The sequence below is a fragment of the Stomoxys calcitrans genome, chromosome 5 (genome assembly GCF_963082655.1).
Source record: "Stomoxys calcitrans chromosome 5, idStoCalc2.1, whole genome shotgun sequence".
Classification (NCBI taxonomy): Eukaryota; Metazoa; Arthropoda; class Insecta; order Diptera; family Muscidae; genus Stomoxys; species Stomoxys calcitrans.
The window spans coordinates 92911940-93033835 of NC_081556.1; the positions used below are offsets into that span (position 1 = coordinate 92911940).

Here is a 121896-nt window from a genome sequence, read left to right on the forward strand (position 1 = left end):
TGGTCTATGGTAGATTTACCAGGTCTAAAGCCACATTGATAGGACCCAATTATATCATTGACTTTAGGGTTTAATCTTTCACACAGGAGAAGAGAAGAGAGAAGGAGGCTTATTCCTCTGTAGTTGGTACATTCCGTCTTGTCTCTTTTCTTGTGAACGGGATCTAGGATGCTGAGGTTCCAATCATCGGGTTTTAGTTCTTCTAACCAGATCACGCATACAAGCTGATGCATTCGCCTTATCAGCGTGTCGCCCCCGGTCTTAAACAATTCAGCGAGTAACCCGTTGGCTCCTGCTGCCTTATTCTTCTTTAGTCGGGTCACTGCTACCTGGACCTCATTCTGACTAGGAGATAAACATTCTATATCAACATGGGCGATTGGTTCTGCAGTATCCTCTTCCCGCCAACGTCGGAAACTAGCAGTTGGGTAAAATGTTCTTTCCATATCCTCAGCATGCTATCGGTGTTAGTTACCAGATTTCCTTCTTTGTCTCTGCAGGAGGATGTGCCTGTACCAAAGCCATCGGTTTGATGTTTGATTCTTTGGTAGAATTTCTGGACTTCATTCTAACTCCTGTATCAACATTATGTTACCTATTACCAATTGTTGGTTTTACGTCTATATTCCATACATACAACTCAATCGGTTTTTTAAATTCTAGCCCACTAAAACCAGATTTTTATCAGGTGAAATGACTTTATGCGAATATTTTAGCATTCCAAAGTTATGTTCTAGCCCACTAAAACCTGATTTTCATCAGGTGATATCATTTCATGGAAATATTTTTCCATTCCTAAGTACAATAACCTAATATCTTCCCAGACCTCCTTCCATTCTCAATGGGATTTGTCGACATCAAAACTCTGCCAGTTTTAAACAAAATATTATTTTCACAGCAAAATTGGAACAACTTCTACAAATACTTGCTCTTATTTTAGAGCATTCTTAGAGCAAAACAAAATCCATTAAATATTGATAAAAATGGAAACTTTGCAGACAATCGTCAGAAACTAAACGAACAACCGAATGGAATTCATGGAAACAATAACATAGAACAGCAGGACAGAATCCGTTTACCTACTATCTTCCACCCGGATAGGCAACCCCAACGAACAGCCGATGGAAATTGAGGCATCAGCATGAAAACTACCCACTCTCATTGTGTGTTGTTTTGCGAAAACTTTAAGAAGTGCTGCTACACAAAAGCTTCTGAACAAACGAAGTCGTCTTGAAATAAAATTACAGTTCAACGAATTCATTTAGGCTAAAGCATGTGGGACATTTCACGGCTTAAATTTAAAATAATGAGAGCACTCTGAAAATATCCAAATATCATAGATTAGGTTGAAAAAAGGATGCGGATATTTATCCACTATGGACTTAGAGGCTAAAAGGTGCATGGACAAATACCATTTCTTCACTTGCAGAAAAATTGCTGCTAATAATAGCAAACACAGTCTGCTGACGGTTAGTACTTATGTTTGGTTGGATGAGGATGATATGATATGATGACATCAGATGTCTAAGTTTCTGCCGGGGGCATGTTTGGCCCATTGTGATTCTTCAATAGCATATCTCTCTTCGATCTACATAAGTAGATTAACTGGCGAAGCCACAGATTTCTGCACAACTCATCAATGTACGCTCTCGTACCACTGTGATGATACTAGAACAAAAGATTACAAACTTCCTGGATAGAGTCTTCAAAGGTGATTCCTCAATAGCCTTTCCGCCGTTAACTGGCGCCGTCACTGATTGCTTCACAATTGATCACTGTAACCTCACGTTCCACTTTGATGATAGGATAAAAGATTTCAACCTGTCTGGATTCAGTCCTCTTAACTGCTCCAACGTCTGAAAAAAACCCAGTATCTTAATTCTATTATGACTTAAGGCCGGACATTGGCAGAGATAATGATAACTATCTTCCGCGATGTCACTTCCATGACACCAGCGACAGACATCATTATTTCTAATTCCAATGCGAGACATGTGTGTACTTTAGGGTGGTTTTAAAAAAATGTTTTTGTTCATCTTACGTTCTTTGTTATTGAACATACAATATTGAAAAGAGAATGACCTTTAATTTGATGTATGACACGGGCAAATAGCTTCAGCCGTTTCAGAGATATAGGTCGACGATGTTCCCAAAGTCGTCAAGTAGACAAAAAATGAAGATTTTCAAAATATTGAGGCCCCAGCAAATTTTGGGAATCTTAAAATCTAACAAAGAGAACATTTTTAAGGGGGTACCGCCAAAAAAAATCGACATCCATTTTTTCCCTTCGAGATCAAAATCACCCTAGTGTACTTAGCTTATTGTGTCCTGCTAGAATTCCTATGAATGTTCCCAGTTGTATTATTTCCATTGCTGAAACCGCATCTATGTTATGGCTCGAGCGTTCATGCCATAGTTGTTTCGTATGCTCACAACCTGCTGTTGCTTTACATCTGCTGAACCACGTTTTCTTATATCGCACCCGGAGTCGGTAATAAATATGAGAGAAAAGCGGGTGAATATCCTTTATCGAGATCATGATCATTTGCCTCTCTCACAAGCAAATCCGCCTTCTCATTACCTCTCTCTCTCACAAGCAAATCCGCCTTCTCATTACCCGACACATCCTTATGACCTGGCACCCAACATAGGGTCACCCTGTGGTGCCTGTGTAGTTGCTCTAGAGATTGACGACATTGGTATAACGCCTTAGATCCTATGCTCGCACCGATAGATGCTGCCTGCCCATCGCTAAATATGCAAATATTTGACCGGTCTAAGTTATTTGACAACACTAACTACACAACCCTGGTAATCACAAAGACCTCCGCTTGAAAGATGCTGCAATCATCCCTTATCCGACGAGAGATATCCACTATCCATCTTCGATCCATCGATAAAGATATTGAAATTCTCTTAAGCGTATAAAACCCGCACTAATTGTCAAATTTGGTCCATATCGGGCCATATTTACATATAGATGTCATACAGCCCGATCTGCCGATTTGAAGAACTAAGTCCATAACTGGCGCATTTATTTCCCAATTTCGCTGAAACTTGGAGCAACTGGTTTTATTAGGCCTTTCGATATCCGAAACTAATATGAACCATGCAAATGTTGACTGTGACTGCGCCGCAAATGGTTCATCCCCTCAGTCCAATATTGGCATACTCTTTCGAACATTTCGGCCGGTATCTCACAAATAAATGCTTCAATTTTGTCCTCCAATGCGTCAATTGAAGCGGGCTTGTCTGTATAGACATGAGCTTTAACAAAGCCCCAAAAAAAGGCGTTAAATCGCACCATCTGGGCATCTTGACCGGTCCCGAACGTAAAATAAAATGTTCACCGACGCTCGCCATTCACAGTTACGTTACGATTCGCATTATCTTTAAAGAAATACGGTCCAATGATACCACCAGCCCATAAACCGCACCAAACAGTGCTTTTCTGGATGCATTGGTAGCTCTTGCAACGCTTCTGGCTGATCTTTACTCCAAAATCGGCAATTCTAATTATTTACGTACGCATTGAGCCAAAAATTAGCTTCGTCGCTGAACACAATTCTTCGAGATCTTCGGCCAACTTTCTAAGAGTCAATTCACCAAAAAATTCTGCGTTGCGGTAGGTCGTTCGGCTTCAATTCTTGCACCAGCTGTATTTTATAAGACTTCATACCTAAATCCTTCCTCAAAATGTTCCACGTTGTTGAGTAACAGAGGCCCAATTGCTGCGAACGGCGACGAATCGACAATCGATGGTCATCATTAATACTGGCCGATTCAGCTGCGATATTTTCTTCAGTTCGCACCCTACTAAAGCGTGTTGGTGGTTTAATGTCCAACAATGTAAATTTGGTGCGAAATTTAGTTACAATAGCCCGAAAAGCCGCTTCAGTGCGTCGATTAAACTGACAATAAAATGGAAGAAGCGCGTGATGAACTTTCTTAACAGAGCACGCATTTTCGTTGCCAAAAAGACAATAGCTTAAAAATCATCCTTTATATGGGAGCTATATCTAAATGAAGACCGATTTTAAAGAAATTTTACACACATATTAGGACGTCAAATAAAACACCCCACGTTAAATTTTGTACAGATCGGACCAAAATTGTGGCTTCTAAAACTTTAAAAGGCCATATTGGATGAAAGATATATATGGGAGCATCTACATCTGGAGGTCGAGTGCGAGGCACTGCTGCCAGCGGCACAGTTTTGGACTGACGGAACAATGGAAGATCATGTTAAACGGATGAAACAAAGCTAGGGGACAGAGTGGGCCTGGGAGTCTACATTGAGAACCCAGGGACTGAGATCTGTTTTCGACCTGACCACAATACGGTCCTGCAGGTGGAGATCCGGGCGATCACGGAATGCGTAAGGTGGTGTGGTGACGCGAGGACTACAAGTGTGAACATCTTTACGGACAGGAAAATTGCCGTAAAGGCAAAAACAACCAGGACGGTAAGGTCACAAACAGTCTTACAGTACAAGAAGGAAATTAACGCCTTCTCTGAAGATGGCAAGGGGAAAGGAAAGAAAATATTCGGCATCAATGAGAGGTCTAGTGACCGATTCCGCATGAGTGCCATTTGTCAAACTAGTGAACTGTGTAGACAGAATAGCCAATACTAAAGAGGGATCCAGGTGTATCGTATGAACCATCATCTAGGGTAACTGGCCTTCTAGTGAACTCTTCTTATTGATGAACTTCCCACCCCACTAAACCTAACCTGCACGGTGTAAAACTACATAGGATAGGATCCAATTACCTCACCTGCTACAACAGCTTAAATCTCTGTAAAAGATAAATACTGACTTGTCTCATTTTAGCCCACTGGGATGCTGAGCTTCCAACAATCAATAAGTTTCGTTGTAGTCTGATTGTTCGAACAAACTGATGCGTGGGCCTTTTTCAGAATAACACTCATAAAGATATTGACTACCATATAAAAATGGTCCTTTGACTTGACTTCAAGGGCCCCTCCCTGGACGCTGAAATTTTGTATGAAGTGTTTCTTAATGGCTTTCACGTATGATCCAAATCCATTAATAACGTGATATAGCTCCCATATAAAACGATCTTTCCATTTAAGATCGGACGATATTTATAGGTGCCTTATTGACTGATCTATCGATAGAACTCCTTGAGGTCAAACAAGCAAAACCGTGTCAAGTTCGGCTGGGCCCCATCTTGGGTACCCACCAAGAAGTCTCAAGAAGTCATATCGGAATATCGGTACTTTGGGGACCTATATCACCGTATTGAACGATTCAGATAAAACTTGGCATTAATGTTGTAAGTCATAAGATAGGTTTTTGGACCATCTTTTAGCCAAATCGGATGAAAATTGAGGCTTCTAAAGGCACAAGAAGTCAAATCGCGGGATCGGTTCATATGGGGCTATATCTGTTTAAAGACCGATTCGGATCATTCTTGGCATGGATGTTGGAAGTCATAACACAAGTCTTTGCTTCAAATTTCAGCCAAATCGAATGAAAACTGAGGCTTCTAAAGGATCAAGAAGTCAAATCCGGGGATCGTAATATGGCTATGGGGCTATATGTGTTTAACGACCGACTCAGATCATACTTGGTATGGATATTGGAAGTCATAATTCCAATCTTTGTTCCAAATTCTAGGCAAATTCGATGAAATTGAGGCTCTAGGGACTCACGAAGTCAAATCGCGGGATCGGTTTATATGGGGGCTATGTCTGTTTATAGATCGATTTAAATCTTACTTGGCATGAATGTTGAAAGTCATAGCACAAGACAAATTTCCTCATTTCAGCCCCTTCTGATGTAAGATGAGGCTTCTAAGGGCTCAAGAAGTCAAAACCTGGGAAGGTTTATATGGGGCTTATATCTCTTTATAGAGCGATTAGGATCTTACTTAGCAAAGGTTTTGGAAGCTATAACTCAAGAAAATTGAGACTTCTTAAGGCTGAAGAAGTCAAATCGCGGAATCGGTTTATATGGGGACTATATTTAAATTTGAACCGATATGGCCCATTTGCAATCCCAAACGACCTACATCAATTAGAAGTATCTGTGCAAAATTTCAAGCGCCTAGCTTTACGTTCGACCGCTATCGTGATATCGAAAGGCGGACGGATGGACATGGCAAGATCGACTCAGAATATCGAGGCGATCCAGTATATATATATTTTTTTTATGGGGTCGCAAATAAATAGTTCGAGGTGTTACAGGCGAAATGACTGAATTTGTATACGCGGATCCTATAAAAATGTGAACATTGGCAAGTTGTTGGCCTTTTTAAAACGATCTGCATGGTTCACCGGTAGGAATTAGAAGGTATCTTCATTCTCCTGGCCCAGTGGTATTACAAAATGAACAAAAATGTCTAAGTGAGTCTGATGGCAGACCGCTACTTAAACCAAACCTTAAGTCACAAAAGGCTTACTTCTTACCATATTCCACAGATATTTGAAACAGTGAAATTGTAATTCCATTATTAAACGCAATGTACCATATCGATATGAACTGTTCACGACACCAAAACAAAATATTCCCTAACTATTTTAGCAAATACAAATGCAACAAAAGAAACTCAAAATTTTATTTTCTCTACAAACTGACAAAAGTAGCCAAAAATGTTTTGCCAAACTTTTGAATGGAGCATGAAAGTGGTAGAGTAGCGATTCACACAACCCAAATTGGAAATTATGTAGGCTTCCTCAATGCAACTCTCTGCAGCATGATAACTATACAAACAACACTCACCTTGTCTTAAGTTCTGGTCCATACCAAAGTTCCTACTGCCAACTCGATGACATCGTCTTTTGTCTTCACTTTCCCAGCACAAAAAAAAATAAAGAAATCCTTGGCAAAATGCTACACAAAAATTTTTCAATTATAAGTTTGCCAAACAAATCTTGAAATCATTCGTTCGTTCTTTCTGTTCTACCGGAAAACAAAAAGGAACCAAACGACAAACTCAACAAAACTTTTGCTGAAAATTCAATGCACTTTTAACTTTTGTACCACCACCAACCAACATCATCACTGTCGCACACACATTTCGCATACGGTATAGCTGTGATAAAACGAAGTTTTAACAGCCAGCAACAGACTGTTCTCTTTTCTTAAAATTCCTGGTCGTGTTATTAAGTCTGTAGCAGTTTTGGAGAATTGTTAAATGCAGGTATCAACAAAATTATGATATAATTTTCAGGATGTAGTGCAAAATAGTTTTTTTAGAAAATGCAATAAGATTGCCATATTGGTTACCGTAAAGAGGTCTGAATGTCTCATCATCTTCCCCGCTTGTCCTTCACATGCTATCACTTGCGGCACCGATTTTACATAAGTGAGCTCATAGTCCTAAGTGTCCTGTTATGATACCGAAAGCTATACTGACCTCCATCTTGCTTAGTATCAGTAACTGCCTCGTCTTCTCACAGTCCGGATCTGCCCACAAGATTTTCGTTGCAAACAAAATGACTCGAACACTTCAAGACTGTTAATGATCTTACCGTCCTCTGTTATTGCTCTTATGGCAATTTTACTGTCCGTAAAGATGTTCACACTCGAAGTCCTCGCGTTAGCACCACACCACCTCACGCATTCCATGATCGCCCGGATCTCCGCCTGCAGGACCGTATTATGTTCAGGCAGTCTAAAGCAGATCTCAGTCCCTGGGTTCTCAATGTAGATCCCCAGGCCCACACTGTCCTTTAGCTTTGATCCATTCGTGTAACATGATCTTCCAGATGGCAGTTCTAGAGTTCCGTCAATCCAAAACTATGCCGCTGGCAACAGTGCCTCGAACTCGACTTCAAGAACGAGGTTTCCGATCGTCTCAGGTATCCGATCGGAAACCTCGTTCATTCCATCCAGGTTTCCAATCGCCGGAGTTCCTCTGCTGACCTACTTTTTTAGATCCACAGATCTCAAGCCTGCCGTAATGCATCTTCATGATTGCAACTCCTTCATGATTGACGTCGGTTTTACATTATTGAAAGCACCTTCGATGTCAAGAAATGCTATCATTGTATATTCCTTGACAGCGAGAGAACCCTTTATGTAGCCAAGTAGGTCGTGAAGGGGTGTTTCAGTGGATTTGCCTTTACTATATAAAGGGTGATTTTTTTGAGGTTAGGATTTTCATGCATTAGTATTTGACGGATCACGTGGGATTTCAGACATGGTGTCAAAGAGAAAGATGCTCAGTATGCTTTGACATTTCATCATGAATAGACTTACTAACGAGCAACGCTTGCAAATCATTGAATTTTATTACCAAAATCAGTGTTCGGTTCGAAATGTGTTCATTCACCGTAACGTTGCGTCCAACAGCATCTTTGAAAAAATACGGTCCAATGATTCCACCAGCGTACAAACCACACCAAACAGTGCATTTTTCGGGATGCATGGGCAGTTCTTGAACGGCTTCTGGTTGCTCTTCACTCCAAATGCGGCAATTTTGCTTATTTACGTAGCCATTCAACCAGAAATGAGCCTCATCGCTGAACGGTGAATGAACACATTTCGAACCGAACACTGATTTTGGTAATAAAATTCAATGATTTGCAAGCGTTGCTCGTTAGTAAGTCTATTCATGATGAAATGTCAAAGCATACTGAGCATCTTTCTCTTTGACACCATGTCTGAAATCCCACGTGATCTGTCAAATACTAATGCATGAAAATCCTAACCTCAAAAAAATCACCCTTTACATGCTTCTGCCGCGACCTTCAGGGATATTTGCCTTAAGTCCTTTTTGTCTGTCATCATTTATGCTGAAGCCTCTTGAGAGGTTGATAGAAACATATATCAACCCCTCAAGAGTCTTCAGCATAAAGGATGACAGACTAATAGGACTAAAATCTTTCGCCTTCGTGTGGTAAGGTTTTCCTGTTTTCGGAATGACAGACTAATAGGACTAAAATCTTTCGCCTTCGTGTGGTAAGGTTTTCCTGTTTTCGGAATGAAAATGACCTTCGTGTCCCTCCATCCCACAGATTATAGACATGTTGATACAAGCAGAGTATAAGGAGCCAAGCTAGGCCAAGGAGCCAGTCCATAAGACACAGTTTGTAATTCAACAGGTGATACATCATCAGGACCTGGCGATTTAAAGGAGTCAAAACTTATTATCGCCCAAAGGATTTTCGGCTCAGACACAATTCCCTAATAACCTCCAACGAAGGCATACCAGTGACAAGCTCCTCTGACACCACATTGTTCGTTGGAGAGTTTCCCAGGAAATATATATCAACGAGTAGTTCCAGTGTTTTCTCACTAGACATTGTCCATACATTCTCTGACTTCTAAATGTATCCTAATAGATTATAAAAAATAAAAATTTTTAAGACCTGTAGGAAACATAAAAAAACGCATTAAATTCAGAAAAATGCATGAAACCTTTATTTGAATCGATAGTACGATCCATATAATATAATGTTTAAAGATTATTTCATGCAAATGTTGACCGTAACTACGCCTCAAATGATCTATCCGCTTAGTCCAATTTTGGCATACGCTTTCCAACATTTCGGCCGGTATCTCGCGAATAAATACTTCAATGTTGTCTTTTTATCTGTATAGACATGAGCTTTAACATAGCCCCACAATAGTCTTAAGGCGTTAAATCGCACTAGGAGGCCAATTTGTCGGTCTCGAATGTGAAATAAAATGTTCACCGAACTCGCCTCTCAATACGCTTGCTGTGTGGCATGTGACACCGTCTTGTTGGAACCACATGTCATGCAAGTCAAGCTCTTGCTTTTTGGACAAAAAAAGTTCGATATCATATCACGGTAGCGCTCACCATACACAATTACGTTCCGATTCGCATCATTTTTGAAGAAGTACGGTCCAATGACGCCACCAGCCCATAAACCGCATCAAACTGTGACTTTACCTGGATGGATTGGTAGTTTTTTCAATGCATCTGGTTGATCTTTACACCAAAATCGACAGTTCTGCTTATTTACGCCAAAAATGAGTTTCGTCGCTGAACACAATTTTTCGATAAAAAAGTGGATCTTCGGCCAACTTTCCAAGAGCCCATTCACCAAAATTTTTTCGTTGCGATAGGTCGTTCGGCTTCACTTCTTGCACCAGCTAACAGAGGCCCAATTGCTGCGAATGGCGACGAATTGATACAGCTACTATGCTTTCTTCAGTTCTCACTCTACGTTAGCGTGTTGGTGGTTTAATGTTCAACAATGTAAATTTGGTGCCCAAATAGTCGTTTCAGTGGGTCGATTTAATTGCGCTCGATGAACTTTCTTAACAGAGGATGCATTTTTTGATAATAAAATTAATAATTTGCAAGCGTTGTTTGGTGAAAATAGCGTACTTAAATTTTCGATATCTGAAGGGGGGGAGAACCCTTCCCCTTACTATAATTTGCAGAAACGCCATATGTCGGAGATGGATGGTGCAATTTAAGTGAAATTTTGTTTGTTCACCCCACCCTAAAACCCACGAAAAATATGAATAGACCAATCATGACAATATGGAATTCAAACAAAAGGTATTTGATAGTAGAAAACGAATCAGGTATCTAATTTTATGTTTGGAGAAAAGCCCCATCCCTATTTAGTGACCATGGTAATATGGGGCTCAAATGAAAGGTGTTTGGTAGAAGAGCATGTTTTGATACTATGTCGGTGGAGATTCACCTCACCTCATATGCACCTTTCAAACAGAACATATTTACCGACCTTGTCAATATAGGACTTAAATAAAAGATATTTCAGAGTAGAGCACGCATCCGATATTTTTTTAGGGCCAAGACTTTGTATGGCCGCCCGACTCCCTAAACAGCTCCCCATACCAGACATATTTGCCGACTACGGCAATATTGTAGAAGAGCACGAATCTAATATTTGATGGCCATGACATTATAGGCCCAAACAAAATCGTGCTCTAGAACGATGCTGATATTATTTCAGGGTCTGTCCCCTAAAGTCTCTTCAAACCGGCCATATTTGCCTACTTTGGCAATAAGAGGCTCAAATAAAAAGTTCTCGATAGTAGAAAACGAATTAGATATCCAATTTAGAGGCCAAATGTTTGGGGGTCGTCTCACCCCATTAACTCACCTTAACCAATACAATTGGGGCTCAAATAACAGTAGTTGGAGAGTAGAGACCAATGCTGATATTTTTCAGGGGCTATGTGCGTTAGTGGTGACCCTACCCTACATACCCCTCAAACTACACATATTTGTGGATAATGGCAAAAAGGGGCTAAAATCTGATATCTGTTTTATGATCAAGTGTTTCAGGGACGCCTCAACTCATAAACTTCCCCTAAACCAGACATATATATCGACTATAGCAATATGTAGCTCAAATGTGGCTTTTGGGAGTAGAGTATGAATCTGATATCCACAAAGGGTTTGCCTACTCCAATTCACCACCAAAACCAAGAGGATGAAGTAGATCTAACATCCAAACTTTAATGGGCAGACCCTCACTTACCCTATTTTCAACAAGTAAGAGCGTGCTAAGTCGGTCGGGACGAATTATATATACCCTCCACCATGGAGGACCTTCGTGGAGTTCTTTGCGCGTATCCCCTTTTAGGCAAACTAAATATAATGAATAAAAACTTTTATGCTATTGGAGCTATATCAAGTTATAGTCCGATTCGGACCAAAAATGAATGCTGAATATTGTAGAAGTCATTGGGTAATATTTCAGTCCATTCAGATAAGAATTGCGCCTTGTAGGGGCTCAAGAAGCAAAATCGGGAGATCGGTTTATATGGGAGCTGTATCAAGCTATAGATCAATTCAGACCATATTTAACACGTAGGTTGAAAGTCATATGAGAAGCCGTTGTACAAAATTTCTGCCAAATCGGATGAGAATTGCGCCCTCTACAGACTCAAGAAGTCAAATTCCCAGATCGGTTTAAATGGCAGCTATATCAGGTTATGTACCGATTTACGCCATATTTAACAGTTGTAGGAAATCATAACAAAACACCTCATGAAAAATTTCTGCCAAATCAGGTGAGAATTGCGCCCTCCAGCTGCTCAAGAAGTCAAGATCCAAGATCGGTTTATATGGCACTATACCAGGTTATAAACCGATTTGAATCATACTTAACAAAACACCACCGCTGCAAAATTACAACCAAATCGGATAATAATTGAGCCCTATAAAAACTGCAGAAGTCAAGACCAAAGATCGGTTTATATGGCAGCTATATCGGGTTATGAACCGATTAGAACCATACTGAACACAGTTGTTGGAAGTGATACCAAACACCACGTGCAAAATTTCAGTCAAATCGGGGGGAATTGCGCCCTCTAGAGGCTCAAGAAGGCAAGCCCCAAGATCGGTTGATATGGCAGCTATAACAAAACATGAACCGATTTGGCCCAGTTGCAATCCTATCTCACCTACACTAATAAAAATATTTGTGCAAAATTTCAAGCGCCTAGCTTTACTCCTTCGAAAGTTAGCGTGCTTTCGACGGACAGACGGACGGACATGGCTAGAACGACTTAAAATGACATGACAATCAAGATTATATATACTCTATGAGGTCTTGGACGCATATTGTGAGGTGTTACAAACAGAATGACAAAATTAGTATACCCCCATCCTATGGTGGAGCGTAGAAAAACGCACGATCTTGGAGATAGGTGGGGCCATTCAAGCGAAATTTGGTTTGTTTATAATAACTCAAAAACAGACATTTGGTATCCTAATTTAGGGTAGAATATCTAGGGGGGCCGTCCCACCTCCAAAGCCCGCCAAATAGAAATACAGAACAATAATGACAATATTGGGCTCAAATAAAAGGTGTTTGAGACCAGAGCACGAATCTGGTACATGGGAGTCCACCTCAGCCCCAAAAATACCCCCATACCAGACCGACCGTAGCAGTATAAGACTCAAATGCAAATTATTTGGGAGAAGAGCACCCATATGACATCCACATTGGGGACGAGATATCGTACCAGCATCCCCAAAGTCCACCGTGGCCCATAGGTTAGCATGTCCGCCTATGACACCGAACGCCTGGGTTCAAATCTAGGCATGAACATCATAAAAATGTTCAGCGGTGGTTATTCCCTTACTAATGCTGTCTACATTTGTAAGGCATCCTGTCATGTTAAAACTTCTCTATCAAGTGACGTCGCTAAGCGGCGCGCCGTTCGGATTCGGCTTAAAAAAGGAGATCCCCCAATCATTGAGCTTGAACCCTGTTTCTAAATTAAATGTTCATGGAAAATTTGGTATAGTACCAGCACCCCCAAACAGGATTTCCTGACTGTGCCAGTGTAGGGCTCACATAAAATAAGAGAGTGAAAGAAGGCGCAGCGGAGCGGCCCCTGTCCAGCTAGTATGCATTTATATATACATTCCGACAAAATCAAACAAATATTTCATGAAAATAACATTTATTACAAATGAAAATGAAGAAGCTAAATCGTGCTAGGGTGCGGTGAAAAAAAGCATAGACTATACAAAATTGCATTAAAATCAATAATAACCGGAGCGCCGTATATATTTCTTGACAAAACAATATGCGATTATATTGAAAACCATACCGACAAATACTAGACCCATGCAATCCAGCCAAAATGTGTCATCAGTTGTACGAAATGAGCCTCGGTTCAGAACTTCCAGGCCATTCTTAATGCATGGATGACCTTGATTTTTGGGGCAATCTGAAAAAAATGTGCAACAAGTTGGTTAAAACTGTGGCAATAGTGACTGGCTCTTGCTCACCTATATTCTCAACATCAATCCAAAAACTATACATCAAAGACTCATTGGAATAGAAAAACAATGAAAAATATTTCAAAAAAGGTATCGAGTCCACATTGTAGTAGGCTCCACCGAATATAAGGAATAACAAATCGAAAGGAGCCGCACATTCCGTGGCCATTTTTTCTGTCTCAAAGATAGTGGAAAGGAAAAGACCATAACCGGTGGCAGCCACAGCGGACAAACTTAAACTCAAACCCATTGTCAGAAACAGCATTAAGCCTCGTTTATAGAATATCGAACCATAGACCACCGAAAAGAAAAGATAACTTTTGAAAAATGCCATGGGTAAAAAGGACAAGACGACAGCCACAAAGTAGGCGGATAAACTGTAGGTGCCCTCGCCGACCTCACGTCGCAAGATGGGCAAAGCCCCCGGAAAGACATACGTAACGCCATAGGAAAAGGTAAAGATCATTTCACTGCTCAGCATAAACATGGAACCACCGATATCTTGTATGGAAGTCTGCGACATGTCGGCCACTCCGGAATACATTATGGCCAAAGTAACCGAAGTAATCTGCAATTGAAATATACAAAACATTACTGTTTCAAAATAGTTAAACAAACTTACCATAAAAAGACCTGTGGATATTAGACCTTGTCTCAAGTTACGAGTGTCCTCGATAACGAATCTCATTAGGAGAAAATACACCTGGAAAGGCCACCAAATTTTTTTGCTGCAAAGCACCTCAATGAATTTGATTAAACAAAACTTCCAAACCTTACTTTTAATTAACTTACAACTTTTTCATGCTGGTCAAATACTCTCCACTGTATGGCTTAGGCAGTAACCAGCTATTGTTGTAAAGACCCATAGTATGTAGATTATATTTGTCCTTAATCATGGCGCCATCTTTTTTGTCTGTATGACTATCAGATATGGTTTTCAGATAGAAATCGGCAGGATTACAATTGCTTGGCATAGAATGTCCTAATCTAAAATAAAAATTTGAGAAACAAACGGATTACACTTACAAATTAATATAATATCAGCTTCGTTTGATACCCATGTTGTCTTTTTATACCCTCCCCCATAGGATGGGGGTATACTTATTTCGTCATTTTGTTTGTAACTCCTCGAAATATTCGTCTAAGACCCCATAAAGTATGTGTACTCTTGATCATCATTAAAATTTTAAGTCGGTCTAGTCATGTCTGTCCGTCCGTCCGTCTGTATGTCGAGAGTACGCTAACATTCGAAGCAGTAAAGCTAGCTGCTTAAAATTTTGCACAAACACCTCTAATCAGTGTAGGTCAGTTTGGATTTTAAATGGGCCATATAGGTCCATATTTTTATATTGCTGCCATATAAACCTATCTAGCGTCTTGACTTCTTCAGTCTCTAAAGAGCGCAATTATTATCCGATTTGGCTGAAATTTTGCATGTTTTGTTATAACATCCAATAAGTGTGCTAAGTTGATTCGAACCGGTCCATAACCTGATATAGCTGCAATATAAATCGATCACGATTTATATTGCAGGGCGCAATTTTTATCTGAATTGGATGAAATTTTGCAAGACGTGTTTTGTTATGACTTCCAAAACTGCGCCAAAACTGGGAATCCAGTTGAGTATTATAGGTCCTTGCATGAAATTAGTAACTAGGTTAGGTTAGGTTGAAAAGTGGATTCGGATATTAATCCGCCCCGTTGCCACCATGGACATACATCTAAGCCAGTAAATGGGTTGTTGTGCGCTCTAAAAACTAAAATGTAACCTTGTAGGGTTCGTGAAGAATCCACTAGCCTAAGGTTTTGGGTTTTTTAATTTGATTGTAATTTTATTTTGTGTAATTTAATTTTTATAATATGTCTTTATTCCAAAAATATAACGTGCCAGACGTTTCCGTCCAAAAACGTTTTTATTTTCGGTATAGACTTAATATTTTTGAATTGGAGGGTCAAAACAGACAATTGTCCAATTTCGTCCAAGAATACCAATTTCTGGTTTGTGCATCTTCTTATAGAGGCAATTAGAAAATAACATTGAACTGAAAGTAAGCGATGACAAACAAGAATTCGAAAATATTGAGTAATAACTAAATAATCACAAAAACAATATCACAAGCGAAAAGAGACAAGCAAAACAATCACTTAATATGTCTGTTGAGAGTAGAGTCGTATGTGTTTAAGCTTCTCTCTTTATATTTAAGTTATACAGAAGATTGTGCGAGAAAACAAGATATAAAAAAATACACTCATTGCTGAGATCAAAAGAACAAAACATTAACTCTCAAAATAATTGAATCTCTTATACTTTACTGTAACATTTAACTCATAGAAACAATAATATTCATTCGTACACTCGAAAACAATAGTTAGTTCATGTTCGCTAAATAATTTAAACTGGACTCTTTCCATCAAATAATTGAAATAAACTTAAAATGAGTAAAGTAATTTTAATATATTTAACTTATAAAAATGCATCCGCTACAACCTTGATTTTTTTCCTAAGTTGGTTCATGTCTGGTATTGTGTCCCCACCGGTGGCCTACACATGCTATCATTTGCTGCACCGATTTTGTATAAGTGAGCTCGTAGTCCTTTGTGTCCCGTTATGATACTAGCTATGCTGACCTCCTTCTTAATTATTTTCAGTAATAGCTTCGTTCTCTCAAGATCCAGATCTCCCCATAGGATCATTGGCGTCCATCCGACCGTTTCACACGTTTGTCGCCCACGCTATTAAATCGGACTGCGTCGACCCGAAAGGCTTCGGGTTAACCAGGTTTATTGACGGTAGTTCTCTGGCCTTCACCGCCAAATCTTCAGCGCTTTCATTCCCCCTTACTCCGTTATGGCCCGACCCCTAACAATGCGGATTGTGCCATCCTCCACGCATTTCTAGATCGCCCGCATCTCCAACTGCAGGACCGTAATACGGTCAGACAGTCTAAAACAGATCTCAGTCCCTGGGTTCTTAATGTTTTGATCTATCCATGTAACATGATCTTCCAGATGGCAATACTAGGGTTCCGTCAGTCCAAGAGTGTGCCGCTGGCAGCAGTGCCTCGGACTCGACCTCAAGTGTCGTCTCAGGTATCCGATCAGAAATAAGAGGTTGTGGGAGTTAATACCATCCATTTTGTCTTATCTCCATTTACTGCCAGACCCAATTTCTCTGATTCTCAGCTACTACTTCTGTTGACCGACCCATGATATCAATGTCGTCCGCATTGGCGAGTAGAATGTGTTCTCTTGTGAGTAGTGTGCCATATCCATTCACATCTGCATCTTGTACGATCTGCTCCAGCAGAATATTAAAGAGATCACATGGTAAGCTGTCTCCCTGCATGTCACCTCGTTCGATATTGAATGGTTCAAAGAGATTCTTTACTATTCTTACGGAGCAGCGTGTGCTTGCATGCAGACATTGCATGAAATTCTTCCGAACGTATAGGGCTTTCGGAAGCGGCTTTGTAGAGAAGAAAGAGATTGTAAAAGTTTACTCGTCCTTCTCAAGTCTTTCACAGGAATTGGCGCAGTGGGAATATCTATATGTTCTATGGTGATTTACCATGTCCAAAGCCGCATTGATAGAGACCAATTATCTCACAGACTTTAGATTTTAATCTTTAACATATCTTGTATGCTTTGTAGAGGAGACTTATTCCTCTGTAGTTGGCACATTCCGTCTTGTCTCCTTTCTTGTGTGCGAGACAAAGTATGCTGAGGTTCCAATCATCGCCAGATCTCGCAGACGAGCTGATGCATACGCCTTATCAGCGTGTCGCCTCCTGTCTTAAATAGTGCAGCGGACAACCCATCGGTTCCTGCTGCCTTGCTGTTGTTTGCTTGGACCTCGTTCTGATTAGGATTTAAATATTCTATACCATCATCATTAGATTAGATGTTTCTCCTCTTTCCTTTTCTCCCGATACCTCTCTTTGATCTTGCGCGTTGTTACTGATTGCAGGATTACACTGTATGCCGCATTCTTGGCTTCGTCGTACCATGGGTTTCTTGTGGGAAACTTCTGGTACCCAAATACGGATTTCGTTGCATTTTCCATGAAATGGGCATTGACCTGCCACAACGCCGTTATATGGTATCATCAGGACAAGGAGTGTTTTCATCATGTAGTTGGGTCAGTCGAGTGGAGTATGCCGTTGGCATCTGTTGTGTTGTAAGCTTTTCAATGTCCCGCTTCCATGCAGTGTCAGATCGTACTTTTCTCGCCATACTCAAACGGGTGCGAATCCATTCTGATGCTCGGCGAATAGAAATTCTTCAACGAGGCTGGCTACTGGTGAGAGAAGGAAGATCGGTCTGTACGACCCCCGACCCTTTTTCGGGTCCTTTCCAGGCTTCAACAGTGGGATAACTCTGCCCATCATCCAACCATCGGGTACTATAGGAGTGTTAAAAGACAGGTTGAGGACAGTGGTAAGGTTCTCGTCCCTGGGTTGTCCCAGATTCTCAGCATCTGTGTAAAGATTCCGTCGGGGCCCTACACCGTGGATGACTTGACGCCACGGATGACATTCGTAACTTCGTCCACGGTAAATTGTGATGCCTGTTCTTCGGTTCGGAGACCATGGATACGAAGAATGGCTTTCCTGCTAGCTCTGTCACTCTGTCGGGATGCACAATAAATTGACGGTTGAACAACCTGGCGCACCTCTTCGGAACTGTCACTGTTACCTTGCCAAAAGTGACTGAAGTTCTATCGTCCCGTCTACCGTGGTTCGAGTGTGACTAAACAGTTGACCACAGCTTACCTAAACCGGTACCTAAGTTACATTGCTCCAAGTGCTCCAGCCACAAATTCCGCTTATGTTCGTTGATTCTGGGGTTAGTGGGGTCCATACAACGAATCCCATCACGCTCGTCTGTGAGTACCACTGCCTTTGCCGGGAAATTGGACCCCACTTGGGGTATTTGACCGGCTGGTATAAAGCCTGCGGCTGCTGCGTTAATGGTGTCTCGGAATTTCTTCTCGGCAACTAGCACATTCACTGAAGCATGGCTTTGCGTTGTTCGAGGCCCTTTATGATTTTATTGGAATAGTCGCATTATGAAGGCGTAAGATGTTATCCGTCAAGAAAGCCGTTTGTTGATCGACAGTAATCAGTGTAAATATCTCACTCGGCAAATCGAGTAATTGTCCATAATATAAATTCCTGTAGTCAGATATATCCGTCCTTCTATCGTAAGCCAAAGTGGTAGCCGAGATAAATCAGATCATGTTTAGAGAAACATAATATTTTCAAACAATTACTGACAAAGAACAAATCCAATAGTGTATTGGTGGCGAACGTTTAACGTATAGGGCTAATATTATCGGTGACGAAGAGCACAAGTGTTAACATAGTATCAGTAAAAGTCGAATCGATAAGTATTTTTGAGTTAAAGTTTTCGGAATTCCTGACTTAGATTTTCTTTTTGGATGTTTTTCGACATTCCGATGTCGAGTGCCTCAGAGTAGACTCCCAATCCAGTCCCTGACTACAATTTGGGGGCACGAGAAAGAGCAGATGTCTCATTCTAACACATTATCCGTCTCCCTATCCTATCTTCCGGAAAATTGAATTCAGAAGATCCCATCTGAAATCGGTCTCGACGCCAGGAAGTCTGTGTCTGTACCTGTTCTCCTTCAACATACCGAGCTTCCTCAGCCTGAGCGCAACCTTAGCTGCACAGTTTATAACAAAGACCTCAATAGACTGCATATACAGCATAGCTTCCGAGCCCGTCTGCGGTGAAAATCTCAATGCTCCCATGACTACGACATACGCCAGTATTTGCACCTTATTGAACTACCTGGTTCGAGTCTTATTATACCATACCAGCGCCCCCTATATACCTAGTACCGATTTCATTGTTTGAGTCTTGAAAAGACCCATTTCTAATAGGATTCCACCGAAGAATGCTCTCTTTTGTTTTAAGTCCAACATAGGTAATGTAATAACTTACGTGTTAAAAAACTCCATTGCATCTTCCGTACGACCCTGATAGATTAGATTGCCAGCATCCATGAGAACAATGTGCGTAAACAGTTGAAATATATCAGAGGTGGGTTGATGGATTGAACATATAATTGCCTTCTTGAAACGGCCATTCGGACTGTTGTTCAAAGCCTTAAGGCTGGGCAAATCCGATTCTAAAATATCCATTTCTATCGAACTGCTTGGACTACAATCACCACTGGGCGAGGAAAATGAGTCCTCACCATACAAGGATGTCAGAGATTTATCCAATATTCTATGACGAGTGCAAAGGTGGCGCAATGTTTTGATCACAGTAAAGGCATTATAGCTGTCGAGACCGGTGGTAGGTTCATCACAGAAAATGAAAGGAGGATCAGTGATGAGCTAAGCAAATAAAAAAGAATTAAAGAAATTTCTACAATATTTCGAAAACATAACCTACCTCTTCAGCCAGACTTAGTCGTTTGCGTTCGCCACCAGACATTTGTTGAATGCGAGTGTGGGCCACATTCCTTAGACCCACTGCTAACAGAAGGTCGTCGACTCTTTGACGCTTTTCAGACCTGCTGGTTTTCCGATGCATTTTAAAATGAGACTACACAATGAGAAAAGAAAGAATCACAAATTTAATTATCTCTTGCACAATGTCCTTCAAACCCACCATAAAGTACAGATGTTCGTAGGCAGTAAAGGTTTGAACATTTATATCGAATTGTGGCAGAAAACTGGAGATTCTTATCATTTCTGAGCGATCCATTGCTACGCCATTCACCACCACTTCCCCGGTTAAATTACCCCGCAGGCGTTGTGATATTGCCGCCAGTAGTGTGGTTTTCCCAGCGCCACTGCAACCCAGTATGGCCACCAAGTCGCCGGTTCTCATATGACCACTCACTGCAAAAATATGTTAAAATAGATCAATGTTAGGAGAGAAGAACTAGAATGCGGTAGCTCATGCGATTAACTTTGCATTACAGCAATTATCTTAAAACCACAAAGGTCGTATGTTGACATTGCGCTTACTTTGGTTATGATAGGCGGAACTTTTTTTAATTATCTCTAAGGAAACAAAGTGCGAATACGATCATTTCCATCATCTAAACGCACATATTCATATGTATGATTGTACAGGGTCTACGTAGTATTTATGGGGGGGAAATTATCTACATCTACCTTAAATAAACTACATATGTTTGATATTGACTTAGATATCTAACAATGTTGGTTATCTAACAACAAAAAAAAAACTCTCTATCTCGTGCCTGATAAATCTGTGCCACAACCATCTGGCGTCAATCTATTATGCATCGCCGCACTGTTTGTAACCTAGCCTGGAACGTCGCGACAGTAGTAATAGTAGGTGATAATGCAAAACCTCATGTTGTCATCTATTCATATCCATATTTTACACTTGAGTAGCACACGCATATTGAAAAATGCCTCGTCTTGATGGGAAGGTATGATAAATACGGTTTAAAGCAAACCCATTCCGCCATTATGAGAAAATGGACTTATAAACCGAATGTCGGGCTAACGAAGGGATTGTAATTATGAGACTTAAAATTAGTAGGTTAGGTTAGGTTTAAGTGGCAGTCTGCCATCAGACTCACTCAGACGTTTTTGTCCTTTGTAATACCACAGGAACAGAAGAAGGAAGGTGCCTTCTAGTTCCTACCTTTGAACCATGCAGATCGCTTTAAAAAGCCCAACAACATGCCAATGTTCACATCTGCTAAATCAGACAGGTTCTCAAAGAAATGAGAACCTAAAGTGGAACTCCTTCTGACTGTTCTAATGTCTCTTCTTTTTCGATGTCCTCACAGCTTCTGCAAAAATTGTTGCTGGCAACCTTCAGTATGTCAGCGTGTTTTCCGATTGGACAGTGACCTGTCACATGACGGGCACAATCACTGAGACGTCTGTTCTAGGCAGTGACAGCAAAGCAATAGACCTCTTCAAGCCTAGATTAGGCCACATAGATTTGGAATGCTCACAGTCCCCTCTTTGTAACCATCTACCATTCGTTGTCCTTCGGGCCTGGTCCTGTAAATTTAGCTTACATGTCGCTAGAGACATACTCACAGATTCAAGATTCCCTAGAATGTGTAAGGTAGTTCCTAGTCTCGCAAGTGAAAGTGGTAGGCCTCTTTAAGTCTAGATTAGGCCACATAATTATGAAATGTTCACAACCCCCTCTTGGTGACAATCTATCTTTCGTTGCACTTCGAGCCTGGTCCTGAAAACTTAGCTTACGTGTCGCTAGAGTCATACCCACAGATTCCAGTTTCCATGGAATGTGAAAGGTAGTTCCTAGTTCACTTTACTCGTTCACAATCTCGATCACTTTACAATTCCTGGGATATCTCCGTGGCCCGGCACCCAGAACAGGTGAATTTTGAACTTTTCAGCCATCTCGTTGAGAGATCTGCGATAGACGAGGGCGGTTTTAGTGCTCAGAAATACGTTCTCCAGAGATTTAATTGCTGTCTGAGAAGATATTAATGGCAACCGTCAATATTACATTATATCTTAGCCATTCCACCACTTTCAATTCTCAAGGCTAACACAGTGCCCCTAGCCTGCACATGATCAAAGAGAAAGCTCCCTTAGCCTCACGACAGTGGTCGCTGTAATTTGGGTAGCCCCAATGTCCAGAGGCATAAGATGTAGCATTAAATTCAGTGCATCAGATGGTGTCGTCCTCAGTGCGGCTGTGATGCACAAACAAGCCATCCTTTAGATCTGGTTGAGTATTGGACAGCTTTTGAAGCTTGGGCTTTTGAAGCGCCGTCCACCAGACCATAACACCATATAGCATTATAGGTCTGACAACTTCAGTATATACTAGAGATGGACATTTTGGTTCCTTTGAGTGATCGCTCCCTTTAGTTCCGTTCCACAAAAGGAACTAGTTCCTTTTCTTATTTCCTTAGTTCCTTTTTCATTTGCTATCCCCTTTTTTATACCCACCACCATAGGATGACTATTAATCTAGTCATTCCGTTTGTAACACCTCGAAATATTGATCTAGGACCCCATAAAGTATATATATTTTTGATTGTCTCGAAATTCTGATTTGAACTAGCCACCTCTGTCCGTTTGTCGAAATCCCGATGGCGGTCGAACGCGTAGAGCTAGCAGTTGAAATTTTGCACTAATACTTTATATTAATGTAGGTCGGTTTAGATTTAGATATAGCTCCCATATGAACCAATCTCCCGATTTGACTTCTTGAGCCTCTGGAAGCCGCAATTATAGTCCGATTTAGCTAAAATTTGGCATAAATGATTTCCAATAACTGTATCATGTACGGTCGAAATTGGTCTATGACCTGATATAGTTCGCATATAAACCGATCTACTGATTTGACTTCTTGAGCCCTTAGAAGCCGCAAATTTTGTACGATTTGGCTGAAATTTTGTACGTAGTGGTTTGTTATGACCTCCAACCAACTGTGCCGAGTACCATATATCTGGTCTTGAACCGATTCAGGCCATACTTACATGTATGTCAGAAGTCATAGGAGAAGTCACTGCGCAAAATCGGATAAGAATTGCGCTCTCTAGTAGCTCAAGAAGACTAATCGGTAGATCCATTTATATGGGACCTATATCAAAATATGGACCAACCGGTCGAATACCCCAAATGCGGTCCAATTTCCCGGTACTCGCAGAATTGCGTGATGGGATTGTTGCACGGACCCCGCTAAGCCCAGAATCAGCGAGCTGAATGTGAAAATAAACAGGGTAGTCAACGAACATAAGAGGAATTTGTGGCTGAGGCACGGTTTAGGCAAACTGTGGTCAGCTGTTAAGTCACTCTCAAACCCCGGTAGACGGGACGACAGGACCTCAGCCACTTTTGGAGACGTAACCGTGACTGATTCGAAGAAGTGCGCCAGATTGTTCAACCGTAAATGCATTGTGTATCCCGACAGGAATAGCAGGAGAACCATTCGTCGCATCCGTGAACGAAGTTACGAATGTCATCCGTGGCGCCAAGTCACCCAAGCCTTAAGCGTTGGGTCCCGACGGAATCTCTACACTGATGCTGAAGGATCTGGATAAACCTGGAGTTGGGTACCTTACAACTGTCCTCAACCTGTCTTTGAACACTCTTATAGTACCCCATGTCTGAAAGATGAGCAGAGTGCTCGCCCTACTGTAGCCTGGAAAGGACCAGAGTAAGGAACCTAATCTTCCTTTTCTCTCTTGAGCGACTACTTCTCCCGAGCCTCGTTTGAGAATTTCCATTTGCCGACCATCAGTATTGTTTTCGAAGACTACATCGCACAACAACTGCTCATTTCAGCCCATGCCATGCGATTGGACTGTCCTCGTGGTACGGTCAGAAATCTGGGCGAACAGTTTTTAAATGCTACTGAAGCCAAGCATGGGTAATATGGAGGAACGCTGCCGTCAGTACCAACACGCTTGGCGAATGTGAGGTATCGAGAGAGATGAAGATCGTCTATTCTACAGAAAGTAGAGCAAAATAGAAAAATGGCTTTGGTACCATTTTCCTAGCTGTTGGTATGTGATAACAGCGGCGACGAAGAAACAATTTAAACAATCCCTGACAGTGGCATAAAATGTATACTTAGTCAGAATGAGGTCTTCGTAACATTAACCCTGCTCTAGAACCACAAGGCAGCGGGAGCCGATAGGCTGCCATATGAACCACGAGCTGTATGTTGCAGTTTGTACAGTTAAGCGTTTCAAAATACAATGAACAAGTTGACTAGCTCATTTCAGAATGAATGAGCATCGCTCAACTTAAAGAACCACAAGGCAGCGGGAGCCGATGGGTTGCCATATGAACCACGAGTTGTATGTTGCAGTATGTGCAGTTAAACGTTTCAAAATACAATGAACAAGTTGACTAGCTCATGTCAGAATGAAGGAGGACGGACGGACAACTTCAAAATCACATGTAAAAAGACATATTGATAAAGGCAGAAGGCTATAACCAAAACCCTGAAGGTGAAACACACCTCGAAACTAAGTGATAGCATTTTTGAAAAGGAACGCAGTACATCGAATATCGAATTCATAGCTGATGCTAGGAATTTGCTCCTGCACACCAAAAATTACCCTTTTGTGTGTTCTGTTCTTAGTTGATTCTTAACTATGGAAAATATTCTACTAAAAGTATCTTCCTTAACTTTTAAGCCCACCTCGTTTAATTTTTCGTATTTCGCTACAACCACAAGTGCTAATGTGTTCCATTGCTCCAAAAGTTAATACGTTAGTAATTAAATCTTAATGCTAACATGGTCTGGTAACACGTTGAGGGCGTTTGAAGAAATCATAGCAGTGCAACACCGGTACCTCACATTTGTCTAGGGAAGCGTTTCAAAAGCATCAACGACACCAATTTTTCAAGTGAACCGGAAAATATATTGGAAAGTGAACGTTTTTGATTTAATAAAAAAAATTTAATTGAAAAAAATAGTTCTTTGTGATATTTAATCATCATATCAAAACGTGTTACCTGTTATGACATGATGGTTGAGCAAGTAACAATAATCTATTTAACTAGAAGGATCTTAACAAGTAAAAGCGTGCTAAGTTCGGCCGGGCCGTATCTTGGGAACCCACCACCCTGGATTCTGCTAAAAATTTATACAAAATAAATTTAGTTGAAGGGCACAAATTTATTCAACATACCAAAATGCTAATTTTGCCCATGAACATTTCATTAAGGAACAGGAGCAAACTTCTCACATATCAATGAGTGCAGTTCGATTCAAGTTTTAAGATCAATGATAAGGAACTTCGTTTTTATTGGGAGAGAATTTTTACATGGCAAAGTTCCTCACAAATGTTGCCAGCATTAGGCGGATAAAACCACCGCTGAAATTTTTTTCTGATGGCCTCGCCAGGATTCGAACCCAGGGGTTCAGCGTCATAGGCAGACATGCTAACCTCTGCTCTACGGTGGCCTTCTTCAACATACCAAACTTCTGTCAAACCAGCAAAAATGAATACTTCCAGGAAGTGAACAAGGATGTTGGAAGTCGTAACAGAACACCGCATGCAAAATTTCAGCCAAATCGGGCAAAAATTGTGGCTTGTAAGGACTCAAGAAGTCAAATCGGAAGATCGCTTTATATGGGAGCTATATGAGGTTATAGACCGATTTGGACCACACTTGACACAGTTGTTGAAAGACATAATAAAACACCACATGCTCAATTTCAGCCAAATTGGACAAAAAATGCAACTTGTAAAGACTCAAGAATTCAAATCGGGAGATGGGTTATATGGGAGCTATATCTAAATCTAAACCTCTAAACCGATATGGCCCATTTGCAATCTCCAACGACCCCAAAATCCCCCTTAAACGAATATTTCGAGGTGTTACAAACTGAATGACTACAAAATTTCATTGTACAAAATTTCAGCCAAATCGAATAATAATTGCGCTCTCTAGACGCACATAAAGTCAAGATCCCAGATCGATTTATATGGCACCTATATCAGGTTATGAACCGATTTGAACCATACTTGGCACGGTTGCTCGAAATCATAACAAAACACCTCAGGAACAATTTCAGCCAAATTGGGTAAGAATTGCGCCATCTTGTGGATCAATAAATAAAGATCCAAGATCGGTTCCATACAGGCAGCTATATCAGGTTATGAAACGATTTCAACCATAGTTAGCACATGGTTAACACCTCATGCAAAGTTTCAGCCTAATCGGATAAGAATTACGCCCTCTAGTGGCTCAATAAATCTAGATCCCAAGTCGGTTTATATGGCATCTATATCAGGTTATGAACCGATTTCAACCGTACTTGGCACAGTTGTTAAAAATTACAATAAAAATAAAAAAAAATCGGATAAGAAATGCGCCCTCTAGACGCTCAAGAAGTCAAGATCCCAGAACGGTATAAATCAGGTTATAAAGCGATTAAATCAGGTTATAAACCGATTTAAACTATTCTTACCAGAGTTTTTGGAAGTCATAACGAAACACGTCATGCTAAATTTCAACCAAATCGGATAAGAATTGCGCCCTCTAGAGGTTCAGGAAGTCAAGATCCCAAATCGGTTTATATGGCAGCTGTATCAAAACATGCACCAATATGGCCTACTTACAATCCCAACCAACCTACACTGATAGGAAGTATTTGTGCAAAATTTCAAGCGGCCAGCTTTAATCCATCGAAAGTTAGAGTGCTTTCGACAGACAGACGGACAGACGGTCAGTCGGACAGACGGACAGACAGACGAACCGACGGACGGACAGATGGACGGACGGACAGACAGACAGAAGGACAGACGGACGAACGGACAGACAGACAGACGGACGGATAGACGGACAGACGGAAGGACAGACAGACGAACCGACGGACGGACAGACGGACGTACAGACGGACGGACAGACGGACGGACAGACAGACGGACGGACAGACGGCCGGACAGACGGACGGGCAGATGGACGGACAGACGGACGGGCAGACGGACGGACAGACGGACGGACGGATAGACGGACGGACGGACAGACGGACGGACAGACAGACGAACCGACGGACGGACGGACAGATGGACGGACGGACAGACAGACGGACGAACGGACAGACAGATGGACGGATAGACGGACAGACAGACGAACCGACGGACGGACAGACGCACAGACATGACTATATCGACTTAGAACGTCGAGACGATCAAGAATATATATATTGGGTTGCCTAAAAAGTAATTGCGGATTTTTTAAAAGAAAGTAAATGCATTTTTAATAAAACTTAGAATGAACTTTAATCAAATATATAATTCCCATTTTGTTCGATAACCTTTTGCCATCTTCCTGGCAAATTTAGTATTCCACACTCATAGAAAGTTTTACCATTTAAGGAGTTCTGCAAAGATCGAAATAAATGGTAGTCTGATGGTGCAAGGTCAGGGCTATATGGTGGATGCATCAAAAGTTCCCAGCCAAGCTCACTCAGTTTTTGGCGAGTGACCAAAGATGTGTGCGGTCTAGCGTTGTCCTGGTGGAATATGACACCTTTACGAATGACAAATTCTGGTCGCTTCTCCTTGATGGCTGTATTCAATTTGTCCAATTGTTGACAGTAAACATCCGAATTAATCGTTTGGTTCCTTGGAAGCAGCTCAAAATATACCACACCCTTCCAATCCCACCAAACAGACAGCATAACCTTCTTTTGGTGGATATCAGCCTTTGAAGTGGTTTGAGCTGGTTCACCATGCTTGGACCATGATCGTTTTCGACTAACGTTGTTGTAAACAATCCATTTTTCATCTCCAGTTATGATTCGTTTTAAAAACGGATCGAATTCATTGCGTTTAAGGTGCATATCACAAGCGTTGATTCGGTTTGTTAAATGAATTTTTTCAATACATGTGGTACCCATATTAAAATTTGGGCAACCCAATACTTTATAGTGTCTTAGACGAATATTTCGAGGAGTTACAAACAGAATGACGAAATTGGGGGGGTATACCAATTTCGTCATTCCCATGGTGGTGGGTATAAAAATTCGAATACTTGAGCGATTTCAACCAGGGCAATGGAGAAGACTTGGATGTTTCCCTTTCAGAACATATGTATAAAATACGAGATAATCCTCCAGGCTTAAGGATCTAGGGCCATGTGAACAGAGATGACAATAGGAAAACGAAATGAGATGGCGGAAATTTCCGACCGGATCTCAAAACGACGATATTTTCTAGATCTAGAAGGAATATGTCTTTAGCCGTTTCCAATCGGTTCTATCAGGAATGTTAATAGGAACAACGTATTTAAATCATTACCTGATCTACCTACATGCATGCGACTTTATCAATCAACTACCAGCCTTCCCAACAAATTTTCCATAATCGTTAAAGCACTTACCATTATTCAATATCTGCAATTCTCGCTGCGTGCGACAACATTGCCAAAAACTATAATTGTTTTCCTCTCGCTCCGGCACATAATAGTTCAAATTTTTCCACTCCAAACAAAGGCCCGCGGCAAAGGTAGAACCTCCTTCATCCATGATGTTGACGCTATGATGACAAATTAAAGTTTGCAAGTTTGCAAATTGGGCAAGCCAATTTATGATTAAAAGAAGGTTAAGCGAAAACAACTAAAAACCGCTTATTTTATGTAACATTTATGCTCGATTTTATAATCAGTAACACCACAAGGACAATTTGTTTGTTAGGGGACAACAGTACCGATTGTGTTATTTACGATCTTCAAATGAGATGAAATGCCATGCTCCTGCTTTCTTGGGGACTTTTAGTTTTGTTTAGATACTATCTTATCTTCCTTAGTTCAGCGGATGTTGCATACAGTTGACAAAAGTAACCGGAATACAATTATCTTAATTTTTTTGTTGTGTTTTTAAATAACTTCACTGATTTGTGTGTTTTAGGTGGGAGGTAAGCGTGTGGAAATAGGGTTTTGCTATGTCTTCTCGTATGGTTTTATTTTTAGTTAACCACTACGTCTTATCTAGTTCACGGAATGTAGTTGCGACAATAGTTGCAAATCAAGAGATGCATTAGATTTTCTTTGAAGTTATCGTTTGTCTCTGCTTCTGTGTACTATCCGTTGGGACAACTGTCTTCTTTGAATGCTGCTCACTAACTAAACATAGCCAGACGATCTCTCCGTAATGCCACATGCAAATGCACTTGATTAAGATAGATATTTAGATAGTACGATTTGAAAAGAGCTATTTGCTCAAATTCTGTTTTGATTCATGTCTGAGCTTCATTTGGCCCCTAGAGACGTTAAGTATTATAGGTAACAGTGAACAGAGATGATGCACGTAACATCTACGGAGTAATCAGAATATACACACATATATCATTTCTTAAGTAAATTAAACAAGTAAAAGCGTGCTAAGTTTGGCCGGGCCGAATCTTATATACCTTCCACCAAGTTTTTTGCCCGGCATCTAATTTAAGACAAACAAGTAAAAACGTGTTTAGTTGGACCGTACCGAAGTTTGGGTACCCACCACCATGGATAAATTAAACATTCTCTTCTCCACTACCATAACCATTGTGAAAATCAAATAGGATTGGTCTGGATTGAGGTCCCGAGAACTCTTATACAAGCCCCAGTTTCAGCGAAATCGGGCAACAAATAAGCTTTTTATGGGATTAAGACAAATACGCTTTTTTGGAAGGTCGGTCTATATGTCAGCTATATTTAAATTTAGTCTGATTTGGACCTTGGTCTAGTCGGATGACGGGAGGTTTAATACAAGTCACTGTGGCAAATTCCAGCGAAATCGGGTAATAAATGCGGCTTTTATTTGCTTAAGACCCTTAATCGGCAGATCCGTCTATATGGCAGCTATATCGAAATATAGTCCGATCTCAACCATATTTGGGACGGATGTCGGGAGGCTTAGAACATCTGACCATTTCAAATTCCAACAAAATCGGGTAACAATTGCGACTTTTATGGGCTTAAGACCCTTAATCGGCAGATCGGTCTGCATGGCAGCTATATCTGAATAAAGGCCGATCTGAACCATTTTCCTGTCGAACGGCAGAAGACGTAAAACAACTCAATGCTTCAAATTTCAGAGAAATTGGGTAATATTGCGGCTTTTATGGGCTAAGACCCTAAATCGGCAGATAGGTCCAAATGGCAACTATCTTTAAGTACAGTCTGATCTGAACCATATTTAGGTCGCATGTCAGGAGGCTTAGAACAACACACTATTTCTAATTTCAGCGCAATCGGATAATAAATGCACCTATTACGGGCTTAAGACCCTAAACCGACATATCGGTCTATATGACAGCTATATGTAATTATGGTCTGATATGGGCCATATTCGGTTTAAATATTGGAGCCCCTAGTACAACTTCCTGTTTAAAATTTCAGCGAAATCGGACAAAAACTGCGGTTTTTACGGACTTAAGACCCTAAATCGCTAGATCGGTTTATATGGGAGCTATATCCAAATATAGTCCGATTTAGTCTATTGAAAAACTTATGGAAGAAATACGAATCTGAGCAAAATTTCAGCTGAATATCTCAATTTTTAGCGTGATTATAACTGACGAACGGACAGACGGACGGACATCGTTAAATTGTCTTAGAATTTTACGACGATCAGAAATATATATACTTTGCAGGATCGGGAATGGATATTTCGAAGTGTTGCAATCGGAAAGACCAAATGAATGTACTCCCTATCCTATGGTGGTCGGTATAAAAAAGGATAATGGATAAGAATTGCTATGCTATTGGGGCTATATAAGGTTATGGACCTATTCGGGCCATACTTGGTTTGGATGTTGCAGACCATAGTAAATGTCTAGAGAGGGTATAAAAATTTGGTGATGAGTTGTTGGGCTTTTAAAATTGTACATGTCAAGGCCACCGTAACGCAGAGGGACGCTGAACGCCTGGGTTCAAATCCTAGCGAAAACATCAGAAAAAAAATTTTCACCGGTGGTTTTCCCCTCCTAATGCTGGCAACATTTGTGAGGTGCTATGCCATGAAAAACTTCTCTCCAAAGAGGTGTCGCACTGCGGCACGCCGTTCGGACTCGGTTATAAAAAGGAGACCCCTTATCATTTAGCTTAAAGTTGAATCAGACTGCACTCATTGATATGTGAGAAGTTTGCCCCTGTTCCTTCATGGGCAAAATTTGCATTTGCATTACATGTCAAGGTTTAAAGCTTCCATCAGGTCCAACAAATCTGTAGATCAAAGATTTTGAACCGTAGTTGCCAGCCGCCTCACTTGGAAATCCTTGGTCGATTGTATTCATGCTAGAAGAAGATGAAATAAGGGATAGTGATACGAAAATAGAGATAGACTTATGAACAAGCACAAACGTCAGCGCAAATGGCATAGAAAAAAAACTTTATGGACTTAGTTCTGCCTCTCCAGCCACCCCAGAATCTAACAGAAGTTCAGAATGCCAAGAGACCCATGAGCTTTCACCATCGCCGGCAACTTTGTCAGCAACCTCGTTCCTCTCCACCCCTTGACTGGCCAAAACAGAGCAAAAGGAATGCACACACACCCCCAACCCGGGGTGTGTGTGCATTCCCTCCCTCTTGGAGCCATCTTTGTGAAGAGAGGGACCCGATAAGAGCGATCACCTTCAGCCCAAAGCTTACTCTCCGATAGGACAACCTCCGAATCACTATCAAAAAATGATCCGCCCGCCACATAGTTCGTGGCGCTGCCTTTGTCACATAGCCGTTCCTACGCCATAGTCCTGGCTTTCTTAGTCTAAGGAAAGCCCCATTTCCGCGCATTCCACATACAAGTGCAGAGGTTGCAGAAAAAGTGTCGCATTCAAGGCCTCCCTCGAAGCACTTCTCCTAGCCTCGATATCAGTATCTACCCTTCACTTTTTCCAACAAACCGCGAAGACATGACCTCCTCCAGGGCCCTATGTCACACCAGCCACTCAAAGGACAGTGTACATCCAGTGGACCGCCGCTGGTCTTAATTCCCAACTCATTCCTATCGAGTGGCGACACAAGTAGAGCGCTTTCAGCCCCCGTTTGACACTCTCCTCAACGGTCCTTCACCAGATCAACTGCAAGGCAAAGCTCGTTAGCAACCTCGTTCCCCTCCACCCCTGGATGGCACAGACCCCAGCACAATCTGACAGAAACTCGCTAACTCCTATGACCTTAGCAAACATACCAGATCAGACCATAGCAAACATACCTGATCTCCAACTTGAACCCATCTGTGTAAACAAAGGGACCCGATAAGGGATGAACAACTTCCGCCCAAAGATTCCCCTGCGGTAGGATAACCTCCAGGTCACCATCAAAGAAAGATTCGCACGGCACATAGTCAGTCGCGTCGCCGATGTCAGACAGAAGTTCCAGAGCCATGTTCCTGACTCCCGTAGTCTAAGGGAAGGCCCCCTATCCGCGTATTTCACGTACAAGTGCAGAGGTCTCACGTCTCCAGCAAACCGCAACGACTCACCCTCTACACGCCGTTCGGACTCGGCTATAAAAAGGAGGCCCCTCATCATTGAGCTTAAACTTGAATCGGACTGCACTCATTGATATGTGAGAAATTTGCCCCTGGCAAATGTGTGTTTGGCAAGGACTTATTTTTGCAGCATTTTTATACCATCCACCAAAGAATGGGGGTATACTAATTTCGTCATTTTGTTTATACCACCTCAAAATATGCGTCTAAGACCCCATAAAGTATATATTGGGTTGCCCAAAAAGTAATTGCGGATTTTTCATATGGTCGGCGTTGACAAATTTTTTCACAGCTTGTGACTCTGTAATTGCATTCTTTCTTCTGTCAGTTATCAGCTGATACTTTTAGCTTGCTTTAGAAAAAAAGTGTAAAAAAAGTATATTTGATTAAAGTTCATTCTAATTTTATTGAAAATGCATTTACTTTCTTTTAAAAAATCCGCAATTACTTTTTGGGCAACCCACTATTTTCTTAATCGTCATGTCATTTTAAGTCGATCTAGCCATGTCCGTCCGTCTGTCTGTCGAAAGCACGCTCACTTTCGAAGGAGTAAAGCGAGACGCTTGAAATTTTCCACAAATACTTTTTATTAGTGTAGGTCAGTTGGGATTGCAAATGGGCCATATCGGTCCATGTTTTGATATAGCTGCCGTACAAACCGATCTTGGGTCTTGACTTTTTGAGCCTCTAGAAGGCGCAATTCTCGTCCAATTTGACTGAAATTTTGCACGTGGTAAATCGGTATAGAACCTGATATAGCTGCCATATTTGCCGATCTGGGATCTTTTCTTCTTGAACCTCTATAGGAAGCAATTCTCATCCGATTTAGAAGAAATTTTGTACAACGGCTTCTCTCATGACTTTCAACATACGTGTCTGTTATGGTCTAAATCGATCAAAAGCTTGATACAGCTCCCATATAAACCTATCTCCCGATTTTGTTTCTTAAGGCTCTACAAGGCGTAATTCTTATCCAAATGAACTGAAATATTACACAATGACTTCTACAATGTTCAGCATTCATTTATGATCCGAATCGGACTATAACTTGATATAGCTCCAATAGCATAACAGTTCTTATTCAATATTCGTCTTTGCCTAAAAAGAGATACTGCGCATAGAACCCGAAAATTGCGATTCATGGTGGAGGGTATATAAGATTCGGCCCGGCCGCACGGACATATATCCCGTATATCCCCAGATCGACTTAAATGTATACGTATATCCCCAGATCGACTTAAAATGTCATGGCGAACAAGATTATAGGATCTCAAATCAATATTCCCGGGTTTTAAAATGGAATAACGAAGCAAATATCCGAACACCAACTAACTTTTAAAATTACATCTATAGCGCACTATTACGAGAAGACAACGTTCAAGAATTTGATGGAATTCGCAAGAAAACATGTAACAATATTTATTTTTCGCGCTTAAAATTAAATGACGCACATCATTAACATTGACTCAATTCAAAAACTCATATAAAGAACTTGGATTGCCATCATTTATCATCTCTTCGCCATCATCATCAATGTTTTCCACATCCAAAGCACCATCGGAATCTTTGTAACGCAGTTTCAACAGAAGCTCCCGTCTCTTTTTGACACTGTCAATAGGCGAAAGTCTCTTTGTGGGTCTCACCTCCAACAGGTTGCGTTCCAGCATGGTCTGCATTCTTCGACGATTTTCCAATCTTCTGCTTAATTTTCTGCAGGAGCGATAAATACACTTTGAGAGACTTAAGAAATCCACAGAGAGATGGCGAACCAGCGAATAGACAAAAGATATGATGGAAATGAAACTGATGCCCAAGAAAAGTGCCATGGTGCCACCAAATGATACTAAAAGGAGTTTTTTTTTTAAGTCGAATCCACCTCTTCCACTTCAGAACTTACCTAGCAAATCTTCAAAACTGAAAACAACATCACGGCGCATTCTTACTTTTGGTGGAATCAGATCCCATCTGAAACTGGATGTAACCACATCTGTCTTAGTCTCATCCAGGGTACTACCACCCCAAGAGCTCTTCTTCAAAGTGTGTATGGTGTATTCCATTTCTATGCATGTATTGGGACATTTGCAAATATGCAAAGCCCAAACGGGCCACTTAAAGTCCAAGAGGCATTCAAAACCAGCCGGATTGCAGCTGGGACCATCTTCACAAAAAAAATAAGGGAAGATTTATTTATAAATAATACAGACTCTACATGGAATGCTTTTTACAACAAAACTTACCCAGAAAAGTATAAAAGAAGGGTACACAATTACACATTTCAACGGCCATGGTAGCCCGACATTTAGCCAAACATACCGACTTACTATAAATCTGAAAGGATATAGGAATACAGCTTAAAAGTTTGCAAGAAGGGCGTTTCAGGCCTATCTTACTTTGAGTTCTGAAGTTTCCTCATCATGAAATACACACTTGCGTTGATCAACATTCAGGCTTCGTAAATTTGTCGATGCCCTAAAATTGATAGAAGAAAGTAAAAGTTCGAGAATAAGTCAAAGTGCGTTAAGTTCGGCCCGAGTCTGATATGTTATACCATCCACCACGCCACAGTGAGAAAGTGGAAACAAAATCTACCATTTTGGAAGGGATTGAGATATCATTCTGAAATTTGACACGCGAAAAACTGAGGTATTGCAACTCTATGTCTATTAGTAGACCTATATAGGTGGGTGTTGGATGATAAAAGGATACATATACCATATTTGAACCCAATTATAAAAACATTGTGTTTTCTAAGGACTCTCAGCCATACAGAGACCCCAGAATGTCTAACTGGGGCTGCTGCGATGAGGGTGTCGATGCGAAGCTTTAAACCATAAGCACTACGCTTGACGGTACAAGGGAGCTTGAGTCGGCGGCGAACGCGGTGAACGGGGCCATGGTTGGAAGCATTGAAGAAAACTGCCCTCTAATCTACACAGGCAAGAGATCAAAGTAGAGGTGTGCACGTGAGTCGCGAGTAGTCGTGTCACGAGTGAGTCACCTGATTCGTGAGTGAGATCCAAATCTAATCAAGTGATCGTGCTTGAGCGTGATTGCATTAAAATTCTTCGTGTGTGAGCGTGAATCACGGCTCACGAAAAAATCACAAACCACGAGATATTACGACTCATAAGAAAATCACTGCTTAGGATTGGTGTTCTATTCTGTTTTCGGGAAAGTTGCTAACATTTTTGCGTGAGCGTGAGTGAAAAATCACTCACTTGCCCATTTCTAGATCAAACCCAGTTTGGTGGAGTGGGGAGCTGAGGAAGATGAAACGGACTACGAGGAGACTCAACAACTGAGCCAGTTGCACCAAGCTGAGTACGGATCGATTCCACTTTTCGGGGTGCTCGGGCATGGCCAGTGAACCGTTGTATTTCGATGTTACGGATGTCCCTTGGATACAAAGCAGTGCTAAACCGGATCGAATGGTATATAGTATGCTATGCTACAGAAGACTGGACAATATACCTGCCGCTTCTTGTGGAGATTGTAGGGCCAGTGTTTTGCTTGGCTATGTGCCGACTTTATGGCGGGAAGTTTCGCTGGTCTTTATTACCATGGCGGGGAAACCGAGCCACTAATTGTCCAAGGGCTATAGGCCTATTAGTCTCCCGTCCTTCGTCTTGAAAACACTTGAGAGATTGTTGGCCCCTTTCATCAGAGATCTGTTTTGATCCATCGCTGATAAGCAGACATCAATATGCCAACACCAAGAGGGCAAAAATTCACTTTACAGGGTGCACCTCCTATTTCGCTGAAATTTGGTATGTAGATGTGGGTTGAACCCAAAAACACGAATCAGATGTCCGTTTTTAGGGCAAAGGCCCCTGAGCCCCCCAATGTGGGTTCAAATGAAAAGTATTGTTGAGTAGATTACGAATATGGATAAAAATTGAACCCAAGAAGGTCCTACGGGGTCTTGAGAATTTGGCACCTTGTTAATGTAGGCAATATAGGTATCAAATGAAAGGTTCCAAGGAGTAGATTATGATAGATATGCAAACAAAAATAATTTCCTCTTTCTTTTAGAGCTTAATTTACTTTTTCATATCTACTCCTAATTCTTCATATCTTTCATTTGATACCCATGTTGCCTATGTTACCTGGGTTAAAAATTCTCAAGACTCCTTAGGTCATTCCCGGTCCGTGTTTTTTTTAGACATGTTTTTACATATTCGTAATCTACTCGACAAAACCTTTCATTTGATACCCATATTTCCTATATTGGACCAGTTCCCCCCAAGGCGGAACTTGGCCCCAAGGGAGCCAGGAGATTTTGCCCCAAAAACGGACTTCAAATTCGTATCCCTGGGGTCAAAATGAGGAGGGGTGCAAGCAATGAAAAAATCGGGGGTGCGCCCTGTAAAATGCATTTTTCCCTACCATCAGTGCCCTCACGACGCGGTGCTGTTATATTTATATGGTGCTCCATTAAGAAGATTGTGAGCAGAGGGACACCGAAGGGAAGAGTTTCATACCCTCTCTAGTGGCTTTTGATTATCAATGGAACTCTCAGGTCCATTGAGAAGGAGAGAATAAATGTGGTTGCTTATGCTGATGACATTAACATTACGATTGGCTTTGGCTTTCTCTCTAACACCACGGATCTCCTTCAGAGTGCACTTAGGAAGCTTTCTAGAGGAGCGAGGGCTAATGGACCATACATAAACCACAGAAAAACTCTTTTTTATGGCATAAACCCCATAAATTCTGGGCTGGTACTTTTCACCAGGAGGAGAAAGCTGGTTGTGTTCATGAGCCCTGCCCTGGATGGGGTAGAGTTGCCGCTCACTCCAGAACCAAGCAATTGGGAGGGATTATTGAGCAGAAACTTAGCTGCAGAAGAAACGTTGAGGAAAGGGTCTACTCTCTACTACTGTAGGAAGGAGTTGGGAGCTTAGGTCATGGACAGTACACGGAAAGTTTACGGCGGTTGTTAGTCCGATCCTTATTTATGTCTGGTGTGGCATCGGGCTGTGGAAAACTGCACCATCCGCGGCGGTGCTAATCTGGTTAATAAGGAGCAGTTCCTCTGAAAATCTCGACCTGTATGTTGGGTGTGTGTCAACAAAAATAGCCCTAAGACTAAGGCCATCGTAGCATAAAGGTTAGCATATCCGCCTATAACTCTGAACGCAGCCATGTAAAAACTTCTCCCTAAAGAGGTGTAGCACTGCTGCACGCCGTTTGGACTCGGCTATAAAAAGGAGGCCCCTTATCATTGAGCTTAAAGTTGAATCGGACTGCACTTATTGATATGTGAGAAGTTTTTCCCTTTTCCTTAGTGGAATGTTCATGGGTAAAATTTGCAATTTTGAAACTGAGGCAGACAGGTACCTGGTGACCCTAAAATTTTGGGATTTTTCTGTTCTACTGAGGGAGGTGGATGTGGCTTCGCTGCATTCTTTATGCGATGTGATTGATTATATACTCCGGAATCCGCCCTAAAGCTTATAAAATTTCCTGATTCCAAATAATTCGGTGAAGATTCCGACTCCAGTGCATGTGACCAAGGTAGGATGTTCGAGTGTTAGAAAGTATCTTTGGACTGGCGATATCCTTCCCTTCCTTTCTGAACCCACAGACAGGGCACTGGAGCAGGAATCTTCACTGAATTCTTTGGAAACAGGGAATCAGCCCTACCATGGAGCTGAGAAAACATGACTTTAGACTGCTGTTAGGAGCTATCACTGGTTATTGCAACGTCAGCTCTTGACTGGGAGAGTCAGACTTTTGCAGAGAGTGTGATCACTAGGAGGATTTGGAGACGGTCGAGCATCTTTTGACACAGGGTAAGGAACCTGAACCGTAATCTCAACTGTCAGAATTTCTACACTATTCCGCATGGCGCCCTACTCTTTTGTCTGCCAAACTCATCACGTCTTCACTTACTCTATGTCTTCTCCTTCGCTTCTACCTTATTGAACACAATTTACCTTTGGTGTCCGAATGGAGTGGGTACCAATTGATATTGCTAGTCGCATGCCCTGTGACTTAACCTTATCTAACCTACTTATGCTCTTACAGGGGCTGTAAGGTATGTGATTTGGAGATTTAGAGTCCTGTGTGTACTTAACGTACTTCCCTTTGAAGGAAGTCAATTTGGGGAATCGTTTTACATGAAATCAATGTCTACGTATCGGTGTCCCATTTGATGTGTGTGTATTTATGTGATGTTTTTTACGTTGTAACCAAATTGGGAAAAATTAACGCATCCCTCTTCGCTCTTCTATAATAACCTACTTACACTGTTTCCAAAACTTTGTAGGAGGCCACAATTTCATCAGACTTGTGTAATGCTATGTTACTAGAATCCGATGAGGAGATTTCAAAGGGAGAATGGACATCAATCTAGAAAATAAACTTGCATTTAAAAAACCAATAGATTCGGCAAAATACCAACCACTTACCATTCCTGTACTCTCCAAAAGATCAATTTTTATGAAACACTGTTGTTTGCCAAAGTGACACTGCAAAGGTTTTTTCAAGTCATCAAAAGAGATCTGACCAAATTTGGCACTATGAAATCAGAACCATTAAAAAAAATTACTGAACCATTGAAATTATTAAAGCACTTATTAAACTCCTTACTTTCCTGCCAATACTTCACCCATCGATGAATTGATGACATAACATGATCCTCTCTCGGTCATAACCGACATCACGGGTACCTCAAAGTTCCCCTCATATGTATTGATAATCTGTTCAAATGGCCTATCTATGGCCTGTATCAAATCATACAAATCCACATCGTCGAAACGTTTGTCCTCAGCAAATTTAGCCAAATCCACATAATTACTGGCGCTAGCATTGACCACTGCATACAGAAAATCCATGTAATAGAAATAATCCTCATCCACAATTGAGACATTCCAATTTTCCAATATAAATTCATTAGCTTTGTACGAATCAATGTGATCATAGTAGCACAACGTGATAGCAGGCATATAACCAACCCAATCTCGATAATTACGATCCACCGAAATGACAGTTGGCGATTTGAGAAAACGTGATAGTTGTAAAGTGGATATCTCAAGAGCTCCATAGATAGAACCAATAAATGTGAATAGCCAAAATAACCTGTGAAAAAATAAAGACAATTTAAGGTTGGTGACCGTGGGGAGAGTTGGACAATTTCAATATTTTCGTATAAGTATTATACGAGTACACCGCCAGAGGTTCCGAACAGAAATCCAAGTAATAACCTTGGTTTAGAAGAATATTTTTAGTTCTGCAAAGAAACGATTATAGTTAAAGACCAAGGAATGTCTTAAGAAGTTGGAGCTGTGACTTTAGGCATGGTGGTACATTCTCCATAGATAGAAAGGCAAACTCATCCCGTCAAGTCATTCTATTTGTACCGCCCCGATATGTCGACCTGGTATCCTTTATCTACTTGACTCTGGTGAATCCCGGATTGTGTCCCAATTTTAGCACCTCCGGTACCGCAAATGTAAGGCAATGAAATAGGAAAACTCAACTTCTCATCACCTTTCCCACATATCCTGCACACGACATCACTTGCCGCACTAATTCAGTATAAATGAGTCCGTGGTCCTATGTCTCATAATGATACCGAAATCTGCACTGATCCCCTTCTTACATCCCCTTAAGTATTAGACTCGTCTTCTCTCGATCCGAATTTCCCCATTGGATTTTCGCCGCATTATCGGCCACATCACCTTTCCACAGTTTTACCGACCGTATCACTGTCCCACTTAACTCGGACTGCGTCGGTTAACCCTTGCACTGCCCGGTACCCCAACGATGCAGATCGTGACCGTCCATGACCTCTTCTCACGATTTGAATCTCCCCATAGGATTTTCGCCGTATTATCGACCACATCACCATTCCGCAGTTCTACCGATCGTTTTACTGTCCCACTTGACTGGGACTGCGTCCGTCTACCCTTGCACTGCCCGACATCCAAACGATGCAGATCGTGACCGTCCATGACCTCACCATCCTGATTGTTTTAGCACTGATGGCCATCTTTCTCTCCGTTTTGATATTCAAGCTCATCGTCCAGATTCTTCTTGGTTACGACCAGAGGCATAGCTAGATATACGCTTTGCATGGTGAATAATGACCTCACCATTCTGATTGTTATAGCCCTGATGGCCATCTTTCTCTCCTTTATGATATTCAAGCTCATCGTCCAGATTCTTTTAGGTTACGACCAGAGGAATACGGCTTTGGCATACCTAGATACACGTTTTGCATGGTGAATAAGAATGATTCCTTTCATATCCATTGCATCACCCGGCCGGTAATATGAAGCATCCTGCCGCCAGGCCGCCAACCTCTCTTTTATTGTCTTCTTTGGCCGACCATCCTCTGAACGCCTGACTTAAATGAATCAGAAGAAACCCGTTTGGATTGGCTTCAGAGAGAACACCAGTCGCTCTTACGAACACTAAAACCTCCCTCAGATATATGTATTGAAGCGGAAGACATTATGGGACACCATTACCCGGGAGACTTTAATAACAGCCGATCGAATACTCCACGTAATGCCTAATTTCTCTGTGCCGGACTAAAATAACTAAAACACTTGAGGCACGGTGACTGGTGCCCGTATTGGTAAGCTGTCAAATCACTCGCGAACCTTGGCAGAAGGGATGATGTGACCTCAGCGACTTTTGGCGGCGTAGCAGAGATATAGAGATAGAAGAGGAAGAGTCATTCTTCTCACACGTGGTTTTCGAGCCGATAACCAATCATCACAATTTACCGTTTACGAAGTTATGGATGTCATCTGCAGCACCAAGCCTTCAATAGAGCAAAAACATATTTGCCCTTGTAGCCCCCACAAATACCCGTTTAGCTCCCACAAATAGATACCACAGAAATGGATTATATAACACCGCCTTATTTTACTTGCTTAACTCCTTGGGGGAAGCGGAGCCTATTCAAAACTCCCTTCGTTCTATAAGTTACGTTACCTGGCTGAGGTAGTAACTTCACAATGAGTTTCCAGTCTTGGTTTAGTTCTAAACCACCTCTACCAGATTTTTTTTAATCTACCCACACGCAGGGATGTCTCCTAAATATTGCCTTGAGGACTTAGTTGGAGAAGATAGCTAATTTTAAGTTAATGATCGGAGGAGGAAAAGAGGGAGTAGTGTCTATTGACATTTGTTTAAATTCTGGATGTCATAGGTAGCGGGAAAGACGGTCAAGCAGCCCCAGGGATGATCTTGAAGCTCCGGCCCATATACGCGAGTTAAATTCCATCTTCGGCCTGATGTACGTAGTGTAGATATTAAGAACATCAGAGGGAGTGAAATATTTCTTAGACCGCTTAAGAAAGCTCAATCACTTGAATGCTTCTTTCGACAAATCGAATACATGTTTTAACCAACGGACATCGCATTGAATCTTCATGTCCAGAACATTAAGAGTATCTGACTGCTCGATATCCACACCATCGATAGATATTGACGATTGTAAAGTGTTAGTGAATCGTTTGTGGGATAACAAACAGCACAGCGTCTTGCGTGCATTAGAATCCTCTCTGTTCATTCGAACCTACTCGGAAATGACCAGCAAATCCTGGCAGATTGTTAAATCCATAATGCGCCTCCTGCCTTGTATCTCTCGAAGACTCGGTCTATGGTCGAATGAAATCGAATAAGGAAAATAGAGCGAGAAAGGACAGAGACTTGTGGTACTCCTGCGGTCAATCCATATATATCAGATGAGAACCCATCTACAATAACTCTTATAGTGCGATCTCTGAGAAAACTCCATATAAATCGAACGAAGTTATTACCGACATTAAAAGCGGCAAGCTTTGGAAGGATTGTACCGTGCCAGACCATATCCTTCGAGATATCCAGAACCACCTTCTCACTCTCCCCGAACTGTTAAATAGAGCGACTCCAACATTCAGACAGTAATGCCATCAGGTCACCCGTGGAGCGATTTCTCCAGAACCAACATTGTCGATCGCTAAGAAGACCATTAGACTCTAAGTATCTCACAAGATGGTAATTGTCCATGCTTTTTATAACATTTGAAATCAGGAAGCATAATGCTGGGGATACGCTGCACGTTCGCAGTCTTCCAATGGGCCGGGATAACACCCACACGGTAAGCAAGGTTGAAAAGATTGCGTAAAGCGAGCGTCGAAGAACACTTGCATAAAACAAGTGGCTAAATGCCATTCGGGTCCGGGAATTTTAATTACGTCGAGATCTGTAAGAAACCTTTTGACTCCACGTGTTCGAAAATATATCTGAGGCATGGAACTAGATACGTCTTAAATAACAGAGAGTGGTTCATCGCTTTCCGACAAGGAAGAATTTCCCGCAAACATGGCAGACTTATCAACCGGGTCAGTGAATATCTGGTCGTCTTTAATGAGAGTCAGGATAGCCGATGAGTTGCCCTTTACAAAGGACCAAAAGCTTGTACTTCTCCTTGGAGAAGTAAGAACTTTGGCACAAAGACGCTGTTCGTGCAGAAACATTTCGCGTCTAAGTACTCTGGCACAGGAAGTTCTTGTCTCTTTGCGCAGCAATTCATTACTGGCGCCAAGTTCTGAATGCCTACTCTTTCGATTTGCCGGCATTTCTGCACGCCTGGTTAAACCAGATTTCAGGAGTGCCGAACTTTGAATACCCACCACCATAGATATATTTATTATCCTATTTTATTATAAACCTACTATATCTATATCAATTTCCAAGCATGGGCCGATTTGGATCATATTCGGTTCTGGTACCAAGAAGTGTATCCGCATCGTTTGGATACCGGGCCATAACGGAGTATGGGGAAATGAAAGGGCAGACGATTTGGCGGTGAAGGCCAGAGGACTGCCGTCAATAAACTTGGTTAACCTGAAGCCTTTCGGGTCGACGCAGTCCGAGTTAAGGGAGTGGGCGACGAATGCGCATACAACATTGTGGAACAGCGAAATGGTCGGTAGGACGGCGAAAATCCTATGGGGGGATCCATATCGTGAGAAGACGAGGCTATTACTGAAAGGAAACAAGAAGGAAGATGATGAGACGTTGGAGCGTTTCTTTTGTCATTGCCCGGCTTTCGCGTCCAACAGATACCGGTACTTAGGTGGAGACACAATATCAGACATGAACCAACTTAGGGGAGTGGCATTGAAAACAATTAAGGATTTTGTAATTAGCACGGAATTCCTAACTTAAAATTTTCTTTTTAGAGGTTACTTTATAGTTTTTAGAGCGCACAACACGCCGATTACTGGCTTAGGTGTATGCCCATGGTGGCATGGGGCGGATTAATATCTGCACCCTCTTTTCAACCTAACCTAACCAAGAAGTGTATATAAGTCAAAGTTTAAAACTTCAAGGAAATCAGGTCATTAATGATGATTTTATGGCTTAAGATCTCTGATCGCTCCATATGGCAGTTATATCCGAACCTGGCCTGAAATGGACCTTACGCTGTTTGGGTATCGGGTGGCCTAGTTCAACTCCATGTTCAAAATTTATATCATGGTATGGTCCGATCTGGATCAAATTTGGCTCAGACAACGGGAAATCTAGTCCAACTCACTGCTCTAACTTCAGAAAAATAAGAAAATGCGAGTTTTTATGGATTAAAGACCCTAAATAGGTAGATCGGTTTATATAGCAGCTATATCCAAATTTGTTCCCATCTGTCTGACTACCTGACTATGTTCAGTTCGGACAATGAGTTTTAAATTTAAGCGAAATCGGGTAACAAATGGGGCTTTTATGGGTTTAAGACCCTTATTGCAGATCGGTCCATATGGCAGCTATATCTTAATATAGGTCAATCTGAACCAAACTGGTTGAGGATGTCGATAGGATGTCACTGTTCTAAATTTCAACAAAATCGGGGGACAAACGCACCCTTAAATCGGCAGGTCTGTCTATATGGCAGCTATATCTAATTCTGGTCCGATATGGACCATTTTCGATTCGGATATCGGGGGCCTTAGTACAACTCGCGGTTTATAATTTCAACGAAATGTGATAATAGATGCGGTTTTTATGGACTTATTTTCGATATGGACCATTTTCGGTTCGGATATCGGGGGCCTTAGTACAACTCGCGGTTTATAATTTCAACGAAATGTGATAATAAATGCGGTTTTTATGGACTTAAGACCATAAAACGAAAGATCGATCTATATGACATCGATAAATATGATACGATTTTGCTCGTTTAAGATTTTTACCTGCGTGTAGACAAAATACTCAATCTCTTCCAGTCGACTAATTATTATCCCTTGACATGAAGTAGACTGAAATTGGAATTAACATTTTTCTTTCGCTTACCTCTCAAATATATGCAAATTTCGATTAACCATTAGCTTAAATGCTAAAATTCCCGTCTCCTCACCCATATCGGCTACAAATATTAAAAAACGAGCATACAAATAACGCCAGGCTACCCGTAGACCATTTGAAGATGATTTCCAAGAGCATTGCAAATATTCAGCAGTTACTTTTAAAAGTTTGACCAATAACAGGAATATTCTTTGATTTAGAGGAAACATTTCACCGGGAATATAAAACTACGACTAAAATGCCAAACCAGGAGACACATGCTTTAATAGAAGCCATTATTGTAAAAAATATAATTTAAGCTGTTTAATAGATTTCCATTTATTGATAATGATGAACACAAAATAGTGAACTAATTGATTCCTTTGTTAATTCTTGCCTTAGAACAATGCCAGAGTTAAGTAACTCATCAAAAAGTATTGTGCCTTCAAAGGCTAATGGGCGAAGGATATTATCACCAAATATTTTGATATAACTTTAGGTCACTGTTGCATTAGTGTTACTCATTGAGACATTTCCCAAATCGATTTGTATCAGAAATATAATGTACATGGCCAAGGCATTGATAATCTGAAATTAGAAGGAGGAATTATTCAACGTCGTCAATATTTCTATTCCATAGTTTAGTCGTAAAATACATTTCGGAGCAAAAACATGAAAACTAATAACAGATGAAAGTAAATTTAAGGGAACTAAAAAACGGATTTATTTCTTAATTTGTATTCCCTTTAATGTTACTCGCGTATTCAGTTTCCTTTTCCACTTACCCCTAGAAGAAACATTAAATCCAGGTCCACCATGCCGCAGGCTGTTTCTGTATGTTTGCGAACCATAAGTTGTAAAATAAATTGTGTAATATTATTTTCTGAATCGAAAATTTCCAATGGCAATCAATGCAAAATGTAAAGTGTTCGACATTTCTGTAAGTGTGAAAAATGTCCATCAACGAAAGTATTAAAATTTATTCAAAGATTTTTGCTGTAAATTTGGCTACAATAAAAACAGTATTTTTATAAGAAGATCAGATATAGCTGATCCATTATAGCTGACATGAAACACGACATGGCTGTTTGGCAGTAGATTTCTAATCTGTCAGGGGCTTAAACACCTTGTCTCCAGTTTTTCTGCGTTCTTCAGACTCAGACTATTTTAGTCCTCTGTGATATCACAGCAAGGACAGACTAGGCCTTTGGTGGTAATTTAACCCATAACCCCCGCACTGACAATTAGAGCATGGTACCAACACGACTACCGGGGCAACCAACCGTTAGATGAGAATCGAGTTAAATTATTAAACATTTGCCTTATCTGAAACGAAGAGCAAAGATATTTTACAAGATAGATAATATATGTAAGTCCTCTGTCCCTACCACAAAAACTGTGCTATCAATTTTTGAAAGAAAATCTAAGTCAGGAATTCCGTACTACTTACAAATTTCTTAGTTGTTTTCCATGTGTCCCCAACTAAGTGCCGGTATCTGTTCGCCGCGAAAGCCGGGCAATGGCATAGAAAATGCTCGAACGTCTCATCATCTACCCGCATGCCCTGCACATGATATAACTTGCCGCACCAATTTTACATAAGTGAGCTCGTAGTGCTATGTTTCCCATCATGATACCGAAAGCTTTACTGCTCTCCTTCTTACTTCCTTTCAGTAATATCCTCGTCTTCTCACGATCTGGATCTCCCCATAGGATTTTCGCCGTACTACAGACCTTTCGCTGTTCTACAGGGTTACATGCGCATTCGTCGCCCACTCCCTTAACTCGGACTGCGTCGACCCGAAAGGCTACGGAATTATCAAGTTTATTAACGGCAGTTCTCTGGTCTTCACCGCCAAATCTCATTGCCAGTTACTCCGCTCATTCTCATTCCCAGTTACTTCGCTATGGCCCAGCACCCAAACGATACGGATTTGCCATCTTCAGAGAAGGCGTCAATCTCCTTCTTACACTGCAGGACTGTTCGTGACCTTACTGTCCTGGTTGTTATTGCCCTTATGACCAGTTTACTGTCCGTTAAGATGTTCACATTCGACGTCTTCGAGTTCACATCACACCACCTCACGCATTCCGTGATCGCCCGGATATCCGCCTGCAGGACCGAATTATGGTCAGGCAGTATAAAGCAGATCTCAGTCCCTGGGTTCTCAATATAGTCCCCCAGGTCCACTCTGTCCTCTAGCTTTGATCCATCCGTGTATCATGATCTTCCAGATGGGAATACTAGGGTTCCTCAATCCAAGACTGGGACATTGGCAGCAGTGTCTCGCACTTAACCTCAAGTGTCGTCTCAGGTATCCGATCGGAAACCTTTTCCATCGCGGTATAATCGTCGCCTCAACTATATCGCGATGGTATGAGCTGCTCCAACCTCAATATCCTCAATCCATTCTCCTATCGCCTAAGCCTCATAGCCACATTGACTGCCTCGCATTTGATATGAAAGTCTATGGGTCGGATATCTAAAATAGTCTCCAGTGCTCTAGTGGGCGTGGTCCTCATCACTCCTAAATCAAGACAACATGTTCTCTGAACCTGTTGTATTATTCTCATGTTGCACTTTTTCTCCATTGCAGTCAACAAAACTACTGAGGCGTAAGTAAGTATTGGTCTAATCACGCTCTTGTAGAGCCAGTGGACTATCCTCGGGTTCAGGACCCACTTCGAGCCTACGGCTCGTCTTTATAGTGCCCAACATCTGTGATGAACCTTCTTCGGTACGCTCCCGAATGTGACACTTCCAATTCAGTTTCCTGCCCAAGATCACTCCTAAGTACAATATTTGTATGATATCGAAATCGTTCTGTTGAGGAAACGTGATGCGTCGAACTATCCTACTTTCGCCTTCCTCATGAACAGACAGATTTTATCAGTCTTCTCTGGGTTAACATTAAGACCCCTAAGTCTAGCCCAATCGTATGCTATCTCTAAACCCCTTTTTGCCTTTCTGCATAGCTGATTCGGATCTTTATACCTTACAAGTATTATAACATCGCCACTCCTCCATCATCATCTGTAATTGGTTATTAACGGTGGTCACCCATAGAATTGGCGATAAAATGCCCCCCTCTGGCGTACTCTGTGCCACTTGTACCTGAGCATATGGTTTCCCCAATCTATAAGGACCCGGTCCACCCGGTACTAGTCTAAGTATTGGATCAATGTTTTGGTCCGCACATTGTTAATGTGTGATGTCAATGCATACCGCCAACGTATGCGTCTTGGCATCGAAAGATTATTCTATTTTATGCACAACCTTGTGTAGGGACCTTCTCTTGATTTGTATTTGATCAGTTCGCTGAATGTCCTACTCTTTATCATGGTGTCCACAATAAGTTTCATGGTTTTGGGTATAAAGGACGCACGTCTTATAGGTCTGTAGGCCTTTGATCGCATAATTTGCTTTTCCGGGCTTGGATACAAATGCAAACCTTGCCTCCTGCCAGGCTCTCGGAGTATACGCAAGTTATAGGCGCACCAGGTAATCCGCCATCTTCTGTAGTAACGCTGGAAGTATTCCATCTTGTCCGGGTGACTGAAATGGTTGGAAGCTCCTCAATGCTTCGTTTAAATTCTGTAATGATAAGCCTTCAATCAACCTCATTATTCCAAGAGTCCGATGTCTCCGTCCGTTGTATCCTGTTGAAAATTCGTTTTCATTAAAAGCTTCAACAAGTCCACAGTTGTCTCTGCTCTCATTCCCTTGTCGCCTACTAACATTTGGACATGGGTCTTTGAAAGAAAATTTTTTCATCTTGGCGGCGTCATTAACGCTACCGACCTGTTCGCGGAAAATCTTCTAGGAGGCACGCTCTGCCGCTCTGATAATGCTATTGTATTCCTTGAAACGTGTATAATACACATACCAATAAACTTCCGCTTTTTTACGACGTGCGCTGTTATAAAATCTGCAGACCTCTTCCCCAATGATGCGAATCTCCGAGGTCATCCAGGGTTTTTCTTGTACTGATTTTCTTTCTTTAAGAGGACAACTATATTCGAAACACCCCACTATTCTAGTCGAAATCCTCATTTCCTGTCTATTTTTTTTCCTCAGCAGCCTTTGCAACTGCGACGTGGGTGGCGTGGAAATCCAGATTCAGTGATTGCGGGTATGCTCCACCGTCCCCCTGTCACAGCACTGTTGCATTTGATGTTAACAACTCTGGGGAAAAGATATAATTTAAGTTGCCCGCGTTCCCGAGCTACCAAAGAATAATTGCTAGATGATAAGGTTTAGTCCATGGCTCCTGAATTAAGACCATATGAATCTTGCCCGTACTGATTTTCTACATCAGAGCGTGTATGGCCGCCTCGCTCCCTGGAGGCTTATCTGGCTGACTCCATTCATTGGTCCTTCAGTAAATAGGCTTCCTGGGAGTCGATGATGGTCTCAACGTTAGCTCCCTGTTCGTCAGGCTGTTTTGAGTTTCCTGTCACTGCAATATTAGGATCTTTGCCTATCCTAGTCTTCCAAATCTTGAGTAAATGGAATTCTTGGGAGTGGTTGATGGTTTTACCGCCGGCTTCCTCTTCGTCGTTAGGCTGCATTGATTTTTCTGTCACTGCACTGATTGATGTTTCAATATTAGCGTCTTGCCTATACTAGTCTTTTGAAACTTGAGAAAGTCGGTGATGATCCCGGGTTCCTGTTCGTTAGGCTGTATTGATTCTCTAGTCCCCTGCACTGCCTGATATTCCAATATTGGGATCTCTGCTTATTCTAGTCTTCCATATCTTGAACAAATGGTATTCTTGGGAGTTGGTGATGATTCATAGTCGGCTCCCTGTACGTCGTTAGGCTTCATTGAGTTTCCTGTCACTGCACTGCCTGATATTCCAATATTAGGATCTTTGCTTATCCTAGTCTTCCAAATCTTGGGTAAATGGTTTTTTTTGGGAGTGGATGATGGTTACATCGTATTTAGACTTCATTGAGTTTCCTGTCACTGCACTGCCTGATGTTTCAATATAATGATCCTTACCTATCCTAGTCTTACGAATCATGAAAAAATCGGTGACTGTTCCATCAGGTCCCTGTTCGTTCGGCTGTGTTGAGCCTCTCGTCCTTGTACTGCCTGATGTTTTAATATTGGGATCTTTGCTTATCCTCGTTCTCATCGTCGGCCCCCTGTTCGTTAAGCGGTATTAAGTCTTCTGTCACAGCACTGCCTGATGTCTCAATATGTGGATATTTGCCTATCCTAGTCTTTCCAATCTTGAAAATGACAACCTTGATCTCTTAGAACGCCATACCTTTAGTCTTGATCACGGAATCATGGTCATGAATGGTCAAGGCCCACTACAAGGAGAATTTCTTCCTCCTTCTTCTTCCTATAGAATACCTCCCATTTGTCCGCGACTAAACCTTGATTTTGCTTACTTAAGACTTTCACCATGCTTTACGATGCGAATTTTCTTCACCCTTGATGAAGATAGTTGCCTGGCGGATGGCCATCTTTCTCACCAAGTTAAACTTTGTGCCCTACCATGGAGTATGGATGCTTCCAACGTGCTTCTTGACGGAAGCAATAGATTCTGCAGACACAAAGAGTGAATGTATGGGTCGACTCTCTTCAGAGTTCAACACATGAATCTGAATCGGAAACACCACGTTTACTTAAAGGCTAGGTACGAACTTCGCATCCCCCTGGGGTTTCCGCCTGTTCCACATTCGTTAGTCTGTCGACTGATTGTGCGCTTGAACCTTTACTCTCGACTACAGGTGGCAAGGCACTAGGAGGGGCGGACAACATGCTATGATCTGAGACCATTTTGAGCCTACTCCTGAAAGCTTTAAAATTGTTGCGTAATATTGGTTGCCCAAAAAGTAATTGCGGATTTTTCATATAGTCGGCGTTGAAAATTTTTTTCACAGCTTGTGACTCTGTAATTGCATTCTTTCTTCTGTCAGTTATTAGCTGTTACTTTTAGCTTGCTTTAGAAAAAAAGTGTAAAAAAGTATATTTGATTAAAGTTCATTCTAAGTTTTATTAAAAATGCATTTACTTTCTTTTAAAAAATCCGCAATTACTTTTTGGGCAACCCATAGTACCTATATATAATAAAGATATGATATCGAAATAAAGATATTTTTTGAGGAGCGAAATGAAATCATGTCCGCTCTACTCAACGACTTAAAATTTATTTACACTTACTTGCGTTGTTATAGCATTATTCGCTATAAGTACAAAAAATATTCGCCCACCATGTAGTATTAGCCATATTAACTTGAATGTCACCAATTTGATTTCATTTAACGTGGGATTATCGAAATATTTGTAAAGTTCGAAAAACTCTATGGTCAACACCAAAAATGAGGTAAGAAAATTTAGCACCAAAATTATGCGAAATGCTGCCACTATGTCACTGAGCAAATCACTCAAATCCGAATTAGCCTGGCTGAGCGCAAGAAATATTTCATGGATTTTACCACTGGGCGATGGTTTCTGATAGGTGTGGGTATTGAATTCCTTTTGGAACCACAATAAAGTGTCACTGTGCTCCTGTTTCTGCTCTTGCCTTTTGGAGGCTTGACGAAGATTTTCCATAATATTATTGGCCCAGGTGAAGAGTAAAGCAATGCCACGCAAGGCTAGCCAATAGAGGCACAAGTTAAGATTGATCAAAATGTTGGGCAGATTATAGGCTGCAAATGAACGCAACATCCACCAGCCGGAAAATGTCCGATAAACGCTATTAGCCGCTATGCAGGCAATTTCAAATAGCAACAAACCTATGGTGAGTGCAGCCATTTCTCTTTTTAAACGTTTAAATAAAGCATTTCCGCTTCCTTTAAGCATTATGAACCTTGAACTACAAATGTGCAACTGGCCATGTAGTTTAAAAAATTGCCCACATATATTTTTAAATTGGAGACTTTTCATGAAACCATTCACATAAATTACCCCACACAGAAGACTGTACAAAAAGAGTTCACAAAAATATAGACCCTTTTCCAAAGTGGGAAGTGCCAATGGAATGGAACATATTTCAAAAGTACATATTGCCCATATCAGAGCCAACACCAGAATGCACCAAATTCTTTGCCCATAAAATAGAAGCCGTTTCGAACCTTCATAGGCTATGATGCCCAGAAATTGGAAAATATTTTTATATATTTTAAGAAATTTTAAAAATCTTATCTTCTTGAAATCGTTTTTAAGGGGTTGATTCTTTATCTTCACCACACCTAACACTTGTTTGGTTAGCTTTTTAAAAGTGACCATTTTTGTTTGTTTTTCGGAAAGTTGTGAATTAACCATTCTCGTGGGACTCAAGTGTCAATTACTAAGTTAGTCCTGTTGACCTTCAACTTGGTTGACTAATTGAAAATGTTGATTAAATGATTGATTAATTACGTCTACTGTATGGACTGTAGTACAGGGTGCGCCAGAGAAACTTATTTATTTGAAAAAACCCCGTGAGTTCAGCGTGAAGGAGGTCGAAAATGAGCGCATCTAGAGGGGGAAGCCGCTAAATTTGTTTACCTCTCCAGTCAGCAGCCATCGTGCTTTGTTCTAGGGAGCAGCGTGCCATCGCCGTAGAGAGCTTTCCCTTTAAAATTCCTCCTCACAGATTCGTTCCTCGCTCATTTCGGGAGTATGGAAGTATGGCTAAACCCACAAATAGACTTCAACGGACCATCAGAACTCCAGAAAATATCGAAAGAACGAGGCAGTCAGTTGTGTGTTCTCCCCGGGATTCGCCTCGCTATCACGCCGATGAAGGACTCCATCGGTTCAAACCGGTACTTACAACCGGCTGTCATGGGATTGTGAGGAAGTATGCTATATACGGCAGTATTTACGGTAAGGTTAGCATGTGCGGTATTGGAGACCACCATACCGCAGAGGTAAGCATGTACGCTTATGACACTGATCGCCAGGGTTCAAATACTGGCGAGAATATTAGAAAACAGTTTTAGCCGGTGATTATCCCATGCTGGCTACATTTTTGAGGTACTATGCCATGCATAGGTGACAAATAGGTGTCGCACTGCGGCACACCGTTCGGATTCCGCTACAAAAAGGAGATCCCTTATCATTGAGTCTAAACTAGAATCGGACAATACTTATTGATGAGAAGTTCATGGGCAAAGTTGCACTTTTGAATATGGATTTTGAATGCTTAAACAGCAACATCGAGAGTCTGAGAACTTTTAACCATGCAGTTTTTATACCCTCCACCATAGGATGGGGGTATACTAATTTCGTCATTCTGTGGTAACTGCTCGAAACATTCGTCGAAGACCCCATGAAGTATATATATTCTTGATCGTCATGGCATTTTAAGTGGATCTAGCAATGTCCGTCCGTCCGTCTGTCGAAAGCACGCTAACTTTCGAAGGAGTAAAGCTAGTCGCTTGAAATTTTGCACAAATACTTTTTATTAGTGTAGGTCAGTTGGGATTGTAAATGGGCTATATCGGTCCATGTTTTGATATAGCTGCCATATAAACCGATCATGGATTTTGACTTCTTGAGTCACTAGAGGACATAATTCTTATCCGATTTGGCTGAATTGGCCGATTTTGCATGAGGTGTTTTATTGTGACTTCCAACAACTGTGCTGAGTATGGTTGAAATCGGTTCATAACCGGATATAGCTGTCATTTAAACCTAACTGGGGTCTTGACTTCCTCAGAATACAGAGGGCACAATTTCTATCCGATTTGGCTGAGATTTTGCACGCATGTTACGTTACGATTATCAAAAATTGTGCCAAATATGCTTCAAATCGATTCATAACCTGATATAGATGCCATTTAAACCGATCTGGGATCTTGACTGCTTGAACCTCCAGAAGGCGTAATTATTATCCGATTTGGCTGAAATTTTGTAGATGATCTTCAACATGCGTGTCAAATATGGTTCGAATGTGTTTATATCCTGATACAGCTCCCATATAAACCGATCTCTCTATTTTTCTTCTTGACCCCCTAAAGAGCGCAATTCTTACTCGAAATGGCTGAAATTTTAGACAATGACTTCTACTATGGTCTCCAACATTTAAATTAATTATGGGCCAAATCGGACCACAACTTGATATAGCTCCAATATTATTTTCTTTTATCCTTTGTTTGCCTAAAATGAGATATCGGGAAAAGAACTTGACATATGCGATCTAGGGTTGCCCAAAAAGTAATTGCAGATTTTTTAAAAGAAACTAAATGCATTTTTAATAAAACTTAGAATGAACTTTAATCAAATATACTTTTTTTACACTTTTTTTCAAAAGCAAGCTAAAAGTTACAGCTAATAACTGACAGAAGAAAGAATGCAATTACAGAGTCACAAGCTGTGAAAAAATTTGTCAACGCCGACTATATGAAAAATCCGCAATTACTTTTTGGGCAACCCAATATTTTGGAGGGTATATAAGACTCGGCCGGCCGAACTTAGCATGCTTTTACTTATTTATTTCGATCAAAAGGAAAAATATGGAGCGTATGTATTTCAAAATATACTTTTTGTTTTTGGAACACTTTAATTCTGGCGAGACCATCAGAAAAAATGTTCATGGTGGTCCTCCTAATGCTGGCAACATTTGTGAGGTACTATGCCATGTAAAAACTTCTCTCTAAAGAGGCGTGGCACTACGGCACGCCGTTCGGACTCCGTTATAAAAGGAGCCCCTTATCACTGAGCTTCAACTTGAATTCGACTGTTCTCATTGATATGTGAGAAGTTTGATCCCGTTCCTTAGTGTTCATGAGCAAAACTTGCAACGTACAGAATGCGCGAGGTTGTACTGACTCTATAGTTCGTAGTTCGATTCGAGAAATGCCACATATGCCAGACCGGCGGCAAGTGCCTTCGCTATAGAAGAGCCCTTCCTGGCTTATTCGTCCGCCTTTCTAATTCCCGAAATACCATAGTGTCAGTGATTCCAAGTTGACGCTTTGTCACGAACCCGGATTTTATTCAGGGATTCCAAACAACCGCCACGCAACTCGACCTCACTGTTCTCGAATCCCAGATTTTGAGCGTCCCTTCTCCGGATTTCGTTAGCGGCACAGATCTCTGCCTGAAATACCGTACGCTTCACACGGCACTCTCAGCAACATACTGATGTCGAGTGTCACGTAGTAGACCCCTTAACCTGTCTCTGACTCCATTTTAAAGCCAACATTAACACAGCATGCATCTTCAATCTTCTTTTTTTTTTTAAATGCTTAAGATGCTATTCTGAATCGGTCTCGGTTGTATATTTAGCATCGCTTCCAAGCCTTCCTGAGTATCGATTTCAACGTTCTTTCATATTGAACATTCTCCTGCAGGAGTAGAATGCGCTCAGTGGCTTTAGGCTACTTCCTCGGTTTTCCTCTTACAGGACAGTTTCAAATTGAGGACTATAGGCTTTCTGTCCTCCCAAGAAGCTTTCTGTACACCCAAGAAGCAAAAGCGAGAGATCCATCTTTACATGGAACATACCGAAAGTAAGATCTCAGTGAACTCATAAATAAAATCAGCTAAAGCTGATCCGAGTACATCGTCCAGCAGGTCGATGTACTCGGACGTTATCGACGTTTCTCTAATACAACTCAGTATCTAGGCACTGTCCATGGTTGAGGACATGATAACGGAGGTAAAGTAGTCAAGACGCTGAATACGTTTGAAATCTACTTGCCCGTATAGCATAATGCTTTCTTTTTTGCAAAGAGCAGGACCATGTGCCATACGACTCCTTGACTTCGTACCGGAAATCAGGAAAATCGAACCATTTTATGCCCAAAGACTACGGGCCAATTAGTTTTTCATTTGGGGATTAGCGACGTCAGGGGCTTTCTTGGGCATATAACGTGAAGTTGGAGTCAATACATCATGAGGATTCCCTCTCTCCTGGTGATTTGAGTTCATACCATTCTGAAAGGCAGGATTAACAACGCATAATTAGAGAGGGGCTCAATCAGAAGATTATAACTATCAAAGGAAATCCCAATTCTTCGAAAAGGAATGGGTGAGGATGAAGTCGTCATCATGGTGGCTGCTCGCTCCGGTTTTGGCCAGCCATGCCAGGGAGGGTACAAGATACAGCGTCAATGTTGATTTCTGATGCAAATGTAAAGAGAGAAATACAAAATATCATGCTCGATTCTATGGCTTTGCATCCTCTTAGATTGAGAGAATCTGGAACCAGCTATTTCTCAAACTATGGGTATTCCATGGGAGCTGACGATGCGTTGTGACGGTAGGCTATATGCGACGCGATGGATTATATACCAGAGAGGCAATCATTGTTGATGGGCTGCAAGTTTTTATAAAGAAAAGGATCTCTAGGTTAGGTTGCCCCACCATTTCGCTACCCTTCTGAGCGGATACTGAGGGGATCGGGGTAGGAGTATACTTGGAGTTTCTTGGAATTAGGGAGTTACATCGGCTTCTAAACGGCTGCTGAGTCATGGGTCATAAAGAAGGGTAGGAGCTTATTGGTAAGGTGAATGCTTTCTGCGATAATCTCGCGAATTTGGTGAGAACTGACGTCATGCGTTGAAGGGTCAACGATTCCTGTCATGTGACCGAGTGTTTCGCAATACAGAACGTAACTTTTTGTGGGACTGGGAAAGCATGAACTCGGACTGCTTATCAGGTTATCTGACTGATCATTGCAACGCCAGTTCTTTCACGTCGGGTATTATGGACTACTGAGAGCTCCTCTTTGAACCACCTGGTCCCCTTCGTTTTTGACTTGTGCCATGGTTTCTCATTCCCAGCTTTTTAAAACCTCCACCATAAGATGGGGGTATACTAAATTCGCAATTCCGTTTGTAACACCTCCTCGAAATAATGATCTAAGCCTCCATACTATTGTATATATATATATATATATATATATATATATATATATATATATATATATATATATATATATATATATATATATATATATATACATATATATATATTATTAATGGTCTTAACATTTTAAGTCGATCTAGCCATGTCCGTCCTTCTGTCTGTCCAACCGTCTGTCTGTCCAAAGCAGTATAGAACGGTTATCAGTGTAGAACGGTTGGGATTGTAAATGGGCCATATCGGTCTATATTTTGATTGAGCAGCCACATAAACCTATCGTGGACTTCTTGAGCCGCTAGAAAGTCCAAATCGAACTATTACTTGATAAAACTCCAATAGCATAACATTGTGACACGAAGACTTCTTATTAGTGTAGATCGGTTGGAAGGTAAATGGTTCATATTTTGATATAGCTGCCAAATAAACCAATCTTCGATCTTGACTTCTTCAGCCACTAGAGGGCGCAATTCTTATGCGATTTGCTACGGTCCGAATCGGACCATAACTTGATATTGCTCTATTAACAGAGCAAATCTTTTCTTTTATCCTTTTTTTATACCCTCCAGCATAGGATGGAGGTATACTAATTTCGTCATTCTGTTTGTAACTACTCAAATATTCGTCTGAGACCCCATTAAGTATATATATTCTCGATCGTCGTGATATTTTATGTCGGTCTAGCCATGTCCGTCCGTCTGTCTGTCGAAAGCACGCTAACTTTCGAAGGAGTAAAGCTAGCCGCTTGAAATTTTGCACAAATACTTCTTATTAGGGGTAGGTAGGTTGGGATTGTAAATGGGACATATCGATCCATGTTTTGATATAGCTGCTAGAGGACGCAATTCTTTTCCGATTGGAATGAAATTTTGCACGACGTGTTTCGCTATGACTTTCAACAACTGTGGCAAGTATGGTTCAAATCGGTCCATAACCTGTTATAGTTGCCATATAAACCGATCTTGGGTCTTGACTTCTTGAGCCTCTAGAGGACGCAATTTCTATCTGATTTGGCTTAAATTTTGCACGACGTATTTCGCTATGACTTCAAACAATTGTGCTAATTGCGGTCCATAACCTGATGTAGCTGCCATATAAACCGATCTTGAATCTTGACTTCTTGAGCCACTTGAGCGCGAAATTCTTATCCGATTTGGCTAAAATTTTGCATGACCTATTTTGTAATGATTCAAATTAGTCGATAACCTGATATAGCTGCCATATAAACCGATCTGGGTTCTTTACTTTTTGAGCCTCTAGAGGTCGCATTTGTTATCCGATTTGTCTGAAATTTTGTACAACGGATCCTCTCATGACTGTCAATTTCCATTTTCTGTCCATAACCCGATACAGCTTCCCTATACTTCTCTATTTTACTTCTTGAGCCCCCAAAGGGCGCAATTCTTATTTGAATTGGCTGAAATTTTACACAGGTCTCCAACAAATAATTTAATTATGGTCCGAATCAGACCATAACTTGATATTGCTCTAATAGCAGAGCAAATCTTTTCTTTTATCCTTTTTTTTTGCCAAAGAAGAGATGCCGGGAAAAGAACTCGAATAACGCGGTCCATGGTGGAGGATATATAAGATTCGGTCCAGCCGAACTTAGCACGCTTTTACTTGTTCGTCTTCTTCTTATATCAGTATTGTGCACATGTGGTAGTGTGGGGATTATTCCCAAGCCCATGGATTTATGTTCTTTGAGCGGGTACGCAAATTTGTGCAATAGTGTATATGTATTTGCCCGCCACCGTTTTATACCCACCACCATAGATTAGGGCGTATATTCATTTAGTCATTCTGTTTGCAACACATCAAATTAGCCATTTCCGACCCTACAGAGTATATACTTCGGATCATCGTAAACTTCTAAGGGGATTCAATTTGCAACACATCAAATTAGCCATTACCCAACCCTACAGAGTATATACTTCGGATCATCGTAAACTTCTAAGGGGATTCAACGATGTTCGTGTGCACGCTAACTTTCACGCTAACTTTCCGTTCGTTGTAACCACGCTACATCCTTCAAAAATTGAGATATTGAGCTGAAATTTGACACAGATACGTTTGAGATATTGATGCTGCAAATTGAACCATATTTGGATATAGCTGCAATGTAGACCGTTACCGCCTGAAATCCACAAAAGCTGCATTTAATAAGGGATTTCGCTGAAATTTTAATCAGTAAAGTGTTTTAAGCCTCCCGACATCCGACTCAAATATGATTCAGATCGGACTATATAAAAATTTAGCTGCCATATCGACGGATCTGCCGGTTAAGGACCTGAAGCCCATAAACGCTCCATTTATCATCCGATTTCGCTTAAATTTGAAATGGTGAGTTGTTTTAAACCTCCCGACATCCGACTCAAATATGATTCAGATCGGACTATATAAAAATATAGCTGTCATATAAACCGATCTGCCGGTTAAGAGCCTGAAGCCCATAAAAGCTCCATTTATCATCCGATTTCGCTTAAATTTGAAATGGTGAGTTGTTTTAAACCTCCCGACATACGACTCAAATATAGACCGGTTTTTCAGATTTGCCGATTAAGCGTGTATAAAAGCTTTAGTTACTACCGGATTTGAAAAAGTGAATTTTTTGAGCCTCCCGTCATCGGACCCGAATATGGTTCAGATCGGATGATATTTAGATATAGCTTTCATGTAGGCCGATCTGCTGAAATAGTGAAATAGTGAAATAGTGATAGCGGGAATTCACACAGTGACTTGTCTTAAGCCTCTAAATCACGTAAAAGACGCATTTATAAGCCGATTTCGCTAGAATTTGATGCAGTGCCTTGTATTAAGTCTAGTGTTATCAGACCAAAATATAATCCAGATTAGCCTATATTTAGATATAGCTGCCTAGACCGATCTTCCAATCTAGGGTCTTAATCCCATAAAAAGCGAATTTATTGCCTGATTTTTCTGAAACTGTGACTTGTATTGGATTTGTCGGTACCTGAAACAAATATGATCCAGATCAGCCGGTATTTAGATATAACTATGGATTTGGTAGTGAAGTTATACAAAAATACAAAAGGATGATTAATATATCCATGGTGGTGGGTATCCTTGTTGAGGCGAGTGTAATATACCTGATGTCGCCTAGAGCGGCTACCAAGAGAGGTTGCTAAACACGTGCCCTTCAGCCTAACCTATCACACTTGACACAGACGAGGGAAGGCTGGACAAATCAGCATTTCAAACCAAACCTAAATCGTAAGAAAATTTAGACTTATTTGTACTCACTCGTATACGTAAGTAAAATCGGAATGTCATTCTAGCTAAAAGCTAATTTTGCCCATGAACATTTCAATAAGGAACGGGGGCAAACTGCAACCGAAACCGATTCAGAATAGGATCTTCAGGATTAGCTTTCTTGAAAGAGAGGATTGGGAGATGGATGGTGCGTTAATGATGGTTTCAAGATGGAGTCAGATACGGGTAGGGGTCTACTACGCGGCACTCGACATCAGCATGTTGCTGATACTGCAATTTGGAGTGTACAGTATTTCAGGCAGAGATGTGATCGGTATTTCGGGAACAAAGAAGGCGGACGAATCGGCGGTCTGGCACATGTGGCATTTGCCGAATCGAACTTCGAACTATAGAGTCAGTACAACCTCGCATATTCTGTATATTGCAAATTTTGCTCATGAACACTAAGGAACAGGATCAAACTTCTCACATATCAATGAGAGCAGTCCGATTCAAGTTTAAGCTCAATGATAAGGCCCTTCTTTTTAGAGCCGAGTCCGAACGGCGAACCGCATTGCGACACCTCTTTGGAAAGAAGTTTTACATGAAAAGCCACCGCTGAAATTTTTTTTCGGTTTCGAAACCAGGCGTTCAGCGTCATAGGCGGACATGCTAACCTCTGCGCTACTTTGGCCCTGGTTACAACGGACAGAAAAGCCAACACAAGAAAATCTTACAATCGTTTTGGATTTTTACGAAGATCATGTAATGAAAATAAGTATATGTATATATATATATTTCCATCCTATGGCGGTGGGTATAAAAGAGAAGGTCGGACGAACGAACTGGATCTAGAATGGCATTTTCCAAAAAAATTTCAGTTCTACTCTATACTCCATGTTCGGGCATTAACTAAGACAACCAACAATCTGTGTCACCTGTTACCACCAACAATTCTAAGGGTTTTGGTTCTGCTTAAAACCCACCTAATTAATTACTGACCATTTATAAACGCATTTATCACATCACATCATATGAGCTATTAACGCTGGTCAACGCCATGAAATGAATACTCTTAACACCACCAGGAAAGATCCATAACCATACACGGCGGCAAAAGAAAATCAAGAAGCATTCAGTGGGAAGCAACTTCATTTAACGTCAGATGCTTAAGAAAGATTTCAAATTCCATTTGAGCAATGATGGCTTCAAATCCAAAATGAAAAATGATGGCAAAGGTTTACAAGCTGCTAAACACAAGCGTCATGAAGCATTGGAAATGGAACTGTATGGAGCCACCTTTCAGCTAATGGTGCTATCGCAGATATTTCTCTGTGCTCCCACGGGTGTGCATAAACCTAAACAAAGCGAAAATCGCGCCCACAGACTCTGGTATTATCTGCATCTTGCGTGGAGTGTTCTGCTTTATTTGGGTCTGGTGGGATGCATTTACGATGAGTACACCTCTTCGAATACCGATTTACCCACAGTCCAGAAGCCTCTGTATTTCAGTGAATATCTCTTTTACCTCATCCATTTGTTGGAGATTCTTTTGAGGATTCATTTGGGTCGCAATAAATTTTGGACATTTTATGATTTTCTACTTAGTTTTGATGGAAAATTAATGGATCTCCAGTTAACCACTAATTACAACAGTCTAAGACGTTTCATTCGTTTCCAATTGCTACTCAATGTGGGCCACTTCACAAGCACCCTGATTGTGGGCTACTTCTATAGCACCGGAATATGGTGGAATTTCTTTCGCACCAGCACAGTTTACATACTGCCCAATGTCATCATTCAAATCTCCTTGATACACTATTACGCCCTGCTATTTGTCATCGCCGAGTGTTTTGAACATTTATATGGCCTCTTGGATAAACTTTTACTCCGTTCCAAAATCTTGGACATTTCGACATTTCGTGGGCAACTACATAGGTTGCGTTCTCTTTATGCAGAATTGGAACAATTCACCCGCGATGTAAATGACGCATTTTCCTATTCCATTGTCCTGGTCTATGTGGCCTCTTTCATCAACATAACCTTGAATTTATTCCTACTCTACAAGTTCTTCAGCGACTGGAATAATTCAGCTTGGGCATGGATATTCTATTCGGCCATATGGACTTCTATGCACATTGGGAAAATGTTTTTAATCCTGTACTACAATGAAAATGTTCAAAATATGGTGAGTACAGAATTTCAGTTCAAAGTTTTACTGGATGATTATCGATATCATGCGATAACAGAGAGTTATAACCGATTAATCGCGATTTGCACTAGATAATACTAATAAAAACAAGTTAAATACGCCTTTCATGAAATCGACATCGGACTATGTAATCGTACAGTGAAATCGGACTATGAATGCGCCTTTCATGGGGCCAAGACTTTAAATCGAGATATCGGTCTATATGGCAGCTATATCCAAATCTGGACCGATCTGGGCCAAATTGAAGAAGAATGTCGAATAGCCTAACTTAACTCACTGTCCCAAATTTCGGCGACATTGGACAAGAAGTGCGCCTCTTATATGCCAAAAACCTTAAATCGAGAGATCGGTTTATATGGCAGCTATATCCAAATCTAAACCGATCTGGGGCAAATTGAAGAGAGATGTCGAAGGGTGTAACACAACTCACTGTCCCCAAATTCAGCAAAATTTGATAATAAATGCGCCTTTTATGGGCCTGAGACCCTAAATCGGCGAATCGGTCTATATGACAGCTATATCCAAATCTGGACCGATCCAAATCGAAGAAGGATGTCAAAGAACCTAACACAACTCATTGTCCCAAATTTCAGCAAAATCGGATAATATGGCTTTTATGGGTCTAAGACCCTAAATCGGCGGATCGGTCTATATGGGGGCGCTCTCAAGATATAGTCCGATATAGGCCATCTTTGAACTTAACCTCCTTATGGACAAAAAAGAATTTTTGCAAAATTTCAGCTCAATATCTCTATTTCTAAAGACTGTAGCGTGATTTCAGCAGACAGACGGACGGACATGGCTAGATCGTCTTAGATTTTTACGCTGACCAAGAATTTATATTCTTTATAGGGTCGGAAATGGATATTTCGATGTGTTGCAAACGAAATGACAAAATGAATATACCGCTATCCTTTGAGGGTGGGTATAAAAACAGCTGGACAGGGCCCGCTCTGCTGCGCCTTCTTTAACTCTCATATTTTATCTGAGCTCTATACTGGCACGGTCAGGAAATAAGTCCTGTTTGAGGGTACGGACTTTCAGAAAATTTGGCTGGTACAGTCCAATGTGGATATCATATTAGTACTCCACTCCCAAATTTCTTTCATTTGAGCCTTATATATGTCCGATATGGGGGTGTTTTTGAGCTCTAGTCTCAAATTTGAGCCTAATATTGTCATTTTTTATATAAATTTCCATTTGACGGGTTTGGAGTTGAGGCGGCCGCCCTAGACATCCCACCTTAAATAAGTACACCATATTTCTGTTTCTGAGCTATTGCAAATGGGCAAAATTTTGGCCAAGAACATTCCACTAAGGAACAGATCCAAACTTCTCACATATCAATGAGTGCAGTCCGATTCAAGTTTAAGCTCAATGATAAGGGGCCTCCTTTTTATAGCCGAGTCCGAACGGTGTGCCGCAGTGCGACACCTCTTTGGAGAGAAGTTTTACATGGCATAGTACCTCCAAAATGTTGCCAGCATTAGGAGGGGAAAACCACCGCTGAAAATTTTTTCTGATGGCCTTGCCAGGATTCGAACCCAGGCGTTCAGCATCATAGGCGGACATGCTAACCTCTGCGCTATTATTATAAACAAACAAAATTTCGCGTAAATCGCCCCATCCATAGCCGAGATCTGGCGCTTATAAAAATAGGGTAAGGGGAGGGTCCGCCTATTAAAGTTTGAATGTTAGATCTACTTCATTCTCTTGGTTTTGATGGTGGATTGGAGTAGCCAAACCCTTTGCACCGAAAGTGATTATCAGATTCATACTCTACTCTCAAGAATCACATTTGAGCTATAGATTGCTAAAGTCGGTATATGTGTGGTTCAGGGGGAGTTTATGAGATGAGTCGTACCTGAAGCATTTGGCCATAAAACGGATATCAGATTTGAGCCCCTTTTTGTCATAATCCACAAATATGTCCAGTTTGAGGGGTAAGTAGGGTGGGGCGGTCACCCTCTCACATTGCCCTTAAAAAAATCCTTTCATTTGAGCCGCAATTGCAATTGAATTAGAGGGAGTTTATGGGGTGAGTCTACAAAATTGGCTTCAAAATTGGATATCAAATTCGTTTTCTACTATCAAATACCTACTATTATTGCCATAGTAGGCAAACATGGTCGGTTTGAAGGGAGTTTAGGAGGCGGACCCTGAAATAATATCAGCATCGTGCTAAAGCACGTTTTTGTTTGAGGCCCATAATGTCAAGCATTTTGAAGGTGGCTTTCAAGATATTCAGGACTTAGAGTCTCGTTCAGATCCACACTTATTATAATTTTTTTTTTTTGTATCGGTTATCTACATTCAAAATCATATTTCAAAGCTACCACTTGGGATACCACATTTATCTTTATCCGCTGGTCCTCCTGTGTCTATCCCAATTTGAGAGTAAAAAGTGTACTCTCCTACCAAATACCTTTAATTGCTGTCCTATTCTACCCTTCAATTATTATTATACCCACCACCGACGGATGGGGGTATATTCATTTTGTCATTCCGTTTGCAACACATCGAAATATCCATTTCCGACCCTATAAAGTATATATATTCTTGATCAGCGTAAAAATCTAAGACGATCTAGCCATGTCCGTCCGTCTGTCCGTCTGTCTGTTGAAATCAAGCTACAGTCTTTAAAAATAGAGATATTGAGCTGAAATTTTGCACAGATTCTTTTTTTGTCCATAAGCAGGATAAGTTCGAAGATGGGCTATATCGGACTATATCTTGATATAGCCCCCATATAGACCGATCCGCCGATTTAGGGTCTTAGGCCCATAAAAGACACATTTATTATCCGATTTTGTTGAAATTTGGGACAGTGAGTTGTGTTAGGCTCTTCGACATCCTTTGTCAATTTGGCTCAGATCGGTCCAGATTTGGATATAGCTGCCATATAGACCGATCCTCCGATTTAGGGTCTAAGGCCCATAAAAGCGACATTTATGGTCCGATTTCGCTGAAATTTGGGACAGTGAGTTGTCTTAGGCCCTTTGACATGTTTCTTAAATTTGGCTCAGATCGGGCCAGATTTGGATATAGCCCCCATATAGACCGATCCGCCGATTTAGGGTCTTTGGCCCATAAAAGCCACATTTATTATCCGATTTTGTTGAAATTTGGGACAGTGAGTTGTGTTAGGCCCTTCGACATCCTTTGTCAATTTGGCTCAGATCGGTCCAGATTTGGATATAGCTGCCATATAGGCCGATCCTCCGATTTAGGGTCTAAGGCCCATAAAAGCCACATTTATGGTCCGATTTCGCTGAAATTTGGGACAGTGAGTTGTCTTAGGCCCTTTGACATGTTTCTTTAATTTGGTCGATATCGGTTCAGATTTGGATATAGCTGCCATATAGACCGATCCTCCGGTTTAGGGTCTTAGGCCCACAAAAGCCACATTTATTATACGATTTTGATGAAATTCGGGGCAGTGAATTGTATAAGGCCCATCGACATCCTTCGTTAATTTGGCTCAGATCGGTCCAGATTTGGATATAGCTGCCATATAGATCGATCCTCTGATTTATGGTGTAAGGCCCATAATAGCCACATTCATTATCCGATTTAGCTGAAATTTGGGACAGTGATATGTGTTAGGCCCTTTGACATATTTCTTCAATTTGGTCCAGATCGGTCCAGATTTGAATATAGCTGCCATATAGACCGATTTGATAGACTCTGGATTTAAGGTTTAGGGCCCATAAAAGAGGCATTTATTGTCCGATTTCGCCGAAATTTGGGACAGTGCTTTGTGTTAGACTCTTCGACATGTTTATGCAACTTGGCCCAAATCGGTCCAGATTTGGATATAGCTGCCATGTAGTCCGATATCTCGATTTAAAGTCTTGGCCCCATAAAAGGCGCATTTAAAATCCGATTTCACTGAAATTTGACACAGTGACTTATGTTCGGCTTTTCGACATCCTTGTCGTATATAATTCAGTTCGGTATGAGGTATATGAGCATAAGGTATGAAATTTTCACTGAATTTTGATGAAAGGTGGTTTACATATATACCCGAGGTGGTGGGTATCCAAAGTTCGGCCCGGCCGAACTTAACGCCTTTTTACTTGTTATACCCACCACCGACGGATGGGGGTATATTCATTTTGTCATTCCGTTTGCAACACATCGAAATATCCATTTCCGACCCTATAAAGTATATATATTCTTGATCAGCGTAAAAATCTAAGACGATCTAGCCATGTCCGTCCGTCTGTCCGTCTGTCTGTTGAAATCAAGCTACAGTCTTTAAAAATAGAGATATTGAGCTGAAATTTTGCACAGATTCTTTTTTTGTCCATAAGCAGGTTAAGTTCGAAGATGGGCTATATCGGACTATATCTTGATATAGCCCCCATATAGACCGATCCGCCGATTTAGGGTCTTAGGCCCATAAAAGACACATTTATTATCCGATTTTGTTGAAATTTGGGACAGTGAGTTGTGTTAGGCCCTTCGACATCCTTTGTCAATTTGGCTCAGATCGGTCCAGATTTGGATATAGCTGCCATATAGACCGATCCTCCGATTTAGGGTCTAAGGCCCATAAAAGCGACATTTATGGTCCGATTTCGCTGAAATTTGGGACAGTGAGTTGTCTTAGGCCCTTTGACATGTTTCTTAAATTTGGCTCAGATCGGGCCAGATTTGGATATAGCCCCCATATAGACCGATCCGCCGATTTAGGGTCTTTGGCCCATAAAAGCCACATTTATTATCCGATTTTGTTGAAATTTGGGACAGTGAGTTGTGTTAGGCCCTTCGACATCCTTTGTCAATTTGGCTCAGATCGGTCCAGATTTGGATATAGCTGCCATATAGGTCGATCCTCCGATTTAGGGTCTAAGGCCCATAAAAGCCACATTTATGGTCCGATTTCGCTGAAATTTGGGACAGTGAGTTGTCTTAGGCCCTTTGACATGTTTCTTTAATTTGGTCGAGATCGGTTCAGATTTGGATATAGCTGCCATATAGACCGATCCTCCGGTTTAGGGTCTTAGGCCCACAAAAGCCACATTTATTATACGATTTTGATGAAATTCGGGGCAGTGAATTGTGTAAGGCCCATCGACATCCTTCGTTAATTTGGCTCAGATCGGTCCAGATTTGGATATAGCTGCCATATAGATCGATCCTCTGATTTATGGTGTAAGGCCCATAATAGCCACATTCATTATCCGATTTAGCTGAAATTTGGGACAGTGATATGTGTTAGGCCCTTTGACATATTTCTTCAATTTGGTCCAGATCGGTCCAGATTTGAATATAGCTGCCATATAGACCGATTTGATAGACTCTGGATTTAAGGTTTAGGGCCCATAAAAGAGGCATTTATTGTCCGATTTCGCCGAAATTTGGGACAGTGCTTTGTGTTAGGCTCTTCGACATGTTTATGCAACTTGGCCCAAATCGGTCCAGATTTGGATATAGCTGCCATGTAGTCCGATATCTCGATTTAAAGTCTTGGCCCCATAAAAGGCGCATTTAAAATCCGATTTCACTGAAATTTGACACAGTGACTTATGTTCGGCTTTTCGACATCCTTGTCGTATATAATTCAGTTCGGTATGAGGTATATGAGCATAAGGTATGAAATTTTCACTGAATTTTGATGAAAGGTGGTTTACATATATACCCGAGGTGGTGGGTATCCAAAGTTCGGCCCGGCCGAACTTAACGCCTTTTTACTTGTTTTTAATTCTTTTTTTTGGCTAGGATGGCGATTGCCCTCTGACACTTCCATTCATTGAATACAATATTCCCCACATCACAGTTTAGTGTTGTTTTCATTGGGAGGAAAGTGTCGGCCCTCCCGGCGCTAAGACCTAAAAGACAATTTATTTGAGTCCTTTAATGTCGAGATCTACATTTCCGGCTGAACGGCAAAACGTGACCCAGATTCTTGAATCCTTATATCAACATTAGATTCGAACTCTACTGTCATAGACCTTTTGTTTAATTCCCATAATATCCTGATAGAACTACACGTCTTATTGAAGCGTATTAGGTGGGTTGAAAAGTCCCAAACTCTGTCCCAAATGTGTATATCAGGTTTGTATTCAACTCTCAAAGACCTTTAATTTTATACCCATTTTGTGACGTTGGACATTCATGCCCGTTTTGGGTGTTTTTGGAGTTGAAGAGTCCCCGTAGACATCTTTGACCAAATTCTTATAACAGATGTGTACTCAACTTTCAAACACCAAAGAATACATTTTTTTCTCAGATTTATACTCTACTTTTAAATACCTTTCATTTGATACCCTTATTGTCCAAAGCAATAAAAGTGTTCTTTTGAGTGGTGTTTTTGGGGGTTTGGGACCCTTTCGATACTTATGGTGTCATTTTAATGCCAATTTCGTACTCAACTCTTAAATACCTCTCATTTGATACCCATATTGTTAAAAGTGGTATAAGTGTCCAGTTGGGTGCTGTTTATGAAGGTGGGGGACCCCCCGACACTTATGGTATCACTTTAATGCCTATTACGTACTCTATTATTAAATACCTTTAACATTATATTCGCACTCTACTGTCATAGACCTTTCGTTTAGGGAACTACACGTCTTATTGAAGCGTATTAGGTGGGTGGGAAGGTCCCAGACGCTGTCCCAAATGTGTATATCAGATTTGTAGTCAATTCTCAAAGACCTTTAAATTTATACCCATTTTGTGACGATGGACATTCATGCCCGTTTTGGGTGTTTTTGGAGTTGAAGAGTCCGCGTAGACATCTTTGACCAAATTCTTGTAACAGATGTGTACTCAACTTTCAAACACCAAGGAATACATTTTTATGTCAGATTTGTACTCTACTTTTAAATACCTTTCATTTGATACCCATATTGACCAAAGCGGTAAGTGTTTTTTTGGGTGGTGTTTTTCGGGTTGGGGACCCCTTCGACGCTTATGGTGCCATTTTAATGCCAAGTTTGTACTCAACTCTTAAATACCTCTCTTTTGATACCCATGTTGCCAAAAGCGGTAAAAGTGTCCAGTTGGGTGCTGTTTATGAGGGTGGGGGACCCCCCCGACACTTATGGTATCATTTTAATGCCTAGTTCGTACTCTACTCGTAAGTACCTTTCATTTGATACCCATATTGTCCCATTTGGTAAACATGTCCGTTCGAGTGGGTTTTGGGATGGGGCGTCCCCCTAGATTATTTGACCCCAAACTTTTATACAAATTTCGTGTTTTTGGTTTACCATAAAGTGGCATGACAAATTTGGCTTAAATTTTTGAAAATGGAGGTATGAGGGAGGGTCCACCCCCCTTCGGTTCAGTTTTTGAAATAATATCTACACCTCATTTTTTTGTTTTAGAAAGCAAAAGCCTCTAACCTACTTGGAACTTTTAGGCATAACAACAAACCATTGGAACCAGCCGTAAGTACTCCTAGCTCATTTTCCTGGAAATAACTATTCAACACTGATGATTTTACGATTTATTTTCAGCTAAGACATTTCATGCTTCAACTGATGTCCGAAACCCGAAGCAACGTCATTTGTGGAATGGCAGCATTAAATCTCAATTTCGTCACATCGGTTCGTATGGTTCTACTAAAACAAATTTGTGTACTTTACATACTCCCTTAAATCTTTCAACAGCTTCTTGTGGCCATTTCAACATTGTTCATATTTTTGGTACAATATGACATTACGTTCGATGCCCTTAATTAACCTTCGAGTTCCCCATTTAAACCAGTTTTTAAGCAAGATCCATGGGTATCCACGCTTAAACCGCCTGCAATAATAAAATGAAAAATCTAACCTAGGGCTGTTGTTTACAGATTGTCCTTTTTATATCCTCCATCATAGGATGGGGTATACTAATTTCGTCATTCCGTTTAATACAACTAGAAACACTCATCAAAGGCCCCACAATGTATATATGTTATTGATCGCCATGACATTTTAAGTCGATCTAGCTATGTCCGTCCGTCTGCCATCCATCTGTCCGCTCCTGTCGAAAGCACAAAGGAGTAAAGCTAACCGCTTGAAAATTTGCACAAATACTTCTCATTAATGTATTGGGTTGCCCAAAAAGTAATTGCGGATTTTTAAAAAGAAAGTAAATGCATTTTTAATAAAACTTATAATGAACTAATCAAATATACTTTTTTACACTTTTTTTCTAAAGCTAAAAGTAACAGCTGATAACTGACAGAAGAAAGAATGCAATTACAGAGTCACAAGCTGTGAAAAAATTTGTCAACGCTGACTATATGAAAAATCCGCAATTACTTTTTGGGCAATAGGTCAGTTGTGACTGTAAGTGGACCATATCGGTCCATGTTTAAATATCTTACTTTAATTCAGGGATCCGGAGCGGGTACCATTTTTCTGCTCCGCTCCCGCTCCGGCTTATATTTTTCCGCTAAAATTCTCGCTCCGCCTCGGCAATTTTTTTCGCTCCAATTGCATTTAAATTGACTATTCATTTTTTCACACCTTGGTATTAATTTTGTTATAACGTTTGCAACATCAAGCAATATTCAATTCCCATAATATGTAATTTTGATTGCCGTCTATATCGGGCTATATCTTTATAAAGCCCCCATATAAACCGATATCCCGAATTTATATCTTGAGATTCTAGAGGGCGCAATTCTCTATCGATTTAGCTGAAATTTTGCAAACAGGTTTCTTTTATGACCTCCAAACTTCTTGTCATATATAGTCTCAACCAGTCAATAACCGTATATAGCTCCCATATAAACCAATCTCCCGATTGTACTTCTTGATTCCCTAGAGGGCATAATTCTTATCCGATTTGGATGAAATTTTGCATAACATCCCCAACTCCAGCATCTTTGGTATGCCTCTATATGGCGGAATTCTTATTCAATTTGGCTGAAAATACGTCTCTAACCTGATGTTGCTGAATCCGTTTCTAACCTGATGTTGCTCCTATATAAAAACGGATCATCCCATTTTACTTCTAAATCATATCTCGAAAGCAATTTCTAGCCTGCTTCTTTTTAGTTTCGCCAAAATAACAATGACACACACAGCTATCGTTCATTCACACAGTTCATTCGTAGCTGTCTCAACGACGACTGGTAGAAAAAACTCAAAATGGCAACACTGAGTGCGTGTGACTTGGCATGGCGTAAATATAAATTTATTATCCACTATGTCCATAACTATATCTAAATATGGTCAGAGTATAATTATATTCGGTTTAGATAATCATATGCGGTTTACAATTTCAGCGAGAACTGGTATCGAATGCGCCTGTTATGGGATTAAGACCCTAAATTGGCAGATCGGTTTATATGTTATGCCTCAAAGCCACATATCAGAAGATCCGTGTATATGGCAGCTATATGAAAATGTAGTCCAATCGAGGCCATATTTGGCATGGAAGTCAGAAGTCTAACAGAACTCACTGTTGCAGCAACATCGATTGATAAATGCGTTTTTTTTAACTTAAGAACCTAAATCAGTATATATGAATCATCCTCGGTCTGTATATCGAGAGGCCTAGTGCAACTCACATTTTCAAATTTCAGCGAATTCGGGTTATAAATGCGTCTGTTATGGCCTTAAAAAACCCATATCTGGAAATCGATCGAGCGAGACCATATCGGTCTATTTGGCAGCTATATCCAAATATAGTCCAATCTGGACCCTATACGTTTTGGATTCGGGAGGCCTTATAAAACTTTCTGGTTGAAATTTTAGCGAAATCGGGTTATCATTGTTATACCCTCAAGACCCCATAACGGCAGATCGGTATATATTGCAACTATACCTAAATATATTCCGATCGGGACAATATTTGTCAAGTATGTCGAGGAGCTGAGATGAACCTACCGAAAAACTTGCGTATGGAAAAAATACGAATCTGTTCTGGTCAATATCTCAGATAGTCGGACGGACAGACACACCGACATAATTAAATTGCTTACGAATTTTACGACGATCAAGAATATATATACATTGTTGGGTCGTAAATTTATATTCCAATGTGTGCAAACGGATTTTTCTCTCAAACACTCCAAGCTCCGCCTCATCTGCTTTCGCGAGTACCCATGCTTCCGACCCATACAACAACACTGGTAGTATCAGTGTCTTGTATAGTGTAATTTACGTCTGTCGAGTGGTGGCTTTGCTCCCCATCTTTTTGCTTAAAACAAAGTAGCATCTCTTAGTCAATTTTATCCTTTGTTTTATATCAAAACTGGCGTCGTTTGTTTCAGTTGCGCCGGTTCCGCATTAGATAAAGTTGCTGACTATCTCAAAGTTGTGGTATCCAACTTTCTCCAAATTTTTTATCTCATGCCATCCATTTTGTCTCCACCTCCTACCAGACCCGTTTTCACTGACTCTCTTTTGATTCTTTCAAAGCCTGCAGTTACTACTTCCGGTGACCGACTCATGGTAGCAATGTAGTCGGCATAGGTGAGTAGCATGTGTTATCTTGTGAGTAGTGTGCCACATCTACTTCTCGTATTATCTTCTCCAGCAGGATATTAAAAAGATCTCCTTTTCTGAAACCTCTTTTGATATTGAATGGTTCGTAAATGCTATTTCCTATTCTTACTGAGGAACTGAGAAACGTGTATCAGGAAGTGTCATCCTGCATAGTCTTATTAATTTTGCAATGATACCAAACTAAGACATGACTTGAAATACCTTTGAACGTATAGGTCTGTCGAAAGCGGCTTTGTATTAAACGAAAAGATGGTAAAAGTTGAACTGTTCTTTTCGTTTCTTCTCCAGGATTTGGCGCAGTGAGAATTTCTGGTCTATGGTGGATTGACTTTAGATTTTATTCTTTCACACAGTAAGCTCGATTTCGTTTTGTCTCCTTTCTTGTATGCTGCGGTTCCAATCATCGGGTTTGCGTTCTTCTAGCCAGATCGCACAGAGGAGCTGATGCATACACCTTATCAGCGTGTCGCCAGCGGTCCTAAAGAGTTCAGCGGGCAACCCATCAGCTCCTATTGCATTGTTGTTCCTCAGTCGGATCACTGCTACTTGGACCTCATTCTGAATAGGAGGTCAACATTCTATACCATCATCAGGGATTGGTTCTGCGGTGCCCTCTTTGCCATGAAAGAAATGTTCTTTCCATATCCCTAGCACACTATCTGTATCAGTTACCAGATTTCCTTATTTATGTCTGCAGGAGGATGTGTCCCATTGTTTTGATCTTTGATAAAAATTTCCAAAACTTCATTCTGGCTGCTGCATATCTCAATTCGCTTACACTCATGTCTGCTCATTTCCATTTTCTTTCTGAGAAATAGACGTTACTCCTTATACCCCTCCTTCATCTGGCGCATTGCTACTGATTGCAGCGTTGTTCTGTATGCCGCATTATAGGCTTCAATAACATTTCGACACTCTTGGTAGTATTATGGGTTCCTTGGGAGAGGCTTTTGGTACCCAAGTACTGATGTTGCATCTTTTTCCATGGAGTGAGCAATGGGTTGCCACAGCGCCGTTATATAATCGAGACTAGGAGTGCTTTCATCAAACAGTTAAGTCAATCGAGTAGATTATACCGTTGCCAACTGTTGCATTCAGCTTTTGAATGTCCATACATCGCACTTCCTGTAAGGCGATAATATCTGCCTTGTACTTTTAACTTACATCCACCAGTGTACTGCACCTTCTTTATAAAGAGTCCGGACGTTCCAGGTACAAATCCGTCAATCATGGTCTTTTTTTCATTTGCGTGGTTAATCTACGTTAGGGGAGTTTTGATTCTCAAAGAAATCCTTATTTGTCACGGGTGCGGGTTACTGGCCCAGCGCCCAACCGCACGGGTTATGTGAGATCGCACATGTATCTCTCAATATCGCGAGCCGCTTGCTCCGTAATACAACGTTCGCCTCCAGCCAACCCATACCTGGTTATTTAAAGGCGTCAATAACCTGCCTTGTCATTTCGAGTATCATTGGCACTCAACAATTAAGTAAGAAGCAGTGCCACCTGACCCCTCACTTAGACTCTCCTTTTCAAATCTCTGACTGCCGCTGACGCATTTGCAGCTACTCGGAGCTTTCAATCCGCAACTTGTGGACGCGCTCAATACCTTTCAGCTAAGCTTCCCGTAATAACGATGAACTCCACACAAATCGGAGCCCAAAGTTCCAGCCAGTGTGGTGCCATTTCGGCCGGGAAGCATTTCTATTTCCAAGGTCCATTTCGGTACACGTTTTGGTATAGCCCCAATATAATGGCACAGCTCGATTTTCAGGGAACAAAAGCAGAGAGTTTTCAGGGGGCCTATACTAGATAAGGTAAAACAGCCGGAGGCCACGTATTTGGGGACTATGAGCGGCGGCTCACGTATGGCCAACCTACGTCTTCCTCGTAAACTGCAAAGACAACATTTCTTTAAAAATGTTTCCAAAAAACAAATCTTGATGAAGTATCTGTGCAAAATTTCGTGATAATCGGACGACAAATACGAACTGCAATTTGATTACAAGAATACATGGACTCACAGACGGACATGGCTAAATCGAATCAGGGGGTTATCAATGGGTCTAGCTCTTCTCCTCTTTAGAGTTGCAAACAAATGCACAAATCTATAATACCCTGTACCACAGTGTTGGTGTAGGGTATAAAAAGGTGTTGCCCATTTATAATAAACATAAACCATTGCTACCAATTACCACAGGTGTAGACATGCTAGTAACTAACCCTTACTCCCTGTCATATGCGCCATAATTAATTATCAAAACTGACCAATTATAAAAGCATTTATCATGGGTGAAAATGAACTGTGAAAGCCAACATAACGAAATGACCACCTCCAACACCATGAAGCAAAAAAAAATCATAAACTATCCACTCGTGAAACAAGAATGTCGACTGCTTGTTAAGAGCCCCTCATCATCATCGCCATCATCAACATGAAACAACAGCAGCAGCATTCGTTTAAGACCATCTCCAACTTCCAGCTAATGGTTTCTAACCTGGGACGCAATTCAAAGATAAAAAATGATGTCGAGCATGAAAAATCTGTTGGAGATCAGCGGCGACAATTCGAGATACGTCTCTACAACACTACCCACAAATTGCTCACAATATCACAGATTTTCCTAAGTGCTCCCACGGCTGTGCAAAAACCGAAGATCAGAGCGGGCCTTAAGGATAAAATCCTCTACGCTATACATCTGGTGTGGAGTGTATGTATTTACATTGGTCTTGCTGCCTGCATCTACGATGAGTCTACCTCTTCAAATGCAGACTTGCCCACGGTGCAGAAGCCTCTGTACTTTAGTGAATATCTGGTGTACCTTATCCACATATTAGAGATTGTTTGTCGAACCTATAGGGGCCGTGAGAAATTCTGGATCTTCTTTGCCCTCATTATAGATTTCGATTGCGGATTGTTCGATTTGCAAACACCCATTAGCTACCGCAGCCTAAGTTGCTTCCTTCGTACGCATTTGTTGCTAATTGTATTGCACCTCTTGAGTACCTTCATTGTGGGCTTCTTCTACAGCGATGGCATTTGGCTGAGTTTCTTTCGCACCAGCATCGTCTACTTGCTGCCAAATGTGATCATTCACATATCCCTAATCCATTATTATGGCCTGCTTTTTGTAATCGCCGAGCGTTCGGAGAAGTTATACGCTCTACTCAGACAACTTCTGGCCGACTCCAAACAACTGCAGCTGCAGCAGAGTTCCATATTTCGCATTAGATTACACCTGTTACGTTCCCTTTATGCCAAACTAGAACAACTTACTCGGGATGTCAACGATGCCTTCTCCTACTCCATCGTGTTGGTCTATGTGGGCTCATTCATCAACATTAGCATCAATATTTTTCTGCTGTACAAATACTTCAGTGCCTGGAATACTGCAGGTCTGGCATGGACCGGCTACTCGGCCGTTTGGACTTGCATGCATATTGCCAAAATGAGTTTGATTTTGTACTACAATGAAGATATACAAAATAAGGTAAGCTGGGTGGGGATAGTAGAAGAAACGCAAATAAATGTTCTCTTGGATACATTTCAGAAAACCCAAGCTCTACATTTATTGAGCACTTTTCGATATGAAGATATGGCCCTAGAACCTCCGGTAAGACAATTTTCCTGCAACCGAATAGTTAAAGCGCAATGTTTGTATTAGGTTTCTATTAGGTTAGATTGAAGCAAGTAAGAGCATGCTAAGTTCGGCCGGGCCGAATCTTATATACCCTCCACCATGGAACGTCAAGTCGATCCGTCGAGTTCTTTGAGCAGTATCTCCTTTTAGGCAAACAAAGAATAATGAATATGGACGGATGAGGAGGAGGAGCTATATCAATTTATAGTCCGATTCGGGGCTCAAGAAGCAAAATCGGGAGATGGGTTTATAGGGGAGCTGTGTCAAGTTATAGATCGATTCAGCCCATATTACACGCGTATGTTGAAGGCCATGGGAGAAGACGTTATACAAAATCTGTGCCAAATCGGATGAGAATTGCGCTCTCTAGAGGCTCAAGAACTCAAGATCCCAGATCGGTTTGTATGGCAGCTATATCAGGGTATGAACCGATTTGGATCCTTCGCATAAATGTTGGAAGTGATACCAAAACGACACGTGCAAAATTACAGCCAAATCGGATAGAAATTGCGCCTTCCAAAAGCTCAAAACATCAAGACCCAAGATCGGTTTATATAGCAGCTATATCAGATTATAGACCTATTTGAACCATACTTCACAAAGTTGTTGGAAGTGGCATCAAAACACTATGTGCAAAATTTCAGTCAAATTGGATGAGAATTACGCCCTCTAGAGGCTTAAGAAGTCAAGACCCAAGATCGGTTTACATGGCAGCTATATCAGGTTATGAACCGATTTGAACCATACTTCGCACAGTTGTTGGATATCATAACAAAACACGTCGTGCAAAATTTCATTCCAATCGGATAAGAATTGCGCCCTCTAGAGGCTCAAGAAATCAAGACCTAAGATCGGTTTATATGGCAGCTATATCAGGTTATTGACCGATTTGGACCTAATTTAGCACAGTTGTTGGAAGTCGTATCAAAACACTATGTGCAAAATTTCAGTCAAATTGGATGAGAATTGCGCCCTCTAGAGGCTCAAGAAGTCAAGACCCAAGATCGGTTTATATGGCAGCTATATCAGGTTATTGACCGATTTGAACCTAATTTTGCACAGTTGTTGGAAGTCATAGCAAAACACGTCGTGCAAAATTTCATTCCAATCGGATGAGAATTGCGCCCTCTAGAGGCTCAAGAAGTCAAGACCCAAGATCGGTTTATATGGCTGCTATATCAGGTTATGAACCGATTTAAACCATACTCCGCACAGTTGTTGGAAGTGGTATCAAAACACTATGTGCAAAATTTCAGCCAAATTGGATGAGAATTGCGCCCTTTAGAGGCTCAAGAAGTCAAGACCCAAGATCGGTTTATATGGCAGCTATATCAGGTTATGGACCGATTTGAACCATACTTGGCACAGTTTTTGGATATCATAACAAAACACGTCGTGCAAAATTTCATTCCAATCCGATAAGAATTGAGCCCTCTAGAGGCTGAAGAAGTCAAGACCCAAGATCGGTTTATATGGCAGCTATAACAGGTTATGGACCAATTTGAACCATACTTGGCACAGTTGTTGAATGTCATAGCGAAACATGTCGTGCAAAATTCCATTCCAATCGGATAAGAATTGCGCCCTCTAGTGGCTCAAGAAGTCAAGACCCAAGGTCGGTTTATATGGCAGCTATATCAGGTTATGGACCGATTTAGCACAGATATTGGAAGTGGTATCAAAACACTATGTGAAAAATTTCAGTCAAATTGGATGAGAATTGCGCCCTCTAGAGGCTCAAGAAGTCAAGACCCAAGATCGGTTATATGGCAACTATATCAGGTTATTGACCGATTTAAACCTAATTTAGCACAGTTGTTGGAAGTCATAGCAAAACACGTCGTACAAAATTTCATTCCAATCGGATGAGAATTGCGCCCTCTAGAGGCTCAAGAAGTCAAGACCCAAGATCGGTTTATATGGCAGCTATAACAGGTTATGGACAGATTTGAACCATACTTGGCACAGTTGTTGAATGTCATAGCGAAACATGTCGTGCAAAATTTCATTCCAATCGGATAAGAATTGCGCCCTCTAGTGGCTCAAGAAGTCAAGACCCAAGGTCGGTTTATATGGCAGCTATATCAGGTTATGGACCGATTTAGCACAGTTGTTGGAAGTGGTATCAAAAGACTATGTGCAAAATTTCAGTCAAATTGGATGAGAATTGCGCCCTCTAGAGGCTCAAGAAGTCAAGACCCAAGATCGGTTTATATGGCAGCTATATCAGGTTATTGACCGATTTGAACCTAATTTAACACAGTTGTTGTAAGTCATAGCAAAACACGTCGTGCAAAATTTCATTCCAATCGGATAAGAATTGCGGTTCAAATCGGTACATAACCTGATATAGCTGCCATTTTGTACGACTCTCATGACCATCAACATACGAATTAATATCTGCACCCTCTTTTCAACCTTAACTTACCTAACCTAATCAAACATGCAACAATGATTTAAGTTTATAGCTATCATCACTTTTCAGGTCAGGCATTTTATGCTTCAGCTTATGTCTGATACACGTAGCAACGTTATTTGTGGAATGGCTGCATTAAATTTGAATTTCATCACATCGGTTTGTATTCCCATCAACTGTGACCATACAGATATTAACTGTTAATATTTGATCTTGACAACAGATTCTAGTGGCTACCTCGACATTGTTCATATTTTTGGTACAATACGATATCACATTCGAAGCTCTTGCAAAAGCTCAAAACTCTGGGAAATCTACGGGTGGATAGGACCTAAGGACCAGACAACACCCAATTTGATCTTACTGCAGCAAAAACTAAAAATGTATGTCAAAATATTTGTATATGTATTTGATGTAATTGTGGCACTGTTGTCATTTTAGAGCTTGTTATCGGCAGTTATCACATAACATTCATAAATATAAATTTGCATTGGATAGTCCTGGATGGTCCTTCTATGCTACCTTGTACTAAAATAAAACACCTAAACTAAAGAGCCATCTGCATGTCAGATATTCGCTTTGCATATCTTATTTCTTCACCCATTTTTTACACTAGCGCCATCTCACGTCTGTACTAAAAAATGTTACCGACAATTGAATCGTTCAAATAAAACAAAAGCTTGTAACGGATGATTTATATCTTGAAGGAGTGTTTGCACACCCAACGACAATCATGAAGAGGATTTCACATGTGAAATTTATGCCCAAGACCTCAATTTCTCTTTCTTTGAAAGCGTGAAACGAAAAGAATAAGAATATTTTCTATGCAGTGCATCTGACTTACATTATATAAAACTACAATGAAATACGACAAAAAATAACATCGCCTTTAGTCGATGATAACGTTTCATAATCGATTATTCGATTTTTTAATCAATTAATCGATTTCTTATTTTGACAGTACTCAGCGTGGAAGGGGTAGGCATTTGATATCATTTAGAATCAAACAATTTTTTTATTTTGAGCAATTTTGCAAAAATGTGTGAGGTCGAAGCCGTTAGTAAAATTGCCAAATGCCTTCAGGTACCAGTGGGTAAAGTACAACTAAATGATGAGCAGGTAATTACTCTAAAATGTTTGTTCGTCCCATACATCGTTACCTTGACCTCTTCTAATGGTTAACCATTCTCTAGGTCGTGACACGCACACTCAATAACAAATCTGTCGCCGGATTTGCTACCATTCTCAACACTTTGGCTAAAGAATCCAAGTCGGACATTGCTAAAAATAGTTGCCAATCACGTGAAGTAGAAGCCCAAGTTTATCAATGGATAGAATATGCCATCCTTTATGTTGGCCCCGGATCAAAGGATAGATACTGTTCTCAGCAACTGCTTAGGGATTTTAACAAATTGTTTCTTTCAAAATCCTATTTGGTTGGATATTCGATAACCTTAGCAGACTTGGCAGTTTTCTATGCCATATATGATCTAGTGGTAAGTGTGCTTCTTTCTTCAAATTCTTGTAGCTGGGTGATATAATCCTATTATATTTTAATCATTGTTGTATTGGTGCTTTGTAGTCTATGTTGAATTTTCTTTCCTAATTTTATAGAAATTTAGTATTTGAACTACTCGTAAATCCAATTAGATCCCTCCGAGCTCCGACTGTGTAGAAACTATGTGGTTTAGAACACGAGGCTTTACATTGGCTTACAAGGCTGCCTTGACTAATAAGCGCTTCGAATTATTCTTCACCAACTTAATCGCAGGACTATCAAGTCCATTATTAACGCCTTAGCGCTGAGATTAGCATGTCCGTCTTTGACGCTGTACGCCTGGGTTCGAATCCAGGCGAGATTCAGCGGTGGTTATCCCCTCTTAATGATGGCGACATTTAAGAGGTCTTTGCCATGTAGAAACTTCTCCCCAAAGAGGTGTTGCTCTGCGACACGCTTTTCAGACTCGACTATAAAAAGGAGGTATCTTACCATTAAGCTTAAACTTGAATCTGACAGCAATCATTAATATATAAGAAGTGTGCTCCTATTCCTAAGTAGAATGCACATGGGCAAATTTGTGTTGTATTGAGTTCGCCCTTTGATTGCTATGAAAATTATAAGAATTGTTGGTGCAACCTTATTTGCTTGGCGGTTCATTCGTAGACCTTTGGTCCATTATTTTTTCCGTAGAAGAGAGTGAAAGAAACGAAAGATATAGACATAGAACTACCATAATAAAGGGAAGTGGAAGGGAAACTAATGCAACATAAAAAAACCTAGGGAACCAGGCGGACCAGAGAGCTCTAATATGCGAGACCTTTGTCCCGTCTGCCACTTCAGTCTTCAAAAGTGTTCTAGAATGACGAAAGGGTTGAGTATTCCATGAACTGAGGTGTTAAGCCATAACCCTGTGCCTTCTTGCAATTGCGGGGCAATTTCAAGCGTGGTGCCTTTAGCCCGAACCTTCGCATAAACTCATACATCTTCGCGGTTACAGTTAGCCTTTATGGAGGTTCCTGTAAGGTGCGTCTTCATTTCATTTCATTTATTTAACACCAAGCACAACAAGATTATATCTTATATTTTACTGTGCTGGTTAACAACAGTGCAGTTTCATCAAATAATTCCATTATAAACTATAACTTATAAAAAAATAAATAAATTAATTAATTAAAACTTATACTACTAGACTACATACAATTTCTACTTATAATAATCATGTAGCTCCTTTTTGAATTCAATAGCATTGCTTATGAGTTGTATATATGATGGGAGGGTGTTCCAGAGACGAATACTGTTTACAATAAATTGCCTTTCAGTGATTTGAGATTCAAATCTAGGTTGAATCAGTTTGCGCCCTCGATTTGATCTAGCAAATTGTAGGTGTTTGTAAAGATATTCAGGTTCTTTGTTATAAATAACCTTATGTAGTAATTGCAAGCATTTAACATTTAGTAAATTTTCAACTGAAAGATCAAAAATCTGATAAGCAAATTGTGATATGTGGTCATACCGTGGTCTGTTGTATACATATCGTGCAATATCATTGTAGGCAACTTTGATTTTCCTATTGTCATCAGCACTGCAACTTGCAAATAATTCACAATTATATAGAAGAGTTGGGATTAAGTAAGATTTAGCAAGAAGCATACGAATTTCGAAAGGAGTTGACAGACGAGCTGCCCACATATTCCGCAGCATATCACGAACTTTTCCCACAGCTGCATTTATATGATTCGTCCAAGTTAAGGTAGAGTTGAATGTTAAACCCAAGTTTGTTGCTGCTTGAACACGGTTTACAATCGTGTTCTCAATCTTTACTTCAACTTGGTCAGGGATTGTTACATTTCTTTTGTGTATGATGATCAGCTTAGATTTGGTAGGATTTAAACGAAAGGCATTATTAACAGCCCAACAATATATTACATTCAAATCATTATTTACATTAGAAATACATGTTTGAAAGTCATTCAGTTTCGTGCAGGTATACAGTTGAACGTCATCAGCATACATTTGTATCTTACATGTTAAAGGTACATCGGGCAGATCATTAATGTACATGGTGAATAACAATGGGCCCAAGATTGAGCCTTAGGGCACACCATTTGGAACATGAAGCGTATTTGACCAGATATCATTACAATATACAGACTGAGATCTTTGAGACAGGTACGATGATATCAGTTGACAGGCAGTTCGGGAAAAATTAAATAGTTTTGAGAGCTTGACTACAAGAATTTGATGGTTTACAGTATCAAATGCTTTACTGTGATCCAATAGAAGGAGAAAAGATACCATCTTGTTGTCCATATTTTGTCTAATATTTTCAACAACGTCTATTAAGACAGATGTGCAACTTCTCTTTTTTCTAAAACCAGATTGCCAAAATCTTGCAAAGCTTTCCAGTTACTGTTCTCATTGTAGTTGTTTTTAGCTGTGTGTATATTAGGCAGCACATATGGAGTGACATCTAGTTTCCAAAAAAAATCCCTTTCCAACGCATTAAGTTTTATTTCTTTTTTTTTACAGAAATCTCTCTCGCCCATTGACAAGGAAAATTATCTTAACCTTTCTCGTTGGTTCGATCACTTGCAGCAAATTCCTGAAATACGTCAAGGTTCGGAGCTATTGAATTTCACCACAATCTATTTGCATGGATGGGCCACCGGTACACATGTTTAAACGATATTGCATTTGTAATGTGTAACAATAATGAAGCTATTATAATTTATTTTATGTTAATTAATCACTAAAAAGACGTTTCTACCAACAATCGCTTATGTTTATTATAAATTTAACTCGGACTCATGGCAGCCGGTTGTACGTACCGGATTGACGCGATGGACTACCATAGCTCACTGCTGACGCGGTTGTTTTATATGCAATCAAGAAGATTACTTCTGACTTTGTCGTCCATGTAGTAAATAATGTTACTGAAGATTCGGTTTCGTATATCTTCAAATATCTTTCTGCGAAATAAGCGGCAAGATCGATAAGGTAAAAGTGTTACCTTTCGCAAATGTCGTCAAGATTGGAGCCTAAAATTATTTTCGTACAATCGTCTTCATACAATACGATCTCGATTACGTCTGAAGCGTGTAGAATAGAGGGTAAGTAGAGGTTAAAAAGTGCAGGCGATGTCAGCTCATCTTTGAGAGCTCCCCGTTTGACTCTACGCGGCTGCGACTTCTTATCCCTAAATTTCACATACAACTGGCAACGACCAGACATATAATTCGTGGTTTGACCATTTGACTAGGTTCTCAATAAGCGTGGCATTGCTGATCGTATCAAAAGCCTTCGATAAGTCAAGAACTAGGACAATCGTCCTGTGCGTTTCGACCTAGTAACAATTTACGAAATCCATGCTGATGCTTAGCACATGGAAATTCTTCACCAAACTTCGGAAGGATGGTGCCTCGAGTGACCATTGGTTATTTAAAGGCGCTAACATCTCGTCTTGTCATATCGAGCATTATAGCCGCTGCCGCCGGCCCTCTCATCGAGACTTTCCACTCGATACCGCTGATTATCCGACGGCAGTTGCATCTACTCCGTATGGAGCATTCCACTATCCGCAATCTGTGGACGCGCTAGGTAGCTCCTAGCTCAGCTTCTCGTGATAACGAAGAACACCACACAGATTTAAGCTCAAAGTTCCAGCCTGTGTGATGCTTATAATTATCCCGTGCTAGGTGCCTCGAGTGTCTTAGCTGCAAGCGAATGATGGGATTTCAGTCTGCATGATTCTCTCTTGCTCTGGATCTGTTCCAGCTTCTATAGCGGGAACGCTCTGCCCATTTTCCAGACTAGATTGTATCCAGGGACATGTTTCGTACTTTAGTCATGCACTCAACTCCTGGTACATTCCGTTGATGCCCAGCCCTTTGGACGTCTTGACCCTGCACACGACATTAGTATCTTTGTCTATGGTGAATTGTGATGAAACTTTTTTGTTTGCTGTAGCAGTTTGTTGTGTTCTATATTTCGTCTGCTTGATTCTGCGACTAAGATGGGGTGCGTCCACAGGGATCTGGGTCTAAGTCGAGTGGGTCTGGCTGGGCATTTGTACAGGTGACGTGTATCGTGCGGTCCCTGATAACAACCAGGATATACATCTTGCACGTCGGCATCAATCGTTGCTCTGTAGGAGTTAAGGCGGCTGCATCTGACGGAACGTAATTGAGCCAGAACTTCTCTGGATTGCCGGGGGAGGTTAATTTCTGAAGGTGCAGTGGGGGGCGGTCGTTCTCGAAGGACTACATTCACCCGGTAGCCATTTACCGCATCTGCTACCGTATCTGCATGAATGTTGTCTAGACCTGCTTGATATGCCGCTTGATCTAGAGGTTCTCTCTTCTAGCGCTGAACCTCACACTCTAGATTATGTAGAGGTAGATTAAGGCTTAAGGTAGATTAAGGCTTCTGGGCGGTGGATATCTATCCACAAGATGATGATTTGGATGGTCTCTGTGACAACAGCCCAAAAAGTATTGCTTAGACAGCATGTAGTAATGTCTTCGCACTGGTAGGATTTTTGTCTCCTGATGGAGGCATTTGACAGATCTGAATATTATTCCACTGCGTGTCATAAAGCTGACGGGACCACACTGGCGCTGCATAACTTACCACAGACAGGCCAATTGCTTTGTACGTGGTCTTTTTTTGGTGATGGGCCGACGCCAAGAGACTTGATCCCAACTTGGATGCCAAATTTGTACACTACTTTCAATTCCCTTTAATTTCCATACTATCCCGATAGGTCTACATGTCCGCCAAGGAGTTTCCTGGTTGTATGGCGGCCCTTTTACACTTTTTGGTAACAGATTTGTATCCTTCTCCAAAATATGTTTCATTTGAATCCCGCATTTTCCCGATCGGTCTACATGATGGTTTTGGGGTCGTTGGGTTAAAATGTTCCCGCAGTTACTCAATCGAAAATTGCATATCATTGGATAAGTCTTTAGTAAAAAATTGACAATCTGAAACCATGTATGCAATGAAAGGCTTAACTTTTCGCCCTATTACTTTAACTCTCATGTGGACTTATTAAAAAAGTTTTAGTCTTTCACAACAACAAGAAAACATAGCAAAGGCGATCCAGCACTCGATTGCTGTGAGCACCACACAGGCTGGAACATTGAGGTCCAATCTGTGTGGTGTTCATTGCTGTCACGAGAAGTTTAACTGCGATCTACCGGCCGCGTCTATACGGAGTAGCTGCAACGGCAGTCGCAGACAATCAGCAGTAGGGAGAGTGATAGACCGGGCGGCACCGGCTCTTGAACAAATACTGAAGCAATCCCATGGCAGCCGGTTGTACGTACCGGATTGACCCGATGGAGTCCTTCATCGGCAAGGGCTGCGCCTCAGTGTTCAACACACTGCTACAACAACAGCAAATACTGAATGCCTATGATGCTCGATATGACAAGGCCAATGGCCACCTTGCTCCTGCGCCGATCGGCTCTTTGGACCTGAACGAGCTTGCTCACCTACAGGCCTTGACGAGGATCGCCACCTACTCAATAAATAGTGGCTACAACGACGACGACGATAGCAATGGCCAGACTATCCCACAAGTGCAAGTCATACAAATATTTAAAATAAAATGTCATAAAAACAGACTACACGGAAATGTTTTTGTTGTATGTAATATCTAGACAAATATTATATTTTTATAGGTTTCTTTTTTCTTTCATTTCAAATACAAATCTTAAATGATACGAGATAGCTGAGTTTCGTTCTTTTTTTTGAAGAATCATGATATTTTTTTTTTTTTTTTTGCAATCAATGATTATGGTTGTATGAAAATATTTTGTTGCGAAAAGGGTCTTCTCTTTGTTAAAGAAAAATAAGTTGTAGGAAAATATATAAAAGGCGAAAGTAATAATAAAACATGAATGATAATACGTTTAATTTGCTTGTACTTCGCGAGGAGAATTGAGGGAATTGTTCAATTCATTGGGTTCAGTACATTTCCAGAGACCATATGTTTTGCCCACTGTTGTCTGCCATAGACGCAGAGTGCCATCTTCCGAACCGCTGGCATACAGCTCACCATCGGGGCTAAATTTCACCGAATGCACAGGACCAAAATGACCCTTAAAAGACTCTGTAACGAATATACAAAATGAAACTGTTAATATTTTATTGTTGGTATATGACATATTGGCCTGACCTATCTCATTGCCCGTAATATAATCAAATTTGTACATTTTGAAATCTTCTCCACCACAAACGAACACATGTTTATCCGGATGCAAACTGGCCGATGAAACATTCGTTGGTACTTTGACTTCTTTCAGTTTTTTCAGAGAATCCACATCCCAGAAACTGATGCTGGTGCCATGGGCCACGGTGAGTATGTGATTGTCGACCGATATCTCTAAACTGTTGGGGTTATTGGGGAATGTTAGACGTTGCACCTCGTTGCCGGTCAAACGATCCCACAGACGTACGGTCTTATCTTCGGCCGCCGATATGATACATTTATCATCGCGGCAGAAGAGAGCCTGCTTTATGGCACCTCCATGACCACTGTACATTTCGGGTTCGGCCTGCGGTTGCTCCAGATTGAAGACACGCACCAGCTTCTCATTGCTGCCGGTGACTATGTTCTCCGAATTGGCATCAAAGCCCACAGATTTGACAATGTGTTTATGTTGGAAACTATGAATTTCTGTGCCCGTTATGGCATTCCATACTTTTCCAGTAAAATCGGCAGCACCCGTTGCCGCCAAAGTGGCAGTTTTATTGAGGGCTACACCCCAGACAGCTCCCTTGTGGCCCTCGAAGGTGCCAACCCAATCGCCAGTGTCGCCCTGTCGCAACATAGGACTGCCATCTGAAAGAAACAAAAAAACCGCCAGCCATTAACATTTTATTCGCAAATATATCATCACCATTTTATGTATTGTTAAAGGCAACAAAAACAACAAGCAAACAAACCAGAGAATGCGTATTTTGTCGTTCGATTTCATATTAAATCGTAGTCGTGGCTGCTGTGCAAATATTTCACGGAAATAACCTTGACTCAATGACTTGCCTCAATGCCAACGACCTGATTACCCTCCCATGCAATCCCCATCCACGAGACGGGCGCACAATGCAACGCAAACCAGCATCTAGTCAGACGTCAACAACAACAACAACGACTGCATTCATCAAACATTTTGCTTAGCAAACAAAGCAACAACACTTAACGGCCCCCAATTAAGAGAAAGAGAGAGAGAGAGAGAGAGAGAAACAACTATGCAGCTGAGCACACGCAAGCATTTTTGAATTGCATTCGCTTTTAATTGAAATCACTACACCAATTGAATATGTGTATGAAACTGTTCCTATCTTTTGGCCTCAGAGTAATTTTAACAATACAACTGTGTTAAGAGTTCAACCTACGAATATACATCAGTACGGACTATGGTTACATTTCAATCACTAAGAGGGCTTGTAGATCAGTAGCCGCAGTAAAAGAATCAAATGAAAGCTATTTGTGAGTAGAGTACGAATATGTATTAAAGTTGAAAACAAGTCAAAATATGCCACAATGGATTCCGCTAAAAATTTAGTTATCTGAACCTATATGGCCATTTTGCTAGCCCTAACGACCTACATCAATAAGAAGTATTTGTGCAAAATTTCAAGCGGATATATTCACTCGATCGAGCGCTGTCGTGATTTCCACAGACGTACGGACATTACTACATCGACTTAGAAAGTCAAGACTATCAAGAATATATAGACTTTATAGGGTCCCAGATCAATATTTCAAAGTGTTACAAAACGGAATTCTCCCCATACTGTGGTGGTAGGTTTAAAAACGGCTGAACTGTGGGCCTGGCAGTCTACATTGAGAACTCAGGGACTGAGATCTGGTTTAGACTGCCTGACCATAATACGGTCTTCCAGGCAGAGATCCGGCCGATCACGGAATGCGTAATGTGATGTAGTACTAACGCGAGTACGTCGAGTGTGAAAATCTTTACGGAGAGTAAAATTGCCATAAGGGCAATAGCAACCAGTACGTCAAGGTCTTGGAATGTAAGAAGGAGATTAACGCCTTCTTTGCATCGTTTGGGTACCGGGCCATAACGGAGTAAGGGGGAATGAAAGGGCAGACGATTTGGCAGTGAAGGTCAGCGGACTGCCGTCGACAAACTTGATTAAGCCGAAGCCTTCCGGGTCGACGCAGTCTGATTTAATGGCGTGGGCGACAAACGCATGTAACACTGTGGAACAGCGAAACAGACGGTAGGGCGACGAAAATCCTATGGGGTGATCCGTATCGTGAAAGGACGAGACTATTACTGAAAGGAAGTATAAAGGGGATCAGTATAGCTTTTGGTATCATAACGGGACACATAGGACTACGAGCTCACTGATGCAAAATCGGTGCGGCAAGTGATGGCATGTGTAAGGCATGTGGGAAAGATGATGTGACGTTGGAGCATTTCCTATGTCATTGTCCGGCTTTCGCGGCTAACAGACAACGGTAATTAGGTGGGGACACGATGAACAAACATAGGGCAGTGGTATAGAAAACAATTATGAATTTTGTAAGTAGCACGGAATTCTTAACTTAAAATTTTGTTTTTCGAGGTTACTTTTTATGTTTAGAGCGCACATTCAGACGATTACTGGCTTAGGTGTATGTCTATAGTGACGTGGAGCAGATTAATATCCGCACTCTCTTTTCAACCTAACCCATCCTACACAGATTGCGTAGGACAGTAGAGAAGGAATAATATACCTGAATGTGAGGCGGGATCTCCCCCTTGACCTAAAATTTAAAAATGAGATATCTTGGATATGGGCGAGCCGACTTGAGCGAATTTTTATATTTTTATAATATCCCAATAACACGAATCTGATATACAATATTTAGTTCAATTTAAAAAATAGAAAGGCAATCTCTGGCTTTTCTTTTCCACTTGCAAAGAAAATCTACGATCATTGAGCTCGTCTCGAAAGAGAAACAAACTAAAATTGTAAAATGTAATGATCTTTGCCCTTACAGGCAAAAAACTTGAAAATGAAAAAAATCCGCTGTTCGGGATTCGAACATGCGCACACGGAGCAACAGCGAGAGCCGTTGCCATCGTCTAGCATTCGAAGCCATCAATACAACTTCCAACAGATGCACAGAATACCAAGAAAATTTGCCATTACACAAAAACACATGCATTGGCAGCCGGTTGTACGTATCGCATTGACCCGATGGATTTCTTCATCGGCAAGGGCAGCCGCCTCAGTGTACAACACACTGCTACAACAACAACATGCATTGGGAAAAGTACAGCTAATAGACAGGGTTGTGGACATTAAACTGCTGCTGAAGGATGAACAGGGAGTCGAGTAAATTACCAATTTCTTTAACCTGTCTCTGGCTACCCCTATACTTCCCTATTTCTGCAATTTGGGCAGAATGATCCTGCTAATGAAGCCAGGAAAGAAGAATTCGAGCAAGAAATAGTTTTAAAGACCGATTTGCTTTCTCTCAACATAAGCTATCACGCTATCCATGTGTTGAGCTTTCGAATGAATTCGTAAATTGCATAGCCCAATTATTGCTTTGCTAGTTCGCCATTACTGCATATATTAGCCGAGGTCTCAACCAGGTCAGTCCGTGCTTATCGAAGAATTTAGATACTTTTTGAAAGTGCACTCATTCCTCTAGACAGCTGAAAAACGTTGAGTCGCTAATAATTTGTGGGTCGCCAGTCGTTTGTGCAATTTGGGCAGAATGATCCTGCTAATAAAGCCAGGAGCAAGAAGGAGTTTGCTTTCTCTCAACATTAGCGCTAAGACGCTTTCCATGTGCTAAGCATTGGAATGAATTTGGCAAACTGCATAGCCCAATTATTGCTTTGCTGGATACACGCCATTACTGGATATATTAGCCGAGGTCTCAACCAGGTCAGTCTGTGCCAAAAGCCGGTCCTTGACTTATCGAAGAATTTAGATACTTTTTGAAAATGGGCTCATTCCTCTAGACAGGTGAAAAACGTTTAATCGCTAATTATTTGTGGGTCGCCAGTCGTTTTTCCTATTTGGGGATAAGAAGTCGAAGCCCCCAAAGCGGGTTGAATGGGAGATGTTGAACGGAATCTCCCTAAGCGGGTTGATTTCTAAGTCACTATCCAATCCGTACATATTCTCTAATACTCATCCTCCAAAAGGTTTCGTAATCGTAGCATATGCAGACGCTTGCATCATGTCTACCTTTAGGATCTTGTGGCCAATTTGGCTTGCTAATTTGGGTTAGAAATTTTAAAATATCTGCTACTAAATATGCAGCCACATTGTTCACTACAAGGATAGCAGAAGTACATTGGCAACTGAATGTGAGGATCGATGGGGTAACCAATCCGACCATCAACTAATCCAAAACTCTTGGAGTGCTGTTTGAAAGCCTTTGCATATCATCCGCACATTCTATTGCATTTTGTAACAAAATCTGCAGTATAATCAAGGTCCTCCAATCACTTGCCGGTAAGTTACTAACGAAGAAACTTTATTGAATACATATAAAACAATTGGCAGGTCAGTAGTGGACCATGCAGCGGCAGTCTGGACTCGCCAGCTGATCGACACTCAGTGGAATAAGATTAAGACCTGCCACAATTTTTCTCTATGAACTGTGACGAGCTGTCTCTTCAGCTCTCATGGGAATCATCAGCAGATAAAGATTCTTTCTGTGCGGTATTACGGTACAAATTATCATAATGTAGTTAGACAATCTCCGCCCAGATACGTCGGATTGGATCTAGATAGGTTCAGCACTACAAAGGAAGCGTCTAGATGAGCCAGTGTATTTGGGGGTCTAGATAAGATTCATGAGGATATGGCTGCAAAGGCAGTGGACAGCTATCGAGTGAATATAATTCTTTAGGGTTATCCGCCGCCCATAGCGCCTGAAGAAGTTTTACTCCCACGGCAAGCCAGAATAGTTCTGGCTCAAATATGTTTCGGCAGATGCAGCCGCCTCCATTTTTACATGGCTATAATTGATACAACGCGTTAGATACTAGAAACCAGGGTCCGCAACAAACGCATCGCATGTTCATCTACCCAGGCGATCCTACTTGACTAACTCACACTCAGATCACTCTCGACGCACCCCATCCAAGCAACTGAGTTCATTGACGTGGATATTTAATAGAAATCAGAAACCAAATTAGGGACATAGAAACATTGAACTGTTACATTCATTACCCAATCGCATGGCAACCGGTAGTACATACCGATTTGAATCAAACTTAGCGCAGTTGTTGGAAGTGATACCGAAACACCACATGCAAAATTTCAGTCAAATCGGACGAGAATTGCGCCCTCTAGAGGCTTAAGAAGTCCTGACCCAAGATCGGTTTATATGGCAGCTATATCAAAACATAGGTCCGATTGGCAAGGGCTGCCGCCTCAGTGTACAACACACTGCTCCCGTCACGGGATAGCTGTGAGCACCACACAGTCTTGAACATTGAGGTACAATCTGTGTGGGGTTCATTGCTGTCACGAGAAGCTTAGCTGCGAGCTACCGGCCGCGTCCACAGGCTGCGGATAGTGGAATGCTCCATACGGAGTAATTGCAACGGAGTGAGAGGCTGGGAAGCACCAGCACTTGCACAAATACTGAGTACCTATGATGCTCGATTTGACAAGGCGAATTATTGGCGCCTTTAAATAACCAACGGCCATCACGTTCCCGCTGCGATCGGACCTTTGGACGAGGATCGCCACCTTTTAGGTGTAGCGGTCCTCCAGACACTTAACTCCAAACATAAATATTCATATTTGCATTCTAATTCCACAAACCCTTCATTTGAGCTCTATATTGCCATCGTCGGCAGTATTCGTGTTATACACTGAGGCGGCAGCCCTTGCCGATGAAGGACTTCATCGAGTCAATCCGGTACGTACAACCGGCTACCATGGGATTGGTTGAGCCCCATATTACCATAGTTCTGGTAAATATGCCCTGCGAAAGGGGTTTTTTTGGGGTGTGGCGGTCCCCCAGACACTTAACCCAAACATGGATATTCATATCTCGTTCTACTTCCACAAACTCCACATGGAAATGTGGCTGCGACAACAACACACTGCTAGAACAACAACATCAACAATCATTACGAAGTGGCCAATTGAGACAATGTGGGAATCAAATAACAGGAATGATGTGAAAGAAATTTGAACTTATCCCACTTTGCTAATTAGTTACTGCCTATGAAGTACTCCATCGGGTCAATCCGGTAAGTACTTACAACCGTCTGCCATGGGATTGAAAAGATTTGTTCTTTTAACTTGTTAAAACTTTTCCATAAGGGGGGGCTTATTTTGCAACAGGCTTCAAACTTTAAAGTCAAAGCAGTAAACTTTCTTTTTTTGAAATACATGAAATGCGTTAAATCCCGCACCTAACGATATTCTATATACCCTTGCCTGGCCATGATTGCATGTGCATTGCATTATCAAGACCATGCATATTTATTTAATTTTGTTATGAATTTACAATTTGAATATATTTTTTTATATTTAATAGCAATTCACACAATCAATAGTGTAAGCATTTTGCAACTAATCAAGGTGAACAAGAATAAAATTCCCCCTCAAATGTGCGAGCAGAAATTGTATAGTATAAGTACTATACGATAAAATTGTGTATAAATAAATAGAATAGAACAAAGCACAAAGAAAGTTTTTATTATTATTATGACAAAGTAAACCTACTTGCATGCATGTATAGCCGGATGGAAATAAGTCCCCAGGAAATAATTCCCTCAAAATGAAAAATAGAGGAAGTCATTAAAATGCCATACACACTCAAGAAAGAAACCTGTCTCAAATTAGAAAAGATAGAAAAAACCAAATAGATAAGAATTGATTCTGGTGTGCGGAGCCTTATACATCCTACAGCAAAAACGAACGCATAGGCTTGCTTGAAGGACATGCATCTACCAACCACGATGGCTAGCCACTTGTCTCAAAGACCTTTGCCTTTGTCCATTCATATGAACTACTGCTTAACCGGACCCCTTTCGCAATGCATTTTTTCAATACTAAATAAAATAAATTTATAAAAAATTTTACCATCCTCGTTAAGATGCCATAGGTGAGCGAACTAGTTCCGGTTCATAGGATCGATCGCAGCGGTAACATAATGGTCTTTAGTTGTTTAAAGGCGGAAATTAGCATGTCCACCTGTGACGCTGAACGCATAGGTCCGAATTCTGGCGGTGTTTATCCCCTCCTAATGCTGGAGATATTTGTAAGATACTTTGCCATGTAAAAATATTGGGTTGCCCAAAAAGTAATTGCGGATTTTTTAAAAGAAAGTAAATGCATTTTTAATAAAACTTAGAATGAACTTTAATCAAAAATACTTTTTTTCTAAAGCAAGCTAAAAGTAACAGCTGATAACTGACAGAAGAAAGAATGCAATTACAGAGTCACAAGTTGTGAAAAAATTTGTCAACGCCGACTATATGAAAAATCCGCAATTACTTTTTGGGCAACCCAATATTTCCCAAAAGAGGTTCTGTGACACACTGTCATCTGCGACACACACTTATCATTGAGTTTAAAACTTGAAACGGACAGAAGCCGGTGATATGTGAGAGGTTTGCCCGGAATGTTTCTTAGGCACATTTGCAATAATTCGCCTTGTCAGTTCGCTTCGCATCTAACTGAATCCAATATTTCCATGATCGTTGTGGTTGCATATTTGGAGTTTTGGAGAAGAAGTTTTGCAACAGACACTAGCTCTCAAATTGAAATGCCGTATTGCAATGCAAATTTGCCCACGAACATTCCATTAAGGAACTGGGGCATATTTCTCACAAATCTATGAGTAATGTCCGATTCAATTCTAAGCCCAATGATATGGGACTTCCTTTTTATAACCGAGTCCAAACTACGCGGCCCAGAGCTACACCTCTTTGAAAAGAAGTTTTTACATGGCAAAGTACCACACAAATGTCGCCAGCATTAGGAGGGTATAACCACCGTTGAACATTTTTCTGATATTCCTGCCAGGATTCGTACCCAGGCGTTCAGCGTCATAGGCGGACATGCTAACCTCTGCGCTACGATTACCTACTACTGTATTAGAACTGTTATTTCAAATACCTTACATTTGATTTTCATATTATCATTCTGGGTCCACATGCCCGAATTGTGGTGTGTCATACCCTAATTCCAAATATCCATCATTTGAACTTTTTAGTGCCTTTAGACCAAACATGCTAGTTGGGGGTGGGGCGGCCACTTGACCAAATAATAGTGCGTCAGATTTTTATACCACTTCCAAAAACTTTTTATTTGTTCTATGGTCACAATCATTGTTATTGTTGTCACAATCGCATGTGGAGGTGGCGACCCTCGTCAAGCTCCTGTAGATGAGCAAGCTCATTCCGGACCAAGGGAACGATCGCCGCGGGAACATGGTGGCCATTGGTTATTTAAAGGCGCTAATAACTCGCCTTGTCATAACGAGTTGCAGCTGCTCCGTATGGAGCATTCCTCTATCGGCAACCTGTGGACAAGCCCGTTTGCTCACAGCTAAGCTTCTCGTGACATCTATGAACACCATACTGATCGGAATACAAAGTTCCAGCCTGAGTGGTGTTCACAGCTATCCCGTGCCGGGTCCATTGGTTGGTTAACATGTATGTCCTCATTGGGATGTATTTTGCGAAAGGGGTGGAAGGGGCAGCCACAACACTTGGCCATTAAAGTGAACGCTAGATTCGGTATACAATTCATTTGTATCCCAAATACCCGCAGGTACTGACACTTGGTCCTGAAAATCGGGTAAGGTGTTTTGGTGCTTGGCCCAAAAGTAGATAGCACATACATTTTCTTCTCTGAAATACTTTTTGTTTGATCTGATCGCTAAATAAATCCGTTTGGGCGGTTTTTGAGATGGAGCGTTCTCCCCAGTTACCCCACCCCAAAATTTATTTGGCAAATTCGTATTTTTGGGTTACTATAATGGTCCAAAGAAAATTTTTTCTTAAACTGCGTAGCCAATCCCCGAGATTTGGCATTTATGAGAATTGAATTAAGTGGGAGGGTCCGTATCCGTTTTTGGAATGGAGTGTTCTCCCCAGTTTCCCCACCAAAAAATTTTGTTTTGCAAATTCGTATTTTCGGACTACAATAATGGCCCAAAGAAAATCTTTCTTAAACCACGTAATTCGTATTTTCGGACTACTATAATGGTCCAAAGAAAATGTTTCTTAAATAGCGTAAATTTTTTTTTTTGCAAATTCGTATTTTCGGACTACAATAATGGCCCAAAGAAAATCTTTCTTAAACCACGTAATTCGTATTTTCGGACTACTATAATGTTCCAAAAAAATGTTTTTTAAAAAGCGTAACCAATCTCCGAGACTTGTTATTTTTAAAATTGGATTAAGTGGGGGGTCCATCCCCCCATTCAATAGAATCAGGTAAATCGGTTCAACCATTTTTGAGTCTATACGGACAAACAAACAAACCGACAAATATATATTGGATACTCGGCACAAGTCAGATGTCATAATATAACATAATATTTATAATCCACCACTTTGTTTTCTTCCATGACTACCACTATGCATACTAAATTTGGTCCAAAAAGGTTAACATTTAAATAGCTATAGGGACGATATTTGTGGCAGAGGTTATATGCTGCTACACAGAAAAAATGGAAATCAGTTTCAATCAAGAACTTCATTGATCCAATTAATTTTTTAATTGAAACTGCTTCAATAATGAAATGATAATATTATATGACATCAAAATGATAATATTTTGACGGAGTGATTGAAAATATATTCAGTTAAAAACGTAAATATTCAATTAAAAAATAATTAAAATTTGCAATTAATTTTTTAATTGATCCAATTAAAAAATGATTGAAATTTTTTTAGAATTTTTAATTGATCCAATTAAAAAAATTAAAATTTTTTGCAATTTTTTTTTTTGAAATCCTGTTCGTAGAGCCGGCTGGTATGGGATTGCTATATATTTGCCGAAATGTGGGACGTATGGGCCTTCGAAATCTACTTCCAGCTATATTGCAGGGGACGATATGTAATATGGTACTTAAGTTAAATCAATTAAAGGCTAATGTGCAGATGTTATAAAAGAAGGCAATCCCCCGGCAGCCGGTTGTGCATACCAAATTGATCCTTCATCGGTAAAGGCTGCCGCCTCAGTGTACAACACACTGCTAAAACAACTACAACTTAAAAAAGGGGTATTATGTCTAAGACCAATTTGTAATTCAAACATTTATCGATTCAATTAAAAAAAATGATTGAGTTAATTAATTTTTAATTAAAAATTTAAAAAAAATTTCAATTACGATAGTAATTGAAATTCTTTCAGATTCAATCAAAAAATTAATTGAATCAATTAATTTTTTGATTGAAACTGCACAAACCTCAATCACGACTGTAATTGAAAAAAAATATTGAATTAACCAATTAATGGACCAATCATTTTTTTTAATTGAAAAGGACTTTATTTTCATATAAATTTTTAATTGAAATTTTAGGACATTTTTTTTCTGCGTAGTGAAGCAGACACTCATCTTTGTTCTGGAGTACCTCTCACAACCTTCAGCCCCTGTTTTCGTTGCTTCGAACTTATCAAAAGCTTTAGATAGTTCGATCACTCCACCCAATATCAAACCCGCTCTTCCTGGAGAGCGATTGGCCAATCGGTAGAAATTTTTCGAAATGCATCCTTAAGTCCCATAATAGTCATAGTAAAGAACCAATGTAAGCTTCTAATTAAATACTCCTTGGTTGCAATCAAAGCGATCCGCCGGCATGGAAACCATGAAACACGATAGCAAAAACATTTGGTACTTATTTTGTTGTTAAGCTTAATACGTACATATATTCAATAAAAGCTATCCGGTTATAACCGAGACAGGGTGATTCTAAATAATAATTTTGCGGAGGTAAAGTAATGGATAAATTACCCAGCTAATAATATGATCCGGCTTTGTTTGACGTCTGCACATAGTCGGACGAAATATACGACAATTCTTTGCAAATCCGGAAACAAATCAATTCGACAAGTCTGATGAAATTTATTTTTTCTGTTCCGACATATAAGAACGAAATCTGAGCGATTTCTGTACGGCATGTCGGAGGAATGTTTGGTTTGGTTCCTTTTTATTTTTGCATGGCAACATTTCTTTACCACCTGTGTGGAATGTACACAAGTGGTGGATATTTTGTTTTTAGAATTGCGTGTGGTGCCGTTAACTGTTGTCTTGGAATTTTTGTTTCGTTTGATAAGTTATAAGACATTCATCAAGAAATCGGTCCGAAATCGTCTACGAACTCTGTCCAAATTCGGTACGATGTAAAATTCCCCATCCGATTTTGCTCCAACATCGGTGCGATATGGCGGTAAATATATCAGATTTCCCTCGGCCGTGTCATTGCAACAACATGACAACCACTTCGCTCGTTTTTAGTTACGATGTCGGTAGGACATCGGATCCGATATCGGACCGATTGTCGGACCGAAATCGGAAAGTTTTGTTAGCTGGGTAGTTTTTGGCATTTGGTATATCTGTGCAGCGAGTTTGTTACTTTTTGAATATTCAGTATTTTAACGTCCAAATAATTCGTTCTCTTCGAACATATAATTGGACAAGAACATGAACATTTTATACCTATCACAAGAAAATAAATGTGTTCAAAACAACATTTGTTACAATAATTAAACGAATTTCTAACAAAACAAAGCACATACATTAGTTTATAAATAAATTGTTTTAAACATATAAAAATAAGCAATAAAAAACGTAAATATTGATTATGAAAAAAAAACCACAAATGAATGAATGCAGGTACAACAAAAAATTCTCTCACCCAAACAACAACAAAAAGCTACAACAAGAACTTTCAAGGTGCTTCCCGTATGTGCATCGAGTTTATCATCGATTCAATAACAAAACGTCATGTACATTATTAAGTGTGTTTGCCTGTGTGTGTGTGTGTGTGCAGAACAGCAATTCGCATTCGTTAAAGGAAATTAATTACAGCTGCCTGTCTGACTGCAAAGAGCAACAGCAACAACAAACCGTAAATTTCGTATGTATTGTAAGTTAAAGAAATATTTTGCCCAACGCCAAAACGTGCGTCAGATGCATAAGAACATGACAGAACAAATATGACGACACATTTCACCTGTTTGACTGTCCAGCCAGATCCCTCTGGACGCACCCCACTTTAGTCGCAGAACTCCTGGATTTGCATACTCAACAGAATCAAGCAGACGAAAGATTAAAACAACAAAAAAAGAAAGAAAAAACAAAACCAATCCCATTGCAACCAGTTGTACGTACCGAATTGTACAGTTTGAATCCTTCATCGGCAAGGGCTGTCGCCTCAGTGTACAATACACCGCTACAAAAACAACAAAACAAAACTTTTTGAGCCGTGTAAAGAAATCTAAAATCTCCCGTAATAAGACGATTAATTAAGAAAAAGGGAGATAAGCGAAGACTAGGCCAGTATAACCAATCGCTACATAATGCACAAATACATGTAGATTAAGTTAGGTTACAGTGGCAGTCTATTTTTTAAACAGACTCACCTAGGCAATTATAATCCATTGTGAAACCACAATATCGACCAACCAGACATCAGGTCCCGGCAAGAGATAACTAAGAGAACCAAACAGGCTGAAACTTTAGGCTCTAATATGTATGGTGTTCCTCGTTATCACGAGAAGCTTAGCTGGGAGCTACCCGGCACGTCCACAGGTTGTGGATAATGAAATGCTCCATGAGGAGTTGTTGAAACTGCAGCCGAGGACAATCAGCGGTATCGACGAGAAGAGTGTCAGTGAGAGGCCGGGCGGCACCGGCTCCTGCTTAAATATTGAATGCCTATGACGCTCGACGGCGTCACGGCCCTTAAATAGCCAACGGCCATCATAAGCTCATGCGGCGATCGGTCGTATGTACCGGAACGAGCTTTCTCACCTTAAGAGCTTCAATCCCATGGCAGCCGGTTGTACGTACCAGATTGATCCGATGTAATGCTTCATCGGAAAGGACTGCCGCCTCGGTGTACTACAAAAACAACAAGAGCTTGACGAGGATCGCCATCTCTTCATGCAAATGTGGCGACAACAACAACCAGGTGGGAATCGATCCACGATCGATCCGAGTACGAGGCAACCGGGAAGACCATAAATATATGTAAACCCGATTTAATTGTTATACGGTGTCTTCGCTACTTGGGACAACACTGGTATAAAATATCCAGTTTGAATATATTTTGAAAATAGCTGCTATAATTTTCTTGTTTGTTTTACCAAAACCAGGACTGCGAATGGAATATTTACATAGCATACAATAACCGCGAACGGGATGACTATAAACTCCACAACCCCATGGCAACTGGTTCTGTGTAAAGAATTTACCCAATGGAATCCTTGATCGGTCAAAGGCTGTAGCCTCAGCGTACGTGTTTGTACGTTTTTCGTCATGAGAGATTTTGCTCTGACCTTACGCCACAACGGGAGCATAGTCCAACTGAAGATGTCGCAGGATGTTGAGCGAACATAGATAGCAGTTGGACAATGTGACCAAAACCTGCGCACAGATCCGTAAGGATCGAATAGGAGTGGAGGTGAGATATTTGCCTCAGTAATACACTATTCCTTGGAATATAGAACCATATGGCCTGCGCTTGGCGCTAGTGACCTCTACATGGAATGTATGGGGATAGCAGTCGGTTCTGGTACTGTCCCAGTTTATGGCCAACTTTACAGGCTCGACATTAGTGGCCTACTGTCTGACCATAAACGCCTGGTTTTAGGAGACTTTAATGGTTGTCAAGTTTCATAGCATTCTCCCCTAGGTGATGGGCAGCAGGGTATAGCTTTGGCAGAGCAGATTGAAGGCTCCACGATCTGCACGGTGAATGAAGATGCCCCCACTAGGATTACGAGACATTATTTCATTTCATTTCATTCCCTCATCTCCTGAGTGACGTATTATGGCAAGCCGTCATTAATTTGGAATCAGATCACATCCCAATAATACTCACCATCAATCGCCAGTTGCCGAGAGGAAATTACGTGACATCATTAACGCAACAGCCGCTAGCTTTATACCAGCCGGTCGAATACTACAGGTGCGGCCCAATTTTGCAGGCACACAATGGTACCCGCAGACGAGCGTGATGGGAACTCCACTAATCACAGAATCAGCGAGCTGAACAGGCTAGTCAAAGAACATACGCATAACATGTGACTGACACAATTGAAGCAATGTTACCGGTTTTGGTATAAGGTTAAGTCACTCTCGAACCTCGGGAGAACGGATGGCAGGATCCCCGCCATATTTGGCAAAATGCGCCAGGTTGTTCAACCATCGATTTTTTTAACATCGTCGTATCCGTGGTCTCAAAGCCAATGGGCAGCCATCTCAACACTTTACCAAACCCACATTTCTGTAGCTCCTCTTCTCCATTCTGGTTATCCATTTTTATACCCTCCACTATAGGATGGGGGATATACTAATTTGTAACTCCGTTTGTAACACATCGAAATGCTGATCTGAGACCCAAGAAAGTATATATATTCCTGATCGTCTTGACATTCTAATTCGAATTAGCCTTGTCCGTCTGCTGAAAGCACGCTATCTTTGGAAGGAATAAAGCAAGGCGATCCGATTTTTGACCCAATGAAATTTAGCACCAGGTATTTTATTTTTACTTCCAACAAGTGTGCTAAGTATGGTCCAAATCGGATCATAACCTGATATAACTCTCATATAAACCGATCTCGGGTCTTGATTTCTTGTGCCACCAGAGGGCGCAATTATTATGTGGTTTGGCTGAATTTTTGCATGTAGTGCTTGGGATTGACCAACAACAGTGCCAAGTATGGTCTAAATCGGTTCATTACCAATTATAGCTCTCATCATTAGCGAATCCAGCCCAGCTTTCTGGGTTGGGCTAAAACCATTTGAATAGCAATAAAATTAGCATATTTTGTCGAAAACTATGTAACTTTTAAAATTCTGGGGTGGGGGCTAAAACTTTTCTCGGGGATGCTTAATCCACCTCAGAGGTCTTTCTACGCTTATGGCTCCTATATAAATCCATCTCGCATATTGACTTCTTGAACCTCTAGTTAACAAAATATTATCCGATTTTGCTGAAAATTTGCATGCACTGTTTTGGTTAGCCAAGTATGATTAAAATCGATTCATAACATGTTATTGTTCCCAACCGATTTCGAATCTTAACATCTTGAGACGCTACAGGGAGCAATTATTAACCCTTTTGGCTGAAATTTTGCATGAAATGTTTTGTTTTTTGCTTCCAACAATTGGTTTTAATCGGTTTACAACTTGATATAAATTTCATATAAACCGATTTTATTTCTTGAGCCACTATAGGGCACATTATAGCTTGGTATAGCTCAAATAGCATAGCAATTTTTATACACTATCCTTTGCTTGCCTATAAAAAGATATCGGCCAAAGAACTTGACAAAAGCGACCCACGGTGGAGGGTATATAAGATTCGGCTCGGCCGAACTCAGCACGATTTACTTGTTTTTACTATTTTTTACCATATTCACGTTCTATGCTAAATTTGAGCAAAAAATTCGTTATATTACAAAATTTCCCGAAAATTGTTATTTAGCAGGTAATTGGAAAAAAAAAACACCACTCAAACACAATTTTTATTTATTTTGAAATAATTTTTTTTTTTGTTCCACAGGTTTTGAGCTCTACAGTGTTCATGTGATCACAGTTACTTTGATTAATGTTAAAGTCAACATCACAATGGGAATACTTACGTGCATGTATACATGCAAACCAACATGAAATCTTAACATTATGATCAAGGTTATATAAAGCACCTCCAACCTGTTTATTTTAAGAATTCTAGGAGTGAATTGAAAACATCCAAGTAAAGCAACATCCCAATGAAGTAGCACAAATAAAGAATGGACAAAAGCTGGAAGTAGCCAACAATGTTCATTCATAGTCCATATATTCGGTATTTCTAGGGTCTCTAAAAGCTTCAACTTTTGGGCAATTTGGTTAATGTTTATTAAAGGAAGTGCATCTACTCGTATGCGTTGAAACACTTACATCCAATACGTTGAACACAAATCTATAAATTGATAAATCCCCATTATTAACTTTCCTCCGATTTATTTTCATGGGCCTAAACAACTCGCATCGCAATTGGAATGAATTTTTATATGTGAATCAAACTTGATGCCCTAGTAACTATACCAAATACGACTTAGATATAGGAGCAAAATGGCAGTTTACAGCGAAAATCGCTACAAACTCTATTTTTTGCACAACCCTTAAAATAACCCCAAGAATACAAATATTAATTTTATTTGGGGCCTTTCCCACCCAAGTGAAATTGTGCGGAATATGCACAATCAAGTTCTCGAATTTAATGAAGTTTTGGGTAAAATACAAATATTGTGGAAGAAAAACTTTAAGAGCTAATCCAGTCTGGAAGTATTTTAAAAAATTTTACCTCTTATGGACCTTTTCAACAGAAAGGAAATTTTGTGAAGATTGCGTATATGACCAAATATTGGGTCCGAATTTCTGAAGGCCTCCTACCCCAACCTATTGGATATATTTTGCTATGTTTTGCTTGTAGCTTGTGTTTAACTCAAAATTTCCTCAGTTTGATTATGTACAATATTCGCTATATTTGTCATTTTCCTTAGGTGGGGAAAGAAGTTCGACTTAAAAAAAAATTGCATAATAAAATTGCGTGATTGTGGCAAAAAAAAATATGAAATAAAAATTTTCTTCGCCTTATGAGGCAAAAAGAACTTAAAAAAAGGGGAAAAAGGCGTTAAGTACGATCTCCACCATGTTCATGAAGGTATGTTAGGTTCTAACACAACTCATTGTATCAAATTCTTCAGTTAAAAATGTCCCTTTTATGGGCTTAAGAACTTAAATCGGTGTATGTATATGACGGTTATATTCAAATATTGACCGATTTGAACTATATTGGACACAAATTTCGAAGAGTCTAACACAACTGAGTAATAAACTTGCCAAGAACTTAAATTGGGAGATCAGGTTATATGGCAGCTATATCCAAATATATCTTGACCATACTCGGTGCGAATGTCGAAGGTCCTAACAGAACTCCCTGCACCTAATATAAGCGAAATCGTTTAATAAATTCGCCTTTATGGGCCTAATACCTTAAATCGTGAGATCGGTATACATGGCAACAACTCGCTACACCAAATTTCAACGAAATCGAACAGTAAGCACTCCTGTTATGAACCAAAGACCCTAAATTGTGTGATGGGTCTATATGGCAGTTATATCGAAACATAGACCGATTTTAATCATACTCGATACGAATGTCGAAGGACCTAACGTAACTCATTGTGCTTTGCTTCAGCGAAATCTGTTAATAAATTCAAATGCGAATTTTATGGGCCCAATACCTAAATCGAAAGATTGGGATATATATGCAGCTATATATAAATCTGAACCGATCTAGCAAAAATTAAACGATTTCGAAAGGCCTAACGCAAATCACTGTCCTAAATTTCATTCGGTATGGGCCCAAAAGCTTAAATCGCGAGACCGGTCTATACGGCAGCTATTTCAAAATCTGCCCCGATTAGGGCCAAATAAAGCTAGGATGTCGAGGGGCCTAACTTAACTCACCGTCGAAATTTCCACGAAATCGGACAATAAATGCGCATTTCATGGGCCCAAGGCCTTAAATCGAGAGATCGGTCTATATGGCAGCTGTATCTAAATCTGAACCGATCTTGGTCAAATTGAAAAAAGATGTCAGAGTGCAAATAACTCACTGTCTCAAATTGCTGCGAAATCGGATAACAAATGTTGCTTTTATGGGCCTAAGAACTTAAGTCGGTAGATCTAATAGAGTTGGGGTCTAATTGAGATATAGTCTGATATAGCCCATCTTCGAACTTATCATGCCTGTGAACAAAAAAAGAATGAGTGCAAAGTTTCAGCTCAATAATACACTTCATACACGTCATAAAGTCGCAAATGAAAATTTCGATTTCCGTTTGCAGAATGACAAAATGAAATTTGTGGCTTCCAGGGGCTCAAGAAGTCAAATCGGGAGATTCGTTTATACTGGAGCTATATCAGGTTTTAAACCGTTTTGGACCGTACTTAGCACTGCTGTAGGAAGTCATACCAGAACTCTATGTGCAAAATTTCAGTCAAATCGGACGAAATTTGTAGCTACAAGGTGCTCAAGAAGTCAAATCGGAAGATCGGTTTATATGGGAGCTATATCAGGTTATAGACAGGTTTGGACCGTACTTGCCAAAGTTGTTGAAAGTCATAACGGAACACCAAATATAAAATTTCTGCGAAATCGAATGAAAATTGCTGCTTCCAGGGGCTCAAGAATTCTAATCGGGAGATCGTTTTATATGGGTGCTATATCCAAATCTGAACCGAAATGGCCCATTTGCAATCCCCAACGATAAACATCAATATTAAGTATCTGGGCAAAATTACAAGCGGCTAGCATTGCGCGTTCGGCCGCTATGGTGATTTCGACAGACTGACTGCAAAACATTGTAGTATGGATTCACAGATTAACGACAGATTACATTCGTGCAGCTGAAAAAGGGGGGGTCATATCGAGCAAAAGTGATTAGATTCTGGGATTTAGACTAAACTAAATACTAAATTTCCCATGAAAATTTCATTAAGGAACAGGGGATACTTCTCTCATATCAATGAGTGCAGTCCGATTAATGTTTAAGCTCAATGAGTCCACATGGCGTGTCGCTTAGCGACATCACTTGCTAGAGAAGATTTAACATGGCAGGACACCTCACTAATGTTGCCAGCAATAGTTAGGGGAAAACAACCTCAGAAATTTTTTCTGATGTTCACGCCGGGATTTGAACCCAGGCGTTCGGCGTCATATGCGGACATGCTAACCTCTGCGCCACGGTGCCACTTCCATAAATTTTTATCAAATGCAATTTTGTGCATGAGCATTCCATTAAGGAACATGGGCAAACTTCTCACATATCATTGAATGATGTCCGATTCAAAAAAACAGTAATGTCTAATTAAAGAAACTAACAGCGCTTTACGTCTCCAGCCAAGACATCATTTGTACAAAAGTTTAAAATAAACGAGATAAGTGTAATTGTTGTTCGTTGCTTTAAATCAATCATTAATAGGAGGAACTTATCGTTGCAAAATGCCAAATCATCTTCAAACCTCTCGCAAACACAGTTATCCAATAATGAAGTAAGTAAGTATGAATGAGATAATAGATAAAAGACAAACAAACAATAAAATACAAAACATAAACCGACTAAAGAAACTCACCTTTACATGCCGATATTAGAAAGTAGCCACTATCGCAAATATCACTAAAATCCAAATGAACCACAGGTCGGGTATGGCCACTGCACGTTAATGGGATTTGACGAAGATTTGTGGTCATCTTTTCAGATATATCTATAATTTTTCTTCCACTAACACAATACAATCTAGTGCTCTGCTTGAGACAGATTCTATTTTAGATTTGGCTGTAAAGCTCTCTAAATTGTTCACCAGTGTCCTTCACCACTTTGCACCAACTTTCGTCCACTCGCTAGATTTTTCTTTTATTTCACCTTGATTCCCCGTTTAACTCTTAACTTTTAGTTTAACAAAATGTTAATTTAACCTGTGGTTTCCAAATTTTATTGATTGATATTTTTATCTTTTCTTTTTTTCATCCACTATTGATGCTTTTTTGTTGCACTTGATGTTGCCTCTCCCCGTTTGATAATAGGTTATGTATTATATTGAACTTTTTGGATGTATGGTGTGCCGAACAGAAAATGTTTTGTCTCAAAATGTATCACTTTTAACTTTTAATCAATTAAACTTAAAATTTTCTCGACTCGACTGGGTTGTGTTGTTTTGTTATTATTTCACGGAAAGTCGGATGTTGTGTGTGGTAGACGAATGGTTGGAAAATAGTGTTGAAAAATGAAAAAATGTTAGACATATCGATACCAATACTCGATTTTACGATAGCTGTTAAGTAAAGTAATCCATAATCGGTACAGGGAAAACTACTTTTACGCTGCTTTTACACTAGAGCCAAAATCAACCTGATTTGATATAAAAGTACGTTTACATTGGTCACTAAATACGGATTTATAGCCTTTTTATATAATCTCCCGTTTACACACCTGCGTGAAGTGCTTTGAAGTTGGACAACAAAAAGTTTTCTAACTTCACAGGGTGCCACGAAGTGAAAAAAAACCAAAAAGAACGATAAGGCTTTAAAATAACAAACGTCAGAGTTAAAATGAATAAAAAATGATTAATTTATTAGAGGAATATCATAGCACCAATTTGGTATCACTGCATAGTGAAAAAAATAAAGCTGGTTTCTCTCATCAACAACCACAAATCATATGGTGCAATCCGTCAAGTTGTCATCAAGCTGATCGACGTTTTGCCAACACACACAAAGAAATTTGTGTGCGTGTGAGTATACGTGTGCGTACATTAGCAGAGAATATGCGAGAAAGAAGGTAACAACATAGAGAATGCAAACAAAATTTTGTCATCTTAATACCGTCAAACCTGGCCAGCTGTTAACGGCTGTTCGCTTGAGACCACCTTTTTAAATCCACCTTTCTATACAGCGTGAAAAGCTGAACAGAATACCTTGCTTAAGTATCGTGATTTGGGTTAGCTGTCATATATCGAATTTGGTTAATATGGCATCCCTTTAATGCGGCATTTTGACATGTTTTAAACGTTTTCGATACGCGTTGTTTTAACTAAATGTGGTTTTTTAATTTATATCGAAGGATTGAGTGAAAATTACTATTTTTTCATTAAGATGATTTCGTGGTTTATAGAATTATTCAATTATTGAGAAATCACCATAGTCTCTATTTCATTCGCAAACCTCCAACCATGGCTGATTTTGATTTTGGCGACCTTAACTTGGATTTCTTGCAAACCACCCCTCCAAAGGCTATTATTGGCAACCATACATTGAGAAACCCGGCACAAAAGCAGAAAAAGCGTTTGGAATGGGCCAAAAAGATAGCAAGTGCCGATGAACTTGTAAAAGAAATACACAAGCTTAAGTGCGATAATTTGCAGCTACATACACAGTTGAAAGATTTCCAGAAAACTGCATCAGACATTCAGGTCTTGTACGCCACGGAAAAGCGCAAGTTGGAGGAAACTTCGAAATCTTTGCTAGAATTACAGCGCAAGTATGAGAAGACTGACAGCGATCTGACAATCAAATCCTTAAAATGTGAGCAACTTGAAGCTTGGTTAGAAAATCAAAAAGAATGCCCTGTGGAATACAATGATTTGGTGGTTAAGTATTTAAAGCTTATCCACAAATATTCCGAAGAAGATGGATTGAAATATTTTTATGATCGTAAATTGGTGGACGATTTAAAGCTGTATTGTGACAAATTCAAAATAAGATATATCGTCCCCACGAGCAGCAGCCCAAAAAAGCCCACCACAAAATCAAGAACGCCGAAAATTCAGCAGGAAAATGCTGCCGTGCAATGCGATATTTGGAAAGACAATGCTCCCGTTAATGACAGTAAAGAGAAAAGAAATCAGGGTATTCAGTGCCAAGTAGAATTACGCAGCCAGGGAACACAGCACATAAGTACTATGACAACACGTAGTACAACCACCACATGCTTCATAAAATTTCGTAATGTCGGCACAAATTTTCCCGAAACTCTAACGGTACCAGCTGTTGAAGATATCTTAAATGAATTTACTCCATGGCAAAATATAAAACCAATATCTCCACTAATGGACCGTCCTCAGAGTGAGGAGATAAAGAAAAATTTCAAAACAATTGGCACTTGTACTTGGCTGTGCAATATAAGACGGCCGATAGACTTCATGCCGCGAGCAGTGAAACGTGTTCCAAACACTCAAATTACTTCGTGTGTACAGACGCAAAGTGCTATCAAACAGGAGATAACAACACCTTCGCCGTCTCCAACACCAAATGTTAGTTCCGAAGCCAACAATGTTTCTGCCAACAACATGCCAGTCAACAGCACAGTTCCTAACCCTATAATAACTTCCCTCAATCTCACTCAACAATCAAGTCCAGCAGCGAATCCTACCTTTCACGAACTGTGGCATATATTTGGAAGAATGGTTCTGGGATTGTTGCATACAACAAACGGCAGTAATGCTGGCATTTCTGCCAATTCTGTTATGACACAAGAAACTCTTAATCAGCGTCAATTCCACAATTGGTTAAGAGAGCTTTATGATGGCTCAGTAGCGGCAAGAGTGAACGAGCAAACCGCACAGACTTTTTCATCTAATGATGACTTAAACAACCAAATACCTCAGCCAATGTTTAATGAAGGAGGTATAATTTTGTTGTAGAAATTATTAATTTATTTTATTAAATATTCATTTTGTTGTTGTAGATAACCCCACGAGAAGCATTGGTACTAGTCCGCTTAGATTCCATACTACCTCAATTTTAACTTCCACAAATATTGTACGGCCTCAAGCAAGAAGAAATATTAATGAGGATATTTCTTGCAGTGAAGAAATGACAGAGTCAATACATGAAGAGGGTAAGTTAAATATGCATAATAGATAAAATACACAGTATTACAGACAATCTGCGCTTGTTGGGTGAAGAGCCAAACCTTTTCATTGCCCTTTATATATACCTTTACACTTCCAGAATAAAAGGAAAGGTTCGCAATATTTTATGCCAGAGAGATTCATTCATTTAATGGAGTATAGGTTGAGGTTAAACAGTGCCGGAGATATCACCCCGCCTTAGGGAACTCTCTGTTTCACTCCGCGGTGTTTCGATTTCTTATCCCTAAATTCCACAAATGACTGGCGACCACATAGATAATCGGCGACCCAACGTTTCAGGCCTGGCTCGATGTATTGGCGATATCCTCAAATAGTTTGGTATGGTTGACTGTGTCGAATGCCTTCGATAGGTCTAGTCCCACGAGGACAGTCCTATAACATGGCCTGGGCTGGTTGAAGCCACGGCAAATGTGTACGTCTTGGCTATTGGTGAGAGTAGGAAGATCGGTCTATACGACTCCCCCTTTATGCGGGTCCTTGTCAGGGTTCAGTAGCGGAATCACTCTGTCATTTTCATGACATCGGTGTTCAAAGACAGGTTGAGGAGTGTTGTAAGGTACTCCACTCCAGGTAGATCCAGATTTTCAGCATCAGTGTAGAGATTTCGTCTGGGCGCAACGTCGTGGAGGATTTGGCGTCACAGATGACATTCGTAACTTCGTCCAGCGTAAATTGTAATGGCTGTTCTTTGGCTCGGAGTACACAGATACGACGCTGTCACTCTCGGAATGCACAATAAATTGACGGTTGAACAACCTGGCGCAACTCTTCGAATCAGTCACAGTTGTCTAACAGTTTGTAGCCAAGTTACATTGCCCCAAATTTTCCAGCCACAAATTCCGCTTATGTTTATTGACTACCCTGTTAATTTCCAGATTCAGCTCGCTGAATCCGTACAACGAATCCCATCACGCCCAGCTGCGAGAACCGCTGCCTGCGCAAGGAAATCGGGCCGCACTTCTTATAGGTGTAGGTCGGTTGAGATTGTGAATTGTGGGACAAATTGGTCCATATTTTGACATAGCTTCCAAATAAACTGATACACCGATTATAATTCTTGAACTCCGGGAGGGCGCATTTTGGCTAACATTTTGGATGTGACAACAACACCGATTAGACTTCTTGAACTTCTGAGTGGGCAATTTTTAACCCAACTAGTTAAAATGTTGGGTTACGGTACGGGTACGGTGGCCTCCGTAGCGCAGAGGTTAGCATGTCTGCCTATGACGCTGGATGCCTGGGTTCGAATCCTGGCGAGACCATCAGAAAAAATTGTCAACGGTGGTTTTCCCCTCCTAATGCTGGCAACATTTGTGATGTAAAACTTCTCTCGAAAGAGGTGTCGCACTGCGGCACGCCGTTCGGACTCGGCTATGAAAAGTAGGTCCCTTATCATTGAGCTCCAAACTTGAATCGGACGGTTCCTTAGTGGAATGTTCATGGGCAAAATTTGCAGTTAAAATGTTTCATTTGCTTTTCCGCCTTAAAAAATCGAAAGTACTTAAAAATTGCTTTCCATGGTGGAGAGTATATATAAGAATCGGCCAGGCCGAACTTAATGTTTTTGGAACATTAGAACTAATTTATATTATATTAAAATACTTTTTTCCAGATTACGATGGTTTTGAACATTCCCCGCCAGATGTGTCGCCTGAACAACAAGTCCTTTGTAATAATGATGCAAATGCTGCCTCAAATTGTAGTTTTGAATCCGATACAAATTCAACTTTAGGCAACGAAATTTCAGAATTGCATCTTACTAGTTCTGGAAATAATAGAGTAATGGACATAGAAAACTCGCTTAAAGCTTTGGCCAAGCCTTCTAAAAGAAAGCACAAACCCAGGACGATTATGAATGACATTCAGGACATTTTTGCGGGAGTAAAACTTAACAAAGATAAGAAAAAGGCTCTGAAAAGACTTTTAAAATCGAAAGAACTTCAAAGTAAGTCTTCAAAAAGTAAAAAGACTAAAAAGAAAGGAACTATCGAAATGCATATGGATGCAGAGAATGCCGTGGAGGATGAGGAACAAGCTGAAACAGCGATTGATTTCCTAAAGGGCATGTTTAACATTAATGTAACGCCAGAAACCATTGAGCAGATGGAACAAAAAGTGCAAAATAATGTCACAGAAACTGAAGCAAAATGTGAATATGCAGAAAAAATTAAGTGTCCACAAAATCCTGTTCAAAATATTCCAGAAAAATTCAACAACAACAATGAGACGCAAAAAATGGTAGGGGAAAATTTTTCCAATTTTGAGAAAGGAGTAAATGAAGCCAACAGTGATAAAGATAAAGAACCATGGAAGATAAAGAATCATGATGACCATGGAATTTCTTTAGCCCAAGTTTCAATACCTTCTAATAAAAATGACACATTTTCTTTCGCAAAACCTCCGGATATGGCGAAAACTTGTAAATTTTCTAATAGAAGAGAAATGTATAATTCATTGTTTGGCGACTCTGATATAGAAGGGGATGATAATCCAGATGATGCAAATATATGTAGAAATAATGATGAAAGACATGAGACTGGACGTAATAATAGTCAAAACATGCTATGTTCAAATTCAAACATTGTACAAACTGAACAACTGTTAATGAACAGCCCCATTGATAATATAGTAGAAAATACTCCTTCACATAACGTGCAAACAAATAGCAGATGCACAGATGTTATTTCCTCCATTGAAGACAGATGTTCTATGCCAGTAATGGCAACCCCAATACTCCAGAATACAAACATGGAGCTCCATGCATATCCAAGAGCCACGATTTTATTTGAGGACTTGGATATAGAAAATAAAAGCATCGACAAGCACTTTGATGAGGTTTTAACTCAAAGCAAAGAACATGTACAGCCTAATAAGTCTGCAGAAGATTTTTCTGTTGATTTGGAAAATGATTTCGAAATTTCTTCTGAAGACGAAATGGAGCAAACAACTGAATTAGAAACTGTGGAAGCAATTGAGGCATTGCAACAAAATATGCCTAGCGCTTGTAGCTCAACAAATGAAAATAACAAAATACTGGAAACTTCTACAGGGGGTACACCGAAATTCAAGGAGCCCAAAAGTGAGGAGAGAGAATATCAGACTTTAAACAATAACACCATTCAACCGCTTGCTACCAAAGAAACTTCAAATAGCCAGTTGCTGCCACCCTTTTTTGAAATACAGAAACAAACTGCTCATTGCTCAAAAAGTTTACAAGTCAAAAATGACTCAGTAGTTGCAGCATTTTGCAGCGAAAACACAGTACAAATTATTTCTCACCCCGACAGTTCTCTACTGAAGCATGGTAGTTTTGACAGTACATATAACACGGCGGAATATTTTCCAATGACTGAACATATGCACAACACCCAAGAACCCTTTGTGGAAATAGGTAATGAAGAGAAAACATGTTGCAAACCATCAAAGAATGTGGGTACTCTAAGTGAACTACGCAAATATCGTAAAAAGCCAAAATTAAACATAGAGGAAGAAATTGTACTTTCCGCCAATAATTCTTTCAAAGGCGTTATAACGGAATGCGCTTCCTCAAATTATTTGGACAAAAATTACACCCCTATCATTTGCGGAGTTTCCATAGGAGAAGTAAGTACTTATCCAGCTAGTAATGACATACGCTATTCAGATAGTAAAGAAGATGAAGAATGTTCAAGTAAAGAAGGAATACTAGATATTAGCTCTCCCAATGATGTAAAAGGTATATCGGGTAGAGTATTGGTCACAGCAGAATGCCCGGAAAAGGCAACACCTTCTAAAGTAGTTGATATGATAAATCTTAAGTCAACCAATGATGTAAAGGACATATCGGGCACAAGATTAAATCAAGTAGAATACCTAGAAAAAACAACAGAATTGACCCGCAACTGCAATGAATCAACCTCCCAAAATGAAATTTTAATAACGAAAATATCCGCTCACCCCATTTGTGCTTTTAATAGCCCTATTAGGGAAACAGGCTACTCAGCTGTACAAAATTCTGCCCTTCCAACAGCTACGGATAATACGGAATTTGAAAATACACAAGACCTTTGTTTGCCTGACAACGAACTCATAATTGATGAAGATATTCCTAATAAAAGGGTAGAAGAGGAAAAAGAGCAAATTTGCCAAAAAGAGACTGAAAACATAGAAGCTAATAGCACACATTTCACCAAAAATCACCTTGATACTGAGAATTCTACAAAATCCAACACATCATGTCATGAAGTTTCTGCAGACGAAAACTTAAATACATCTGATGTCAGTGTAATTCTAAACAGCAGTATGTATAACGAAATGTTAAGCGATTCAATTTGTCCCATAGTGGATGATATTCTAAATAACGACGATAACATTATGCTGCAACCTACTGGAGAGAGCACACAAATATTCTCGCGTTGTGGACGGAAACGCAAAGCTAATGAAAGTCTATTAGAAATAAGTCTGCCGCCTTGTAAACGTTCGGAACGCATTAAAGCTAGACAACTGAATATTAAACAATCTACAAAAATTAGTATTTCGTCGGTGGAAATTGGAAGATATACCAGAGTGAATAGATGTAATAGCCAAATAGAAAACGCCAAGTTGGAAAAAGTTGAAAAAACTAAAGCAAGAGCCAAAAGTCCCGTAAAGTCTATGGAAGACGAAATGCCCAAAACTATGGGTTTCTTTAGGGAAATAGAAGAGAGTGATAATGATACACTCAGTAGCAAGGATATTAGCGTAGTGGAAAACATTGCAGATATGGGAAGGAAAACAAGCGCGAAAGGTCTCGTCTCTATAGCCTCTACTAATATGATGACTGGCAATAACGGCATTTCCCAAGATCTACAAAATACAAACATTTCTGCAGATATAGAAATCGAGCCCACAGCCTTAACTAATAAGCTAAGTGCCAATGATGATGTTTCCAAAGATCTGCAAAATGCAAACATTTCTCCAAATAATAATGCTGAGCATATTGTATGTTTAGAATCACCCCAATCCCCTCAAAGCAACAATCCGGAAGAGGAAGATCATATAAACATACCTTTACAAAACATCAATAATACAGACAATATGGTATATATGGAATCACCCCAATCCCCTCAAAGCAACAGTCCGCAAGAGGAGGAAGAAGATGTTACAAAAACACCTGTAAATGCAACTCCAATTGAAATACCGCTGGATCTTTCACCAGAGTACAAACCAACTTGTAAACAAAAATCTCTTGTGGAAAATTTAATTTGGCATTATTCTCCAGAGCAACACAATATTATCCTAAGCAAAAATTCTCTTGCAGAGCAAACCTTTACAAAGAAGCAACAACCATTACTGCGTCACTACAAAAGCCTTCTAACTGAGTACTGCAGCATTGCAGTGGATGTGGATCCAGATGTGCAGGCCTCTAAGCTTGTGGAAAAACTTCAACACACCAACATCGATTTTAATTTGTTATTTGCTAGCATTTTAATTGTAACAATAGAAGCTGAACCTTCCCCCGTGAAGGAGAGTGAGTTGACTTCGATCCTTTTCGAAATGCCTCCACGCCATTTGAACCTAACTTTACAGCGGCTTTTCTATCTATTGAAGCATCTTATGCCAGTTAACACCAACGCTTGTTCCGCATTGTTACAAAGAATTGAATCGCATATCTTTACTTGTCAACAAGTTGAAAAGATAAGCCTACATGGCAGTTTACATTTAGCACAACTTTATCTAATAGCTTGCAAATTCCTAGAACCGCAAACGCATCAACATCCGGCTAGATGTTTTATTGCCAAATGTCTCTATTACTATTCGCTCAAAGCCATACCAATGATCCATGAAGTTCTAATGTGGTATCCCACCGCATTGCCACCCAAAGAGGATGCCAGCTACGATCGTTCAAATGCTTTGATAACCGTCATACAACACTGCCTTATGTGCACCAAATACGATATGGAAAGGCCTGAGCTGCGGGGCAAAGCTTTAATCTCAAAGTTGCGCTACGAATATCATTATACTGCATATAGCCCTACCATCGAAGAAGTCACCATCAACTTAGTGGATAAGCTGAAAACTTCCAAATTTGACAAAGACATTTCAATTTCCTTTGCTCTGTTTGGCAAACGTTTACATCCCAGCAAAACAGAATCTGCCATTCTACAAGCCCACTTGTTGCCATTGGCCAACGAATACTTCAACGAAGCTTTAAAAAATACCGAATATGATGCACGGATTTCTACTCTGTTGGAAATTATTTCAATGATTGTAAAACCATTCCCCCTCGACTGGGACATTGATAACTATCTGAATTTATTTTCACGCTTTCTAAATGCATTTGGGCGCAAAATTATACAGGAAGCTGCCGTATGTGCGATACTGCGATTACAGCGATTTGGCTTTGTGAATTGTTTTAGTCGTTTGCGAAGTTTCAATCCAAATTTTGCCATAGAACCCCAAACTCAGGCCATGTTTAAGTCTTTTATTCACCGTAAAAAGTTGCCTTTTTTGAAAACAATTTTGAACCAAAACCCACTGAACTAAGGTAAACATTTCAAGTGATCCTAGTCGCAAAATAATCACCTTTCAAAAAATCTTTAAACCTATGCAAATTCCTTCAAAGCTTGTGGACTTGTTTAGTTGCATCATTGAAATTATTTCGTGGCATGGCTCAAATTGTGCTAATTGTACTTTGAAAAATTCTTTTATGTATTAATTTATTTGTTTTTCATCTAAGTCGTAGAATAAAAATTAAATCTTAGTCTTTTTTATTTACTTCTTATCTGTAAGTCTTCTAGTTGTAAATCAAAAACAATATTTTTATAACATCAAAAAATTGTTAATTAGTTTTAACGTAACTATAACTGTGAAATAAAAAATTTGCCCCAAGAAATACAGTATACATTTGTTTTTTTATCCTGTTTTTTACCTTTATTCCGGAGGATGAGAGGCTAGCCACAATCCGCATAAAAGGCAAATCCTTCAACATCAGCCTTATCTGTGCCCATGCCCCGACGGAAGACAAAGACAAAGCAGACCAAGGATATTTTCTACGAGCGGCTAGAGAGAGAATATGACCGCTACCCCGCCCATGATATTAAAATCGTTCTGGGAGATTTTAATGCGAAGATAGAGAAGGAAGACATTTTTGGTCCAACAGCCGGAAAGTTTAGCCTCCACGAGATAACGTCTAGTAATGGGTTGAGGCTGATTGAGTTAGTAGCACCAGATTCCAATATAAAAATATTTACAAAGCTGTCACCCGATCAAAACACGAGGAATCAAATTGCTCACGTTGTGATAAATGGAAGGCATTCATCCAGCGTGTTAGATGTACGATCGATCCGTGGATCCGTGGAGCGAATATAGATTCGGATCATTACCTTGTTGCAGCAAAGGTTCGCACCTGTTTGGACATGGCGAGGAATGACCGATCTGACACTGCGCGGAAGCTGGACATTGAAAAGCTGCAAACACAACAAATGGGAGCGGCATACTCCACTCGACTGACCCAACTGCTTGAAGAAAGCACTCCTTGTTACGATGATAAAATGGCGCAGTGGCAAACTATTGCCCACTCCATGGAAAATGCCGCGAAATCCCTACTTGGATACCGGAAGCCTCCGCCAAGAAACCCAATGGTACGACCAAGAGTGTCGAGATGCTACAGAAACCAAGAATGCGGCATATAGAGCAACCCTGCAATCAGTAGCAACGCGCCAGATGAAGGAGAGGTATCGGGAGAAAAGGAGAGAGGAGAAACGTCTATTCCGCAAAAAGAAAAAGGAAATGGAAAGACGTGATTGTCAGCGAACAGGAGTCAGTATGAAGTACAGAAATTCTACCAAAGAATTAAACATCAAACCGATGGCTTTGGTGCAGGCACATCCTCCTGCAGAGACAAAGAAGAAATCTGGTAACTGAGGATATGGAAAGAACATTTTACCCACGTCCGACGTTGGCGGCGAAGAGGATACCGCAGAACCAATCCCTGATGATGGTATCAGAATAAGGTCCAAGTAGCAGTGACCCGACTAAAGAACAACAAGGCAGCAGGAGCCGACGGGTTATCGACTGAACTATTTAAGACCGGAGGCGACACGCTGATAAGGCGTATGCATCAGCATATCTGCTCAATCTGGCTAGAATAACGTATACCCGATGATTGGAACCTCAGTATACTATGTCCCATACACAAGAAACGAGACAAGACGGAATGTGCCAACTACAGAGGAATAAGTCATCTCTCCATCACATACAAGATACTCTCGAGCGTACCGTGTGAAAGATTAAAACCAAAAGTCAATGAGATAGTTGGGCCCTATCAATGCGACTTTAGACCAGGTAAATCCACCCTAGACCATATATTCACACTGCGCCAAATCCTAAAAAAGACCCGAGAAGGACAAATCAACACCTACTACAAAGCCGCCTTTGATACTCCTTTACGTTCAAAGATATTTCAAGCTATGTCTGAGTTTGGTATCCCTGCAGAATTAATATGCTGATACGCGTTCCTCAGTAAGAATAGGAAAGAATCTCTCCCAACCATTTAATACCAAACGAGGTTTCAGACAAGGAGACAGCCTATCGTGTGATCTCTTAAATATACTGTTGGAGAAGATTATACGAGATGCAGATGTTAATAGATATGGCACACTAATCAAAAGAGAGCACATGCTAGATTAAGCGAAGATTTTAGAATGAGCGCAGAAGATCGAGGCGCTTGGAATGCTTTTCTATTCTGTCATAGCCAATTAAAGTAAAGTAATTATACCCTCCACCATAGGATGGGGGTATACTAATTTCGTCATTCTGTTTGTAACTACTCGAAATATTCGTCTGAGACCCCATAAAGTATATATATTCTTGATCGTCGCGACATTTTATATCGATCTAGCCATGTCCGTCCGTCTGTCCGTCCGTCTGTCTGTCGAAAGCACGCTAACTTCCGAAGGAGTAAAGCTAGCCGCTTGAAATTTTGCACAAATACTTCTTATTAGTGTAGGTCGGTTGGTATTGTAAATGGGCCATATCGGTCAATGTTTTGATATAGCTGCCATATAAACCGATCTTGGGTCTTGATTTCTTGAGCCTCTAGAGTGCGCAATTCTTATCCGATTGGGATGAAATTTTGCACAACGTGTTTTGTTATGATATCCAACAACTGTGCCAAGTATGGTTCAAATCGGTTTATAACCTGATATAGCTGCCATATAAACCGATCTTGGGTCTTGACTTCTTGAGCCTCTAGAGTGCGCAATTCTTATCCGATTGGACTGAAATTTTGCACAACGTGTTTTGTTATGATATCCAACAACTGTGCCAAGTATGGTTTAAATCGGTTCATAACCTGATATAGCTGCCATATAAACCGATCTTGGTTCTTGACTTCTTGAGCCTCTAGAGTGCGCAATTCTTATCCGATTTGAATGAAATTTTGCACGACGTGTTTTGTTATTATATCCAACAACTGTTCCAAGTATGGTTCAAATCGGTTCATAACCTGACATAGCTGCCATATAAACCGATCTGGGGTCTTGACTTCTTGAGCCTCTAGAGTGCGCAATTCTTATCCGATTGGAATGAAATTTAGCACGACGTGTTTTGTTACGATATCCAACAACTGTGCAAATTATGGTTCAAATTGGTTTATAAACTTATATAGCTGTCATATAAACCAATCTTGGGTCTTGACTTCTTGAGCCTCTAGAGGGCGCAATTCTTATCCAATTTGAATGAATTTTGGCACGTAGTATTTTGTTATGATATCCAACAACTGTGCCAAATATGGTTCAAATCGGTTCATAACTTGATATAGCTGTCATATAAACAGATCTGGGGACTTGACTTCTTGAGCTTCTAGAGGGCTCAATTTCTATCCGATTTGGCTGAAATTTCGCAAGACGTTTTTTATTGTTACTTTCAGCAACTATGTCAAATAAAGTACAAGTCGGTTCATAACCTGATATAGCTGCCATATAAACCGATCTGGGATCTTGACTTCTTGAGCCTCTAGAGTTCGCTATTATTATCCGATGTGCCTGAAATTTTTGTGACGACCACTTTGAAGAAATACATTATTTTTCATTTCTTTGGCGGTTGTTGTGTATGTCTTCTTCTTCTTTTGTCATTTCTTTTTATGGCCATTCACAAAGACGAATTTCGGTGGCACGACCTATGCATAGGCGTATCACGTACGATAGGGGTTGCCATTTGTGTAACATGCACAGAGTTGTATAGTCATTACGACGTAACAGCGTAAGCGGCATGGGGGTCCTAGATGAATTGATTGATGGTTGTGCTTTTTGAGATCCTCTTTCAATTTTTGGGATCAAGCTGTCAACATCGTTTACTAGTGTGCCTTCTACTTGGACAGAGATAATTTCTTTTGAAGTCATTTTTTTGTGAAGTGATTTTTGTATTTGGCCCCGGCAAGTGCGGGTAAGGAAAAAGTTTTCTTTTTAATTTCTTTCATTTATGAGTTCGTGAATTCTAAATGGATTTATGGTGTTGAACATTAAAACATGTGTGAATATGGTACATTTCTTTTTTTAAGAAACGTGGTATGGAAGTGACATGAAATTTTAAGAGGAGAATTTAATTAAGGTTAAAGAGAAATTGAAATTGCATAAATTTCAACGTGTTTTAATGTTCTGGATTGTATTTTATGCATAATTTTTGATAATATGTGACATCATTATTTGTGGCATTCTTACTAGGGTTCCACCGTGCAACAGAGCCATCTGGTGTTGCACACACACCACTTTTAAGGTTAGCCACACGTGGTGAGTTTCTTCAAGTGCTGCACGACATCCCTGTTTTTTTTGGTACTGTATTCAACCGAATATGGACCGTTTGAAATTTTTATCAAAGAAAGGCAGATTTCACAAAATGTGTAAGTCTGAGACCCACACGTGGCGACTAAACTAACCTTTTATATGTCCACTAACACCAACACATCTAACGTGATAGACCCAATATGAAAACTAATTAAAACTTAACCTAAATTACAACTAAAATAGGATAAATACTAGTATCACAGCTTGAAGTTGCACTAAATTTATTTATAATACTATGAAAATATAATAATAATTGTCTAAAAAGAAAATAATGATATATGCACACATGTATGTGTAAAGATATTTAAAACTTTCTTTACTACTAAAATGTGATCGTTATGTTTAAAACTATGAGACCTACATTATTATCATCATAAAAGAAACAGAAAAACATTACAAAAAAAAATACAAAAATTGGATAAAACATTTATTAAAAAAAACTTAAATGTCTGCTATAATCTCTAATCTAATCTCTCTAATCTATTAATCTCAAACCCTATAGAATTAAAAAAATATTAAAAATGTAAACAACATAATTATTAAAAAAATATATTAATAACCTAATTGTTATTAATAATCAATATTTTAAAGAATTTTCTAAAGATTAAAACTATAAAGAAATATGCTTTGTTAATATTTAAGAAAAAGGGACATTTATAATTTTTATATGGTATTAAATTTTCTCATTGTTATATTATTTTTAGGATGTAAAGAAATTATTATTCAAATGTTTATATAGAGACCAAAACTTATGAATTAATTGTTAAATATTTTTGTTTTATTATAAGATCTTGTTAAATATTCCTAGGAAATCCAAATTGTTATTATTTTTTTTATAAATTTAGTCCCTCTTAGAAAATAAAATGTGAATTTTGATATATAATACTAACTAATTATGTGTTAGATCTTTTTTTTAAGGCTGAAAAGTAGCGGTTATGTGAGTCAGAATTGATGGTTCGATTTTGGGATATTTCCAATTATATCTGGGCAACGGAAATATCACGGATGACAGAAATGTCATATGGGGTGGGATTGCCCTGGAGACTAAACATCCAAGTCTCATTATAGCGGAATCCGAATTATCGTTGAATTTAAAAATGAATGTGTGTATGGCAGAACGAAATGTAAAAAGCATATCCGTTTCCGACTTAATATCAATAGCCCATTTCCGGTCCATAAAAAAAAAACAGTAGAATTAAAAAGGTACAAAATGAATTTAAATGTACAGCCTTAAGCGGAAGAAGAACCTCCCCATCCGGCGAGCTAAGCCGCAGCCTAACACCATTGTACCATTTCCGCTAACAAAGGGGGTTGTTACATTTTGGCGCCCAGCAACGTGGGTCAGTCGACAAGAGATGTTCAAAACTGGGCACCGTCGCTACATTTTGGAACTCAGAAAGGTGAGGCATCGCTTTTCGACCCCCACACATTAATCCATTTAAGAATTGTTTCTATACAATAGCCCCAACTCAACATGATATTTTACTATGAGCATTGGATGTCACGGAAGGAGCTTTAGCACCATACCGATTTGCAACAATGTTCAAATGAAATGGAATGTTAAGTTCGAAGACCAGAAATTTATCGTTTTGTTATAGATGAATCTTGAAAGCATAGTTTATTATGGCTATATTGCTAAATATATCTATTTGTTTCAGTTTTGAAGAAGCAAGATGACAAATATTTGGAATTTATATCCAATATATAAGAATTGTTGCTTTTATGTTTTTTTTCGAGCTTTGCCAACAAAAATCCATTGATATATTTATGGGGAAACACATGTTTTTAAATTCAATCGAATTTTCTATTTGTTTATTAAAACAAAACCAAATATGTAAAATTAAATACAATCTAATTTTTTTATGATATTTAAATTCTATATAAATTTAGAAAATTTAAGAATATTATCGAGAAATGTTGTAGAGATTGTATTCGGATTTCGGAATTGCCAAATTCTGACCATACCCGTTACGAAATTTCAGCCTTGTTTACAAAATACCTGTATCTGAAAGGAAATAAAAGCAAAAAAACATATATATTAATTATTTTGTAGACGTTTATGTTTATTAATGTTTTATGTTACTAACTAGTAGCAATCGTATTAAATAGTACATACTAAAACAACTAAATTTATTTAAATAATTATAATAGAAAGGTTTAAACAGTATTTTTTTAATATTATTTAAACTTTTTGTTGTTGGTTAAACCAGCGTAGACAAAAGTGTTT

The 121896-nt window shown here is 40.2% G+C and overlaps 8 protein-coding genes across 9 annotated transcripts; 4 read left to right on the forward strand and 4 right to left on the reverse strand.

Annotated features, from left to right (window-relative positions):
* Positions 1 to 13433: 13433 nt before the first annotated feature.
* On the reverse strand, positions 13434 to 29316 carry LOC106095916 (protein brown). The gene is made up of 8 exons (XM_013263365.2): positions 28571 to 29316; positions 20361 to 20593; positions 20142 to 20294; positions 19686 to 20083; positions 14511 to 14705; positions 14341 to 14446; positions 13728 to 14286; positions 13434 to 13666 (listed from the first exon to the last, which is right to left on the reverse strand). The coding sequence occupies exons 1-8, from the start codon at positions 28713 to 28715 to the stop codon at positions 13479 to 13481; spliced, it is 1977 nt and encodes a 658-aa protein (XP_013118819.2). The 5' UTR covers positions 28716 to 29316; the 3' UTR covers positions 13434 to 13478.
* Positions 29317 to 34126: 4810 nt separating this feature from the next.
* On the reverse strand, positions 34127 to 45172 carry LOC106095906 (acid-sensing ion channel 5). The gene is given in 8 exon segments (XM_059369858.1): positions 34127 to 34503; positions 34558 to 34818; positions 34898 to 34988; positions 35051 to 35129; positions 38911 to 39014; positions 39074 to 39166; positions 39248 to 39743; positions 44952 to 45172. Coding segments are annotated over 8 exon segments (1722 nt in total).
* A 3590-nt stretch (positions 45173 to 48762) lies between these two features.
* LOC106095907 (putative gustatory receptor 59e) lies at positions 48763 to 51766 on the reverse strand. The gene is made up of 2 exons (XM_059369859.1): positions 51122 to 51766; positions 48763 to 49032 (listed from the first exon to the last, which is right to left on the reverse strand). The coding sequence occupies exons 1-2, from the start codon at positions 51764 to 51766 to the stop codon at positions 48763 to 48765; spliced, it is 915 nt and encodes a 304-aa protein (XP_059225842.1).
* A 9370-nt stretch (positions 51767 to 61136) lies between these two features.
* On the forward strand, positions 61137 to 67973 carry LOC106095908 (putative gustatory receptor 59f). The gene is made up of 2 exons (XM_059369861.1): positions 61137 to 62159; positions 67911 to 67973. The coding sequence occupies exons 1-2, from the start codon at positions 61137 to 61139 to the stop codon at positions 67971 to 67973; spliced, it is 1086 nt and encodes a 361-aa protein (XP_059225844.1).
* Positions 67974 to 75072: 7099 nt separating this feature from the next.
* Positions 75073 to 79022, forward strand: LOC106095909 (putative gustatory receptor 59f). The gene is made up of 4 exons (XM_059369862.1): positions 75073 to 76128; positions 76189 to 76251; positions 78764 to 78853; positions 78918 to 79022. Exons 1-4 carry the CDS (start codon positions 75073 to 75075, stop codon positions 79020 to 79022), a joined length of 1314 nt encoding a protein of 437 aa, XP_059225845.1.
* Positions 79023 to 79645: 623 nt separating this feature from the next.
* Positions 79646 to 82968, forward strand: LOC106095919 (eukaryotic translation elongation factor 1 epsilon-1). Its single transcript, XM_013263366.2, has 3 exons — positions 79646 to 79813; positions 79888 to 80190; positions 82725 to 82968. The coding sequence occupies exons 1-3, from the start codon at positions 79733 to 79735 to the stop codon at positions 82875 to 82877; spliced, it is 537 nt and encodes a 178-aa protein (XP_013118820.1). The 5' UTR covers positions 79646 to 79732; the 3' UTR covers positions 82878 to 82968.
* Positions 82969 to 85868: 2900 nt separating this feature from the next.
* On the reverse strand, positions 85869 to 106203 carry LOC106095915 (serine-threonine kinase receptor-associated protein). 2 transcript variants are annotated; one of them, XM_013263364.2, is made up of 3 exons: positions 87147 to 87315; positions 86377 to 87042; positions 85869 to 86310 (listed from the first exon to the last, which is right to left on the reverse strand). In XM_013263364.2, exons 2-3 carry the CDS (start codon positions 87029 to 87031, stop codon positions 86111 to 86113), a joined length of 855 nt encoding a protein of 284 aa, XP_013118818.1. In that variant the 5' UTR covers positions 87032 to 87042; positions 87147 to 87315; the 3' UTR covers positions 85869 to 86110. The 2 variants fall into 2 exon arrangements, with proteins under 2 accessions (XP_013118818.1, XP_013118817.1); XM_013263363.2 differs by lacking the exon at positions 87147 to 87315 and adding an exon at positions 105571 to 106203 and having other exon boundaries at positions 85870 to 86310.
* Positions 106204 to 106882: 679 nt separating this feature from the next.
* On the forward strand, positions 106883 to 115632 carry LOC106095934 (little elongation complex subunit 1). The gene is made up of 3 exons (XM_013263383.2): positions 106883 to 108619; positions 108681 to 108833; positions 110480 to 115632. Exons 1-3 carry the CDS (start codon positions 107167 to 107169, stop codon positions 115369 to 115371), a joined length of 6498 nt encoding a protein of 2165 aa, XP_013118837.2. The 5' UTR covers positions 106883 to 107166; the 3' UTR covers positions 115372 to 115632.
* The last annotated feature ends 6264 nt before the right edge of the window (positions 115633 to 121896 follow it).

Bases quoted from the DNA above. Each gene is read 5' to 3' on its own strand.
- LOC106095916 (XM_013263365.2), bottom strand. From the start codon at position 28,715: ATGGATGAAGGAGGTTCTACCTTTGCCGCGGGCCTTTGTTTGGAGTGG. The intron at 14,706-19,685 runs GTAAGTTATTAC...TTTTTATTTTAG, and splicing joins GCAATGGAGTTTTTTAACAC to ATTAGGACATTCTATGCCAA. The intron at 14,287-14,340 runs GTAAGTTTGTTT...TTTCAATTGCAG, and splicing joins TATCCACAGGTCTTTTTATG to ATTACTTCGGTTACTTTGGC.
- LOC106095907 (XM_059369859.1), bottom strand. From the start codon at position 51,766: ATGCTTAAAGGAAGCGGAAATGCTTTATTTAAACGTTTAAAAAGAGAA. The intron at 49,033-51,121 runs GTAAGTGTAAAT...CCCACGTCGCAG, and splicing joins ATAATGCTATAACAACGCAA to TTGCAAAGGCTGCTGAGGAA.
- LOC106095908 (XM_059369861.1), top strand. From the start codon at position 61,137: ATGCTTAAGAAAGATTTCAAATTCCATTTGAGCAATGATGGCTTCAAA. The intron at 62,160-67,910 runs GTGAGTACAGAA...TTTTTTGGCTAG, and splicing joins ATGAAAATGTTCAAAATATG to GATGGCGATTGCCCTCTGAC.
- LOC106095909 (XM_059369862.1), top strand. From the start codon at position 75,073: ATGAAACAACAGCAGCAGCATTCGTTTAAGACCATCTCCAACTTCCAG. The intron at 76,129-76,188 runs GTAAGCTGGGTG...GATACATTTCAG, and splicing joins ATGAAGATATACAAAATAAG to AAAACCCAAGCTCTACATTT. The intron at 76,252-78,763 runs GTAAGACAATTT...ATCACTTTTCAG, and splicing joins ATATGGCCCTAGAACCTCCG to GTCAGGCATTTTATGCTTCA.
- LOC106095919 (XM_013263366.2), top strand. From the start codon at position 79,733: ATGTGTGAGGTCGAAGCCGTTAGTAAAATTGCCAAATGCCTTCAGGTA. The intron at 79,814-79,887 runs GTAATTACTCTA...ACCATTCTCTAG, and splicing joins TACAACTAAATGATGAGCAG to GTCGTGACACGCACACTCAA. The intron at 80,191-82,724 runs GTAAGTGTGCTT...TTTTTTTTACAG, and splicing joins ATGCCATATATGATCTAGTG to AAATCTCTCTCGCCCATTGA.
- LOC106095915 (XM_013263363.2), bottom strand. From the start codon at position 105,688: ATGACCACAAATCTTCGTCAAATCCCATTAACGTGCAGTGGCCATACC. The intron at 87,043-105,570 runs GTGAGTTTCTTT...TGTTTCTTTCAG, and splicing joins TCTAATATCGGCATGTAAAG to ATGGCAGTCCTATGTTGCGA. The intron at 86,311-86,376 runs GTCAGGCCAATA...TATTCGTTACAG, and splicing joins TATTACGGGCAATGAGATAG to AGTCTTTTAAGGGTCATTTT.
- LOC106095934 (XM_013263383.2), top strand. From the start codon at position 107,167: ATGGCTGATTTTGATTTTGGCGACCTTAACTTGGATTTCTTGCAAACC. The intron at 108,620-108,680 runs GTATAATTTTGT...TTGTTGTTGTAG, and splicing joins GCCAATGTTTAATGAAGGAG to ATAACCCCACGAGAAGCATT. The intron at 108,834-110,479 runs GTAAGTTAAATA...ACTTTTTTCCAG, and splicing joins AGAGTCAATACATGAAGAGG to ATTACGATGGTTTTGAACAT.